Below are 144,179 nucleotides of genomic sequence, written 5' to 3'. Positions count from 1 at the left end.
TTTTCTTTTATACACATGAATATACCTATGTGGTGCACTAATATGCCTTCCCTGTGACAGGACTCATTAAATATATGATATTGGTGATTCTGTGGATAAAGACAAAACATGTTAACTAAGAGTCCTCCCAGGTGGGAGTAAAGCAATTTGTTCTAAAATTTCAGATGAGAGATGTCCTGAGGAAATCACTTATAGAAACTGGTGTCACTTAATAGACACTAAGACCTGACCTTTACTGACCACCTGCCTGTACTCAGTAACCTTTGCCTTACATTTTTCCTTAAGCTCTTTCAAGTTTACCTCTTAATGAAGGCAAATGAAATCTGAAGTCACTTTCAGGTGATGGTGACTGCCCGGAAAAGACCTTTCACCAGCCCAGACCACCCAGACCATTTGAGCTAAACCCCTAATTCCAGCCTACACAGATGAACCCTAGCGTGACCCTTGGAATGACCACAGGAATGACTGACAACTACTTTTATCTTATTATAATACTAAAATCTCCACCCAAGGAGGAGCATCAGCCTCATTTGCATAACACACAATGTATGTAAAGTCATGTTTCTTTAAGGCACATATGCAACCTTATGTCTGCCTCTGCATATGATGACAAGACTTCCCTTTCTAAAATATTTATCCTAACCCTAAACAAAAGGAACCCATTCACCCTTTCTCAGGGAGTCACCTTTGGAAGCTATTCCTCATGATCTCTTTATTTGCTGCCAATAAAGTTTTCTTTGTGTGACGACTCACCTGTTAACGGTTTCTGACTCACCAAGGAGTGAACTCACGTTGGTTTGGTTACACTGGGAGTACCTGCAATGTAAAGAAGATTGGTGTCTCTTTCTTCTATTAGATTTACCCAATTAAGCAAGCAGTCTTATTGATCAGTCTTGCTCCTACCTGTACTGGGTATAGACAATGGCAAAGCAATGACAGCCAAGCAGCTTGTCTTCTTGCCAGTTGCCAGAGCGATGTTGAATGCTTGCTAGTGGGTCAATTGAACCCCATGAGAAATAGCTAAATGTCTTACTAGTATTGTATTTGAGAAGTCTTGCTGGTGAGAATTTTCTATTTCAGCAACCTGTGTACTTGAAAGAGCTCCTAAAGAAAATCCAAATATCTTGTGCTTGCACCCCATCAAAGAGTCCGCATTTAGAAATCAGTCACATATGGGGTACCTGGGTGGCTCAGTTGGTTAAGCAGCCAACTTCAGCTCAGGTCATGATCTTGTGGTTCATGAGTTCAAGCCCCACAATAGTCTGTCTACTGTCAGCATAGAGCCTGCTTCGAATAACCTGTCCCCCTCTTTCTTTGCCCCTTCCTTGTGCGCTCTCTGTCTCTCGATAATAATAATAATAATAATAATAATAATAATAATAATAATAATAAAACATTAAAAAAACACAAGAAACCAGTCACACAGAGGGCATCAGTGGTCCATTGGCATTTGCCAGAAAACCAACTTCAAGCAACAGAAGGAAGACTCATCTTTTACCCTCTCCTACCTTCCAACACAAGACATTCATAGAACTATTGCATTCAAAAAGGGAGTGGGAGGAAGATAACCATGCCCCCACTTAATGTGAAGGAGAAACATAAAAGCTACCCAATTGACATAATCTACTCTGGAAAGTGGTTACAGGGGGAAGGGGGGCAAACTCTGGTTTATATGTGAACACAGACTTTTAACTGTGCAGATTTAAACAACTGAAAATGACTTGAAAATTAAAATAGCTGAACAGAATGTCACTCAATAATCTGATGCTTGGCAGGGAGAAGAAATCCACATAGTATATTTGGGTCCAAAGAGTGAATAGACAGTTGGATACAGTTGGTATGCAAATGAACTAATACTATTTAATACAGAAGCTATCATTATAGTTAGCCTTACTCATCTTATTGAAATGCTCCTTTTTAAAAACTTTAATTATTTAAAAACATATTCTTTATACACATGCAATGCAATTATTAATTGATAATGAAATCTACCTTATATCAATTTTCCCTAAATTTAAATTATTCCTTTATTAATTTTGAAATACACTCACACCGATTATTCTTGTGTTTTGTTTTTCTTTCTTTCTTTCTTTCTTTCTTTCTTTCTTTCTTTCTTTCTTTCTTTTCAAATGTGTTTTTATCTGGATCCGTTTTTTAAAAAGATCTTCCAGAAATTAGGTTTAATTTGGGGTATATCTTCTTTAGGGAGGATTAAGTTTGTTGAACATGATTTTGGAGAATAAAGGACAACAATGCCTCCAAACTGAAAAATAGTACTCCCCCATCTGACACAAATAGACGCTGACATTTGAACATAATTATCAGATACTAATTTTCCATGACATAAAATGTGATTTTCTCTCAACTGTACTGACTTCTGTATTCATTTGATGAACAATGAATGGCTTGTACATTATCTTGGTTAAAACAGAATTCTCCTGACATTTGCCATAATTCAATTCTGTAGAGAAAAAAGGAGGAATAATGACACCAGATAACTTGAGGCTCATTTAACAACCAACTGGGTTCTAAGAAGTAGTTGCTCTTGTTTGGGGTTAGTACAAACTCAGAAGCCTTTCCCTTAGCATAGAGTCTGCCTTATTAAACATTACTCAAGGTGATTAAGATGCTCTTCTATCTCTGTGAGTGTCCTCATTCTTCTTCACATAAATAACTTGACAAAGCTCAGGGCTACTTTATGGACAGAGCTCAATATACTTTGATATCTATGGACCTTAACATATTGGGAAGCATGGAATTTCAATTTAGACAGTTCCATATTAAAAGTGAACTCATCCTACTTACAAATAACTGGGTGAAATTAGAGAAAAAAAGTATACTCTGCCACTCAGTAATCTCATCTGTTAACTGGGATAACATTTATCCATAAGATTTTTATAATTGTTGAATTAGGTATTTACTGAAGAAATACTTATTGAGGAACTACTTTTTTTAATTTTTAAAGTTGATTTATTTTATTTTCAATAATCTCTATACTCAAGGTAGGGCTCAAACTCACAACCCTCTTCCAACAGACCAGCTAGGCACCCTGAGGATCTAATTTAAATATGGCATGCTAGCTATGACAGAGTGCTCCAGTCCTCATGCAGTTTACAGACCAATAGGGAAAACAGACCATTTACAAGTGAATAACACTGAGAATATAAAGAGACGCTCTTATATTTAACAATGCAATAAGGAGTAGTTTATTTTAATTTTGGATACCTAGGGAGTGGAATGGAATTCAGAGATCTAAAACTATAAGTGGTCAACCATAGGGTCCAGATCAATTGCAAAGGTAATGAGGCAGGAAAGAACTTGGCCACTGAGACAATTCATAATTATTGGGATATAAAACATTCACCCCAGTGCTAAGCAGGTAGTAAAAATTCAGTAGGTTACCTTATTTGTTCTGGTTTTCCCTATAAATTTCTCATACAATTAATTTGCCTTTAGGTCTTTGTTATTCTTCAAACTTGGTTTTGAATCTTGGTCTCAGTATAGCAGTTGTGCAATTTTGCTCAAAAATCTGAAATAGTCAGTTAAGCGTCTGACTTTGGCTCAGGTCATGATCTTATGGTCCGTGAGTTTGAGTCCCGTGTCAGGCTCCGTGCTGACAGTTCAGAGCCTGGAGCCTACTTCGGAGTCTGTCTCCCTCTCTCTCTGTCCCTCCCCCACTCACACTCTGTCTTTCTCTGTCTCTCAAAAAGTGAATAAACGTTAAAAATTTTAAAAAATATATGAAATGGTTGAAATAACTGTTCTCTGAACTTCATGGACAGAATGAACCTTGTCTAGGGAGAGGTAGACATCCAAGTTAGAATAAGCCATGCCAATGGGACTACAGAAATCCAGGTTATCCAATCCTGAGCCACAGAATTGTCAATTATGAGTTGTAGGAAGTTATAGGAGTTGCTTTGAATGTTTTATATTAACTACTTCAAAGGCTAATATATAACAAAGACACATTTTTGTTTCATGAGTGTGAAACTCAGAATCATAAATTCTGTATAAAGGAGGAGTGTGTGTGTGTGTGTGTGTGTGTGTGTGTGTGTGTTTAAGGGGTATAGTGGCCATAAAACACAAAAGGTCAGGCTGATCAACATGCTGATAGTATGCTTTGTTTCCTCAGATATATAGTTTTTGCTGTAAAATCATCAGTGTAGGAGATTTCCTCTTTTTTGTGTCATGGGGTATATTCCTTCCTTTTCATATTAGCCTGTTAACTGAATTGACATAATACTTGTGAAGGTTTAGTGGAGTCATTCCCACAGTGGGTATTCACAGAGGTTGTCACAAGTTACTGATAACCAACAGAAAGTTTAGCTGTGGTATTTAAACCTTGGATATATTCAAAGTTGAGTGCATCTATGAGATTAAAAATCAGGAAACGTTAGAAATCACACGCATGCAACTCCTCTGGCCCCTGAGTTTCTTCAGCTTTGGACCCTTAGTGATAAGGGCATCCATTAGGAAGCAGGATTAGTAAAACTTGGTTGATATCCTTTAACTTAGACACAGACTGGTTTGTAACAGAAAGCAAATCAGAAAACCATAGACTACTAAGCTGACTGAGAAATGGTTAATGTATTATTTTCCTTTTAGATAAGACAAGTTGAGAGGCCAAACTCAGTCCAGGGTTCTTTAACTGAGACTGTAGGAGCAACACAAGAAAAAACATGTCCTCTGGACTTTTTCAGTTCAATTCTGGGCCTTTATCAATTTCAAAAGTGGGAGCAAATCTTTTTTTCCTAACCAGTGGTGGGAGACCCATTGCTCAAATCTCTTCTTGTTCTCTTCTTTTTTTGTTTTTTTTTGATAATGCAAATAAATTTTTCAATAGTTTTTAGTTTAGAAGTATAGGAATAATCTTTCATGGTTTCTTTCACTAATGATAGCAGTTAACATTATTAACACACATATTAACCAATAACCTATCCAGTGGCTTCAATACTCAGGTCAAATCTGATTTTCTCTAAGAAGACTTCCCATTCTTCATCATCAGGGTTACTGACTTTCTAGTCTTTGATCATACAGCACCATATTTATATTCTTATCAAATTGTTCTGTTCTTTGATTATTGGCTTACTTGCTTTCTTCTCTGCTTAACAATAAAACCTTATAGGGCAGTAACTGTGTATCACATAAACATTTGCATACCCACGTAATCTCTTAGAATCTGGCACATGACAAGTGCTAGATTTAACTGTGTTGAATATCTACATTTCAGTTTCTGATTATCTTTAGACACATACTATACACCCCTATCTCCAGCAGGTAGAATTACAAACCTGTGCCAAATTCACAAACTGGCTGCCGAAGATTAGAAGCATAGGAGTGGAAAATGATAGGTTTAGGAAGACCCTGGTAGCAACAATATTAACAAATCCAGTGAAATTCTGAGATATAAACATGGCAAAAAAAACCCCTATTTCTTGCCAATAATTATATCCACATAAACAGAGGAACTTATTTTCAAATTATAATAGTCTCAAAGGCTAATTTAACCTTCCGTCTCTTTTTATACTTCAGAATTAATTTGACACATCCACTAAAGAAGATAGTAATATTTTAGAGACTGGCAACTCCCAGAATCACTCTTGAGACCAATCGCTATTAAATAAAACAGAAGGGAAGTATATGTGTGTGCGTATCTAAGTATGTGCTTTGTGTATGCATCATTTACTATTAATTTATAAATATATAAATCTCAAATAAAGAGACTCTTCCTATTGCTATTAATATTTATTTGGTGATTCAAAAGGAAAAGTTTGGCATTAAACCTTCTCCCTGTTCCCCCATTTTCTTCATTCTCTCTGTTTTTTTTAAGTTTATTTATTTATTTTGAAAAAGAGAAAGACAGCAAGTGTGAGTGGGGGAGGGGCAGAGAGAGGAGAGACAATCCCAAGCAGGCTCCACACTGACAGAGCCTAACACAGGGTTTGAACTCACACACTGTGAGACCTGAGCCGAAATCAAGAGTCAAATGCTTAGCCAACTAAGCCACCCAATGTCCCTCTCTCTACTTTTTGTTTCACGTTTTCTTTTGCTTATTCTGCTTTATCTCCTACCTTTACTCCACTTCCTCATCACATGCAGAATAAGGAGAATGGGCTTTGGGACCACGGATATTTGAGTTTGAAATTCTAGCTCTTTTATTTATTCTCTGAGAGTACTTGGCAAATCAAATACACCTAAAAGTCGAGGGAAACGTGGAAACAATGAAGGTGTCCTACAGCTGGTGCATGGCCAGGACCACTAAATAATAAATAGCAAAATTAAAACACTTTTCAAAGTCAAGTCTTTCTACCTTATACATGCAGAGTATCCTTTTGCCGATTATCTGGTTCCACCCTTTATTGCTAGTTCTTTTGTGGCAGTCTGCAATCAAAATTAACATAGTTTTATTTCCTTTCATTTGCATCCTCTTCATTTCCACCATTTCTATTCTAGTTCAGTCTCTCAAGATTTCAAGCACACCAATTAAAAAACTATTTCCAGCACATTAATTAAAATCCTCTCACCTACTATCACTTTCTCCTTGAAGAATCATAATACACAGTATTGCCAATTTCACCATCCCCAAAACACTCCATCATCAGATGGTGTTTCTAACAACATGTATCTGGGCCCTTCATTCCTATATTATCAAATAAGAAATCTGTACCTGTCTTCCAAAGCATTCAAACTTGTACATCCCATTCATGCTATTGCCTCTTGCCTCTTGAGGAGTAGAGCCACATGTCCAATACAGCCTTCAAAATTATTATCTTGTAAGCTCAGCTCATTTATCCTTGTCTCAAACTGCCCTAGCTCTTATTTTCCCAAGCTTAGTTAAGAGTTCTAGCAAACTACCCAGGCATCCCAAAACAGAAACCTGAATATTTTCCTCAAATCCTACTTCTTCATTTCCAGAGCTAATTAATCCACCAAGTAATGTACATTTGCGTTTCTAAATATCTCTCGACTGTCTTATCTCCATTTTCTTGGATTATTTCAGGATCTTGCTATCCAGCTCATTTGAAGGCATCTCTTCAAAGTTAAAAATTCATGTAGAGTATTTTAGTCCGTCCTAACTTATAAAAATGGAACTCACATCTCTTAGTACAAACCCATTGTACATGACCCAAATGTGACATGTAATGCCCTTGGATATCAAGCGTCTTTTCTGTATCACACTCTGTCACACTACAGCTTCTCTCCCTGACAAACGAAACTTCTTTCAGTCCCTAAAATGGCCAAAGGACCTCACAATTCTGCTTCCCATTGGCCTGAAATATATGTTCTTACCGTGACCATACAGAAAATGTCCATACAACTGCCAACACAGGGTACAGCTACTTTCCCCTTTGGGCCTGGTGGGCCTGGCTATTTCACTCAGGTGGCTTCAGTCCCCACTATATCATAGTTACAGCTTTCATCATCTTGAATGGCAGTTGTCTGTGCATATTCTGAATCACTGAGACTGATCCATTCCTCTGAAATAGCTGGTGCAAAAAGTACTCCCTGTGCAAATTAGAAAATGGATGAGCATACATTTTGTTTTCCATTATAGCCTTGGTCCCCATACTGCCCTCAACATGTGATGCTCTCTTGTTACCCTCACCTCGTCTGAGACTTAATATCTTTCCCTTTCTCAACATGTCTTTCTTTTCACTTTACAATACTTAAAAAAAATATATATGTACCTCTTTTAATTCTCATGGAATCATTGTGAGGTGAATGTTTCATCTGTTGTCTGGTAAAACTAAATGAGACTCAGAATTAACAACTGACCAAAAGTCTAACACCTAAAACTGGCAGAATCAGGAGAGGAAACCAGAACCGATGCCACAACTAATATTATTCATACTCCGTTATGCTATAACCCCATCTAAAATTCCTTCTGAAAAAATATCACAGTTGCTTGTTTTGTGACTGCCTAAATAATCCAGGCTCAAGCGATCTGCCTCTCCTGTAGTTATCTATGTCAGTTACATTCTGAGTCACAGAGAACTGGGTCATATGTCATATTATATAATCCTCTATTGACTTACGTTATCACACTCAGACTCTTAATCTAACATCCAAATTCTTCATTTGTGAAATGACAGTTTTAGTAGAAATCTCATGTAAATAAAACAAATACTAAGTGGATAAAACAATTTCTCAATATCAGTTGATATTTAATTAATTAATAATTAATTGATATTAAATTAATTTCTATTAGTTTCTTTAAGATAACCTTAACTAGTTTAAAGTTTTGTAATACCAAAAATTGTCTCTTTGTCTTTGTGTATTACATAGCTCATACATAGTATAAACAATAGTAAGTTAATTGATAATGAAGGTTTATCCTTTCAGTGTTTATAGTTTTTTTTAATGCAGCATGAGAATTTAATTATCATTTTATATTATTACCTGATAGAATTTTTCCTATGTTGATTTATGAGGATAGAAAAATCTTTATCCTCATTTTAGAAGTACAAACAAATTCATTGAGACAAAAAAAAATAAATGAGGCAGAGAAATTGGATAGAGAAAAGATTAAAGGAAAATATTTTTTTAAAAGACATGATTACCTTATATGAACACACCTCCCAAATTATTTGAAGTTCTATGAGAGCTAATTAGTGTTCAGATATTTGCTTACAAGGAAGACAAATATTGAAATAAATATTTTGCTTAGAAAATTACGTAAGTCATTACATACTGTTTCTATTAACAGGAATAAACCATCTGCATATAGGCTTCAAACAGAGATATAGTGATATATCTCAACTTACATATATATGTATATGTGTATATATATATATATATATATATATATGCAAGAATATTGACATTGATATATTTGAATTCGAATGAATAACTAAAATAATCTGTGAGGTATATGTTTTTCCCTTTGGCTGCTTGGATCCAAATCTCTTGTCCTTTACTTCATATTGCACACCCACGTTTCAATACTTTAGCAAATATTGTTAGCTGAAAATACTTCCATAATTTGACCATGTTTTTCCACATCCCTTTTAACTCCCACATCACAATTATCTGTCACTTGAATGATTCTAATAGACTCTTTTCTGGTCTCCCTGCTTCTGCTCTGGTTCTCTGATGATACATTTCACATAGCTGCTATTTAGAGTGCCTCTCTCAAGCATAAGTCAGATCAGATCCCCCTATTCTTTAGAGTCATCAGACAGCCTCCACTTCTCTCAGAGTAAAAGCCAAATTGCTTAAAAAGTCCAATATGATCTGGCTCCACACCACTGTTCTGGTTTCTTTCTGCTATACTTGACTATGGCCAAACGAAGGATACTGCTGTTCCTGGTACTAGCCAAACATATTCCAGACATAGGGCTTTTGAACTGGCTCTTCCCTCTTCATGGATCAGTCTTTTCCATGTGTCCAAAAACTTATTCCCTCACTACTTTCAAGTATCTCCTCAAATATCACATAATTATGGTAGAATGCCTTCCTTGACTTCTTTAGATAATATAGAATTCCTTGCTTTGCTCAACAGAATGTGAATACAAATGAAGGTGTAAGTTCCCAGCAAAGGGTTGCACTGGGTTTTCTGAGTTCTGTTCATAATCACAATCAAATCATGCCTCAGGTGGAAGGTGAGCCTTTAGTCTAAATAATTATGAAACAATTTAGGACATTAGGCTAAAGCACCTGGTTGTCAAAAGATTAACAGGAAGCTTTCATGATTTTCAAGGATATCTGGAAAATATCTCACCATTTGTCTCAAACTACAGAGTTTAGCAAAAATTATCAAGTCTCCACTAAGCCTTTGTGAATCTTGTATATCCCTCTTATGGCTGCCAATGTGTCTGACTGCAACTGATTCTGGAGAACAATGACCTTCCTCCTCTCCATCTTCCAAAGCTCTCCTGCTTTGCAAATTCAAACCTAACATCCTAGGGAGGAGGAGATTCTGGGAAATGTAGCTCCTGGTTTCCACTCTATAATGCAGACAGCAATGCATAAAGGAATTGTAATGGTGTCTAGGTGGCAACGCACTTAACTGTCAGGGCTTCTTTTTCTAATATAGTTCAAAGTAGTATATAAATATTGAAATAACTAGTGAAACATCTTTAGAAGCTATGGGTTTTCCTTGACTCTTGTCAGTAAAAACATATGACTTTAGGTGACCGGCTTCAATTCTATGAGGACTATTCATAAGTAAAATGAGGCATTTAGACTAGTTCACCACAAATACTCTTTATAACAGTGTAGATTCCAGTACTGATGGGTTAAAAGATAGGCAGTTAAATCTGTGTATCTGATATTTAATCTGCTAACTGTATACTGTTTTGGTAAGAGATTGCTATTTAACTTGGATCATGTTCCTATGGGACTGAATTCTTTTTCTCAAATGTGTTGTGTGCTAATTGGCTTGGTGAGAAAGAGCTCATTATTTCAGTCCAATAAATGAACATTTTTAGATTTCACTGTATTTGGCCATAATTTCATCCCTAATGCCTTTAGCATTTTGGAGGCACACTTTCACTTGTGCTAATTACTAGTGTTTGTCAATTTCATCAAACGGTTCCTTTGCTCCTCTGCCACACTGTATAACTATGCGTAGTCTATCTCCTGCCATAATCCAGTGTACATTGTATTTTCTATGTTTTATGTTTTCAATGTTATCTCTATGTCTACACTAAAGTATAGAGGAACTGAATGCTTTTCTTTTGGGGATTTGCATAGAGATAGCAAAAACAGGTTACAAGATTAAAAACTATAATCCAATCTATGAGAAAATAAATAATCTGGAAGTAGAACTAGATATGGTCCCATGGTTACAGAACATTTTGGGTTCACGGCCTCTACCAAATGTTTTCAAATGAAAGTTGATGGCTGCAAAACAGTGCAAGTAAATATGCTAGAGGTGAAAATGAAGAAGAAAATGTCCATAGTATTCAGTCAATACAGGAAACTCTTGGATGTACCTGACATTGGATTAGGTTTTAATTCAGTTACTTAGCTGACTTAAAGTGCACAATGAAGATTCTAAATCTTTTGAGGGGAGATTTGCTTTCGTCTCTCTGATTGATATGGTAAAACCTGTACTTCTCAAACTGTTTATGTAGCACATATCAAAATCCTAAAGATGAGTTGTTTAGATGAAGCTGGTTATAATAATTAAACAAGAAATTAAAAAAACAAAACAAGAAATTATATACATGATATACTTCTTACTTTGACCAATAAATAATGAGTGATTTATTCTTAATTTTTTAAAATAAAAAATAGTAGAGGAAAAACTAAAGGGAGTTATCAGAGAAATGCCCAACTTACAGTTAGGGCAAATGTACATGTCTTTTGACCCAAATATAGCCATTGTTGGTTGTCCTGGAATAATTATTAAGAGTGTCCCTTTCACTCTTAAAATCGTCACCATTTGGATAATACACTGTGAATTTCGAAGATAGTGTGCAGTTGTTTACCCTCTTAGAGATTAATCTAAGTATAGAACTCCTGAAATATCCTGCCCTTGGTCTATCTATAAGCTTTAGAGTTGGACAAAGACATGGGTGATGAGGAGGTGTTGGACATTATAGTTCCTTGCAGAACCAGGAATTTTGTCCTTAAGATAGAATCAGGCAATGAAGAGTTGCTCATCATCACGGACTAAATGGTTGTCTGACCTCAAAATGCCCATATTGAAACCCAGTCCCTAATGTAATTGTGTTTGGAGATGGGAAATTTACAGATTGTTTAAATCGCAAGAGTAGAGCCCTCATTAATAGGATTAATGTTTGTGTGTCTTGGGAACTTTGCTAGGTGCTGCTGACAGAAAAGACAAGGCAATTTTACTGGCATACCAAGAGAGACTAAAAGATTAGGAAAGAGGATGTATAGTCAATATTGTGATAGAAATGTACATGAATATACATACATAAATGGTGGTGGTGGGGTAACAAGAAGGTTATCTCATCTAATGAAGGTGGAATAGACTGACCAGTCAAAAAATACTTCCACATCAGTCCACTTAAGCAAGTTTATTGACAAATAGCACCAATCCATGCAGTGTCAGTAAAAGAATATTTCCAAATAGAGGGGGACAAGTTGGTCAAATAAATATGGTGTTATGGTTATGACAAAATCATAAATCCCAACCAGGACTGCTACATAATTTGTGGGAACCGGTGAAAAATGTACAAGGGGGATTCCTTGTTCAAAAATTAGTAAGAGTGTCAAGATTACAAGAGTAAAGCATTAGATCAAACTTTGGGTCTGTATGAGTGCACAGGTCACATGCCCTAAACCAGTTCTATCACAGTAAGGGAGAAGGTATCCTAGTAGAATGTAAACATAAAGAACCATAAAAATAAAATAAAATAAAATAAAATAAAATAAAATAAAATAAAATAAGCATAAAGAGTCACTATCTTGATAGTGGTCACCTACTTTTTTATGACTACAGCTTGGTAGATGAAATTTCGTATTGCATCTGAATTCATAAATGTAATCTCAATTTTGTAGAGCATCCATAGGTCCCGATCCAGGTAGGCAAGAATGAGACTACTCTACCTATGAATTAGCGAATTTGCTTTAGAATAGTTGTCAGATCCCTTCCTTAAGCAATATTTAGTCTAGGTGAATTAGAGTTACAAGTAGGCCTTACAGTACTGGCATTTTTCACCCCAAGTAAAGATATTTATTTTCCCCAGTTGCTCTGTTGCACCAGGTTTGAGACAGATGCTTCAGAGTTTGAGGGGCCAATTACAGCTCTAGGAATGAGAATCTCCCACCTAGCCTGACACCCAGCCTGAGGTATTACAAGCTAAATCCTGACAATGACACCAATTTATCTTATTGGTGCTAGTTACAAGAGAATTTATCTGAGGATATAGCTTTCATAAATATTCAGGTAAGGGGAAAGAGCATGTTATCATTCTGGTGGATGAGTCTGCCCTTATGATACATAGTAGTATAGTAGTACATGCAGTTTTCTACAATAGGATTACAGAACGTCTACTAGCAAGCATTTTTGGAGAAAACAAATGAATACAACAAGGCTTTCTAGACATAGAACTCCCACTAACATGTGCCTTGAAAGGTGGTGTAAAAAAGTGGGGGGGAAGAGAGCAATCATGCATTTCCTGTGTCTCACCTACATACCTACAAGATTTAATCTTGCTATATCTCATAATTCTCAAGATAAATGTAAGCCATTGTTATTTTCCCCACTTGAAGAATATCAAAACTGAGATTCCAATGGACTAAATAATTTCTCCAAAGATTAATGATTAATGGAGTCATGACTTGAATTCAAGCATGCATGAGTTCAAAAAGCCAGGCTTTTCTAACAAGGCTACAACATACAGGCAACATCTGAGAGGTAGAGTTCTTCCCTCAATATAAGTGCATTATAACATTAGAAATCTCTTTCAACTAGAAGGGGCAAGGACCGTGTCTAGCATGATGGTTTGCAGTGGCAGTGAAGATGGGCTTCGAGTTAATAACATGAGTCAGAAAAGATGAAAGTCTGGGAGTAACTGAAACAAGATTACAGGATTCCAGCCAGACAACTAGTTCTTCCTAGGGGTCGTCTAAGGATACATTTTTTTAAATGATAACGTGAGTCAATAAAAGTGAACAGGGGATGCAGTAGTTTCCTATCACAGGAGCAAACTCCCTACCAGACATAGAACACAGGAAGTTATGGTACTATTTATCCAAACTGAGTTTTATTGACAGTCTCCTCATTTGGGGATGATTTTAGCAGATCAGAGATAGAAAACTGCCTCCATCGTTAGTTACTCTCTTGAATCTTAAAATAAATTTGATATAACTGAATTATCACTTACATTACAACCCCTCCACATGACCTCCATGCTATTTCCTAGACTCCTAGTTTCCATTCCACACACCAGTTACTCACTTCACTTCACTGTGGTCTGAAGTTGGTCTATATAACTTCTGATTTTCCTTTCTGTCTTGAAACTCTACAAGGCTGTACTATATTGGGTTGCTCCATGTTTCTGACAATTCGTTATCCTGTTATAACCCTGTTCCTTAAATACTAAAGAAAACCTAGAATGCATCTTGCCATCCTTGGCAAATTTGCATGTTAGAGTCACCTGATGCTACCCAAATAGGGGGTATTCCACTTGCAGTCTGGACATTGTCTACCACATATGGAGCCCCTATCTGATCAGATGACCCATGGTAATTATTAAAAAAAACAACTAAAAAATAGACAACTTTACGAAAACCCCAAAATATTAATCACAATGAAACTGATCATCCATAGGAAAACTATATTAAAATTTAGGTTTTTAAAGTGTTTTCTTTTTCCAAGCATTAACTTGTACCTTTGATTTTATTAGCATTTTCCAAATCTCTGAAACATAGTTCAATAAGACAGGACATACAAAAATAGTTTTGGACTACTGGATAATAGACTTGTATAAATAGTGCCTTTTTAAAAACTTGTTTTAAGTTTATTTATTTATTTTGAGAGAGAGAGAGAGAGAGCAAGCATAAGTGGGGGTGGGGCACAGAGAGACAGGGGGAGAGAGAAAATCCCATGCCGACTCTACACTATCAGTGTGGAGCTGATGTGGGGCTCAAAGTCACCAAACGCTAGATCATAACCTGAGCTGAAACCAAGAGTTGAACACTTAACCAAGTGAGGCACCCAGGTGTGTTGTGACTTTTTTTTTTAATTTTTTTTTAACGTTTTTATTTATTTTTGGGACAGAGAGAGACAGAGCATGAACAGGGGAGGGGCAGAGAGAGAGGGAGACACAGAATCGGAAACAGGCTCCAGGCTCTGAGCCATCAGCCCAGAGCCCAACGTGGGGCTCGAACTCACGGACCGCGAGATCGTGACCTGGCTAAAGCCAGACGCTTAACCGACTGCGCCACCCAGGCGCCCCTTTTTTTTTTAATTTTTTTTTAACGTTTTTATTTATTTTTGGGACAGAGAGACAGAGCATGACCAGGGGAGGGTGACTTTTTTTTTTAACATTTCACTTTTGGTAAAATCTTAGAGTATTTCACCATTATAAATAGTATTTTTGCTTAGTAAAGAATGTCCATGGTATAACAATGAAAAGTCTTTTCTGAACTCAGTCCTTTTAATACACAGTGCTCCTTGACATCCACATTTTATCCTGACTCTACATTCTTCCCTTCAACTTACTCTTGAAGTGTTACTCTTCAAGTGTTCCATTTGATGCAGTATTCTCCCCATATTATAGTTACTTAAATATGTAACACTAAGTTTCAGTACTCTGAACATGCCATCACCCAGAAATACTAAAATTTGACTAAGTTTAATACTCCTATATATTAACATGTATTGGAAAATTGCCATGATAGTTGTTGAGGACCTGCAAAATGTAATGACATATTACGTTTACAAATTCTAGCATCCATGTCTATTAAAAGTAATAACAGGACCGACAGAGCAGTTGTTGAGGACTGTCCCCGTATTGTTTCACTAGTTAGTTTTCATGTACCTTTCCTCTGGGCCTACCTAGTTCATTTTTCCCTATGAAATAGTCTAGTCCATAATTTTTCTTCTTTTTAAGGGGTATTGAATTAAAGATACTTCTTTTTCAGATGTGGGGATCCTCATAATATCAACAGAAAATAGGGTAAGACATTGCTTTTCTCCGTTTTTGTTGTTCACTTTAATCAAAACTGGCTTCCTCTGACAGGCTAGTTATGACACAGATAAAATATCTCTTAAAAATAACCATGGGAAAAGAACTTTCTGTAAAATTTCCTCAGGCTGTACATTTAACCTACTTACTAACAAGAGTTTATTTTGGTGATGTCTTTAAACACTTGCCTGTATCTCAAGCAACCTCAGTTTTGACGATATCCATATGATCAAAAAAGCCTTAGCTTAAGTCAGTCATCATTTTTTATTTCTTGCTTTGAGTCAATATGCATCTTTTTTAAAAAAATAAGATCAAGTTTCAAAGTATTCCTTTCTAATACCATATGTCTAAAAAAAGGTCAACATGAAAATAGATCACATAATCATATTCATAAAATATTAAACCAGATACATATTTGTAAGACATTGTGCTGGTCTCTACAAGAAATGCAATCCTTGACTTCAAAGGATTTAAACTATAATATAGTTTAAAATTTTGAGTGACTGATTCTAGTGGTGAGGATGTTTGCATTACCTTATTGAGGATATTTGATACAGGACTTAAAACTAGGGTGAGATTAAAAATGGAAATGTGTTTGGTGGTTTTGTTGTTGTCAGAGGAAATTACATAATTCAGCACAAATAAATTAGTTAAGCAAGTCCAGAGAGATGGAAAATATTAAGCTCTTAGAGAATGCATTTAACACAATCTTCCTAGAACACAATAAAAGTAAAATAAGCCTTGAATATAAGACTGAGATAAAATCACAATCAAATGATTTTGTCCAATATATTATTTAGCATATTAATTATTATTATTATCAACATTATTTAACATATCAATTAATGCACTGATTTGTTTGCTTCATAAAAATACTTAAAGGTCATCCACTTATGTGGCAAAATGCTTAATATAAAATGAGAATATGCATATATTTCTAATTAGTTATCTAATTTGTTTATTATAAACACTTAAATCTATTATTGTGTATAATTTATATACAATAAAATTAATCAATTTACAATTTGATGAATGTGCGGAAATCTATTGTATGTAACCACCACAACAATGGTGATAAAGGGTATTCCATCAACCGCCCCCCCCCAAATTTTTCTCTTGTCCCTTTGTGATAGAGCCTATCTCTCAACTTAAGCCCCTTGCAAACTCTGATTTGTTTTCTGTCACTATAGTTTTTCCCTTTCAAAAAATTTATATAAATGAGCTTACACAATATATATTGTTTTGTTTCAGGCTTGTTTCATTTGTCATAATTCTTTTGAAATTCTTTTTTCATGTTACTAGTATATCAGCAGTTTGTTACTTTTCTTTTTATTGCTGAGTAGCATTCCATTGTACAGATGTACCTAAATGCATTATCCTTTCACAAGATGATGGATATTTTGGTTGTTTCAAGTTTTCTTGATATTATGAATAAAGGTGCTATCACCAGATAGCGCACCCTTTTGTGTGACCCATATATTTTCATTTGCTGAATCATTTGCTAAGTATATTTAAAATTTATAACTGATAAATTGTGTTTTTTTTCCAGAATGGTTCAAGTACATCAGCAAATTACATGAAGTTGAGAAGTTTATAGACTAAAGATGAAAGCCACATATTCAAGCAGGATTACAAATCTCAAGCATAAAAGATAGAAAGTCACATTATAGTAAACTTCTGCAAAGCCACAAAACAAAGAGAAATACATAAAAACATGCAGAGAAAGAATAATAAAAAAAGAACTTGACAGGCAGATAAACAACTGAAGCCAGAAATCAATGGAATGGTATATTCAAATGCTTTAAAGAAAATAACTAGCAGTCCAAAATTCTAAAGCCAGAGAAAATACCTTTCAAAATAAATGCAGACTGATGGCATTTTATAGACAAAACAGTTAGAAAATATATCCGTCAGAGACCCACAATAACACATCTTGTTCTAGAAGAGAAAGGAAACTTTAAAAAGAATAAATATGTGAACATATTCAAATGAACGGTGAATAGAAAATAAATATATTAACATGTTATTTTAAAATATACTCAAAATTGAAACCCTTATCTAGCATAACATATAAATCAGAGGTCAGGTTGTAAGTGAAGTTAAAAACCTCTAATGTCTTTGCATTTCCATCAGAAATTAACATTGATAATTTATTGTTTTAATATTTATGATTTCTTTTCTTTTTTTAAGTTTATTTCTTTATTTTGAGAGGGATAGAGCACATGTGAGAGGGGGAGAGGGACAGAAAGAGGGAGAGAGAGAATTCAGAGCAGGCTCTGCACCATCAGTATGGAGACCAAAATGGGATTCGAACCCACAAACCATGAGATCATGACCTGAGCTGAAATCGAGTCAGATGTTCAACTGACTGAGTCACCAGGAGCCCCTTTTTAACACTGATAATTGTTAATAGTTGTTGAAAATTTGAAGATTCAATTTGTACCCTTAGCCAATAAAATTAAATTAAAATAGTGTACAACTAACAAAATGATTCAAGAATGGGATGATGATCTAGAAATGCAAAACATAGTAAGAAAGAAAAGACTAATGGTACATGTAAGATAAATAAAGCAACAATGATACTGTAGACTCAAACCAATTTTTATTAGTAATAATCAAGTTAAATGTAAATGTACTTAATGATGTATAAAAAGATAAAGTTTGTCATAATGAGTGACAAAGAAAAAGTTTTAAAAATGATTTAAAAAAAAAAAAAAAAGCTACTGTGGCTCTGTGTGGTGATAGCCCTGACAATTATTGTTTGCTTTTTTGTGTGTTTTTTGTTTGTTTTTCTTTTTTTGTAATGCAAGTGCCTAACTTAACCTTTGATTGCCAAGACCTACATTTCAAAGAGGCATCCACTCTAAAGATAGCCCACTTGAATAAACACTGTGCCAGCCACTAGGCTAGGTAAAGAGCCAGGTTGCCTCCCCACATTCAACCTCTTTTGTTTTAGAGATCTCTATGGATTTGGATTACTGATCATTGGGCCACTTGTTTTTTGTTTTTTGTTTTTTTTTCTCTTCCTACACTTTAAATTCCTATTCTTAAGTTTTAATTTCACCAGTAAAGAGTGAGTCCACAAAACCAAAGATCCCCACTCTCAACCCCAGTAAAAGAAGAATCCGAGACCGAAGTGTGCTGTCTCTCTACCTGAAACCTAGGTGTGCTGTGTAATTTCCAGTTCTGTACGTAAAAACCTTTCTTTCTTACTTTTTTTTTCTTTCTTTTCGTCACAGTCCCCTGGTGGTTATTGCTGAAGGGTGTCTTATCACTGTAATAAGTATCAGAAGGGCTGTTCTCACCACAACACTGGTTATTGATAATCTGAGATGGGTACAAAACACTATGATGAAATAAAATAAATTAGATTTTTAGGGAAAACTCTACCTAGAAATAGACATTTCACAATAATAAAGGTTTAACTCACCAGGAAGATAAAAATTTCTAAATTTATATGCATTTGTTCATATAAATAATGCAGTGTCTAACATGTAAAGAATGAAAAGAAGTAATAAAAAGCTACAGATGAAAGCATAAAGTAGAAAATATAAATTTTCCCAGTAATTGACAGAACAACCAAATTTGACAAAACACAATGTTCATCAATACAGTTTCATTAAAGTATGCACAAATCATTCATGAAAACCCAGTCCAGATTACAAACATGCCTCAAATAACTTTCAGGGTTTGGAAGTTATACCATCTATGTTGTTGGACAAAGTGGAATTAAGGTAGTTAAACACTTATTTTTGAGAAAGAGAGAGAGGGACAGAGTACAAGCAGGGGAGGTTTCTTTTTTTATTATTTTTTTGATGTTTATAAGATAGACGTTTATAACACAGTTAAGCAGACTGTCTTATGAAACTGAATATTATTAAAAAATCTACTTCTAAATAAACTATGGATCAAAGAAGAAATCACAAGCTAAATCTATTCAGAGGGAAAATTGTATTGCCTTAAAGGGAGAGGTTAGATTTAAACATTAGTTTCAAGGTGTTACAAATAGAACAGCAGATTAAAATCAAAGAAACTAGAAGGATGGCAGAATGGCAATTATAGAAATCAGAACAACAATGGGAATAATCTATATACACATATGTATAGATTTGCATATGTATTACAAATATATATGTATATATAATCATACAAATAAAGCAATAATTGATTCTTTGGGAAAAATAATAAAATGGATAAATATTAAACTGGTTTTTAAAAGGAGTAGAGGGAAGAAATAACCCAAAATAATACCTAATACCTGAAAGAAAACAGATATTTTTTGAGAAAAACCCAACTTACAAAAAGAAACATAAAAAGAAGAAATATAAAATCTGAGTAATCCCATAGCTATTAAATAGAATCCAATTTTTATTTTATTTATGTATGTATTTATTTATTTTGAGAGAGGAGAGAGAGAGAGAGAGAGAGAGAGAGAGAGAGAGAGAGTGAGCGCATGAGAGGGGGAGAGGGGTAGTGGGAGAGAGAATCCCAATCAGACTCCATACTGTCAGCGCAAAGCCTGACATTGGGCTTGAATTCACAAACTGTGATATCATGACCCGGGCAGAAACCAAGAGTCAGATGCTTAACCTACTGAGTCACCCAGGCATCCCTAGAATCCAAAGTTTAAATTTTTCTCAAAAGAAAATTTCAGACCTAGATGTCTCCCTTAGCTATCTACCAAATATTTGTCAGATGTAATGCTATTTTATACACTATGCAGCTGACATGAATTGGATATCCAACTCTAACAAGAATATTCAAGAAATAAAAGAATAAGCCAATTTCACTATTGATCACTGAATCAATTGTCAGCAAAACAATTTGAGTCAATATATAAAAAAAGGAAAGTGCATACCAACTATGCTGGGTTTATTATAGCAACACAAGTTTAGTTTAAATTTCAAAATAAATTAATGTATTTCACTAGATTAATAAAATATTTGAGGAAAAATTATATTATCTCAGTTGATGCCATAAAAATTTTGCTAAACTTCAGCATAAATTTGTGACAAAAGTTTTTAATAACATAGGAGTAGAATGGAACTGATTCATGTGGTTAAGGTCATGTACAAACAAATGACACAGAGTGGGAGTGAGGCATGGGAGGTGGCACTAGGGAGGCTAGTAGGGTGCTGGAAACTGACTTCTGAATATTCATGTCTTATGAGTGTTAATTTTGGATATTTCATTGAATTGTGTACAGATAAGTCAGGAACTTCTCAGTGAGTTATACATCAATAAAAGTTAAACAAAACAAAACAAAAAACACGTTCTTGATGGTCCTGAATTTCACTCAGACTGCAACAAGCCCTCACCTAAATCTCAGGCCAATTACTTACCACTTTGACCTTCTCTCCTACTTCCTTTACCCTGGGTCCGGCTGCATGGCCTCCTTACCGCATGTGACATATACCTGACAAATGATATCAATGGCTTAGAGACCACTTGAGTGTTCCTAAATTAGCTCAAATGTGAATTGTATTCACATAATGGCAATATGCAAACACTTTTATGGGGGGAGTCCATTTTCTTTTTTTTTTTTTAATTTTTAAATGATTTTGTTTATTTTTGAGACAGAGAGAGACAGAGCATGAGCAGGGGAGGGGCAGAGAGAGAGAAGGAGACAGAGAATCTGAAGCAGGCTCCAAGCTCTGAGCTGTCAGCACAGAGCCCGACACAGGGCTCGAACTCACAGACCGTGAGATCATGACCTGAGCTGAAGTTGGACGTTTAACTGACTGAGCCACCCAGGTGCACCAGGAGTCCATTTTCTTTAAGTTTATTGTAATGAGTCACATGAATGACATCTCCTACTGTCCAAGTCATCGACATTTGGATGAACAACAGATGGTTTTCTTTCTTAAGCAAATCAACAATGACTAGATAGTGACTTTTAGAAAATGCCTTTTTTCAAGGCCCCGAATAGCCAAAGGAATTTTGAAGAAGAAGACCAAAGCAGGAGGCATCACAATCCCAGACTTTAGCCTCTCCTACAAAGCTGTCATCATCAAGACAGCATGGTATTGGCACAAAAACAGACACACAGACCAATGGAATAGAATAGAAACCCCAGAACTAGACCCACAAACGTATGGCCAACTCATCTTTGACAAAGCAGGAAAGAACATCCAATGGAAAAAAGACAGCCTCTTTAACAAATGGTGCTGGGAGAACTGGACAGCAACATGCAGAAGGTTGAAACTAGACCACTTTCTCACACCATTCACAAAAATAAACTCAAAATGGATAAAGGACCTGAATGTGAGACAGGAAACCATCAAAACCTTAGAGGAGAAAGCAGGAAAAGACCTCTCTGACCTCAGCCATAGCAATCTCTTACTCGACACATCCCCAAAGGCAAGGGAATTAAAAACAAAAGTGAATTACTGGGAACTTATGAAGATAAAAAGCTTCTGCACAGCAAAGGAAACAACCAACAAAACTAAAAGGCAACCAACAGAATGGGAAAAGATATTTGCAAATGACATATCGGACAAAGGGCTAGTATCTAAAATCTATAAAGAGCTCACCAAACTCCACACCCGAAAAACAAATAACCCAGTGAAGAAATGGGCAGAAAACATGAATAGACACTTCTCTAAAGAAGACATCCAGATGGCCAACAGGCACATGAAAAGATGTTCAGCATCACTCCTTATCAGGGAAATACAAATCAAAACCACACTCAGATATCACCTCACGCCAGTCAGAGTGGCCAAAATGAACAAATCAGGAGACTATAGATGCTGGAGAGGATGTGGAGAAACGGGAACCCTCTTGCACTGTTGGTGGGAATGCAAATTGGTGCAGCTGCTCTGGAAAGCAGTGTGGAGGTTCCTCAGAAAATTAAAAATAGACCTACCCTATGACCCAGCAATAGCACTGCTAGGAATTTATCCAAGGGATACAGGAGTACTGATGCATAGGGGCACTTGTACCCCAATGTTCATAGCAGCACTCTCAACAATAGCCAAATTATGGAAAGAGCCTAAATGTCCATCAACTGATGAATGGATAAAGAAATTGTGGTTTATATACACAATGGAATACTACGTGGCAATGAGAAAGAATGAAATATGGCCTTTTGTAGCAACGTGGATGGAACTGGAGAGTGTGATGCTAAGTGAAATAAGCCATACAGAGAAAGACAGATACCGTATGTTTTTCACTCTTATGTGGATCCTGAGAAACTTAACAGGAACCCATGGGGGAGGGGAAGGAAAAAAAAAAGAGGTTAGAGTGGGAGAGAGCCAAAGCATAAGAGACTGTTAAAAACTGAGAACAAACTGAGGGTTGATGGGGGGTGGGAGGGAGGGGAGGGTGGGTGATGGGTATTGAGGAGGGCACCTTTTGGGATGAGCACTGGGTGTTGTATGGAAACCAATCTGTCAATAAATTTCATATATTAAAAAAAAAAAAGAAAGAGAAAGATTCAAGAAAAGAATAATCAAAGCTAAGTTACTGTTCACAGGATGTTCCTGGTTAATCTAGCCTCAAATTCATTCTAAGCCCGGTATTAGAGCACCAGATATATCTTTTCACAGCGGCTCTAGACTGTGAGCTCCTCCAAGCCAGGGACTCTGTGTCACACATCCTTTGTGTCTCTCATGCCCAACGAAGGACCTGACACATTCAGGGGTTGGCGGGTGGGGAGTGGTGAGAGTTTCCTGAACGGAGGCAAAGACTGTTAGCAGAGCAAATGAGAGTGTGGAGAGGCTCAAGTCCTGCTGATTTCATTATATTACGTAGAACTATCTGGTATTTCTCTCAAATTAGAGCTTTTACTGCCAGAGTAGTATTTGAAATAGAATGCATGACAACTGTGAATAAAATAAAGAATTCACTTTAAAAGTCAAAAAAAAAAAAAAAGAAAATGCCTTTTTTCAAAATTATTTTGAAATCACTTTTTTTCCCCTAAAAGTCAGTGGTCCACAAAGCAAAGATGGATCTGAAAGTTTTCTTCACTCTTTGGCAACTTCTGTTTTCAGCACATTAGGATTGTTTCTCTCAACAGCACTTATTTGTATATTGTTCTTGTGCTTTTTACTTTATCTGCCTTCATTGAGTAATGAAGAGGTTGAGGGTGAAGTATAAATAACTCAGAATACCATTAATTCTTTTTAAAGGCATTCCAGTCTTAAAGGACTGAAGCTCTAATGGTAGATTTTAAAGGCAGCAATTAGTAGATAAGTATTATAAGTTGAGAAAGCTAATTAGGAGGGTATTTCCCTAAAATGCTGCATTCCATGCTCATATACCATTACTCCTTACATTCATCCATGTATGGTATGTAGAAATGGAGATCAGACTTTATTCTGGGAGCCTCATCTTCCTAAACTGGTAGCTGAAAATAGTGACCCGGATCAATACAGCAGGCCCATTGAGACTCTAAAATCCTGTTGCTGTGATCAGTTGTGAAATAACTGGGCTAGAGATGAGAGAGAACTATGACTAGGGGAATTTCAGATTCCAGTTCCTATCAACTCTCTGGCTGTAAAACATCTTCTGACTGCACGTAACATATAAGATCTTGGCTGCATGTACCAGCTACACCACTGCCCTGTCACTGCTGTCCGTAGTAAATAGAAGCCAAAGTCCTATAGCACTGATATTAATAACCCAACAATTACTGTTTTATAAGAGATGGTTCTGTCTTAATGACATGGATCTTGCTAGAGAAATAAAACAGCTAAACTTCTGCTTTCCTGGGAAAGAATCAGACAACTAATTGATAGCTTTACAACATTGGCTATATGACTGCATATATTTAACCTCAAAGTTCTTCATCCCTGAAATAAAAGAAGATGGTGAAGAAAACATTTGCCAGCTTTAATTCACAATGATTTTTCTGAGGGAGTCACATGTCACTTTTGATAATTTGGCAAATGAAAAAAAAAAAAAGACCTCTGCTCAGTCTATCACTTTATCCCAGAATGCCATATAATTAGGGCACTGCCACCATCAAGGGACCTTTGATACTGCATGATGCATAGTCACATGCTCTTTTGCTAAAGTATGTCCAATGGCAGATGATATGTCTGTTAAATATGCTAATTCCCTTTTCCTATAGGCTTCAGTTCTGAAGCAGGCTCAAGCTGACAGAGGGGAAGGATTTGCCAAGATTGAAGTTTTGAACATTTCATGAGATGGAACATCCTTATTCTTGAATTGAATTTCCAGAGTATTTTATTACTTTTTGAGAATAGAGAAGTCAAGAGGAGCCTGATTTTTATCTAGAGGCAGGTGAAATTTCTTCCACTAAATGCAGTTTGAGAGATGGTGGGTTAAAGCAAACCATTTCATGTTGCCTCATGTGCTGTTCCTGTGTAACATCATGATTATACAGGTAATATAGATTTTTTTTAAAAGCCATAAACTTCAAATATGAAAAACCACTGGAATCTCAGGTTATTCTAAAAAACACACAAAGGGGTGCCTGGGTGACTCAGTCAGTTGAGAGTCTGACTTCAGCTCAGGTCATGATCTCATAGTTAGTGAGTTTGGGCCCCACATCAGGCTTTGCACTATAGCACAGAACTTGCTTCAGATTCTGTCTCTGTCTTTCCACCTCTCTCTCTCTCTCTCTCTCTCTCTCTCTCTCTCTCTCTCTCTAACTCCCCAAATTAAATAAACATAAAAAATTAAAATAAAAGAATACATAGAGATCGCTTATCTATAGGCAGTGGACATGAAAGTGATTTTAAACTTTAAGGAAGTTTCTATTAACGGATTTTCCAGAGGATAGTGAATGGACTACAGAAGTAGCCTAAAGTCATGTAATATTAAAGGAGAGGTAAAGGAATTAGGGTGTTTATCTTGGTAAAGAGAACATGAAGTGTAGGAGGTGCAGGTGCTATATGTGGAAGAGAAATTAAAATTTCTCCTTGACGCCTCTTATAGCAGAATTAGAAACATGTTCTACAGAAAGGCAAGTTTCAGTTTAATTTAACAAAAACACCAAGTATTTAGAATTAGTGGAGAATGTAACGGTATACGTAGGTGATTTTGCTTCCATAAGTTCTGTCACTATATGTCAACTCAAGGTCAATTTCAACTTAATAATGTGAAAATCTAGACAATGTGTAGAAACAATTCATTTAGGGAGTAATGTTCATTGTGTGCTTTGAAGCCAAGTATGAATTTTCAGAATGAAGAATATTAATTTCTGAGGGAAAAATTCAGTGTGGAGAAAGATAAATGTATATGAACATTGTATGTTGAGGCATTAATGAGAATCCAGCATTGTTGAATATATGATGTTTCCATAGAATGTAAGTTCTAGAAGGACAGAAGACGTGTTGGTGTGGTTCATTTCCACAGGCCTGGGCCCTAAAACAAAGATTTGCAATATTTCCATCCAACATTTTAGGCCTGTATAGTCCTATAGAATATTTTCCTTTTTCTTGGGATTGAATCCATTTTTGCTTTGAAAAAATAAGCTCCAAAGGAGTATTTCCTTTTTATGCTGGAGAATCTTTCTCCCCTTATTTTTCTAGTTTGAAGAGTAGATTTAAGTTCTTTTTATACTCCTGAAGAGGTCAGCGGAGTGCTCTTCAGTGCACAGAATATCTTATAAGGTTTGTTCGCATTTGTAGGCTAGTCTTTCCTCATTATTGAAGTCTGAGAAAGAGTAATGATTCTTAGTATGTCATCCTTAAGACCCTCTCCAATATCAAGTTACAAATAAGAGATGTGCTAGGTTCAGAAGATTGGTTAATGAAGGCAGAGCACGCACTGACTCATTTTTTGAATTACTTTTTTTTTCACTGCAATGGGTATAATTGAAGGGGATTTTGCATAACCCCACTGGTCCCCAAATTAAAATCCATAAAATATCTTGTTCCTTCAAATTTCATACTGCATAATTTTAAGTTGTAAATATTTATATGCATATATATCCTTAATATTTCTTCAGGGATGTTTGGCCATTTTTCTATAACATAACATTTTGCATTTTGTATATTTGAATAATGAAATATTAAAGAATTATATATGTATACATACATAATAAAATTAAATATTATTATAATTGCTATATGTGTTTTAAAGAATATAATAACATGCATAAAATATCATATACAACACACATGTACTTTAGAAATATATATCCTCTCTATAAAAAGTATATGTATGTGCAAATTAACTTTAAGTATCTTATTAATAATTGTAGTAGATATAGGTTTTAATGGGGGAAAAAAGAAAGAACATAGAACACAGATAATGTTGAATACAGTTATTTTGAAATCTTCAAAAAAAAGAGCTTATTATAGATTGCTAGGAGACCTTGCTTGCTGTGAAGATGTTAATTTTCCCAGATGTTTTGTGGTGATCAGCACATCTTATCTTGAATTACAGACAAAATGTGTTGGTGTATTTTCTATTTGCTCCTGTTAAGTGGTCTGAATGTCTACTCAGAGGTCACAAGGGTAAGACTAATGTAACCTCTGTACATCAGATTATCTTTGACCCTGAAATGCATACAGATGTGTATAAAAATTTTTGTAAGAATTAAATAATAGACTGGCTATGAATCTCACTAATTTATTGTTAAATTATGCAATTGTTTCTTTTTTAATTTCTCTCATTTTACAATCAACATTGTGTAGTGGAAATGATACATATTACTGGATATCCAGAGAATTAAATTCTGTGATCATTTCTGACAGGGTTTGGGAGACTTAAATATTAACTGAATCTTCTTAGATGCCATTTCTTTATTTTTTAGATGAAAAGGTTACATTACAACACTTGTTTTCAAAAGATATTTTACAAAGACCTTTTGGAGGTCAACAATGGATGTGAGTGTCCTCTGAATTGGGAACTTGGGGGTTTATCTCTTTATGAGCTGGAGTTGTTCTCCTCTGTTTAGTGTATTTCTAAAAATTCTAAAAATATTATTTTGGGTACTAATATACTTTAACATACAAAAATTATGTGTGTACAATTGTCTCCCGTATTGAAAATCTCCTAATCCAAAGTACCACCTCACTACCTCTACTGCTGTTGCAACATGAAATTTGGCAGAATTTGAGGTTCTCTATGGGAATAAAAATGTCATACCAAATTAGGAACTTCATCTTTTTTTTCTTGTAAAGCAATTTTAATTTTCTTAGATATATTTAATATTTCCATTAATGTTTTCTGAACAAAAACCAATTTGAAATGGTAAAAGTATATATCTCTGTATATATTTGGCACCTCAGACAATTGTTTCAATGCTTTCAGCAAAGTCACTAGTACATCTGTTGTTTCTCCTTTCTTTTTCCTTTTTTTTTTTTTAATTTTTTTTTTTTAATTTTTGGGACAGAGAGAGACAGAACATGAACAGGCGAGGGGCAGAGAGAGAGGGAGACACAGAATCGGAAACAGGCTCCAGGCTCTGAGCCATCAGCCCAGAGCCCGATGCGGGGCTCGAACTCACGGACCGCGAGATCGTGACCTGGCTGAAGTCAGATGCTCAACCGACTGCGCCACCCAGGCGCCCCTCTTTTTCCTTTTTAAAACAATATTTACCTTTTCCAGTTTTATTAAAATATAATTGACATATGACATTGCAATGGTCCAACTATACAAGGTAACAATTATATATTATATATAGCAAATAATTAGCAACTAATTATATATACATTATATATATGTATTGCATTTTGCAATATATATGTATGTATATATATGTATATACATATATATTGCAAAATACAATATATACATATATATTTCAAAATGATTACCACATTAAGTATAACATTCATAACCTCACAGTTACATTTTTTGTTTTGTGATGAGGACTTTTAAGATCTAGTAACTTTTAAATGTACAATACAGCATTGTTAAGTATAGTAATCATGCCATACATTACATCCCTAGGACTTATTTATTTTATAACTGGAAGTTTTTACCTTTTGACCACCTCACCCATATACCTCCATCAATGTGCCACCCTTCCCAACCACTCCCTGCCTCTCTGACAACCACAAATCTGTTCTGTGCTTCTGAGTTCATTTTTGCTTTTATTTTTGTTTTGAGATTCCACATATAAGTGAGATCATACAGTATTTGTTTTTCTCTGTCTGACTTATCTGACTTGTTTCCCTTAAAATGATATCCTTAAAGTCATCTTAACTTTATCTTCATTTCGTTGTAGGTCATTGTCTCCAAAGTGTTATTTATTTGTAACAGAAGTTCAATCTAGTTGCTAAATATTGTATTCCCAGAACTTATAGGGAGTTCTTAGAGCCAATTTCTTTTCTTTACATGGCTTTGGATGAGTCCTTTTAAAGTAGCACCAAAAGCTACTAAACCACTGGTGGGTCAAGCCCACTGAGCAGCACTTGGTAGTCTGTTCTCCCAGAGGGGAATGCGAGTAGGGATAAAGAAGGACAGGAGAGTATAATTATAGGTAAGATGAAAAAGAAAAATGAGTTAATGAAAATAATCCCATTATGAAAATATATCCAAGCAGCAGGATATAATTTAATGCTATAAAATGTGAAGGGAATGAGAGAAAGAAGCAGATTCAGGGTATGGAAATAGAGAGCAAATAGAGTTTTGCTTATTACACTTCTAAATCTGTTTGGCATGTATTATGCTGTTTAATCCTCACCAAAACCTGAAAGGTAAATGTAACTACAATTGACTCTTGAACATGAGAGTTTAGGGTGCCAAACTCCCACGCAGTTGGAAATTTATGTATCTATGTATAATTTTTGACTCTCCCAAAACTTAACTACTAATAGCCTACTGCTGACTGGAAGCCTTACTGATAACATAAACAGCTAACATATTTATTATGTTGTATGTATTATATACTCCACTCTTATAATAAAGTCAGCTAGAGAAAAGAAAATGCTATTAAAAATCATAAGGAAGGAAAAAACATTTACAGCACTATAGTGGAAAAATACTTATAGTATTTATGGAAAAAATTACTATATTTATGGAAAACAATCTTGCATGTAAGTGGACTTGTACTGTTAAAACCCATGTTGCCCAAGGGTCAACAGGATTACCGTTTTACAGATGAGAAAATCCAAGGATTAGGCAATTTGTTTTAACGCGCAGAGCTTCCAAATTATGGAGCTTTTATTCAAAACCATTCTGGCCAGCCACAAATCATATTACCTTTCTTTTATAACACCTGGCACCTAGGAATACAATGATATTTAAAAGAGATATTTCATTCAAAGAATTAAATGACAATCCCTGCATTTAATTTATAGGAAGAAATAAGGTGCATATGATACAATTAACCATACTAAAGTGTACAAGTAAGTGGTTTTTAAGATATTTACAAGGATGTAAAATCATCCCCACTATTTAATTCCAGAAAATTTTCATCACACCAAAAATAAACCCCCTACCCAGCAGCACTTATTCCCCAATGCACCCTTCCTCCAGCCTCTGGCAAACACTAATTTACTTTCTGTCTGTATGGATTTGTCTAATTTGACACTTCATATCGATGGAATCATACAACCTATGGCCTTTTATGTTTGTCATATTTCATTTAAGCATGATGTTTCCAAATTTATCCATGCTGCAGTACTTATAATACTCTATTCTTTTTCTTATGGCTGAATAATATTCCACCCATATACACATTTTCTCTCTTCATCAGTGATGGATATTTGTGTCATTTCCACTTTTTGACTCTTATGGATAATGCTGCTATAAACATTCATGTAAGAGTTTTTGTTGGAACACCTGATTTTTTATTTTTTAAGTATATACCTAAGAGCAGAATTTCTGGCTCCATGTTTAACTTTTTTAGGAACTAACAATTTTCTACAGGAGCTGCACCATTTTACATAAAGATTCTTCATATGTCCTTGACAACACTTATTTTCCAGTTTGAAAAACTATGATTATAGCTATCCTAGTAGTTTGAAGTGTAATTGTTTTTGTATCTCTCAACCTTGTTGAGTTTATTAGCTTTAATAGTTTTTATTTTTTAGTTGACTCTTCAGTTTTTATTTGTTTGTTCTTTTAGTTGGTTCTATGATGCCATCTATAAGTAGACACTTTTACTTCTTTGTTTCTGATACAGAAAGATTTCTTATGTGAGGTAAGATAAAACTGCTAAGAAAGTATACATTTCATTAAAAAAAACGCAGAAAAACCCAAAAATGGACGCTTCTTTTGAATCATGAGTAAAATAAAATATTAGCATTTGAGACTATGGGCTTACTAAATAAACTAAAACCAATAGTGAAAGACCAGTACTATATTTAGATAATATATCTATGCTGAGATGATATACTTTTGATAAAATGATAAAATTAAGCAAGCAAAAAACAATATATAAAGAATAAACTCTATCAAACATTTCCTCTTTCATTTTTGCTAAAGGAGTCTACTCATTTAAGTACAATTTTATAATAATACAACCACTTGGAACTTTATTCAAAAAAGAACTTAAATAACTTTCATGTGGTCATATACATGAATAAAATGAGGGGAATCAGAATCCTCACAAGCTCCTAAACATACCATATCTGAGTCCATCCATCTCTCCTTCCCTAACTTTCCCTCGGTGTCAAACTGCACGGGGCCTGGGCTAATGGCAGCATGGCAGAATTGGGATTTAGCCAGGCAACAGCATAAACTAATAAATGGAAAATGTGCTTATGCTTTCTCCTCTTCTTTTTTTTCTCCTAATTTGTTTGCTGTGAAAGTGTTACCTTCATATGAGACCCAAAGGAAACCAGGAGGAGAAATTTGACAAAAATATTCAATGACATCAAAAGAGAGATTGACAGGGGCGCCTGGGTGGCGCAGTCGGTTGAGCGTCCGACTTCAGCCAGGGCACGATCTCACGGTCCGGGAGTTCGAGCCCCACGTCGGGCTCTGGGCTGATGGCTCAGAGCCTGGAGCCTGTTTCCGATTCTGTGTCTCCCTCTCTCTCTGCCCCTCCCCCGTTCATGCTCTCTCTGTCCCCAAAATAAAAAAAAATAAAAAAAAAGAGAGATTGACAAAAATAGGATTTACTCGGAATGCCTGGGTGGCTCAGTCCATTAAGCATCTGACTTTAGCTCAGGTCATGATATCACAGTTTGTGGGTTTGAGCCCCACATCAGGCTCTGTGCTGATAGCTCAGAGCCTAGAGTCTGCTTCAGATTTTGTGTCTCCCTCTCTCTCTGTCCCCCCACACCACTCACACTCTATCTCTCTCAAAAATAAATAAACACTAAAAAAATTTAAAAAATAGGGTTTACTTTATAATATTACAAAACATAGAAACACATATAAACATGTAGTATTATTGAAACTAAATTAAAAATTATTTTCTTCTCAGCATTCAGTCCTATTTGCCCTCCTAAAATGAGCAGCACAGAAGTGAAATGGTGAAGTTGTGAAGAATCTTATCTTGGATAAAAGTAAATGGAGGATAAAATGATAGCTTCCTTTAAATGTCTAAATATTCAATGACTGATACCAAACTAAATCTTAGTCCACGAAACTCCAATGGATGGAATACAGATCAACATAAATAATTAGAGAAATTCTGGTTCTTCCTCAGTAAGGAAGTTCTTTAGAGCAAATCAAAGTCTTCAGTACCCAGAGTGAGAGTTTCTTGTTATAAAACATATTCCAAAGTAGGCTGCAGTGTTATTTCCTGAAGTGATACAAATGGTCATTCATTTTTTTTCTTTTATCTTATATAATTGAGATCCTGACAAGTGCCAGTATTTGGATTAGATTAATTGATAAAAAAATTTGTTACTGACATTTCTGATGTTTATCATTCAGCAGCAGCTATGAACACAAGGCAGTAATATAAAGAAGCACATAAACTTCATTTTGAGAGAGTGGGTAAAGGTTCTGAGAAAGTGCATAATCATGAGACCAAACCCAGCCTGAGGTCTAGGGCAAGATTTTTGGCTTAATTTGAAATTTGTGCTTAACTTGAAATCTGAAGGGAACTTACATTTGGGCTAAAGAGAAAATAAAGAAGACAGCAAATAATTTAGAATTACAAATAATTAATCTGTTGATAAACATCATCTCTAAGTACTTTCTGTTTTCCTTAAGTTAGCTAAGAGTCCCCTACCTGAAGGGAAAACACAAAGGACAGGTTTGTGTGTTTGGGGTGCAAAGCAGAGAAGGAGGAAAAGAAATTTATTTATCCTAGAGAAGCTTAGAAAACAGTTATCAACTGGGCACCTCATTGGAAGTCTTCAGACAGTTTGTGCTGGTGATAGTCTTACGTTCTTTGGAATTTTGAGACTTAGCAAAGAAGGAAAAGATACAAAAACGTGGAGTGATGTTGAAAAGAGACAATGTATTCTTCAAAACTTTGCCTATGACAGGGCATAGTATCCACTGTGCCACCATACAAATAATAAATTTTAGCAAAGGTTTTGAAGGCTTTCTTAACACAGCAATTTGTATTATTTTGAAATAGTATGCAGAGGTTCTCCTGGGTGGCTCTGTTCCTTGAACATCTGACTCTTGATTTGGCTGAGGTCAGGATCTCATGGTTTGTGAGATCAAGCCCAGCACCAGGCTCTGCACTGAGAGTGTGGAACCTGCTTAACATTCCCTCTCTCTGTCACTCTCTGCCTTTCCCCCACTGTGCTCTCTTTCTCTCTTTTAAATAAACGTTACAAGAGAAAAGAAAGAGCATGCAGAAAAGCAATTAACAGATAGCTACATCCTATTTTTAATATCTCTGGCTCACCATGCATTTGAGTCACTGTATTATAGAGTCTGGAAAGGGAGTGAGTGTCTGTTCTTGTACGAATTAGCATGTCAGAGTCCTTTTAGAAATCATGATTATTGGCATTTTAAGGTCAAATAAGTCAAAGTTAAATGATTTATCCAAATAATCCACTTACCAAGAGGTGGAATTGAAACATGAATACCATTCTACACAATTCAAAAGTCTATGCTGTTTTCATATTTATATGGATTATAATAAATGGATTGTAGGATACTAAAAATGCCAGGGGGAAAATAAATAGCTAAAAAACAAAACAGGATAAAATAGCTAAGATAGGCATCACATTTGTCCAGGTTCTTCAGAAAGAAACTGGCTTACACAATTATGGAGGCTGACAGCTTCTAATATCTATAGTTGGCGAGCTAGACAGCTGAAGACCCAGGGATGCCATTTCTGTAATTTCAGCCCCAAAGCCAGCAGCCTGGAGACCCAGGAGGAGCTGAATTTTCAGTTTGAGTTCAAATGGAGATAAAAACCAATGTTTCATCTCAAAAGCAATCAAGCAGTCAGAAAGTTCTCTCATTGCTTTTTTGTTCTATCCAGGCCTTCAACAGGTTGGATAAGGGCCACCCACATTAGGGAGAACAATCTGCTTTACTTGGTCTACTCATTCAAATGTTAATTTCATGAAAATGCCCTCATAGACACACTCAGGATAAGTAAATATCTGAGCACCATGTGGGCCTGTTAAATTGACACATAGAATTAACCACATTGGCACATGTAAGTATCATGGTGTATCCAAAGGAATGAGAGTATGTAAAGTTAAGGGTAGTTAGATAGGACTTAAAAGTAAAGGTAGTAGAATTTGCCTTGAAGATGGATAAATACATGATGAGCATCAGGGATAGGATGGGAATCTTAGGCAGAGGAAATAGAATGATTCAAGGCATAATGGGCATTCTTGATCTCTCCAAATCAATTTTATCTGAAATTAATACAGTTGGCCCTTGAAAAGCACAGGTTTGAATACTGTGAGTCTACTTATATGCAGATTTTTCTCAATAAATACAGTACAGTACTGTAAATGTATTTTTTCTTCCTTATTATTTTCTTAGTGACATGTTTTCTTTTCTCTAGCTTGCTTTATTGTAAGAATATAGTATATAAGGTGTGTAAGTAATATATATATACAAATACATATAGCATACAAAATATGTTACTTGATTATGCTCCTGGTAAGGATTCATCATCTTCTACACCTTAAACTTACACAGGATTATGTCAATTTTAATCTCAATAAAGTTTGAAAACAAATATGTTTTTGACCTTTGAGGCTTCAGCTGAAATGGCAGAAGAAAAACATTTTTATTTGAACATTACCTTAAACTACTAGAAGAACTGACATATCAATATTGAATTTTTTATAAAAGAATTATTAATCATGACATGATCTCTATTAATTAAATACTTCTGTCTTTCAGGAACATTTTATAGTGTTTTTTTTTCTCATAAAAATTTTCTTTCCAAGATTATTTTTAAATATTTTGTATTTTTAGCTCATACAAATAAGTATTTTTTACATATACTCTAACATATTAGTCATACAGATGGGATTTAATTTTAGTCATTACATTATTATGTATTTGTTACCAAACTAAATTCATAGGAATCTATCAATGCAAAGACTATAACAGAAAAAATATATATATTTGCCACTAATTAATTTATATAATTATTTTGATTAAACTATTGTTTCTTTTTCAGAAATCTGTATCATAATAGCAATAAAATATTATGACTTTAGTTATTTATTAATGATGTTGACAGTTTTCACCCATTTGTCTGCATCAAAATATAAGGGCTTCTTATTCAGGAACCTACTCTAGTTTCCCACTTAATGATGTTTTCTTTTGTCTCTCTATAATAAATAAATAGCTGATATAATTATAATTTCATGATATTTTATTAAAGCTATTATTGAGTGATTACTTTGTATTAGGATTTGTACTTTTGTTCATTAACTATTTGAATGTTGCTGGTAAGAAGGAAAATTTCTGTTATTAAATTTAGAGTTGTCCAACATTGTGGAATCGTTTTTTTTACATATATATAAAAGAAACAAAACTTTCAATGTTTGTTTCTTTTTGAGAGAGAGAAAGAGAGAGAGAAAGAGAGAGAGAGATAATGAGCTTGAGTGGGGGCAGGGACAGAGAGAGAATCCCAAGCAGGATCCATGCTGTCAGGGCACAGTCCAATAAGGGGCTCAATCTCATGAACCAAGAGATCATGACCTGAGCTGAAATCAAAGTCAGATGCTTAACTGACTGAGCCACCACGTGCCACAAGAAATTCTTAATTTAAATTTTATTTTAATTTTAGTGAGTTAACATACAGTGCAATATTGGTTTCAGGAGTAGAATTCAGTGATTCATCACTTATATACAATACCCAGGGCTCATCAAAACTGCCCTCCTTAATACCCATCACCCATCTAGCCCATCTCCCACTTCCTTCCTTCCATCAACCCTCAGTTTGTTCTCCATCATTAAGAGTCTCTTGTGGTTTGTTTCTCTCTCTTCTCTACCCCTATTTCCCAGTTCATCTGTTTTGTTTCTTAAATTCCACATATGAGTGAAATCATACGGCATTTGTCTTTCTCTGATCGACTTATTTCAGTTAGCACAATACATTCTAGCTCCATCCAGATTTTTGCAAATGGCAAGATTTCAATCTTTTTGATGGCTGAGTAATTTCTGTTGTACATATATACCACTTCTTTATCCACTCATAAATCTATGGACATTTGGGCTCTTTCCATAATTTGGTTATTGTTGATAATGCTGCTATAAATATTATTTGTATCCTTTGAGTAAATTGCTGGATCGTAGGGTAGTTCTATTGTTAGTTTTTCGAGGAACCTTCATACTGTTTTCCAGAGTGGATGCCAACAGTTTGCATTCCCACCAACAGTGCAAGAGGATTCCCCTTTCTCCACATTCTCAACATCTATTGTTTCTTGTGTTAATTTTAGCCATTCTGACATGTTTGAGGTGATATCTCATCATCGTTTTGATTTGTATTTCCCTGATGATGAGTGGCTATTGAGTATTTTTTCACATGTCTATTAACCATCTGGTCTTTGGAAAAGTGTCTATTCATGTCTTATTCCCATTTCTTTCTTTTTAAAGTTTATTTAGAGAGAGAGAGAGAAAGACATAGACAGAGAGACAGAGAAAGAGGGAGAGGGAGATGGAGATGGAGAGGGAGAGGGAGAATCTAAAGCAAGCTCTGTGCTGTCAGTGCAGAACCTGATGCAAGGCTCGATCTCATGAAAGGAGAGACCATGACCTGAGCTGAAATCAAGAGTCAGAAATTGGTGCCTCAATATCTTCTGCTCATTTCTTAACTGGTTGTTTGATTCTTGGTTGTTGATTTTGATAAATTCTAGAACAGACAATACTAGAATTTGTATGGAACCACAAAAGATCCCGAATAGTCCAAGCAATCTTGGGGAAAAAACCCCAAACAAACAAACAAACAAACAAACAAACAAAAACAAACAAACTAAAAGACCTGGAGCATCACAATTCTGGATTTCAAGCTATATTACAAAGCTGTAGTCATCAACACAGTATGGTACTGGCACAAAAACAGATGAATAGATTAATGGAATAGAATAGAAAACCCAGAAATGGACCCACAACTATATGGTCAAAGCAGGAAAGAATATCGAATGGAAAAAAGATAGTCTCTTCAACAAATGGTGCTCGGAAAAGTGGATGGTAACATGCAGAAGGATGAAAACAGTCCACTTTCTTATACAATACAAAAAAGTAAATTCAAAATGAATGGAAGACCTAAATGTAAGACAGGAAGTCATCAAAATCCTAGAGGAGAACGCAGGCAGCAACCTCTTTGACCTCAGCCAGACCAACTTCTTAGTAGACATGTTGCTGGAGGCAAGGGAAACAAAAGCAAACATGAACTACTGGGACTTCATCAATATAAAATGCTTCTGCACATTGAAAGAAATAATCAACAAAACTAAAAGGCAACCTATGGAATGGGAGAAGATATTTGTAAATGACATATCTGATATGGTTAGTATCCAAAATCTATGAAATAGTTTATTTTGAATAGATTCCATGCAATTTTAGTATTATCTTTCACCCATAAGATCATATAACTGACTCATAAATATAATCTTGTGTTATTTCTATTATATGTATTTCTATTATTTGTCACTTGGTTTTTAAAATTAATAAGGTAGGCAATATAAGAAAAATAAGAATTTAATATCCAGATTAGATACGACTACAAAGCCCACAGATTTAATATTTGACATATTTTATTTACTACTTTCTCATAATTCTCATCAAAACTTTTAATATTTTGTAGCCACCAACTATGATAGTTGAGGGAGAGTATGTATGCATATATATATATATATATATATATATATATATATATATATGATCACTTAATAATATTAAGCTGTTATCTCATAACAGAATATATATCTGTATTTTCCTGGGTTTTATTATAAGTACAGGTAGAACTTACCTAAAAGTATAATGTGGTAACTATATATCCTAAGAGAATTACAAGGATGTTAATTAAAAGAAAACAAATCCATAATTATTTTACCATAACTGCAGAATTTTCTTAGTGTTCAATGTTCCTTATTCCATGTCAATGAATTTTTTTGTTTTTTTTACTGAATACTTGCTAGGCATTAGATGTTACTCTAGGAATGTAAGGAATATAAAAGACCCTGTTTCTACATTCAAGAAATCTAGTCGAGGAAGACCAGTATATACTTCAGCAACTATAAAACAATAAATAAGAGTAAGTGTTGTGGTATTAGGGAGTGCAGAGAGACTGTATTTAACAGGAAAGATTACAAAAGCACTCGGAGAGTAGAAAGATGATGTCACAGGCAACTTAGAAACTTTCTTGAAAGTGGTTTTAGGAACTTTCTTTAAAGTTCAGAGTGGGTGGCAAGCTAGAATCTTTTATTAAAAAATATAAAGTTTAGAGGAATGTATTAAGTGCTCAGTTCATGTAGCTAGTATTTTGTTAATGCAAAAGGAGGTAGTGGAGGAAGGGCATTCCAGGGAAACAGAACAGTCCAAATTAAAGTAGAATTGAACGAAATTTGAAAACAAAGCATAAATAAAAATGGTATAGAAATAAACTGAAATAATAATGGCTTAGAAAAAAAACTTTGGAATTCAATGAATTATTTTTTCTCTATATATTTGAGCTCCAAATGTGTTTTTGTGTATGTGTGTGTGCACATGTGTATGTGTTTTGACGTGTCTTTAGTAATACAAAGACAGAACTATTTTCTTTGCTATCACCACCCAGAACTACGAATTTATAAGTTTATATATAGTCTTTGAGAAATTTATATCCATTCCTTCAAATAGAGTGAAAAAAATGGTTTTATGATTATTGGTAAAATTTAATTCATATTTAAATCACTTTATGAGGTATGATTGACATACAAAAAGTTATATATATTTAATGTATACAACTTAATGAGTTTGAAGATAAATATACTTCAGTGAAACCATCATCATAGTCTATGCCATAAACATATCCATCACCTCTGGTAGCTTTCCTCCAGACCTATTATTTGTGTGTATGTGTATGTGTGTGATAAAAACATTAAACATTTAACATAAGATCTACCCTCTTAGCAAACTTTGAAGTATAAAATATAGTATTTAAATACTAGGATTCAAATTTACATATATAACTTTCTTACAAAAATAGAGCTTGTGTTAGAAGATAGGAACGTTTACTGATTTTTCTACCAAGGAAGGAGAAATACCTTTATAACCTAAATTTTATATGTAAACTTTATGGAAAAACAAACACAAAAACATATCCCAACAGTCCTGTTGATAGTTCAGAACATAGGACACCACTCAGTCCCTATAATTTCTTGTGACTGAAATCTTTATTTTAGTCAGAAGGGGCTGTTCATTTGTTTTCTTGTATCAATTGTTAATTAGAAAAATCAAAGGTTTGGGGCGCCTGGGTGGCGCAGTCGGTTAAGCGTCCGACTTCAGCCAGGTCACGATCTCGCGGTCCGTGAGTTCGAGCCCCGCGTCAGGCTCTGGGCTGATGGCTCAGAGCCTGGAGCCTGTTTCCGATTCTGTGTCTCCCTCTCTCTCTGCCCCTCTCCCATTCATGCTCTGTCTCTCTCTGTCCCAAAAATAAATAAACGTTGAAAAAAAATTAAAAAAAAAAAGAAAAATCAAAGGTTTAAACCTTTAATCTTTTGCTTGTTTTCTCCTTTTATCCCTTTTTATTTTAAATTTCAAATCCTTTTCCCGTTTTGAAATTGTGTTTTTTTCTCCAATCTACTTTTTTCCTCAATGTCCTTTGAACTTTCTATAGTTTTCTCTTTTTCTTGCATTTCTAGTAATTCATTCTTCATTTGGTGTTTCTTTTTATTATTCCTTCTGAATTTCATTAGGTCTCACTGCACAGCCTTCTATTATCTCATTTTCCCCTCCTGTGTCTGATGTCCTCTTTTTCTATTTTTAATGCTGCCTTTTGAAAATTTTGCTCACTTTCCTAAATTTTAAATGTGTTTTGAAATATTAAGCGATAGGGTTTTGTTTTCACTATGGAGATACACACACACACACACACACACACACACACAGTCCTGGTGTGGTTGATTGTCAGAAAATAAAATTTCACCTGTTTCCCTAATTTAACCTAATTCAAACCCATATGTGTTTAAAATGAGTTCTACTCTCATCAGTGTTTTATTACTTATGAGGCTCTCTGCTCCACCAAAGAAATATGTGCTAATCGTTTCTGAGGAATTTACACATTCAGACTTACTTTGTCCTTTTTTAAATGGTCCAATCAACTAGAGTAAAACATATTACCCATAGAGTTAAATAATTTTCTGATGGAATAAACATAAATTTGAGGCAAACTTTTGCTCATATGAACTATTCTTCTCAGGAAAAGTCGCACATAAACTGTCTAGCATTTAAAAAGAAACCCAATTAACTGTTATTGAAGAATTTGCTTGAAAGTATTAGCCAATTGACATTATCTTCATAAAGACCAAAATATCATGAGTAGTGGTTAAAATTCAGGCTCTAAAGTCAGACTCTTTGTGTTAAAAATCTGCTTCCAACTCTGACTAGCTATATGGTCATTAAATCCCACTGAGGTAAAGTCTGAGTAGGTATAAACCAAGAATAATAGCAATGTCAAGCAAACGGAGTTGTGAGAATTGAATTAATTAATACATTCAAAGAGCTTAAAATATGCCTTGGATAGCAAGTGGGTAAACATTTTAGAAAAACACAGTTCTTTAAAAACTAAGATCTGATACATTGTGCTTGGAAAATGTGCATATAATCTAGCATTGAAAATTGTGTCTGAGTACACTAAGGTCAACTTTTTTTTTCTTCTTTTTACTCTTCCCAGGAGCAATTAGAGTTTGACATGCTGTGACATATTATAGTCATAGCTGGAAGTCTGACATACCTGGGAATGTACATGAAATGTAGAGTATTGCCATCTCCTTTTGCTAGTATATTCTTAAATATTTATGGTAGCAAACAAATAACCCCAGAAATATACATGGCTGCTTCCAGCTGGACTGAAGTCAGAAAGATGCTACGACTTTAAATATCAACTAAATCTTTTCCCCTCAGGGTGTAGCCTTGAGCTAGACAACTGGGGGAAGGGTGCAGATAATTTATTAAAAAGTATATAATTCATAGTAGCAACTGGAAATAACAACTGAATGTTAGAAGATTAGTAGAAATAAAAGAAACAGTTATTTTCCCCAAAGAGCCTACAGTATGTTTGAGTAGGCTGCATCCTTTGTATTTTATAACCATGTACTTTACAATGTGTATCCTAAGGGAAAGTAGTTTAATAGAAAATAAATTAGGATTTACAGGAGGGGGAAATGAATTCTAGGTTGGGTAACTGAACCTCTTAGAGTCAATAAGGTTTTGTTTGTGATGTTGGGCAGTTAAGGAATTTAGGCAGATGGAGTGGAGAAAGAAATAACAAGTCAAGTTGTTAGACAAGAGATACATGTGCAAGACAAGTATCAGACTTTGTCACCAAAAGGATGAGTAGATCATTAATTTTGTCTTCCACTGTTGATTGATTAGTCATGGGCAATGTCTTTCTGTTCCGGATGTGCAGTGAGGATGGAGAGAGGAGAATCATGGTTATGCTTAAAATGGTAAAGTGGCCTTAACTCCACGGGTGTGAAGAACTGTATCATTCCTATATAGGAATTCTGGAGTAGGACCAAGAAAACAAAAGCATCTGTGATCTAGGTTCAAAAATAGTGAGCTTAAAAAATAGAGGATATGTCAGTACAGCTTAAAATGAAGAAAGGACTTTGTACTTTAGAAAGTTAGGCTTGGCAAAACATTCAACATGCATATCTCTCAGACCACGGTGATAATTGATGAGACACTAAAAATTTAAGTGTTTTTTTTAAAACTGAAGTGTTTTAAGGTATGTTTGATGTGCTTTTTACAAACCAACTGCATACTTCACGAACAATTGTTTCTTAATACACTTTTTAATTTTCATTTGGCATTAAACTAAATTTTTGTTCTCAATGACTAGTGTAATGTGAGATTGTATAAAATTTAGGCCAAAGTTAATAGTTGTTTCACTGAGTTACAACTACTGATTTTAATTAAATATCCCAATTCTGTGGTGACAAAAAAGAAAAACAAATAAAATTTTATTGCTTTGTTTTTGCTGAAAATGAATGTGTTGTATTTAACCCAAAATTTGAAAAAAAATATTACAAGAGCGATTTTAGCACCTCTAATGATGTTCTTAGTAAAAATAAACAAGCTACATTGAACAATGCTCTGTTCATTTTCTAGAAATAACTTTTGAATCTCTGAATGCTTGTTTGTTTACAATAAAATAGCAAGAGGATGTAGAGGTTATACACTACACATTTATGATAGACATTTCAACAAATGATGTAAGAAATTTTGTAGACATGAAAGGAAGAGAAATACTTTATCATATTAAAGAAAAATACCATCTGTACATCTTTTTTCTAAGAAAACAATTAAACATAAATTAAATCAAGTACTGACATGGTATAATGGAGAAGTATGAAGTCTAGATGCAAGTAAAGAGGGATTTCAACTCTGCCTCCACCACTTTTCTACTGGATGACCACTATTCTTCAGACACATAAGAGAGAGAGGAAGAACATATACTCATATTAATTACCACTTTATTAAAGAAGGGGTTTTGTACAGAGTCCCTAGCAGACTGCCTATAATATAATAGAAGAAACCCCTTACATTACTAGCTATGTGATCTTAGACAAGTTATTCAATGTGTTTGCATGTTTATGAAATAAATATAATTATAATGCCTATCTCAAAATGGTGTTAGGACTAATTTAGATATCGACGGCTATCATTTTTAATAAATCTGAATTACCTGCCATTTATCTACTGTGCCCAATGCTATCCTCTGGGACTTCTTCTGACACTCCCAAATTGAGTTAGATCCTTCTGGTTCAGTAAGCATCCTCTTTTGCCTCTATGACATTCTTGTACCATACATGGATTTATCAATCTCCCTCATTTGCTCATGAGTTTCTAGGGAAGAAACTGTCCCATTCCTCTTCTTATCCTATTTTCACGTCCATCCCATGCAGAGAAGAATTATTTATACTAGAAATTGATTGGGTGCACGGATACAATGTGTCACACTTCAAAATAGTGCTGATTCTTTAAAAAGATGCTTCATATCTTCCTTCTTACATATATAAAAAATCACTTTGTCTTTAAGCTAAAGATTCCCTTTCTCTCTGCTACAATAAAATACCAGATAATTTGCTGCTTTCCTAGTTAACTAGGAGGCAAGGCTGCCATTTCAAATGTATCTGGAAACAATCAACCATCCAGAGGATTGCTAGCTTGGCTGGTAGTGAATTAAGGCTTCACTATGAGCGGGATTTAGAGTTTATCAGAAAGGCTTGAATGTTCCCTAGAATTGCTTTCCATTTTTTATGCAGTGTTTTTCCATATAGTGCAGTCCAAATGACTCCTATTAATTGCAAGCCTGGGGTTGTTTTATTGGAGGTTTGTAGAACCCACATTCACGGCTTTCTTTCCTTTTTTAAATTTCAAATGATGTTAAGGCTTCTGCCTTCAGCTTCTTTTGCTTTAAATGATAAACTCTGGCATAGGGCAGGCATTGTTTAATCAGCACATTTATGATGTGTCTTTAGCTACTGAGAAATTATTGCTTCAGTCTAACTGGTTAAATGCTCAAATGTATAGAAAAATGAGTCAAATATAACATGCAAAATAGAGGTGTAATTGATCAATATCTAATTTTTAGATGAAGGTGAAAGTTGGGAGAAGTAACTTCTCTGTGTTAGTGAGACACAAAAGACCAAATGCCAAATCTTTTATTCAACATTGTTATTTGCTATCATTGGTGTGACAATGTTAAATAAGGTCAGATTGCTATCTTTGGAAACCTATGATTTAGAGAAGGAGATAGAAAGATTTCCTCAGTCATAATAACAGAGAAATGAGCCACTACTCATCCATAGGGATTAAAAAATCTGGAAAGGTGTCATAGAAAAGGTGGCATTTCAGCTATTCCTAGAAGAATAAGTAGTAGTTACTAGGTGGTTGAGAAAAGGAATTCATTCTTGTTAGAAAGTAAAATGTTTGTCAACTGAAAGTAGATTAATATTTACAGTGAAATCTTGGGATTAGTCTTGAGTTACGTTAAAAACTAATGAATCACATTCTTACCATATTTTGTGCTCTACTAAGTACAATGCTTTGGAAATGTTCTTGAAATTTCCCTGCCTGAAGCTGAAGCTCATACACATTAAAGATTTCTCAGACTATTTTTCTCGACAGTAAAGCTACCAATTGACCCTTCTTTGCCTAGATACCTGAACACTGGGATTTCCTCATTTTTCCTAGGGAACAGACATTCAGGAAACATCTTTTGTGTTACCTGATTACTATCTGGACCTTTCTTCTCATTTTATTCCTTTCACTTCTGTATTTTGGATCTGCCCCATGTTTGCACACATATTTATCTTATTTTTGAAAAAAAAAAATCTGTATTCCATGTTTCCCAAATTCCAGCTTCCCTTCTTCTACACTTAAAAATAAACTCCTGTTCTCATACTACTAGGCACAGAAGCAAGATAGGGTTTAGGTCTCTTCCTCATTCTCAGTTCTAATTTAGAATGCTTCATTTCTTTTAATTATTTTTACTAAGTTCAAGGTATATTGTATATACATAAGCTAACTTCATTCTTCATTACCACTTTACTTATCACGCTTCCTCCATATATAATGAGGACTTTTTCATCTGGCCCAATGTTTCTCTTTTATTCTTCATTTTGCCATAATCCTAGGAGCTGCACTGACTTTACAGGTAACTCATCAAATAACCTACCCATTTATTTCCTAGAATAATCTACCCATCTATTTCCTCACTTCTTAAAATGGTGATGGAGAGGCTCAAGAAGTGTTAGTTATATCAGAGCAGGTAGAGTTACATGTCATGCTATATATTCCTATCGATATATTCCTGCTGATGGTAGCTTTATGAGGGAGGACTTTGGAGAATATGAAGCTCATGGGATCTATATTGACTCCTTTTGAACAAGAGAGTATGGATTCCAGAGAACAGGTATTGTGATCTGGGCAAGCAGAATTCTTGTCTCTGTTTGCTGTCTTCATATGGAAGTGAAAAGAGTACAACAGGGTTGATTTTAACTGACATATGCAAAATTCTTGATTTTCATTTTAATTTCTGCCCATGGAGATTAATGAAAATTAATGTAATTAATAGACCTCAGGAAATAACTTCAGACAATAAGGATAATTGTCATATATTAGAAATGACAGAGCAAAGGTCTAGAAGAAACTAGACCTTGTATAATTTATAAAGCTATTATGCTAGCCAGTCCTAGACTACCTGAACTGAAAACTCTAGAATTCTTTATGTGATAAATAAGCATATTATTTTAAAGCCACTGCTATTTTGATGCTTTCTGTTTTGTAATCTTAAATATTACAGGTAATCTTAAATATTACAATTAAATTTAATCTGTCGTTATTGCCTATTTGTTTGCTTAATTCTTACTATTCATTCTCAATATTTTGATGGGATCCATTCTTTTGCCAATCTTTTAATATTTTGTTGTTTCAGAATCTCTTCTTAGCCTTATGCACTCTTCAATCTCTACAATTTTGTAGATTACACCTGTTTTTATTGTGTAAACAACTTGAGACCAGGTTGTTGACAGGCTGAATTTCTTGGGTGAAACTTAAGCTGGAGTCTTGAGGTAGGGCAGGGTTTCTATTTCAGAGGGATACCTTAGTACTACCTTGGGAAAGACATTGTATCTTTTTGAATTTGTAAGTAGTTTAGTATGGGCAGAGTGCAGGAAGTTAGTTGTGGGAGACAAGGGCAAAGGCAGAAGAGGGGCTAGATTTCAAGTGGTTTCCTGTGCTCCATGAAGGAGTTTAAGATCTGCAATTGGGAGTCGATATTAGGAGGTGTAAAGAGAGTACTGGGTAGGAGTTGGGCGATAATAGTGATAAAGAATTAAAGATGTGGAAAATAGGTAAAGAGAACCAGTGAACCAAGTATCAAGTATGTTTGGGGTGGAGGTACTAAGAAATTCAAAGTAAAGATTATAGAAAGACTCTTCTGAATATGGTCAGGAGGTGAAAGTAGCAAATGAGAATTAATTATGCTGGGATAGTGTTAGTTCTGTGGTGCTCCAAAAAAGTTATTGTTATTGTTTTGGTATAACTGTGAGTAAAGTACATTCTTCCTGTCTTACTTGTATACCCTAGATTTTCTGGGATAGCCATGAAATAAAACATTCCCATTTTTCATAAATTCTTCACACATGTATCAAAATGAATTGGGGCAATCTTTTTATGTTTTTAAGAGAGGACAGGAAAATATTGCATGTTTCAGTAAGTGATAAGATTTTTACCTGAGAAATTATACTTAGGGTTGAAGGTTGGGGAGGTGAAATGATGATTTAAAAAAAAAAGAAGAAGGGAAGATAAAAGAAGGTTGTAACAGTAAATGAGAAACTTAGGGGAATGACTGGTCGGTGCTGATGACATGGTTAGTTGAAGTTTTGCCTATGAGCTATACCCAGGCCTCTGAGTAAAGTGGGTGTTATGTCATTGTCCTTGTGCCAGATGTTTATCTCATGTACTCTTTGTGAAGATAAGATGGAAACTGTTAGATGTAAGTCATAATGTGAATGAAAGGTAAAATAGGGTGAGCGTTGGAAGGTAGCTGAAGAATTTTAATAAGTAATTTTAAAGGTTTTACAGGTTTTAATCTTACTCTCATAGACCAAGTAATTGCATTTAGCCTAGATTTTTCTAATTTGACCTAGATGTGTTATATGCAACTTCTAGTGAGGCATCATTACTTCACTATTCTACAATCATTAATTAGAAATATTCTCAGAATTGAACTCGGCATCAGCCTCTAATTCATCTTCTAAATAAGTTACTCCCTGGATATTCTTTATCTCAGTGAATGGTAACACCATGCACACAGTAGCCCAAACACAAACTGAATAGTTATTCCCAATACATCTTTCTCACAATGTTTCAGTGTCCATTTAATCACAAGTCCTGTGCATTTTACTATTTTGTCTACTCTCATGGTCCATCATAGTTCTCTCTTTGTTACTTTAATAACTACATTGTAACATAAAGTAGAACAATACACGTTTTTGCATACCTACTCTCCGCATTCTCAATTAACAAAATATAGCATCTATAAATCTACAGACCTGTGAAATGGAAATATCATCTTGTATACCAAACGGAGCCACCAAAACATCAAAACACGATTAGAAAAGTCTCAAGGTAGTGATCAGTGGTTTAATTCCCAGAAAAAAAAAATTTGTTCAACCCAATAACTGTTTTAGGGTTAAGTTTAGGAAGTTGAGAGATTGCTAGGTAACTATAAGGAATGGAACTAATAGGTCTACAAATTTGAGCAAGTCATAATGAGTATGTGTAAATGTATGTCATACAAAAATGGTTGGTATAAGAGTAAAGACTTGAGAAGATGTGTAATGAAGAGTAGAACAAGGCATCATGTAGTGCTAAGAAACAAGAATTCTTGACATATATCCTCTGACATAGTTCGGTTTCCATATAATCTGACTTTTTAACGTTTATTTACTTTTGAGACAGAGAATGAATGAGGGAGAGTCAGAGTGAGGGAGACAGAATCCGAAACAGGCTCCAGGCTCTGAGCTGTCAGCATAGAGCCCGACACGGGGCTCGAACTCACGGGCTGCGAGATCATGACCTAAGCCAAAGTCAGACACTCAACTGGATGAGCTTGAGTGTATTTCTATTCTTTGAGAGCAGAAGAGTCCTTATCAAAATGGCCAAAGTATTGTGAGCGACACAAGGAGCAAGCAATCCAATGGGAAGGTCATCTTCAGTAAAGAGGTATTGCTCTTTCTCATTCGGAAATGTTGGTCTCGTTCATAAGTGTTATCTTCCTTAAGCATCTTAGCATCTAGTGACATGTAACATCCACATAGGATCATTAAATCTGCTTATAGAAGGGTCTGAGTATTCTCAACATCTTGGAAAATATTCACTCTTAAGTTCATTTCCTTTGTTCTCCACTCCTCCTCACTCCTACCAGCATGTCCAGTATAAATGGAATAAAACAATGAAGTGCAATTTACGTATCAAGTAAGGCAATGATAACTACAACATAACTCAAGATAAAGAAAATATAAATTATGATTGATGGCCCTCTATATATATCAGGAAGAAAACGTGATTGTTAAAATCTTTAAAAATAAAAAAAAAACTGGGTAATAATCAGAGGATGAAACCTAGTGTTTAAGAGGGTTTTGTTGTTATTGTCCAAAGCCTAGTGTATTGCATTATCATTTTATTTAGATCTCTCAATTAAACCATCAACATTATGGACTTCATTCTACAGGTTTAAGGAATGAGGAAAAAATTTCAGATAGGCAAAGTGCATAATTGGGTCACTATTGTAAACCTGAAGTCGTATAGATGGTACTTGGGAGAGATATGGGGTCAGTTAGAAGCCCTTTACAGTGCTATATGATCTCCTACAAAGGACTGATTATAGAAGAATCACATAGAAAATAACTGTCCACTCATTTTTCCTGAAATCATCAGAAAATTGATTGTTTTGATGAATCAATTGTCTATTTAATGGAAAGTTCCATATGTCTCAAACATAGGCAGAAACTTGACACTCTTTTAATGATACCTGAGGAAATTCAGAATCTAGTGCAGGCATGCCCTTACTACTCAGAACAAGAATTATCATTGCAATGCATTTTACAGGGAGGAAGTACTAATCAATAAGTTCTTATTTAGTTAAGTCCTGAGTAACCTGCTTTCACTATTCAGCAGATAGCAAGATTGGGAAGCCTGGATCTTATGAAAAGAACACACAAATGTAGGTATAACAGGATTTTATATTTTAAAGTAAATACAGTCCTCCTTTTCCCCCCACTTCAACTGAAATAGCATGTTTTCATATGTCTACTTTGTTAGATATCTAGGACCAATTGTGGGAGGCAAGAAGGGCTTAGAAAACAAGCATATCTCTTCCCCTCCAGTTGCTTATAAACTAGTTGGTGTGATAAAGCATCTATAATACAATTCTGGAACATTTTGTACAAATGATGAAAGTTCTTGTTGTTTTTTATAGAGCATTGCCTCTGCTTTGCAAAGATAGGATACAGTAAATAACTTTTTTCTTTATAATAATAGGTCCTTTTGCATGTCTGAATCTAATACCAACTCCTTAGTTTTGCCCTTTGTAGCTGAAATTCTATATAAAGCAAAATGCAAAAAAAAATATGTATATAAACCATCTTTAAAAAGCACACAAGTTCTTTTTCCAAGCAAAGAAGCTTCAGCATGGGGCATCTTCTGGGCGTATTTTACTGGATTTTATTCTCAGACCCTATTCAGCATTCTTATCAATATTGCACTAGGGCATTTATAATAATCATAACGATCAACTTTTGGAGTAATTTTAAATTGAGGAATAGCTAGTGGAAAGTACATACAAAATCTGTTTAGATATTTGTAGCCAGATACAAATGTGAGTTTTAGATTTTTAATGCTAAGTTAACAAACATTAATACTAAAACAAAGTGAAGTAATTGCTTAGATATGAAGAAACTCTATTATTCTTCCTTATTTCCCTCTTGATACTTAATTAACTTTGGAGAGCTTTAAATACCCAGATATCTGTCTGTATATATATTTACCCCTGTTTATAGTTTCTGTGTGCTTGAGGGAGATCAGTCAACTTGTGCATATGAAGGCAAAATGTGGGTCTTCAAAAGTGAGATGACAGCCTTGGCAGAAGAAATTTTAAATGCACAATGTATTGGAGTGCTCTGTGTTGTGGGCATCAAATATACATGTGGACCAGAAAAGGGAGACATCAGGGACTTCCCTTCCTACTGTAACCGGGAGAAAAAAGGTTTCTGAAATTTATATACAATTGGGTCAATATGTATATTTTTGGGAAAGGCTTAGAATGAAACTTTGTTTTTTCTTATGGTGTCACCTAACTTCAAAATTAATGTACAATGTCACAAGTTCCATGAACTGACATTGTTTTGTAGCTTTTCCATGTTTTCCAAGATTTCCAAGGATACAACATCTGATGGGGAAAAGAGCCTGGATTCTAAAATGTCCCAGTGGGATGCAATCAGATTTGACAAGAATCAGTCCAATGCAGAAGACACATTAAAACTATTCCATGTTTCTGTATACTTATTGAAAATAGCCATTGTGCATGACAAAACCTTGAAGGATATGTGGAAATTGGGGAAATTTCTGGAATTAGGCAGATAAGAATTGTGAACACTAATGTGAGTCCAAAATGAAAGTGTGCATTCTATAGGAAATTATGAGAGGGAAATGCATATTCAGTTTCTCCGGAAGAAAATACACCTCATCAGGGAAAAACAAACAAACAAACCTGTTGTGACATACATTAGTGTTGTCTGTGCAGTTTTGTCACTCCAAAAAGGATATCAAACACTTTTGGGTCTGTATAATACGAAAATTTTCAGTAGTTATCCCATACATTAAAGAAATGTAGCAGGAAGCTATAACATCAACCAACAATAGCTATAATCATCACTAGCTGGGGAAATCTTATTAAATGCAATCCCAAGTCTTCCTCTCTATCTGTGCTCATACCCCTCTCCATGCATTCCTTTTTGTATGCTCTTTTGTTTGTTTCCCCAGTGCCTTGCCTTGAGAATTTCCATAGAAATCAGATATGCTGTAGGACTGAGCAGAAAGGGGATATGAAAGTTAACAGCATTTGGAGTGAATTTCCTCTCATGGTTCATAGGGAGGGTGGGCCATGATTGTAAATGGAGACATAATGTTGCTAATCTGACTCCAAAGAGATGAAGTCCATTTGCTGGTCCCTGGGAAGAGTCTACAAGAGTGGATGAGTATCTCTCAATGGCTTTAAGTGATGGATCTCAAAATATGCGCTAAAGATATAGAATATTCTCTGGTATTCATGTTTGAGGAAATTAGAGTGGTCTTGAGATTATAGCTGAATTGAAATCACCCTGTCTGACCTCTGAATTATATAATTGCATAAAATCATCATATAAAGGGACTTACTTTCAGTGGGGGAAAAAAAACAACGCTGCACAATTACATCTCAGCTTTGGATAGATTAGTGCTGGCAACAACTTACAAGATGTGCCTAAAAGTACTAACCACTTCACAATGCCTAAGGAAGGCCTGAACAGGACAACACATATTGGTCTTTAAGAACTAAATACTAATTCTTTTACTATATTAAAGTAATGTGTGAAACAGTTGAAAATAGTTGGCCAGGGAAATTTGATTCATCAGATAACATTCCAGTCCTTTTTGGTTAGAACAACTGCCTAAGGAGAGTAAGATCGACATGAGAGAGAAAGATGTATGGAAGCTCTTCTTAGAGCATATACAACTTGGCATTTGTTTGAGGGCATTGAAGTAGGAAGGAGATTATCACCAAAGATGAGCCCTCATCCCAATATGAGCATGCACTGAAGACTGATGACGCCCTGTGAAAGTCTGTGACACAAACCCTCAGCTCAGACAATGACCCGTTTTAAAGGGCTTACTCCAAAACTACACCGTCCTACAAGATGACAGAATATATAAAAAGTATCTCCCAAATCACTGAAAGAATGAAGGATGACCTAAAACAGCAGCCACAGGGAACGTGTTCCACCTTCACAGCCTTGATATTTGAGGCTCTCAGTGCTGCTCTGCTAGCTTTTATGTGACTAGTTCCTTTACATAACTCAAATCTCCAGTTCCATGTCACTCTCCCTTGGAAGCCTTTATTACCTCCTCCCCATGCCCTGAAACCTGGCGACAAAGACTCTTAGCAGTTTTAAGTTTCTTCTTAATACTTATTTTTATCTGAAGAGATATATGTTTAGTCCTTAATTCGCCCTCTGGAAAATAGGAGCTATGGAACAAGGGATATTGCCTACTTAGTTTATTGCTATAAAACCCACTGCTTTAAAAAACAAAAACAAAAACATTCCCGAAGTAAGAAGTATCTGTTGAGTAAAGGAATTAATTTCCCTAGAGAGGGAAAGGAAAATGGAAATTGAGTACCAATGTCCATAACAAAACAAAACAAAATAAAACAAACAAACAAAAAAACAAAAAACACCTGAACAAAAGTAACACCAACCAACCTATGTTTCCATAGAGGTGATTGAAAATGAGAGCCATTGAAAAGGAGTCAATGGTTTCTTACTGTAAGCAAATCCTTCTCTGTAAACACCAGAAAAAAGCCAAAGCTTTTGAAGCAAGTTCACCACTTGAATTTACCCTCATTACAATTAAAATCAGTCCTCTATAAAATGTAAATACAAAAGAAGACACCTAGGGCACCCATTTCCCACTGGAATCAGATTGTATACATCACATCAATGAAGATGAACTTTTATGTGAAAAGGTGGTCAATTTTTCTGAAAATGTCTAAAACCAGAATTTCACAAATCATCTACATTATTCTGCCATTTCAATGCCCTAAGTCAGAACTGATATAAAGGAGAAACTTGACCTCAAGCATAGCAAATACATAACAATTGGATCCATGATATAACACAGACCAATAACAGTCCCAAGTATAATAGATTAAGTAAAAGTTAACTATAATACGGGAAAGAAAATCAATAAATAAATCAATCAATAAAAGTAAAAATAATAAAAATAAAAATAAATAAAATAAATAAATAAAAAACAAAAACAAACAAACAAACAAACAAACAAATAAATAAATAAATAAAAATAAAAAATCAATCAATAAAGAAAATCAAATTATCTTATTTTATTCAAACTGCTAAAAAGATATTCAAATGACATATTGATGAAGTATGATGGTGACATAATTTGAAAATGTGTTACATGGAGAATATTGGAAACACATAAGTCTGTGTCTTGTGGGAAGAAAACTCTGACAATTGGTGCATTCTAGGGTGCGAGAGAAATATTTCATATCAACTAGATAACAGAATTAGAAACAACATAGGCAGCTACATTGAAGATTCTAAAAAGAAGGTCCTAAAAGAGTTATTACAGAAAATATTATTTGTAATTGTTGTCTTTCTTAGCCCCCACATTTTTTCCTTCATCTTTGCAAGTGTTCAAGCAAAGACTAGAAATGTTTCTGTTGTGCAAAGGATTAACATAAGTTTATGGCAAATTACATATGGTTTTTATCTCTGCATTTCTCCTTCCCTAAGTGGGGTCAATTAACAATTACATAAAGATTCAGACATCCACACTCTCATAATAACTTTGGATACCAATAGTAGCTCTGTAAAACTCTGGCACTGGACTTTTCCATATTCCTTGTATTAAAATTTTATGTATAGGATAAGACAGGGTTTCTTGTTTATGGGAGTGTTATTATATTCACAGACTATTCTCAAGTGTAGGTCACTCCACCCCACCCTCAAGCCACCATAGAATCATAAGTTTAAATTAAAAAAAAATGAAATTGAAGTTTAAATTCGACTTAAACCCAAGAAGGAAAATAGGCTGACCAGTGATCTACTTCAAAAAAGATGAGCCAAACCAAACACATTCCCTCTACACAATTTTGTTCCTGTAGAGGCACAGCAGCTTTTAATGGAATTTAATTCATTAATTCAACAAATACTTGAGTGCAGTCAGTGTCCTGGATAGGTTGTTAAACAACAGGACTATACTGGTGAATACAATTTAGTCTTCTCTTTCAAAGAGTTTTTAATCTTATGTATTCAGAAGGCTAGAGAAATGTTTTGAAATGTTTAGAAAGGATAGGGAAATGTAGGAGTGAAACAACTGAAATTGTAGTGAACACAACTTCTCTGATTTCATCCTGTGCTATACTGTTTATCCTGTTATAGTCTATTGTGCAGTTAAATTATAAGAAAGGGATTTTGTCTTCTATTTGTTTCTCATTATACTTAGTGATCTCAGCATTGTTAGGAAGACAACAGATGATCAAGGAAAGCATCAAAAAAGACTTCTCTCTTTTCCCTTACACCTCTCCTTACTGTGGCATGCACCTATCCACCTCAGTGAGAGCATCATAGAAAGAGTAAATGAGTACTGTTAGGATTTTGCAATGCTAAGTGAAAGTGAGATGATGGGAAGCAGAGTAATGGAGATTATCATCCTGATTATCACAGAGGTTCTCTCAAGTGCCTTTGCAGAGTAAGTAACAATCCAAATAACAAAACAAAATGCCTGGCACTCTCTGTGGTACCCAAATAGGTCTCAGAGAAACAACTCAGAGACAGGAATTGAATTTTATTTTAAGTGATACAAGTTTTTTTCTTATTTGCTATTTTACAGAATGAGTGAATGATAGGGTCGAGGAAAGAAGAAGGGGTATGGAAGGAATTCTGGGGGTTAACATTATATTCTGACCACTACAAATTATCTCCAACACCTTCTGAGAGGTCAGGTATTTTCTCTTTTGTTTCATTTTCCTTATTAGTGTTTTTCATGCCTATGATTTGTGCCTGAAACTAAAGTGTGATAAAGCTATTCTTTTTCTTTCTTTCCTTCTTTCTTTTTAATAGGCTCCACACTCATTACGGGGCTTAAAGCCTGTTTTCTTCAAATCTAATAATAATATAGGAAAGCTAAAGTGCACATTCAGAGAAAAAAATAGAAACATCAAGGAAAGTTTAAGAAATCTGTATAGATATGTATGTATTTTGTGTAAAGATTGCACCTAGTATCAATTTTTTTACTGTACTTATTTTTTCCATTGTAGTCTACATAAAGAAATCATTCATTTTATATAGTATTCAGTTGTAATATTATTAGTAACATATAACCCAAAGGAAAAGACATTAAGATAGCAGTTAAACTCTGAGTATAATTGGCTTATCAAGTCCACAGAATGTACAATGTGCATGGGACATGGTTTCTTTCTCAAGTGGCTTCAGTTCTTTTACTTAGATGCAGAATTGATTTAGTCATAATTCATTGGGATGAAAATACAGTCACCCCTACATAATTAGAAATGTTATAGTGGGAGGATATAAACTTTATATATAAATTGCAGAAAATGCAATATTCTGTTTTTCAGAAGGTGAAACTACTACAATTTCTATTTTCACATCTTAGAAATAAAAATATTGATACTAATTTTGCTGTTTTTGAATCTTTCTAAAACTGGATTTACTATACTCGTAGTTAGTATGAAATAGAATTTTCTCTCTCACCACACACACACACAGAGACATGAATTATAAAAATAACATTTCTTTATAATTCAAAAACTATGATGACAATATCTTAAGAAATATCACTGTTCCATCAATTAGGTTGCAATCCTAGTGATTACAAGTTTAGACATTGTCTGATCTTGGGTTGCCTAGAAAACAGAGCCTGAGGCCAGGATTAGTTGCTAACATATTTTGGTGTAGAAGGTAAAACACCAATTCCAGAAAGATGAAGAAAAAAGGAAACTAAGCAAAGATGTAAATGAAATGTGATGCAATGCAAACATTGCTGGCAAACTGATTCACAAAGAAGCATAATGAGACCGAATAGGTTGCTCAGCAGGTCTGTTTACTTTGCACACTCCATTTATCCAAAAGTATTACAAGGACAAAATTTAACTTGCCATAGTCCATAAGAAAGAGGGAATAGACAAAGTATTTCTGCCTGGCTGTCTCCTATTTCTTGTTAGCAAAAAATCAGCCCACTAGAAGCAACATTCTCATATTTCTGGTGTATAGAATTTAGCCCCTAAGAGACCACTCAGGAAGTCAGACCCGACTTCTGAATGGTAGGCAGACTTTTTTTTTATATATGTAACTGGAATGGTGATACAGTAATGGATTTAAATCTCTAACCATTATTTTCTAGCCTTTTAATCAGGTAGAATTTAATTTCTTTATACTGCAAGATGATGATGATGATGATGATGATGATGATGATGATGATAATGGACACTTCTATCTATATCTTAACATTGACCTTTAAAATATTTTACATACAGAAAGAATATTAATGCATACAAATTAAAAAAATACTTTAGGATGTCAGAGGAACCCCATGATAGAAAGAAGACAGTGACAAAAGAATCTGTTTTATGAATGCATGAAATGACCCTAATGGAAGGATATGGGGGCAAACATTGCTGACAAATAACTTTCAAGATGAGTAGAATCTATCAGATGAAAGAATAAATTTTGAATAAGCAGTGTCTCTTGTTGATAATATTATATCTGACAGGGGAACAGGTTAGTAATACCGATACTGCTATACATGTATATTGGGATTGAACAATTAAGAAAATGATTAGAGGATGGTGGGAGTCAGTTTTCTTACTACTGAAGTAAAAGTTATAGATAAAAGGGGATGAGGTCAGAATGATTCATGTGTTACCATATTTGAGTTGGGGAGATCAGTATGAAGTCATGTTTAGCTTAACATAAATAAAAATAGATGGATGCAGAAGTATTTATATGTATGTGTATGTTCATGGGTTAATATATACACATATCTTTTGCCAACTGATAGGGCCTGGAAGCAAGGATATTCCAGTAGTAATAAACACTACTAGCACCCAGATCTTGGTTTCTAGTAACATTTACGATTAAAAAAAAAGGAAGCAAGGCTGCATAGAGAAATGGATGATTTTAGAACTAGCCCAGGAAATATACAAAATGAAGCTGGAGTATCTTATAGTACCAGAAGTAAGAGAATGCTAAACAATAACAACAAACACATTATGATGGAATATGTCAAAAGCCAACTGAAAGATCTTCCAATGGCCAAAGCTTTATTTATTTTGAGCAACAATATAAATAAAGTAGCACTGGAATATTGGCTAAAGCATAATATGAATATCCTTAAGTGCATACTAATAGAAAATGAATACATAACTGAAAAGTAAATTTGGAGAATAGTTAAATGTCACATGCAGAATATCTCCAAATAATTTATGTAGATGCTCCACCTTTAAGGAAGGGGCACATAATGGCTGGGCATTGTGATTTCTTTCCAAAGAGTATAGAATGGAAAAGAGAATTGAAAGTGGTCTCAATTTTCAGTGGAGTAACTTGAAAGACAACCTGTGCCAGGTGATCAAGATCGACATCAACAGAGATAAATTATGTTGACAGTATGTACCCTTGATATGTGATGAAATAGCACTCAAGCTTGGTGGTCTTGGTCACAAAACCCTTAAGCTTGGTTGAATCATGAGAAAAACATATTTCAAATCTTGTTGAAGGGGAATTCTACAAAATATCTGACCAATACTCCTCAAAATTGTCAAGGTTCTCAAAAAAAAAAAAAAAAAAAGGAAAATCTGAGAGAATGTCTCAGTCACAAGGAGCCTAAGATAATATGACAAGAAGATGCAATGGAGTATCCTGGTGGAATCCCACAAAAGCAAAAGAGCATTAGGTAAAAAACTTGGTAAATCTGAAGAAAGTGTGAACTTTCATTAATAATGTATCAGTGTTGGTTCATGAATTGCAACAAGTGTATTATACTACCGAAAGATAATAAGCCGAGATGCTCACTGTGCTGTATATGGGAACTCCCTGTACCAACTTTGTAATTCCAAAACTGTCCTGAAAATAAAGTTGATTAAAATATGATTTCACAAATTATATAGAAGCCTGCCTAGAAAAGAGCTTGACCCATAGAAATTACTCAGTATCTATTAACTGCAATACATTCTTTATTCTGTTATTTTATTAATTTTCTCCTTTATTCTCTATTATCCCCAAACTCTACCATTACTTAAACACATACACACACACATACACACACACACACACCCTTCTGGGCTCCTCACATTGTGAATAGTCAATAAAACAATAGTAGAATCTTAGTGTTGGACAGGACCTGGAATACTAACTTGTCTACTCAGATAAATAATGTTTCTATTTCATGGTTATCTATACAACATTCTGCTAGATATTAGCGTTCATACAGAAGTTACAAACTTATATCATGTTTTACCAAATGATCACAGGTAATTTAACACATTATGCAGCCCAAAAAAGGACTGTCTTCTCAAAAAAAAAAACAACAAACAAACAAAAAAACAAAAACAAAAACAAAAACAAAAACCTAGCCCTGAGATTGATTCTGGCCACCATCTTCTTGCCTTTTCCAACTTGTTATCCCTTTCTAAATTATACCTGATTTTCTGATTTTTTTCCTCTTCTTTCATGCCCACCTCAAATCCTGCTCCTTTCACTCTGTAGTCAAGTAAATCAGGATTGGACCTGACATTCTCTTTGAAAGATGATTTGCACTTTTGCCCTGGATTTCTACCTGCTATATTTTAAAATGTGCTTCCTTTATTCTTTCCCACTTTTAGGAACCACCCCAATGGAATCCACCCTAGCTGACCTCAATAACAGTGAAGTGGAATTAGACAGATGATCAATCAGAGGATTGGGAAAGGTCATAACTGGCCATATAATCCAACCTTCCTCCAGTTACTGCTTCTGTCTAAAAGATGTCCTTGATATTGTCATTTGCTATTGTTTAAATCATCCATCTTGGAGGTCATGAACATATCGCATCATTAAAAGGGGTAGGGAAGGATTTAAGAAGGATTTATATTGAGTCTCCTTTCAATGTTTGGTAGAATTCACCAGTGAAGACATGTGGTCCTGGGCTTTTATTTGTTGGGGGGCTTTTGATTACGGATTCAATCTCCTTACTTATTATTCATCTGTTCAGGCTTTTTGTTTCTTCTCAGTTCAGTTTTTATAGATTGCATGTTTCTATGAATTCATTAATTTTCCAAAGAAACGGAAGACATGGGAACATTTCCAAACTCATTTTATGAGGCTAACATCATGATACAAAAGCCAGACAAAGACACTACCAGAAAAGAAATTATAGTCCAAAGTCCCTGATCAACATAGATGTAAAAAACCTCAATAAAATACCAGCAAAGTGAATTCAACAGTCCATTAAAGGATTGTACACCATGACCAAGTGGAATTTATCCTTGGTTTGCAAGAATAGTTCAACATGAGCAAATAAATCAACATGATAAACTATGTTAATGAAATAAAATGAAAAAAAAGCATAATTATCTCAGTAGCCGCATAAAACATATTGGACAAATTTCAATACTGATTTATATGAAAAGCTCACAGCTAACATCATAATCAATGGCACAAAACTGAATGCTCCCCCACTAAGGTCCAGTACAAGGCAAGGATACTCACTTTCACCAGTTCTATTCAACACAGTACCAAGAGGCCTAATAAGAGCAATTAGACAAAAAGAAAATAAATAGAAGACATTCAACTTATAAAGAATTAAAATGCTCTCTGTTTGCAGAAGACATAATTGGATATGTAGAAAACCTAAAAACTCAACAAAAAAGTTAGAAATAATAGATCAATAAAGTTACAGGATACAAAATCAATGTATAAAACCAGTCACATTTCCCTACACAGAAAATAAACTATCCAAAAAGGAAACTAAGAAAACATTCTCGGGGCACCTGGGTGGCTCAGTCAGTTAACCACCTGACTTCAGCCCCAATCATGATCTCACTCACGGTTTGTGGGTTCAAAACCTGCATAGGGCGCTGTGCTAACAGCTCTGAGCATGGAGCCTGCTTTGGATTCTGAGTCTCTCTCTCTCCCTGCCCCTCCCCTACTCATGGTCTCTCTCTCTGTCTCTCAAAAATAAATAAACTTTGAAAAAAAATTAAAAAAAGAAAACATTCCAATTCAAAAGAACAACAAAAATAAGAAAATACTTAGAAATAAACTTAACAAAATAGGTATAGAACTTGCACAATTATACTTGAAAATTACAAAATCTTGAGTAAATTAGACACAGATAGAAGGAAAGACATCCATGATTGTATATTCAAATAATTAATATAGTTAAAATGCCTTATGACCCAAAGTGATGTACAGATTCAGTGCAATCCCAATGAATATCTCAATGGCATTGTTTTTGGAAACAGAAAAGAGCAATCCTAAAATTCACATGGAACTACAAAAAACCCCAAAGAGCCAAAGCTATTTGGAGCAAGAGTATCAAAGTTGGAGGGCTCATGCTTTCATGGTAGGGGATTTCAAAATATATTTACAAAATATATTATATTTCATAATATATTACAAAACTATAGTATTTCAAAATTTACTACAAAACTGGATTCAAAATATTTCAAAATATATTATAAAACTACAGTAGTCAAAACAAAATATTGGCATAAAATCATAAAAAATAGATAAAAGGAACAGAATACAGAGCCCAGAAATAAGCCCAGAAATGGGCAATTGATCTTCAATATGGGTGTCAAGTATACACAATGGGGAAACGACATTCTCTTCAATAAATTGTATTAGGAAAACTAGACATCCACATGCAGAAGAGTGAAAGTGGGCCCTTATCCCACACAATAAGCAAAAATCAAACAAAAGGGGGAAAAAAAAGTTTAAATGGAAGACCTGATACCATAAAACTACTAGAAGAAAACTTAGGGGAAAAGCTAACATTGGTTGGCAATGATTTTTTTGGATATGACACCAGAAGCATAAATAGACAAGTAGGTTGCATTGAACAGAAATGCTTCTGCATAGCAAATAAAACAATCCACAGAATGAAGAGGCAAGCTACTGATCGTGAGAAAAATATTTGCCAATCATATATCTGATAAGGGGTGAATATCAAAAATATATAAGCAGAAGAAATAAAACAATAGCAAGAAAAGAACCTGATTTTTAAAAATGGCCGAATACACATTTCTTAAAAGAAGACACACATATGGACAATAGAAAATATGAAAAGTTGCTCAACATCACTAATCACCAGGGAAATGCAAATCAAAACCATAATGAGGTATCATCTCACACCTCACTCCTGACCACCTTAATGGGCCTTGCTAAATATCCCCTGGGAGCAAAATCACCCGGGTAGGGGATCACTATTATACAACAATAAGAATAAATTATTGAAAACTTTACATAAAAAAATGGATGGGTTTTATCAATGTAATGGTAAATGAAAGAAGTCTGATGTATAAGAGTACATGTTGTATGATTCCATGCATAGAGAATACACAAACAAGTGACATTAATACATAGTATTCCAAATCAGGATACCCTTGAAAGAATGAGCATTGACTTGAAGCAAAGACAAGTGGTACTTCTTGGGTTCTGGTTACCTTCTGCTTTTTAGATCTGGGTAATGGCTACAATGGTGTGCTCAGCTTTGAAAAATTCAGAAAGCTACACATTCTCTTGCAGATTTCTCTGCATACATTATACTTGAATAAAAAGTTTTAAAAATACCAATTGTATGGATAAATTAATGCAGGTGTCTTTTGAAACACATTTGGTAAAATATCAAATTTGAACATAATGCTTCGTCCTTATTTTTGTTGTTCTTAAGTTTTAATTAAATATCTCCTTTCCTGGGTGCAACAAAGAAAATGGTTTAGTAGGTTCTATAGCACTCCTGAGTTTAAGGTACCGTAAATAATATGAATTCTTCTAAGTCTTTAGGAATTTAACCTTTGTGATCTATTTGGAAAAACAAAAACAAAAAAAACCTTTAATTCCTCAGTTATGCATTGCCTATCACTTTTTCCCCTCATGATAAGTGCAGACATCATCTGTTCTATAAAGTCTCTGTCTGAGATGAAATATTAGGGCCTTTAGTGAATTTTCAGAACACAGAGTGTATCTGAACCAACAAATGATAACTGTTTTTGCCTGTATTTGCATTTTCTGCTCCTTATTCAGAGAATAGGGTGCTAATCTGAAAAAATACATACATCATTTTCACCTAAACAAGAATTGTGATAGAAAATTTGTGAAAGAATAAAATAAATTTAACTTTTTCAAAATGTTATTACAAATACTTTTATAAAATGGAACATAATTTGAATCTGAAACTTGCTCTATCCCCACAAGTAATAACAATATAATGGTTGAAGAAAACACAAAGAAATACTGTTTTTTATATTATTCTTCAAAATTGATATTCCTAAATAAACTCAGGAAATTACTTAAAAAAATCAGAAGCTAAGTGGAAAGTCAAGAAATACAACATACCTAAAATTTTCCATACATAACCCTAAGCAGTCAAATAGAAAGCCAATTGCAAATCTCATTTGGTAAACTTACATTATTAGATTTAAAATTAATGTGAGATTTATTGTCAAGAGGGATATTCCCTGTCAAATAAATTTTCCTTTTGTGTGTATCTAAAATATTGTTTCTGGCCTTTAAAGATTAATCCTTTTCTGCATGCAATCAGCCAATCAGAATTTTGCCACTGGTGGTGTACTTCTTAAGCTTTATGAAAAGTTTCCACACAGTTGGTCATTTTCAATATGGGCAGATTGGAAACAGTGCAAAGACCAGAATCAGCATGCTATGGTCCAGTGACTTGGATCACAGAAACACAAGCAGACTTGGAAAGCTTTTGTGGATGATCCTGCTTTGTTACTGATCTATCATCAAAATATACCACTCCTACTAAAAAGGGTACTTCCATTTAACAGGTTTTATATATTCAAGGTGGACTACACTCAAAAGATTTGTATATTTTATAATAGAGAATGTGTCTGTGATTGAGCCCCCAACCGAGCTTTGTAATTTCCTTCTCCTTTGCAATCTTTCTACGTTGTAAATCATTGTCATTCTTGAATGGACATTCATATCTTGAATTAAGTCTTCTAGAAATAAACTGAACACATTAGCCAGGATATTTTACGTTGAAGGTGAAATAAGTAATCCAAACTTGAAATGTTTTAGAGGAGAAAGGAAAAAAAAAAGTTCAAATAACAGTCTTGTAAACCTTATCTCACTGTTTCCAGAGACTCAACACTCTATTTTCTCCATCCTATTCTTCTATATTGACTTCATTTTCTCAAATTTGTGATGAATTTTCCCTCTTTCGTGGGGACAGTTACAGACAGTTCTAGGATTATATGATCACAGAAGAAACAACAGGATTCTGTCACAAGGCATCTGTTTATCAGGTATCCAGGAAGGGTACTGACTGGCCTGGTTTATGCCATGTTATGAGTAGGCCGACAATAATTGTCACTGGCAATCCCACTGGAACCATATGGTGTCCAGGACAGAAGCAGCTCCCCCAAAGAAGGGAATCTGTCAAACAAGACAAATAAATGTCAGCAAGGCTCTTTCCTTTTTCCTCTTTTCTTATTTTTATTCATTTAACTTTTTAGGAGAGTGCATTGAAAGAACAGAGAGACACACACACACACACACACACACACACAGAGAGAGAGAGAGAGAGAGAGAGAGAGAGAGAGAGAGAGAGAATCTCAAGCAAGTTCCACACATCAGTGCGGAGCCCGGTGAGGGGCTTGAAGTCACGAAATGTAAGATCACAACCTGAGCCGAAGTCAAGAACTGATGCTTAGCTGACTGAGCCACCCAGGCACCCCTCTTTTCTTATTTGAAGTTAATGTATGGCAGTGGAGCTTATCTACTTTGACTAGGAGAGAAAGGCTCAGGACTTTGAAACAGGGACATTTATATTTAGTCTTCATGGCCAAGTTGGCTCAATGAACTACATTGTTTCTTGACCACCACAGAACAAAGAAATCTCCTCTAAAGAATTACTTGCCAGGAGGAAAAAAGATAAGTTGATACTTCATTATTGCCAGGTGAGTCAACACTTGAATCTCTCTCACTCTCCTTTACACATCCTTCTCCATCTTCAAACCTCCAAGAACCCTCCATCTGCCACAAGAAGACAAGATGGCAGAACACAGAAAGACTAGGATTGGAGATAGGCAATCCACAGAGGAGTACTAATTGATCATGTATGTACTGGCAGGTATTGGGTTGGAAGTGGAGGCATAACTAGGAATAGGGAAGGGGGTGAATAGTACAGTCCACTTAGCTTATGCTTCTTAAGCTAGAAGTCAGAACCTTCAGTTATAAAAGCAAACGTCCTCAAAACTCTGATTCATTAACTTGTTCATGATGGTCAGGTACAGGGATATTTCCACAGTGGACAGAGAGAAAGAAGATTTGGATGCAGGGCCCAGAGATTTCTACTTGTATATCAAGAAGGCAGTGCTTTTAAGAAATACAAATTTTAGGCTTCTGGAAGATCATGTACTGTATTAGTTGCCTTTCAAAAATTTAACTGTTAGGGGTATTTGAGGAAATTAGTAATGTAGAAAAAATGAACTCTTTTTATATGCTGGGTTAGAGCTGATACATTGGGAAAAGTATGTTGCTTATTCTTCAGGTTTCTAATCTCATTTATTTGGGATTAGTTATCAGTTTGGCTTTGGCATGCTGTCTGTCTAGTCAGTGAGTGTTTGCTCCTTCAAAATATCTTCATGTGTGCCAGTTCAAATCAACTCCCTTCTTCTCACCTTCATGCCACGTTTTGGTGACAAGATGACTGGGATATGACCCCACCATGTCTAGTCCTCTAAAGTCTGCCCTTTCATCCCATCTCAGTGATCCAGTTCTGGCCTCTCATCCTCTCATCTTAAGACTAGGACTGGCCCAACCCTTGGCTCTCAATGTTGATTATGAAATAATGAAAATTTATGTTTCTCATGTTACCTCTCTATAAAATAAATCTATATTCCTGGATCGTAATAAGGAATGCAAACAATTTATTCTCCATTGTTGGACATTTTCTAAGAGAAATAAGTGGGCAGAGAGACCTGGAAACAGTACTAATACCTTAATTATCAAATACCCTTTAAGGGCAGAGTTTTGGCTTGGATATTATGAATGCCTTTTATTCTAATTGATTTTAAATGAATTTTCTACTCTCTATGCATATAGGTGGGCTTAAGCTGGCTTTTGTAATAATTGCCTGGAAGGGAATTTACTCAGAATTTTGAAATGTCAATTTCCAGTGAGAGTTCTATCTGCTTGGTGAAGTTATTTAAACTTAATCCAGCCTGCTATCTTTTCTTACTCTTATTTATATTTAAATTATTTATTAATTTTTGATAGCCATGAAGGCAGGGATTTTTGTGTGTTATATTCACTGTTACATGCTCTGGTATCAAGAGCATGGTTTGTCATATGGAAATCACTTAATATATATTTGTTAAGTGAATACATGTCTTTACTATTAAAATGAAGACCAGGAAGTCATGTAACAGTTTTCAGAGTTGAAATTAGTAATACTATCAAATGATATTTTTTCCAAGATTTCACTATCCCTTCCCTCCTACATGAATTGCATAATTCAAGTGACTCAGATACATTTACTGCCAAATATCATATATGTAAATTCTACCTCCAACCATGATTATTTTACCATTATGGATGTAACAGTTGTTGTTGTTGTTCCATATCTATTCTTTGACTTCGCCTTGTGGAAAAGAAGTTATGTTATGGGAAATAAAATGTATTATATACCAAGGAAATACATTTTAAAACAGAGAAAGTAATGTATTTTCCAATCAGCCAAATTATGGAGAAAGGACATTGAGAGCTGCAGTGAAATCTTGCTATAGCTTTTGTGGCAAATGTTGATTTGGGACATCATGGTTATATCTCACAGACTTGGGGAGAGTATAGTCACTGAAAAAGATTATCGGTCTATAAGCAAAGAACGGAGAGCCTGGTTGTAAAAATCCATTCATATCTAAGAAAACTGATCAGAGGTATTCTGTGGAGATTTTCAATAAAATCCAAATGTTATCAAGCAAAGTACAGAACTGAAGGACTTCTTTGTCAGAGGCAAACTAATAATAACTCAGTTTGAGAAATTATTGGGTTGAGAAACTGCATTGCTTTCTCCCTCTGGTCTGTGTTCTCTCTCTCTCTCTCTCTCTCTCTCTCTCTCTCTGTGTGTGTGTGTGTAAAGAAAATGAATATGATTTTTGCATATGCCACTCTGTCAGATATAAACGTGGTTAAAAATATAAAACTAACTTTCCTTCCTCCTGAAACAAAGGGAATGACCTTCTTGATTCCATAGTTCTCAAAAGAATTGCAGGAATGCCCTTGGAATGATTCAGGAAAGTCTCATTAAGACTATAGAGAAATATTATCCTTGATGAGTTTTTCATGGTGACTGTAGAATATTACAGGCGAGACTAAAGTCCTTCAACATTGTGGGAATCCTAGATTATGTGTGTCATGAGAGAGAGAGAAATGGAGGGAGATATTACCTACTAGGTTTGCTATTTAACCCTAACACTCAGAGCCAATATGCTTCATGTAGGCAATACCTAGAATAATGCCATTTCTTTTGTAAAAAAAAAAAAAAAAAGTCTGTTTACTGACTTTGTGACTGGACTTTCAGTGAATGTTCTTAACTGCATTCTTATCCAGTTCCTACCTTTAGAGGGTAAAAGTTGGGCTCCGCCCTGAACACAGGTAGAAAGCTGCTTGTCACTCCTTATTACCTGATCTGTTTTCCCGTACTTGGATTTCTTTCCCTGGAATACCAGTTTAAATCTTCAGCACATTGCTGAGACTCTTAAAATTTTTACCTAGTTCTTTCCCCATGAATGGAGTTTGCCTCTGATAGCCTTAACCTTCTACCAGATTGTCAAATCAGTCTTCATATAATGCCAGAGACTACTACATGGATGTCTAAATACTTTGTCCCTTACAGCCTCTCAGACCTGACTCTGTATTGCAAAATGGGACCTGTTGCAATCATATTTATGTTCACCTCATCAATGTTTAGAGTTGACCTAAGATAAGAAGACTTTTCCTAGAAAAAGGGTGAAAATCATAATTCATGTTTGTCTCTGTATCCTATTGACATATACCCCACTTATTTCTAAATTGTCTTTCTCTTCTCTGGCAGGAGATCATGACTGCCTGTATGACATTCAGGAAAATTTTAGCCATACCTCAGCTCATTTGTTCTGATTGGGCTCTGACAAGCCAAGTTTTATTTTGCAATTACAGTAAAAATAAGGCAACACATTAGAGTTTAGGGACACAATATAACTGAACCAGTCCAGATAAAATTTTAAAGAAGACAACATTCATCTATAGCCTGCTCCTTGGCAGGCTTCCCTGTAGTGGGACCTGGGATAGGGCTGGAAAGATTATTGGGTCAGGACTCAAGAGATACAGGCTTAAGTCCTGGCATCACCATGTACCTGCTGGGTGCAAAAATGAAGATAGCAAAAACTGCTATAAAGAGTTATTTAAAAATTATGTGAAATTACATATATGCTAGCACTTTGAAAACTGTAAAATTTTATAAAATATGTTAATTTTTCTTTGTTATTATGGTTACATTTGAAATAGATGAGCCAGCTAAAGGAAAGAGAAGATATATAATAAGATCACACAATACATTAATTATACAGTCAAAATTAGAAACTACTGTTCTTACTAACAATCCCATAAAAACACAAACTTGGGAAAACTGATTTTCCGTTTAAAAAATTTTTTAAATGCTAATTTTTTTTGAGAGAGAGAGACAGAGCATGAGCAGAGGCAGGGCTGAGAGAGAGGGAGACACAGAATTTGAAGCAGGCTCCAGGCTCTGAGCTGTCAGCACACAGCCTGATGTGGGTCTTGAACTCATGAACCACAAGATCATTACCTGAGCCAAAGTCGGACACCCAACCGACTGAGCCACCCAGGTGCCCTGGGAAAACTGATTTTCAATTTCAACAGGAGAAGACTTATAGAAGTGTTTTGATCACCTATTTTCTACATTGGAGGATCCCACTCAAGGTTTATGAGGATGGCCAATCACACACCACCTAACAATGGACAGATGAAATAACAATAGTTTATTAGTTACATATGCTCGCAGCCCAGGGGAGGAGGACACACCTTGCCATGCATGGTTACATGAGTGTTGCACTTGGGGACAGTGAAAAATCAGGGGCTCTGGGAAGCCAGCTTTGTATTCTCAACAAGTTGTGGTGCCCCCAGTGACAATGGGAGGATATGGTTGGCTTCTTTGAATAATTCCATAGGCTGGCAGGGACCTGAGCTTACTATTCAGAAATAGCAAGAACCGGTCCTTTTGATAAGGAAGGCTGTTTAGCTAGGGGACCATTTCTGTGGTGGCATCACAGAGAGGGGAACTTGTAGTTAGGCCATTTGACTCCTTCCTGGCTTCACTGAATGCCATGGCAACACTTAATATTAGGACTTAAACTATGAGAGGTATTGGCTCAACTAATGCAGACAAAACCCCGAAGTAGAAACTGTGACCATGGAGGCAAATTAGCATAAGATGAAAAAAATTTAAATTCAAAAGCCTGAGAAACAATTACTTTTAATCAACAGATAGAAGAAAAGAAGTTAATAATAATAATAATAATAATAATAATAAATATATAATGAAGGATTGTGGAATAGATAGATTGAGAGTAAGGAGAAAACGGTGTCTTGCATAATCAGAACATTTCAAAAACTGAGAGTTGATGGTGATTAATTATGTCCATAAATACAGAGAAAAAGAGTCAGGTGATGACTTAAAACTGATTTTGAATTTATTTTTATAATTATGAGATCCAGGTCAAAATCCCTCTTTGAGTATGTTTGCATGTTCTTGGGAGTGAATTCAGCAAATCAATCAAAGGATTGTGGTCATGATTACATCCCAAAGAGTACCTTACACACCTTAAAGTCTACCTTTAGGGATCCATCACTTTGCCTTAAGAGTATCTTAAGACTTAAACAACAAATTCAACTAAGTACAGCAAGTTGACGTGCTCATTTTGTATGCCTGGGGAATTGAGGCAATGAAAATCAGAAATCATAAGATAAATTGCCTATAATTCCACTACACAGAAATAATGACAGGTGAAACAGCATAGGGTACTTATCATTGATAAATGTTAATGTACTTGAAAGGGTAATGTTTTCTAAAAGTCATAGGTTGTCTGAATAAGTCTTAAAAATATGCCCAGAAAAGTTGGTTCTGCTGAGAAATACCTCTTAAAGGTAAAGCCAGTACTTTCGTAAAGGTTCCCAAATACAGAATGACAAAGTAAAGCCTCCTTTGACAAATAACGTTTCTTGAAATTATTCCTTTAAAACTTTTTCCCTAATAAAATCTGTTTGCATTTATAATTTAAATTTTTTTTTCAACATTTATTTATTTTTGGGACAGAGAGAGACAGAGCATGAACGGGGGAGGGGCAGAGAGAGAGGGAGACACAGAATCGGAAGCAGGCTCCAGGCTCCGAGCCATCAGCCCAGAGCCTGACTCGGGGCTCGAACTCACGGACCGCGAGATCGTGACCTGGCTGAAGTCGGACGCTTAACCGACTGCGCCACCCAGGCGCCCCAAAATCTGTTTGCATTTATAAGAGAAGAACTCCCTGCACATTTCTGATCAGTTATCCAATACAGCCAAATCATCCTTAGATGCATCTGCCAAATTTATTATTTTCTTCTCTCTTACAAAGCCTCATTAGGCTCTCTCTTTCAACTGCACCATTTGAACAAACTCTGAGCTGAATTTCTCCATTACCAGTCCCTTCCTGCATTTCATCTATTCTATGATTCACAATAATATGTGTATAGGTGCCAGTCCTAATTTGGGGGGTTTGAAGATATTAAATTTTGGTGATGTTCTTAATTAAGAAAAACATATCCTACTTTGGCAATATTTATAATAACTTATGACCACATACATCTTTGTCACAAGGAATTCATATAATCCATAAATTTATATGTCAAACTATGCATTTGTATGTTTTCTAGGCAGAGTTTCCACAGTTTCTATCACTTTCAAAAGGGATCCATATACCCAAAGTATTAGGAAATGTAAGCCTAGAACACAGATTAGAGGGACACAAAAGTCTAGATATTAGCAGAGGCCAAATGCAGCCAGGATGTCCTGCCTTATAGATTTTGTGGGGAACAGTCTCGAAATCCCATTGCTCTGATGTCCCTGTGCCCACACTATTTCTCATTAAATTACTGGTTTTCTTGTGAGACACAACTATGGGGAAATAAAATAAATATAAAAATAAATACAAAAAATATAAATATATAAATAAAAATCTCCCGTTGGGTTTTAACTGAGGACTTTACACTTTAAAGCCTGAGGGAGCAAAACAAAAATATCAAATTATGGTGAGTACATCTTAGGGTGAACCAGCTGAATGCCCTCAATATGCAATTTGAGTATTTATTATTTTCATGTTTCTTAAATATTTAAGGTGATTTTGCCTCACCCTACCAGAGTAGAATTTGCAACAGAGAAACTGATTATTTTTTTTAATGTAGGTTTTATATTGCTCTCAGTGTTGAGGTAATTAATTTTTTGGTAGTTCTAAGAATAAACTTTCTAAAATAACATTGTTTCTTAAAAGAGTGGTATAACTTATAGATGGAATAAACAGATATCTCTATCAAGTTAAAGAGTAATATTAGAATCCTTGCTCCCCAAAAGCTTTTTAATTTTTTTTTACTAAACACTATTCAAATATGTCTGTTAGACCATTAAATTAAGAGAAAAATATTTATACTCTATAAAATATTAATAAAATTACATGGAAAAATAATTCTGAATATGTTTTGTAAGTAATTATCTTTTATTGAAGGAAAACATACACACAAAGGTTTTCTCGTCTCAAGTGTATTACTTGATGAACAGACACTGTTTATTATCTAGATTATGAAACAGAACATTAACAGCACAATACAACTGAATAACAGAAAGTATCCATCTACCCTTATATCAGTTGCCATCTTCTGCAAAGTTAACCACCATTCTGACACCCGGCACACTATATAAGTTTTGTCCTTCTGTGTACTTCATATTAATAGAATGGTACAGTATACATTATTTTGTGTCTGGCTTAGTTTCCATGACACTGCATTTGCATGATTAATCCATGTCTTTGAACACACCCTTTACCTATTCTACTCCTTCTGGGCAGTCATACTGCTTTCAGTGTTTGGTTATTGAAAATAGTACTGCTATGAATACTTCATACATCATTTTAATGCACACAGGCATACAATTCTATTGATTGTAATATATAATTGAAATCACTGGGTTATAGATTATACATGCATAATTTTAGGAGAAACTGACAAACAGATTTCCAAAGTGATTGTGGCAATTCCACTATTCAGCAGCATATAAGATGCACCTACCTCACATTCTTCCTCAGATTTGTAATGAAAATCTCTCATGACTAGTCATTCTAGTGGGGGAGAATACAGTGGTACACAACTGTATTTATAATTTTTATTTCCACACTAACTAGTGATGTTCAGCACGTTTTCCCCTTTCCAATATTGATTTATATACTTCTTTTGGAAGTATCTATTCAAGAATTCTGTCCACTTCTTGGTGTGGGTGCTTTGGTCATTTGTAAATTTAAATGATTATTAATTCTTTATATATTGATTGGTGTAAGTCCTTTGTTTTGTATATGCATTGGAAACATTCTGTCTGTTGTCTTGCCCTTTTGCTCTCTTATATGTTCTTTCAGTGAACAGAAAGTCACTCTTTACTTTAAAGAAGTGTAATTAATCTTATGAATTTTGATGAGTCTATTAATTTTAAGAACATCTTGCCGATCCCATAGTCATGATGTTTCATTTGTTTTCCTCAAGAGGCACCATTTTTAACTCTCTCATATTTGTAATCCAGCTGATATTAATTTTTGTGTGTGGTGAGAGTGAGGAATTAAGATTTATGTTCATGTAGGTATCTGATAAACCAGCATCATTTATTTAAAAAGGTTTTTTTCTTTCCTTCTTTCTTTCTTTTCCCCCCAACTACTCAAGAGAGCCAACTTTGTCATAAACCAAGTGAACACAGGTGTCTGTTTTTGGACGTACTATTTAGCTGTGTTGGTATGTTTTTCATCCTTGTTGCAGTATCACCCTGCCGTAATTCCTAAAACTCTAAAATACTGATTTCTGAAAGTATAATTCTTCCAACAATATTTTTTAATATTGCTTTGGTTATTCTTGGCCTTTTATTTCCATAATAGTTTAAAATCAGCTTGTCAATTTCCAAACACATACAAAACTCTGATGATATTTTAATTGGGATTGAATTGAATCTGTAGATGAATTTGTATAAAAGAAAAACATTTACAAAACTGAGAATTCTTTAAAAAAATTTTTTTCAACGTTTATTTATTTTTGGGACAGAGAGAGACAGAGCATGAACGGGGGAGGGGCAGAGAGAGAGGGAGACACAGAATCGGAAACAGGCTCCAGGCTCTGAGCCATCAGCCCAGAGCCTGACGCGGGGCTCGAACTCACGGACCGCGAGATCGTGACCTGGCTGAAGTCGGACGCTTAACCGACTGCGCCACCCAGGCGCCCCAAAACTGAGAATTCTAATTCATAAACATTCCTTTCATTTTGTTACTTTTCTCTAATATTTTGTATATTTATAAAAAATGTATATTTTTGTTGGATTAATTTCAAGGTTTTTAAACAATATTTGATTACATTTTAAATATTACTATTTTACTACAAATTCTAATGTTTACTGCTAGTATATTAATATTGATTTTTGTGTATTATCTTTTTAAATTGGTAAGTCATTTTTTAACTTCTAATAAGTTGGCTATAGACAGTTTTGGATTTGTTATAATTATAATAATGTCTTCAGGTAATGATAGCTTTTAGTATCTTAGGTAATAAAATATTTTCCACATTTCATTCTTTATTAGAAGTGTTGATTAGTTCCCATTAAATGTAATGTTTGTGGTAAGCTTTTCTGAAGATTTTATTTATTGGTTAAAGAAATTCCATTCTATTATATTCCATTCAATTGCCTTTTTTATCATAGTTTTGTTTTATTTTCATACATGCCTATTGCTTTTAAATAGATGTTTTTGTAACATCTGTTCATATAGATGCTTTTAAGGTAATAAACCTTCCCATAAGCACAGCATTAAATATAACCTAGAAGTATGACCAGTAATTTTTCCATTACCATTAATTTAAAAATATCTCATATTGATGTTATACCTTTTATGTAATAAAACATTAATTTCTAAAGTTAGCAGTATACTCTTTACTATTTATCTATTTTTCAGTTATTATTTTTCAATTATCTAATTTTACTATGGCAAGATAACACAAAAACTCTGTGTGATTTAAGATTTTCCAAACTGCTTTTCTGTATAATTCAGCCTATGATCAACTGGTATACGTTCTATATGTGCTTCAGAGGGTAAAATGCCCAAAAACTCTTGGGTTCTGTTTGCTACATTTAACAATATATTCACTCGTTTTCTTAATCATTTTGTACAGCTCTATTATATGTTTTAAATTTTTTTGTTTTGTTTGTTTTGCTTTGCTTGCTTTATAAACTACTGCATAAGAAATTTTATAGTCCTCTACTGAAATTGTGAGGTTGTGTATTTCTCCATTTAGAAACTGATCATGTTTTGCATTTCACATTTTGAAGCTATGAAAATAGGTATACGTAAGTTAAAAATTACTCTATATTCTTAGTAAAGTGAATCTTTGAACATTATGAAATGTTCCTATTTTCCTTTAGTAGCACCTTTGCTTTCATATCTATATTATCCAATATTAGTACAAAAAATAGATGCTCTCTTTGGGTTTGCATTGGCATGGGATATCATTTCCATTCCTTTCCATTCAAACATTCTGTGCCTTATATTTATTTATATGTCTTATAGGGAGGAAGTAAGATTTCATTTTTATATGAAGTTTTAAATTCCAGTATTTAAATAGTTTCTAATAAATACAATTACAGATATACTTTATTTTCATCTACCATCATGCCATTTATTTCTAGTCTTACCACTTGCTTTATACAACTTTTTAAAGAATTTTCTTGTCTTTCTTATCTAAGTGTTTTTATTATTTAATTTTTCCCATGTTAGTTTCTTAGTTATATATTTTTATTCATTTTTTTACTTTGGATCATTAATCACTGAGTTGTTAGTCTAATATAAGTTAATATTTTATCTTTTATAACACAATTCCAAGATCTTAGAATATTTTAAGTCTAAACACCACTTTCAGTATTTGATTCTATTGTTCCCATGCATTTAATTATATATATAGTACATATTGAGATTGTGACTTGTTATTTTATTCCATTATTATTGTTTTCATTTATCCACATATTTTCTTGCTCATTTCTCTTTATTCCTGCCTGCTTTTCACCATTTCCATTTGGAAGAATTCTCTCATTTCTGAAGAATTTATTTATAATTTCTTTTAGTGCAGGTATGCTAGCATTGTATATTAAAAGGTTTTTTTTTTTAATTTTGGGAGGAGAGGAGCATGATCTGCGAATGTCTACATCCTATTTTCATTTTTGATAGATATTTTCATTGTATATTGATGTCCATTTGGCATTTGTTTTAGCTAAGAACTTAAAGAAACTCATTGTATTTTTTATTCCCCCTGGAATCTACTTCTCTGGTAATATCAGCTTTCTATCTTGTTGATCTTTTAAGGATAATATGCATTTTTCTATAGTCCTTCCCTATATTTAATTTTCAGTAGCTTATCTATAATGTGTCCAGGGTAACATTTTATATTTATCCAACTTTTGTGTCATACAAATTGTAGCTTGATATCTTTCATCTTTGCAAATGTGTCAGCTATTATATCCTCAACTACTACTTCTTATCAGTGACATATTTCTTCTGCAGTGAATCTATCATATGAATCCATTATAGGTATGTCAGACTTTTTCAACATATTCTGTATCATTCTTATTTTGTTTTCTTAATTTTACCTGTTTTTGTTTCTCTTGGTTTTAGTCTGGTGATTTTAAACTGACCAATCATCTCTAATAATCTCACTGGCTCTGTTCAATCTGCTATTAAACCTATTATGTGCATAATTTTGGTTATTATAATTTTCAGTTCCAGAATTTTATTTTGATTTTTTATTCATTGACTCAAGCCTCTGGTTAAATTTTCTATCTTGTTTGTCTTCTTTTATTACATGTTAATTAAAGTCTGAGTATTAAAGTATTAATTAAATCCTGACTATAAATTAAAGTATTAATTAAAAGTTGAATATTACAACTCCAAAATCTGGATTCCATATGGTTATTCTTCCTTTGCATTTGTCAGATGTAAGTTTTTCTTCTGGGTCTTTGTGTGTGTGTGTGTGTGTGTGTGTGTGTGTGTGTGTGTATGTGTGTGTGTGTGTGTGTGTGTTATAAATTTCTTTTGGTATGCCAGATATTTTTGTATGAAAATACAGTTTTTATTCTATTTTTTACAGGTGAAAGAAAGAGTGATATATCACCTCAAAGCCATGAAAGCCTAAGCTGACTTCAGGCTGCCTGCATTTGTAAGGGTTGTTCCATTTCTGACTCAGGAATTCCTGTAGGATAGAGGCTACCAGGGATCCAAAGTGAAAGTCTTGTGGGTTTCTAGAAGCTTTTCTACTATGGTGGTCCTTGAAATACATTATTTTTACCCTCCAGGACTGTGAGACTGCCATTAAGCCAGCTCTGCTTTTTAGGTGTATTTGTCATGGTTTCTTACCCTTTTGTGCTGTGCAGGTTAATCAATAAATATCTAATGGGAAAAATCACTGCTAGCTGTTGGATTCACTTCTTACCCCTCATATCCAGGCTATTTTGGCAGTCCATAAGGTTCTTTTCTTTTTTTCTTTTCTCTTTCTTTCTTCTTTCTTTCTTTCTTTCTTTCTTTCTTTCTTTCTTTCTTTTCCTTATTGTCTCTCTAGTATTGAAAGTTTCTTCTGCTGGCTTTTCTTCTTTTCCTATCCAACATTGTATCTCTGCTTTGTCTCTTATGTCAAGCCAATTATGATCAAATGCCTTGTGAAAAGTAGTGTGTTAAAAGTTGGGGCTCACCCCAGAAGCTTTATTTCATTTCAATTCCAGCTTTAGGGAGAGATTAGGATACCTTCAAACATGAATTTCTTTCCTTCTTCCTTCCTTCCCTCCCTTCCTTCCTTCTTTTCTCTCTCTCTTTTTCTCTCTCCCTTCCTTCCTTTCTTCTTTCTATCCTTCCTCCCTTCCTGTCTTTCCTCCTTCCTTCCTTCCCTTCTCATATCATCACTCTTGGAATGGGTATTAATGTGCCACAACCTACTCCATCACAGTCATGTGCATAAGTCACCTGGAAAAAATTTTTAAACACTCTTCCTTCAATACGATTGAAGTAAGTCTTGACATTTAAATTCTTTGTACTTGATGGAACTATGGTGTTTTTAACACTTATAGCCATTAACTCTTCAAGAGAAATATTAACTGTTTTATTTGTTTATTTCTTGTATAGCTATTGTTTAGTTTTCCAATACTGTTTCCCAATGTATTCCCCCTCGTTCTCTCCACGTTAAACTCCACGGTTATATTCCTAATTTCAGTGGCTCAATCCTGCTACATTGTTTTGTATGTGAAAACTTCTCTATATATAATGAACTCTCCCCTCATGTTTGTAAGGATAAAATCCTCCTCGTCCTTTAGAACTGAAGTAAACAATTTTTTTCTCTTGTAATGCATTCCAAATCTTCCCTGACTAGGTAGGATCCCTTTCCTCTAGACTTTTAGACCAATGCATATCTCCCTTTTATTCAGTTGTGATGGGTGGCCCAGTTTTGCATGTTCTTGATTAATTGACTATGTTTGTTTACTCCACTAGATTATTAGTGACCTGACGGAATTCATATCTATGTCTTCAATGCCTAGCTAAGTACATGCCATTGAAAAAACACTCAAATTTTAATAGAAACAATTTTTTAAATCATTCTTGGGCAGTGGATCAGAAGGAAACACCTGTTTATGAAATGCTTTCTAGAAGACTTCCAGGAAGTCATCTGTGATGGACTGCCATAGTCTGAAACTCTTAGAACTGTATATCCATAACATCTTTGGGGACATCATGTTAGATGAGTATTGTACAGGAGTTAGAATGGTCAGGACTCATGGCAGAGTAAAGGTCATTGACTAACTCCTTAATCACGATCTTTGCAAATAATGTGTCTAACAAATTAATTTTAACTTCAAAATGATGCGTTTTGAAAATAACTTTAGAAAAATGTGTTCACTTATTTAGTACAATGAGAGCAAGACCTAGCATGGGAGGCATCAGGTATAGATAATGGGCCAAGAACACAAATTTGTTTGTAAATCTTGTTCCATTCATTACTATTTTCCCATGAAAGCTTGGTAACCTATTAATCTTCATTAATAAGCAATATTATATATTATATCAAGTGCTATCATATATGTCTAATATTCTGTGAACAATGAGTGGTATGCCTATAATTCTGTAAGCCTTGTAATAGTACATTTAATTTTGACTATGAAAACTGATTTTTTGAATTCATGACACACTATAAACAAAATTTTTAAATCATAAAATGTTTATAAAATGTGGCAAGCATTGAAAAAAATCAGTATTTTTATCAAATTAATAATAATAAAAGGAAATACATTAAAGGATATTAAGTCATTAAAAAAACAAGAAACAACAATAACATCCTAAACAACTCTAGAGTCCAAGAGACTATACTTTATGTTATAATAATGACCACATGATTGCTGGTTATCAAAACATGGCACGTAAACCCATTGTACTAAGAGGAGAATTTAATGCTCTAAATGCTTTCAGTATTAAAGAAGAAGAAATAATTAAACATTAGCTTACTTCTGGGTACTTGAGAATGAACAACAAAATAGCATAAGATATTCAGAGACAAATGATGAACAAAAAATAGATTAATGAATTCAAATAGAGAAGAAAGGATCATTAAAATAATCCAAGATTTATGAAGATCAATCAGTATATTACACAAGAGAAGACACACAGAGAGAGACAGAGAAAGAGACAGAACACACTAGTCAATATATTTGAGAAATCTAATTTAACAACAGATAAAAAGGAGGAAAATTATTAGTGAATATCAATTAGTAATCTATAAATACACATGTTAACGTATTTATTTTTAAAAAGGAAATCATCAATGTATAATGATAATATCCACCTTAGATTGGGCCTACCTACATAATCCAGGACAAACTCCCTATTTCAAGGTTATTAACCTTAAACACATCTGCAAAGTCTATTTTGTCATGTGAAGTAACATCGACATGTTCCATGGGTTAGGGTATGAGTCTTTAAGGGACTATTATTCTGCCTACCACTTACACATACACATACAATTTTAAATCTCCCTTTCTCTGTAGTTCTCAAAATCTCAAGTTTTTCAACATCAGTTGGCTCAGTCAGTTAAACATCCAACTCTTGATTTTGGCTCAGGTCATGATCTTATGTTTCATGAGTTCGAGCCCTGCATAAGGCTCCTTCAGCCTGCTTGGGATTCTCTCCCCCTCTATCTCTCTGCCCCTCCCATCCTCTCTCAAAATAAATAAACTTAATAAAATAAAATAAATAAAACAAAATAAAAATAAACTATGAGTTCACACTGATAACTCTTATTCCAACCTGGCAATTCAGGGTTTATTTCAGTTCTTCCCCTTTCCATATTTTTACCACCTCTTTGACAATAGGAAACTTAACTCACATTACCTCATCCCTCTATATTTACTAATTGTTTAATCTCTCTGAATGTAATTGATCTCTCAAACTCACAGTCTGCTTCTTTGGCCTCAGCTCTGCCAAACATGTGGGCCAAATAGCTACCTCATGGGTTTAGCCTTGCTAAACACAGTAATGTCCCAGGAATATCCTGGATTATGGACCCACAAACATGCCACACACACCAAACCATTTATCAGGCCCAAGTAGTCTGATAATGCCAATCACCTGGGCCAGATTCTTCATCTCAGCCCCACAAGGGACACATCCCTGCCAGAGCCAAATCCTTGCCAGCCAGAGTTGGCTCAAACAAAAGAGAAAACAATCAAGAAGGGAGAAGGCTTGCCTTGTATATATTCTTATTGTCCTTTTTGCTACAGAATATATTCCCCATAAGGCCAGAGTATAGATGACATTTTTTACCACTGTAACGTATATGTCTGATACATATATACAACAAATACATCACAATTTCATTGTTGGATGGATGGATGAATCAATGAATGAACAAATGAACAAACTTGGTATCTACAAGTGGAGTAAGACATTCATTTCCTAATTTGTGACACCATTTTTAATATATTACTTTCTACATTACTTCTCTTCTTTTTTTTACGTATACATGCATGTATGCATAAATTCAAGTGTGCATGTAGGAAGATTTATATGTAAGATGATATAAATGAAAAAAACCTTGATTAAAAAATGTTTGTATTTAGTTTTTAGCTCGCAAATAACTATTCCAAAATTCTCTGAGTTAAGTGAAATAAGTGGATGGATTTGTTTATCGTTTGTTTTCATTTGACAAAAATTCCCCATGCAAGAGAATCCACTGTGTTTTCCATAATTTGTCTCAGACCCAACTAATACTGAAGGAAAATCAGAGTACAAAGGCTGTACTGAGAAAAGAGATCCGTTAAAAACATTTATTACCGTATTCATATCTGACATTTAAAATGATTAAAATGGTGATTCCATTTAATACAAAATCATCAAGGATTTCATTTTAGGATCAAAATGGCATGAAGAAACATCTCTAAATCCAGAGGCAGTATCCTTTAAAATAACAATATAATTATGGAAATAATAACATATCATATTTATGGAGTACTTTATATGAATTAAGATTACTTCAGTTAAGTCCCATTATACTTATATCTCATAAAACACCCACCGGTTTATTTTATAACCCTCTAAAGATCAGAAAATTGAGAATGAGAAAGACAAAGCTATTAGCCTAAATCCAAAATGATAGCAAATATTGCACCCAAGATTAAGATTTTTTTTACACAATAAGATAAATTTAAATTTCCACCTTTTCCCTGTTAATAATTGGATTATTCAATCTTTATATCTGTCTAACATCATTAAGACACTTGCCATCAGTTAGGCTAGTTTGTGCTGGCCAATGTGCCCTAATTGGAAACTCTCTTGTGGCACATTTTAAAGGAGACAAGTCTGTTGATGATTGACTAACGTCTCAATAGGCAAGACAGACAAAAGGTATCAATTTATTCTAACGCTGTGGTTCACTGATGATGAATTTTCTTTGCATCTGTTTGGGTATTTGATTAAAATATCCTTCAGCCCATCTGTTTCTAGCAGATAGGGAGTTTTCTGCAAAGAAGAAATTTTGAAAAAAAACTTGCACACCTCATTTAACAGTGTAGACATAGAATTAAAGCCCTGAGTTGTTGAATTTTCTGAGAATAAGCCCCTTGATTGATTAATAGAATTAATCAATTTATAGCACTTCCTTGTGTCAGGCTAAATGCTTACATGACTACCACAGACTAAGGCCAAAGTTATTCAAATTATGCAAAAGAGCACAGTAAACAGGCAATAAATGATTAACAGGCCACCATACCTCTGAGTCAGAACATCTTGAATTTAAATCATATTGTGGAAAGTGTGCTTAGAATAGGCTATTACAGTACACTGTATAGGAGATTTTCAAATAAATTTGTTTCCTTTCTCACATTATAGTCTCTAGTCTACCTGTAGCTTCTCTTTAATACAAGTAGAGTGTTTGCACTTTCTTCATCAGAAAACTTAAAAAACCAGTTCTAAATCTATAACCTCTCTTAAATTCTCCCTTAATTTGAAAACTAAGTGTTTTGTATTGGGCCAGTTAGTTAATATCTTGATGTTTCAATTCATTTACATGTAAAATGAGGATACTTATAATTACTTCATAGTAACTACAGAGATTAAGTGAAATGGGATGAATTTATCTCAGGAATGCAAGTTTGACTTAACATTGAAATATCAATCAATGTGCTTCAGCACAAGGATGAAATAAAGAGAAAACATGAACCTTTCAAAAGATGCTGAGAAAAAATAGATAAACTTTTAACAACTACTTGTGAAGAAAGTCATCGAGAGAAAAAAAAGAAAGAAAGAAAGAAAGAAAGAAAGAAAGAAAGAAAGAAAGAAAAAGAAAAGGAGAGAGAAAGGAGGGGTACCTGGGTGGCTCAGGCGGCTAAGTGACCAACTCTTAGGCTCAAGTCATGATCTTGTGGATCTTGGGATCAAGCCCTGCATAGGGCCTCATGCTGGGCCTGGGTATGGAGCCTGTGTGAGATTCTCTCTCTCTCCCTCTCCTTTTGCCTCTTCCCTGCTTGTGCACAGGTGCTTGCTGCTTTCTCTCTCTCTAGAAAGAAGGAAGGAAGGTAGGAAGGAAGGAAGGAAGGAAGGAAGGAAGGAAGGAAGGGAGGGAGGAAGGAAGGAAGGGAGGATGGATGGATAGAAACAACTATTAGGGGCACTTTCTCAATCTGTAAAGGGAATATATAAATAACCCATAGCTCACATTTTGCCTTTTTCTTAGCAGTGAAATACTGAATGCATTTTTCCCAAACACTGGATACAAAGCAAAGCTTCTACTTTCTCTGAGTTAAGATTGTAGCAGAAGTCCTAGCAATTATAATACAAAGAAAATGAAAGAAAAAACTTAAAAATTGGAAAGAAAGAATAAATCTGCCTTTATATGTAGTTATATATATATCTATGTAGAAATATAGAATCCTAAGGATTATGTTAAAAAATATATCTTAGATATGGGGTGCCTGGGTGGCTCAGGTGGTTGGGCATCTGACTTCGGCTCAGGTCATGATCTCACTGTTCGTGAGTTTGAGCCCATGTCATGCTCTATGCTGACCCTCCCGGCTTACACTCTGTCTCTTTCTCTCTCAAAAATAAATAAACATTAAAAAAATTTTTAAATATATACCTTAGATGTAATAGGCAAATTAATAATTGTTCATGATAAACAAAAGGCCATTTTTAATTCTATCTACTATTAACATCAAAGAAATGGAAGACAAAATATTGAAAACATATGAGAACAAAACTAAAACAAAATTAAGCATAAACTTATGAAAGCCTTGTGATACACAATACACCTACACTGAAAGTTACAGAACACTGGCAAAAAAACTATAGAAGCCATAAAAATAGGGAAAACAACATGTACCTTATATACAACTTGGTGTCTATTCTTTCCAATTTGGAATAAAACTCCAGCTAAAAATTTCTGCTATAAAATTCCAGCAGGTTTTGGAGAAATTAACAAGAGAAATGCAAAGAACCTAGAGTAGCCAAGATAATCTAGATTTTTTAAAAGTTTTTTTAAAGTTTATTTATTTTTGAGACAAAGAGAGACAGAGCATGAACGGGGGAGGGTCAGAGAGAGAGGGAGACACAGAATCAGCAGGCTCCAGGCTCTGAGCCATCAGCCCAGAGCCCGACGCGGGGCGCTAACCCACTGACCGCGAGATCGTGACCTGAGCCGAAGTCGGACGCTCAACCGACTGAGCCACCCAGGCACCCCTATAATCTAGATTTTAAAAGCCACGCTATTTGATTTCAAAGAATTCCTATAAATTTGTAGTATTCAAGACAATGTAATATTGTCATACTAATCCACAATAACTGGAACAGATTAGAATGTTTAAAAATTGACACATATTTATATAATCACCTTATTTTTGACAAAAATGCCAATACACTTTTTTAATGCTTATTTATTTTTGAGCGAAAGACAGAGACAGAGATAGAGTGCAAGTGGGGCAGGGGCAGTGAAAGAGGGAGACACAGAATCCGAAGCAGGCTCCAGGCTCTGAGCTGTCAGCACAGAGCCCGACTCAGGGCTCCAACTCATGACTGTGAAATGATGACCTGAGCTGAATCAGATGTTCAACTGAGCCACCCAGGTGGCCCCTGCCAATAAGTTTTAATGGGGAAAAGAAAGTCTCTATAAATTGTGCTAGAACAGCTGTATGTCCATTTGGAAAAGGGGTAAAAAGCCCTCAGTCATACTTAACACTGTACCTAAAATTAATTTGAAATGACTTATAGACATAAAATCTCTTAGTGTAAGCTTCTAGAGAGAAGCAGAAGGAAACCTTCATGACTTCGTATAAACAAAAGTGTCTGAAGTCAAAAAAATAAAGCTAACTCTAAAAGGAAAATTGACAGATTATATTTCAACAAATCTCAAAGCTTTTGATTGTAAAAGAAACCATTCAGAAAGTGAGAAAACAAGCCACAAACTAGAAGAAAGTATTATATGTGTTTTATCTATTATATATGATGTTATATGTATTGCATATAATATAGCAATCATTATGTATTATATTCATGTCTTATATGTAAGAAATATATAGAAATTATTTTTATCTATCACATATAGATATATCTTCTAGTCTGTGTGGATTGCTTTCTCATTTATTTTCTCATATATATATATACATACATATATATAATTGTTCTCAAAATATATCAAGCATTCACACAAATCAACATTATGGCATAAATCTAATAAATGAGGAATTGTACAGACACTTCACAAAAGATCTACAAATAGTCAATAAGCACATGGACATTCTCTCCATGTTAGTCATCAAGGAAATGCAAATTAAACTATGAGAGACACCACTTCACACTCACTATAATAGGTAAAAAAAACAACAAAAAAGATTCAATACAGGTAAATTCAAGTATGGAGCCACTGGAGTTCTTATATATTGCTGGTGAGATATGTAAAATTATATTACTGTTTTGAAAAATGTTTAACAGTTCTTTTAAAGTTAGGTGGAAACTTAACCTGTGTCCCAGAAATTCTTGTCTAAGATATTTACCCAAGTAAAATATATGTCTATAAAATTTGCCTTAAAGGAGAATGTTTATATTAACTTTATTTATAATAGCCTAGTAGCTGTACATAAATCGAATGCCTATCAATATTAAAAAAATGTAGCAGAGTCATGTAATAAAAATAAATGGACTACTGATGCATGTAAGACATAAATGAAAAAATAAGTAACTATTTTAAATAGGATATAATTTATTACATTTTAAATTTTAGATTAAATTTATTTTAAATTGTTATTACATACCCCTATTTTCAAGGAAAATATATATCTGGGCTTTCATTGTTCAGGAGTTATAATTTCCAAACCTTTATCATTCATGTCCATATCCCCTGGATTATCAGTACTTTAACAATCTTCTTAAAGTGTCATCCCCATTAAGAAATTACACCAGGGACATTCTGACTCCAACAAAAAGAGGAAACCATCACTTTCCTCTGACTGGATATTATGTTTCCTTTTTTTAAAAACATTTATTTAATATTTTTGAGAGAGAGAGAGACAGGGTGCAAGTGGAGGAGGGGCAGAGAGAGAGGAAGACAGAATCTGAAGCAGGTTCCAGGCTCTGAGCTGTCAGCACAGAGCCCATTGTGGGGCTTGAACTCATGAACCATGAGATCATGGCCTGAGCTGAAGTTTGATGCTCAACTGACTGAGCCACCCAGGAGCTCCAGTATATTACGTTTCTAAGAATGAAGCCTTAGATTCCATTATCTTTTTTTGGTAACCTTATCAAATGATACCCTTTTGTTGATTCTTAGCCTTTAAGTTTTATAATCAATTTCATGCATCTCTACAGAGAGAAGTATTTGTTTTACTCTACAAAGTCTTAATTTTGAGAACAAAAGCATAAAGTTATCTTATAAACTATAGGTTGGAAAATAATGTTTAAGTATGTATAAGGCAACTTTTCTACCCTAGATTTGTATAAATATTTTAGAGACTACAGTACAAATGAGGGTTGGGGAATGAAGCAAGAAATTTAGAGCCTGAAAGTGGTCTGAGAACTGGCCCTGAGCTCACGTCAGTCACTAGAACCCGCCAGTTAATGAACTCTAAGAAATATTTGTGCCTACAGAATAATTATATCTTACTTTTCATCTTGAAATCTTAGCACTGTCAGCTTTATGGGTAATCTTGACATTACTAAAGCAATGTATCAGTAGAATAATGATTTTCCATGTGGGCTTCCACTAATAGAGAAGGTAGGAATCAGCTTCAGGGAGCCTTCATGGACAACGAAAAATACAGGAACATAGTATTCGCATTTCTTTACAAGAGTTAAATAAAGTAGTGAAAATGAACAAGCTCTTAATCCTTAAATGGCCTCATGGTCCTGATGAGAGGAAAAGAGGAAAAAACAGCATGGACACTGTGAGAAAGACCAGAATAGAAGATGATGATGCCCAAGGGTCTGAGGAGATAGTATTTCTTGGTAGATGTCACAGCAGGACTTGGTAGATACTATGCTACATATGACTGCAAGAACTTAATCTTCCCCATAATATTATTGTAAGGCTGTGAAACTTTCTCAGATCTTAGATATATGCATGAAAGGAGAGGAGACAGGGGTTGGTGGAAATTCTCAGTTGAATAAATTTAAGTGAAAACACTGAGGTAACAAATTTTACTTGGATTTAGCTACATTAAGCTTTCTGTATTGAGCAAGTAAGGGATATAAGATACAGTTGGGAGTTTACTTATCAAATGATAACTTAGGTATTTGCACACCTGCCATTTTTGGCATTTTATCTATTTCCTGGTGGTTTAGCCCTTTGAGGATGTGGAACTAATGAACTCTTTGAGCTTCAGTTTCCATTCTTATAAATTGGGCAAAACAAAACCTAGCTCAAATTGGGCAAAATAATGTAGTAGATTAGGAAAGATTTCAATTTGGTGAAAAACAATATCTATATCTCAGTTAAACCTGATTTAACAGAATTGCTTCTCTTGTTCATGCCACATGTTTCACATTGGTTGGCAAGCAGATGGTGGGGAGCAGTGATTGAGGGCTCTGGCATCTATCAGGTTAACCATATGAAATACATGTATTGAGATTTCTCATTCTTTTTTGATGTGCAGCAAGCTGACATGGCACATGTTTTTTTCTGTCTACAGACTATTAACCAAAATTGAACACATGGCTCTGTCTAACTGAAGGCGACTGGGACATGTATACTCTATGTTCCTGGAAGAAAATGAATCAAATATAAGGAACACAAATAATTTCCACCACGAGGATTATACGGAATAGTGCATGGACAAAGGTATAGTACTATTCCTATCACAGATACCCTCAGCAAAGTTTAGCTACTTATTTATTTTTAAATAAAGGAATTTGTAAATTGTATTAGTATTATTCATTCCTTTTATGGTATTTTAGGCTTGAAAGGTGACTTGGAGTAGGCAAAAACCCTGGATTCAAAGGTAGGTAGGTTACATGGGTTTGCAACTAGTTTTTTAACTCTAGAAAAATTCTGCAATGTTCCTATGTCACATTTTTCAATTGACCAAATTTTATTAAACGTTCTCTTACAAAGTTCTTTCTGGCTTAAGATTATCTGAAGATTATCTTTGACTATGTATCCTTATAGACTGACTAGACCTAACCATTCAGCAACCAAAATTTAGAAAGTGAATTTTGTTTTTTAATTTGTCCTCTGTAGACAGCATCACACTTACCATTCAAATCTTTGCCAAAAAATATAGGAAGAAAATATTAAAGTATTATTCAGTTAATTATGAACACTGAAGTCTGTGAGAGAAAAACAGGTCCTTAAAGGGGTCAACATTAGCTGGATGGTGTGCGGTGGACATTTATAATAAAAAACAAAAAGGTTTCAGTTATCCTAGAATATTTTAAATGTTATTTCAGACGAAGAGAGAAGGTATCTTTATTCTTAATCTTGCTTCAAACCATTTTCCCCTCTTAAATCTCAAATTCAGTGGATTATATATTTTAGCCTTTAGGCGAGGAATGGTATTCAGAGCACAATCCAGATAAAAGATTTCTAATTGAAAAATTTATGGTGCTGACCTTAAGCCCAGGAATCTCTTTTAAGGGAAGAGCCTTCTAAGGGAAACCATTGTCCAATAGAAGGCAAGAGAAAGTTGGGGCGCCTGGGTGGCTCAGTCGGTTGAGCGCCCGACTCCAGCTCGGGTCATGATCTCACAGTCTGTGAGTTCGAGCCCCACATCGGGCTCTGTGCTGACAGCTCAGAGCCTGGGGCCTGTTTCAGATTCTGTGTCTCCCTCTCTCTCTGCCCCTCCCCCGTTCATGCTCTGTCTCTCTCTGCCTCAAAAATAAATAAATGTTAAAAAAAATTAAAAAAAAAAAGAAGGCAAGAGAAAGTCAAGATCTCTCTTCATTTGATTAGTTTTGGCCCTTACAGGTTTAGAGAAATTATTTAATATTTCAAGTTTTCATGGCAGAAAATTTGCACGGATCCCTGAATCATAGCTTGGAAATGGGAAGTGATACTGGGATAAGAAAATCCATATTCAATACTAATTATCTCATTTTTTTTATGTTTAGTATCCAGTGAGTATTTAAAGTCTCTTGGTCTCAGTTTCTATAGCAGGTAAAATGGCTTCATAAAATTCCAATATCGTTGTGGATACTAGAACGCAAAGTCATTGCATAAAACTATAAACCACTGCACAATTTAGTGTTTTACTTTTCCTCCTTGCATTCAACTTAAGATCTGGTATATAATATTAATCAATATATGGTGTCTGAGTAACAGACATATAAGAGATGATGATTAATGCTCTGGGAAGCAAATTATGAATTGGAGGGTAGTCAGAGCCTACTCTGAATTCAGGTCCTTTAGATGGAAAACCTAGGGTTTATTCCTATTAAAACTTACATGAGATGATTTTGTTTGGGCTCAATTATGTTTCCAATAAAGTTACTGAATGATATTTAAAGTGATTAATTATATTTTTAGATGTGTAATTTCAGCGCAAACTCAGGCACATTCACCCTTCTACAGAGTTGTGTTCAAATGGAAATTTATACTAAATTTCCACTATGTCCCTCAAGTGATACACAAATGAAGCCTATATTCCTTATTCAGGACTGTTAGCTATGTTTAATTTTTTGCTAATTTATGTTGGAGTGGGGGGAAAGAAGGATGGGAATTAAAGTAAAAACTGATAGAGAATGTGAAAGAAAAAAGTTAAGAGGAGGAAGACTTTTTGCCATATTCACTCCTGTTTCCCTAGTGACTCCATTAGTGCCAGGCACATAGAAATGGCTCACTAAATCTTAAAGATTCAGTGAATGAAGGATGAGGAAAATAATTGATTAGGAGAGTGGGTAGAAAAAAATGGAATGCAAGGAGGAAGATGAAAAAGAAAAAAATAAAGAGAAGGACTAGGAAATACAAAATAAAGTGAAGCAACCAGTGGGTTGTTGGGAGAAATAACATGAGGGGAGAAATTCAGATGTTTTCTCTGCAGTCCAGAAGAGGGGGGCGGGGGGAGAACTGAAGCAGGACCCATTTGGACAGCATTACAATCACTAACATCTAAAGCCTTCGAACAAGAATGCATAGAATGCTACTACTCAAGAAATAGCAAGTTCTCAGTCCCCAGAGTGTTCTAAAAAGAATTCAAGGGCTAAATCAGTGTCCTTGGATTTGAACATAACTGGAGACCTAGAGCCTACTGTGAATTCAGGTTCCCTACATAGAAAAAAAAATGATATTAACTTTTCTATATATTTAAAATTTTTTAAAAATGTTTATTTATTTTTGAGAGAAGCAGAGACCGAATGTGAGTGGGGAAGGGGCAGAGAGAGAGGGAGACACAGAATCTGAAGCAGGCTCCAGGCTCCAGGCTGTCAGCACAGAACCCCACACGGGGCTCGAACTCACAAGCTATGAGATCATGACCTGAGCCGAAGTCAGACACTCAACCGTTGGAGCCACTCAGGTGCCCATCTATATATTTTTAAACTCACTTAATTCTTAAAAAAAAAAGTTTATTTATTTTGGAGAGAGAGAGAGAGAGAGAGAGAGAGAGAGAGAGCACACAGGAAGGGCAGAGAGAGAAGAGAGCAGAGGAACCAAAGCAGGATCTGTGCTGTCAGCACAGAGCCCCATGTGGGGCTCGAACTCACAAGACCTGATCAAGACCTGAGCCCAAGTCTGACGCTTAACCAGCTGAGCCATCCAAGCACCCCTAAATTCTCTTTATTCTATGAGAACGGAAGTGGAAGGTTTAGAGCTAATCGTGAGAGAGTCGGGTAAAAATGAGGGGTAGACTCAGTTCCAATTTCCATTTTCACTTATCAGGAAGAAGATGAAGGAGATTAGAGAAAGCAAGGGAGGACAAGTATATTCTAGCTTTTCCACAAAGAAATGTGCCTTCCTCTGGCTTATTTGAACTAGTGCAATAAAACATTAGTCAGATCTTGTTACCAATAATAGTTTTATTACATTTAATTCCTCAAATATTGTTTCTCCCTATTATTTTGTAAACTACATGAGCTATGTGAAAATCAGATATTTTATATTACAAAATAACATTAAATTATAGGAATATTAATTTTGTGATAAAGATATAAATATGTTGGTTATTTAATTCAAGAATCTAAATATTCTGCTTAAAGGCATTCTTATGTAGCTTTATCATTTTCAAAGATGAAAAAATGAAATATTAATCAAACTTTCACCACCCTCTTTTATTACAGTTTTAAAAATATAGCTACACTTCTTCTGCCCTTGCCTAGAGGAAGTATGTTAATAAGAACAACCTACTTCGATTATAAATCAAGAGACAAATATCGTACTGCACTGCAATGCTCAATATAATTTTAGATTTAAGAAAGAAACATAGATTAAAATTTACATAATAATTAGCATGCAAAGCATGGATGACACCAGGATGGTGGCTTTTTGCTAGAAAGTAATTTTGAGCATCAATAAAAAATAAATAATATACCCATATAAAATGGCCAGCTTCACAATAAAATACCTGTAAGGATATATAAGGAGACTACAGCACAAAATATTACAGATTAAGATTGTCTGAAATTAGGAGAATTTTTTGTGCCTAGATATATGTTTAAGGCAGCAAATACATAAAGTGAAAATGACAAGTTCAAAGAAATATCCAGTCTCGATATATTTCATCATATGAAAAATCATATAAATTTTTATCTTTATATATTATCCATGCTCTGACTCTGAAATCTAGTATCTCTTTTAGGGAGAAAAAACATGAAAAAATGTCACAGAGACATAGCATATATGTAGGCAATTTCACCTTAAATTTTATGCTAAATCTGTGTTTCAGTGTGGTTTTAGTCACTGTATCTTCTCTTTCTTATCTATGTATCATGTCTGCCTTTCAGGCTCTATTTTTTAACCCCAGGCCACATAAGAGAGTGAAACATACAAACCTGAGCTGTGTTTTTGGAAACCTGAGGCTATGATTTGTCCAACCTATAGGTTGATCTGCTGGACTTCTAGATCCTTTCCTACTAGAATCAGGAAATTGAGTAGGAGAGGCTATAGAATTCCAGAGGATCAACCTATAGGCTGGACAGATGCCTGAGAAACAAGAGTAAACAGAGAAGATTCCCTGAAAAGTAATTTTCCTTTAGATTTTCAGGAGATTTCATTTAATATCCAAGTAAAAAGATATCAGAACCATGGACAATCCGTATGCTCTTTCTTTTCATTTGAGGATTATTACAGGGGGAAAAAAAAGAAAGTCAGTACTGACCCCAAGGGGATAAATGTTTCAACAGAAGAGAAAAAGATCATAGCTCGTACAATCCTAAAGAGGAACATACTTTCCAATACGTCTGAAATGATTAACTATAAGAGACAGAAGATATGTTTACATGAGATTTGACATCCTTAACGGGATGCAATAAATATACAGCCTCTGGAAAAACCTTAAAAGGCATAAGGTCAAAGCAGAAAGAGATAAAAAGGAAATGCCATAAAATGTCAGGAATAGTTGAGATGAAATGGAAGCAGGTGAGATTAAAATATTTTAAAAGAAAATAAACTTACAATGGCAAAATTAAAATATATTATTGAAATGTTTTGACAGAGACAAATATCAAATGTTAGGTACAAGTTAATTTGTAAATCTCTCCCTGCTATAGTTGAAAATAAAGATAAATGCAGTGATGTTACACTATATGAAAGGCAGAGATGGAGATCCTGCCTAAATTGTTTCAGGTACTGTGCTGTAACCTGGAGATATAAAAGTAAATAAGAGAGAATTGGTTCCATGTTTCCTACAACATGGTAATATTGCTTTGATTATGATAATAGAACAAGTAAGTTTACTTTGAAAGTTTCAATAATAAATTAAAATGTACATTTCACCTATGATATTTTCATCTTAAGAAAACATATTTTTACATTTTGTTCTGTAAAGATGAATAGGTGATGATCTACAGATAGATACATTGCCAGAGCAATATAAACAGGGGGTGAATGTGATTATTTGTCATATTTTGACCATCCATATACTTCCTTCCTATACTTGGGAAATTCTTGTTTTGAATCATATATCCCCTCCCCCCCCAAAAAAATACCTCCATTTAACTTTGCATTCTCAACACCTAAGGCATAGAAATATGACTGGGACTTCTGTAAAATCCTCATATAGGCAATTTCAAATTAAAAGTGAATAATGGATACTTTTGGTTTTTACTTACAGCAATAGGAAATTAGATACCCAAGACCAGCTCTTCCAGTGAAGTTAACTGGGAAAGCTGGACTATCTGTATATGTGATTGAAAGAATCAGAGAGAAAAGAGCATAATAAACACTATGACAGAAGAAGAAATTATATATATATATATATATATATATATATACACACACATATTTACCCTATTTTTGATGCTTTATCTCCACCTCTTATCTTTCCCTTTTGAGCTAAATATTTGGAAAAAAAATAGAATGAAATAGGTGAAACAAAACGAAGCCCTCCAAAACTAGAAGGCTGGGTTGGTAATAAAGATATCTCAATTTACACAAACATGATCAGGGACTCAGCATCAGTCTGACCACAAGAGTCCAATAAACTCTTGTAGGTAGGTAGTTGACTTTGAATCCTACTGAGATCCACTAATACAGAAAGATCAGGCTCTATACATATTAGAAGGAAGAATACTTGTAAAAGGATGTGGAGATCCTAATGTGCAAACTGTATCAGAATTCAGGAATTTGAACTACAGGAGTTAGGAATACAGACTCAGAATCCAGGCACAGATGGACCTGAGGGCAGGATTAGAAGATGGAGAGCATTCACCAGGGACAGTGATTAAGTAGGAAGTGTGCAGTTTGACAGCGGCAAAAAGGAATGGATTAGTTAGCATGAGCAGTTCACAAAGTGACCAGTAAAGTGATTAATTTAAGGGCACAGTCAATGTGCTCTGTCTTGGAGACAGAGAGAGAAGGAAAAGGAGACAGAGAGGTAGAGAAAAGAAGGGAAGGGAAAGGAGGGGAACAGAGGAGAAAAATAGAGAGACATACACAGAGACACAGAGAGATAGATATCTAGGAAATCTAATGTTTCAGGAGTTCTAATACCTGCTGTCATCTGAAGAGGAAAATGTTATTAGCTAATATGGGCAAAGATGCTCCTGCCAAGTATCTTGGTTTATGTTCTTACGTTTAGATGTAGATGAGGACTCTTGTAATGTATGAAAAGATCTTAGAATATGTTTTTTCCTTACATAAGTTGTCTCTTCTGTAATTTATTTTTACCACCAGGTAAGAAAGAAATAAAATAAACTAGAAACGAGAAGAATATAACAAAGACAGCTGAGCCTTTTAGAAATCACTGCTAAGCATATATATGCATGCACTTAAGACACACACACAACACATACCTACATGTATGTATATACAACATGAAGTGAAAAATAGGCTGGGTTCATAATTGGGAAAAGTAATTGTATTTGTAGCAGAGTAGTAAAAACAATTTGCTAAAAAGAGTGATCAGCACAAGAAATCTACCAAGCAGTTACCTTCTTCCCTGACACATGTAGTTACAAACATAATACACATTGATTCTCCCTCTCTTATTGCCAGTACTAATGAGATGTTTCCATTTGTAGTCCTCTCTTTCTTTCATCCTGCTTATGTCCCACACAGTCCTAACTTGTTCAGCTTCACATAATGGATTTTTCAAATGGAAAAGGTAAAAATATTAAGTACATTTCATCAGAAATTCCTGGCTTTCTTTTTAATTAACTAGTGTCCTTTACTGATTTTGCTAAGGTATTTTTTTTAGATTAATTCCTATCATTACAGCAACAAATATTTCCTAATATTGATAGTCATGGAAACCACCTTCAAATTCACTCAACTTTGCCTGTAATACATAATAATAAATGTTTGCAGATATGAGTCTACTTATGTTTTACAGTGATTAGAATAAAAAGTAGTACTCAGTTCAGGAAGTCAGTATAATGTAGGGAATCAGTGCGGTCAGACTTAACACATGATAATGGCGTTGATGTTATGTAGGTGTTGGGTGATTGATATATTCAAAAGATTCCTAACCAATTTGAGATATTCCAGAAACAAGCTTCTTTGGCCACAGATGCAGATATTCTCTTTTGACTATTTCATTAGCTACTCTGATCCAATTTTAACAAATATAAGCTTGTTGGACTTGAAAGGTAGATACATTTTAAATCAGAAATTACATACCAACAATAATGGATGAGTTCAACTGCAGTATTGCAAAGAGTTTTTAAATCTTCGGTATGTCCTATAAAATTTCAAAAACTGTTCACAACAAGCAACCCATATAATCTCTTTCCAACTAAAGGTAGGTGACTTTTGGCTTACAGTATTTTAGCAAAGTCACTAATTTCCTCATTGCTTTAGGTTAGAAGAGGGGAAGGAGGAATAGGAGAAGGAAGAATCATCTAAACAAGAGGTTGGCAAACTTTTTCTATATCGGACACTATTTTCGTTTTTTTTTTTTTTTCTTTAGCATGTAACTGGAATTGGAATAGTCTGTTATAACACAATTTCCTATAAAACAGGCAACAGACTGGACTTGGTTTTGGGACAGTAGTTTGTCAAACCTCATCTACAAGATATGATAGCAGAACACTTCAAGCCAGTTTTAAGTGAGCATTGCATCTGAGCTGGAATTGATAATTTTAGCAACACATGTTACCTAGAAAAGTATATAAAAATAAATTGGATTCCTCTGGAATTATATCTGAAGACCTCAAACCATTTTTACTTTGAACATATGTAAATAGTACATATGCTGTTTGTATTTAACCAATGCCATGAATTACTTTTAAATGTTTTACCTGGATATCCTTGTGGGATAGTGGCTTTTAAACTTCCTAATTTTGATTTTAGGAAAAAAGGAATTGTCTGTGGACTGTGAAATCAATACTCCATAGTGAAAAGGACAAGGGTTGTAGGCAGTTTCAGGAAATGTGGCTATAACTATCTTGTACAAAGTGTACATAAAGTTTGAGAAACAAAGGGAATTTTTTAGTCTTCTTTGCTAATTTCCTCATCTCACAGATAAAAATCACATGGAAAATTAGTGTTAGGATTAATATTAGAATATAATTGACCCTAACAAAAAGGAAAAGCTTCTTATAAATATTTTGCTGCTTGTGAACAAATTTAAAAATGAAATATAAGAGTTGGTACTTTGGATGCCTCACCTTTCTGTTACATGTGAGAAATTAGTACCATTGAAAAAATAAAATCTTTTAAAAAATATATTCTAACACATCACCCAAAAATGAAATCTCTGACCTGGAACACCTAGGTAGCTCACTCGGTTGAGCATGACTCTTGATTTTGGCTCAGGTCATGATCTCACAATTCTTGAGATGGAGCCTGGAGTTAGACTCTGAGCTGACAGAACTGAGCCTGCTTGGGATTATTTGTCCCTCCCCGGCTCACACTTGCTTTCTCTCTGTCTCTCTGCCTCTCTGTCTCTCTGTCTCTCTGTCTCTCTGTCTCTCTCTCTCTCTCTCTCTCTCTCTCTCTCAATAAATAAACTTAAAAATAAAAAAATGTATCTCCAACCTAATTTCATCTTTAATCATCTCTATTTTTTTTCATATTATAATGGAGTAAGTTTCTGTGCTTATATAAAGGCCACTTTCTCCCCTTCTCCTTTTGAAAGATTTATTCCTGCAAACACATCCCTTCTGCACTAACAACCTCTCCCTCTCTCTTGGATAATTCCATCAACAAATATACTTGAGTATATCCCATTTAAAAAATAACAAATAAATAATAAACAAAGAAGACATTCACAAAACTCCTCCCCCCACTTTCATCTCATGTCTACCGCCAGCTGCTACTATAATTCTCTGTTCTTCTTCACAGGAAAATATCCTAAGATAATGGTTATTTTCTCCACTCTTTTTCATTCTATTATTACTCTGAAAAAGTCCAATTGGTTTCTATCTCCTCATTTTTACCAATCAGTGCTTATAAAGTTTATCAGTGATCCATTATTTTTTATTCCAATTACCTTTTTTTTCTCTCATTTTACCTGATGTTGATAATCATGCACTCTTCTAGAAATAATACTTTTCTATTGGATTCCATGATACCACACGGTCATGGTTTTTGTCCTTATTCAGGGATTGTCCATTCTCTCCTTTTCTCATTAAAAATATTTTTCCAATTGACATCTAAGTCTTTAAGTGTTGTTAGGCCTAGTTTTAGGTCTCCCTCCCCACATACACATACTCTTAAGGTTAATTCACTAAATTTCATGGCTTTGAATAGCATCTATATACATATTCCTTCAAATCTATAACTTCAGCCTTCTACCCTGAGCATCTCTGACCAGCATCTCTAAATGCCTCCATGGGAGTTCTGGTTAAATGTTTGATAGGTACACCAGAATTCTTGGTTTTCTTTTCCAAAATGGTTCCTCCTATCATCTATCTATCAAGGTCAAAATCTGGAATTATCTTTAATATGTCTGTGTCTCTTACCTCACCTCAATAACCACCCTCCCATATCTACACACACATGCCACACATCAGACACTATACAAGCAACCCATTAACAAGTTAATATCCTTGTATGGATCCATAGTTTTTAAATAAAGCTTTTAGCATTCTAATCAAAACCACTTCATTTCTTACCAACAATATATTTCTTTTAACCATCGCTCTTATTCACACATATTAAAATGCAAATTGTTATCATACTTTCAAGGCCTTGCCTAAATTGAAACCTAAGTACGTCTCCATTATTATCGTTTACCATGATTCCTCATATTCTATAAACTCAATCTACTAAGAGAGGCATACTTCTTACTAGTTTTCAAAAATTACTTTTGTTCTAGCCTTTGGGTCTCTCCATCTGCTATTATTTCTCTTGGGAGTCATTGACCCCAGATCTTCATACTGTTGGATCCTTCTAGTCTTTCAAGGCTCAGCTTAAATGCATCTCCTCAGTCTATCCTTTTATCCTATCAAATGAATACCAAGACCCTCTATAACTGTATTATATCACCTTGTTTTAAATTCTTCATAGTATCATCATATTTATCACTGACATTATTTTTGTCATATATTTGCTCATTTTGTGTTGTCTCTGGTACTGTTAGATTAAAAGCTCATCCAGGACTTAGAACTGGAGCTTAGAACTTGCTATTTCATTGACTGCTTTATTCACCATGGCTAGGAAACAAACAACAAAATGAACACACACACACACACACACACACACACACACACACACACATTGAAAGAAAGAAAATAAATCACATTATAATCAGGAAAATTATCCTGCCAATAAATTACAGAAGATTATTTTTTTCAGCAAGTATGGAAAATATATAGAACAGTTTCCCCCTAATTCCACGCACATAGCTGATATAAGTAACTGAGAATGGCACATTTTCTAGTTGAATCTCTGTACAGCCTGGGATCCTTCTCAATGCAATACTCAATTTGGCTACTACTGAAACAGCATCAGCCATGAGTTGGAAGCTGTTTTCTGACCCTGAAATTAAATAACATTGCTTAGTTTGTGTATATTTTCAGACAAACTGGTCAACTTCAGGATATAAGTGCTGATACTTAGTTCAATTCAAAAGGCATTTATTGAGCAGCTTTTCTGCTGAAGTTTTGGTCCCTCTTTTTGAAGGCTCACAGTGTAACAGGAACATAAGTGTACAAATAATCAAAATCAAGGAAGGGATTTAGGAAAGAGGAAGTAGTACAATCAAGGTGTGAAAAGTAGAATAACACAGAAGTTAAACATTGAAATTAATGGTTGGAAAGAAGGTCAGAGAATTGGCGGAGATAGGGCTAGGGACAGTCAGGGTCAGACAGTGAAAGACTTAAGACTATGATACAAAGTTTGGATCTTGTGCTCTCACTGGAGAGGAAGGGGGACAATTAGAGAGGTAACTTGTGGTGAAGCGCAGAATTGAACATAACAATAGAAAGCTAGGGGCACACAGACCAGCTAAAATGGAAATGCAAAATCTTAAGTGTCACATAATTAGGACCTGGGTTAGGTGTTAATGGGAAAGAAAGGAATGGATACATTTTAAGAACTGCAGTTATAACTACATACTTAAAACACTTGTTTTGTTCTGAATGAATGATGATAACAGAGAGATGTTGAGTAAAAAACTATCACTGCAATAGATGGGAACAGGCACCCAAGAGGGAGAAATAATTTCAAGGGAAGAGAGGAGTTTAGTTTATACATGTTGAATTTGAGGAGCTGGTATGACAGTGGAGCTATTTAGCCATAGAAATCAATGCCTTGGGGGTATGAATGGGTCAAATCTATCCGTTTTCTCTCTGAGTTCTGAACTCATTTAGAAATTATGCAAGAATTTTATAGTTCCAAACTATCAGCTTTATTGCTACTTTAGCTGAATTAGAGAATATAACTTAGGTTTCTAAAATCTTTAGGTTTCAACCTCATTGGCTCATCCTCCCAAGCAGCAAGAGAAGACCTGTCTGATGAGTGTAAAACATGGCATTTATCCTTTATTGCTGTATAATTTGTTCTACTTCAAGTTGTGAAACAATTTTGATCTAAACAAGCATATCAACTGTGTTGAACCTGCCACATAGTGGATCTTAATATTAAGGCAGTTACTTGACCCTGAGTTAAAAACCTCAGTCAAAATTGCTGGGTTCCACCATTCCTCACCATCCTTCCTCAAGCAACTTGGCTTCAAATAGATCCAGAATTCGTTGCTAGCAAAAATGTGGCATAACCCTTCATGTCACCTTCAGATTGTTACTATTACTGCTACTGCTACTGCTATTATTTAATCCTCAGCATGGGCCATCCTGTGGTAAATATTTTACATTCAAAATATTAATTTTCATAAAACCTTTATATCTTAGCTACTCTTATGATATTACATACTATTTTATTAGGACTCTTGACATTTTAGATTGCATAAGTGAGCCAAATGATAAAGTAAAATAGAGGTCTAGAAGTCTTCCTGAAGTCTACTCGATTACATGAAGCTGGATGGACAGATTCATTATCTCAGCTTGTTTCACCCTTTGGAAGCTCTATCTTGACCTCTTTTTTTCTTTTTTCTCTTTTCTTTTCTTTTCTTTCATTTTCTTCCCCCCCCCCCTTTTAATTCAAATTCACATTGGTTACCATACAGTGTAGTTTGGCTTCAGGAGTATAACCCAGTGATTCATCTCTTACATATAACACCTAGTACTCATCCCACAAAGTGCTCTCCTTAATGTCTATCACTCATTTAACCCATCCCACCACCCACCTTTCCTCCAGCAACACTCAGTTTGTTCTCTGTATTTAAGAGTCTCTTATGGTTTGCCTCCCTCTCTGTTTTTATCTTATTTTTCCTTCCCTTCCCCTATATTCATCTGTTGAGTTTCTCAAATTCCACATATGAGTGAAATCATATGATATGGGTATTTCTCTGATTGAATTATTTCATTTAGCATAATACACTCTGTTTCCATCCATGTTTTTGCAAAAGGCAAGATTTCATTCTTTTTCATCGCTGAGTAGTGTGTGTGTGTGTGTGTGTGTGTGTGTGTGTGTGTGTATATATATATATATATATATATATATATATATATATATATAGCCACATCTCCTTTATCCACTCATCAGTCAATGGACATTTGGGCTCTTTACTTTGGTTATTGTCGGTAGCCTGCTATAAACATCGGAGTGCATGTGTCCCTTCTAAACAGCACACCTGTATCCTTTAGATAAATACTTAGTAGTGCACTTGTTGGGTCATAAGGTAGTTCTATTTTTAATTTCTTGAGGAACCTCCATACTATTTTCCTGAGTGGCTACATCAGTTTGCATTCCCACCAACAGTGGAAAAGTGTTCCCTTTTCTCCACATCTTCACCAACATCTGTTGTTTCCTGAGTTGTTAATTTTTGCCATTCTGACAGGTGTCAGGTGGTATCTCATTGGGGTTTTGATTTGTATTTCCCTAATAATGAGTGATGTTCACCACATTTTTATGTGTCCATTAGCCATCTGAATGTCTTCTTTGGAAAAGTGTCTATTCACACCTTCTGCCCATTTTTTTTTTCCACTGGATTATTTGTTTTTTGAGTGTTGAATATGTAAGTTCTTTACAGATTTTAGATATTAACCATTTTATCTGATATGTCATTTGCAAATATCTTCTCCCATTCCATAGGTTGCCTTAGTTTTGTTAATTGTTTCCTTTGCTGTGCAGAAGATTTTTATCTTGATAAGGTCCCAATAGTTCATTTTTACTTTTATTTCCCTTGCCTCCAGAGACATGTCAAGTAAGAAGTTGCTGCAGCCAAGTCAAAGGGGTTGCCGCCTGTTTTCTCCTCTAGGATTTTGATGGTTTCATGTGTCATATATAGGTCTTTTAACCATTTTGAATTTTGTATATGTGTATGGTATAAGAAAGTGGGCTAGTTGTATTCTTCTGCATGTTGCTGTCCAGTTCTCCCAGCACCATTTTCCTTGACCTTTTATATTTTGAAGTTATATCTATATCTAGATTAGTTTTCATGCCCCAGTTTTGGATTGATAGTACCTGTAAGAGGTTTCATCTTTATTCTTTTGATCTTTTTCCATGTTTCTACCTTAATGTCTAATATCAGAATTTCAGCCTTTCTAAGGCAAATTTACCACATTCATGCTTATCTAGGCATCTGAGTCTAGACAAGAAATGGTCTTAAAGATATCCCTTCTTGATTTCAACATAGACTCAACTCAAACATATGTCCTCTCTGTTAAAAATGAAGCTCTTTAAAATGGCATACTGCTACTTTATTTTATGTAAATGACTTTTATGTAATGACTTTACATGTAATGACTTTAAAGTGTCATTATTTTTGAAAATGTAGCATTCATTTATAAATCTTTATGGAAAACAAATTTACAAATATAATCGCTTCATATTTTGATTACAACACTCAAATTTTAGTTGTTAAGTATGAAAATTGTTGCACCTTGGAATCATTTAATTATAAGTTCCTTGAATCTTAACCACTTTTTAGATTTCTCTCACCACTACTACACCTTGTGAAGTCATTGCTCTTCTGTTACAAAATCCTGCAAATTTTGTGTGAAGAACTATCACCCAAAGATAAGTTAGAGCAGAAAGTTGTATTGTTATTGTCTTCTGCAGAAGCAGATGAATCCTCACCCAGATTTTGGTTTGGGTGTCAGTACTAACACTACACACATGAAGAGGCAATGGAAAGGTTTATTACTGACATAATTGAGGTCTCTGGGGATAACAGGACATGTCTCTCAAGCAAGTCCAAAATGGCTTGACAGAGAAAAGGAGAGGAACCTAGATCTTTTTCTTTTTTTAAAGTTTATTTATTTATTTTGAGAGAGACAAAGACAGTGTGAGTTGGGGAGGGGCAGAGAGAGAAGGAAACAGAGAATCCCAGGCAGGCTCCATGCTGTCTACACAAAGCTGGATGTGGGGCTCAAGCTCATGAAACCCTGGGATCATGACCTGAGACAGAACCAAGAGTCAGACACTTAACCAACTGAGCCACCCAGGTGCCCTGAGAGGAACCTAGTTTGTAATTGTGATTAGAAGGTAGAGTGGTTTAAATCTCTCTCTCTGGCATCAGAGGAGGGAACATGGGGCCTTCTTGTCAGCTTGCCCAGATGGGGGACACACAGAAAAGAAGAAAGGTCCAGTTGTAAAAGCTGTCAGCAGCCAAATATCAAAAAATGGAGTCAGACTCCTACCTTTATTTTCTATAATTTATTTTTAAAACTTATAAAGGCCAGTGTTTTAATTTAATAGAGCAGAATGTTTTCTTATCAGGATTGACACAAAAGCTAACTTTCTATACATAGAGCAAAAACACTGTGATATTTAGATGCTTTGGAATTAATTTCCCCAAATTCTTGAGCATCTCTCTATAAAATCTATCTCAAAGACTAGTCTCACTCTCTCTTAGACAAAAGGGTAAGAATTTACTGATGGACTTCGACTTTCTGATAACTTTCAGGCAGTTGATCATATTGCTTCTCTGATCTAATGGTGTTGTCTAAGTAGGGTCCAAAATATGAAGATTTATTTTTTTTTCTCTTTAGTTCTTTTTGGCATATTGATAGATAAATTCCCAAATGGCCTTTCATTTCATTTTGAACATTAAATGTTAAGGGAAAAAAAAGCATCAGTATCAGAACACATAAAATAGCACCACCCTCAAATTTATGAGTATCTGAGTTATGTTTAATGACCTCAAAATTTTTAAAATAATGTAACAATATTTTTGATATTTCTTCCATTTAGATATTATTGAGATGAATTTTGGTCTTCTAAAAAGTTTAAAAGTCCACTTAAGTTACAAGGTACTAGAATAAGAAAGCTTCTTGTCACTACTCCATTAGCCCAACATTTAGGGAAAATATGCTGTCTAAAAAGGACATTATGTTTCTCTTTTTCTTTTCCTTTCCCTGCCCCTCTTTTCTTTCTTTTGCTTTAATTGGAAGTTTCGAAAAGGCAAAAGGCAAAGTAAAGAGCATAGCAATCAAAACTGGGTAAACATTCTTCCATGGAAAAATTCCAAGACTCAGACTCAATTTCTTAACATAGTGATGCTTATATTAGAGAGCTTTGTTCTACCAAAGGACATTGGAGTTCACGGAACCACCTAAGCACTTTTGTTGGTAGTGCTGTATTAATAGTAGTCCTTTATGTGCATGAGTTACTAATGTTATGTCCTTATTTTGGACAAACAACAATTAGTGGACACTGGACCATGCCAGTCAACCCGAGAGGAAAGGGTATTATCACTAGATATTTGAGGTTTGCTTTAAGAAGACCACAGGGCTCATCATTGCTGTATTGCCTTTATTATGCTTCCCTCAGGGAAGAGTTGGATCCAATAACTCAGGAAGCACAGAGCCCTCACACAGGAATTTTGATGTTAATAGTATTTAGCCACTATAGACCTGAATTGAATTCAGCTAAGAGGCTCGGTATCCTGGCCATTAGCAACCCCCCTGTGTGAATATGTCCCCCATTTATTGCATTCCCTGCCAGTTAAGTGAGACACTGGCCTGGCAGTTATAATTTTGTGAAGAGGTGGGCATTTTTTATCAGTCTCAAAAGAATTCAAACCTGAAGTAATATCTGACTGTGAACACTTTATGTGACTTTTATTTGAGAGAACATCTCTAAAAGATTTAAGAGCTAGACAATTTCTCACTTGGGTTGCTTGTATTTCTATTTCAACTAACTTTTTCATAGCTTTTGAAGTAGTTTCAGATGGTCTATAGACACACAGGTGAATAATACTCATGGTCTCTGGCCCATTTTTCTTGTTTTCTCTACCAGTTACTTTATAAAATAAAACAGACCTATTATATTGGAATCTAGTCAAGTCTGCCTGTCCCCTGGGAATTAAAGCTTCCTATGGAAGAGGCATATCACCTTGATAGTGGTCTCTTGAGATCTCCTCATCAAAGCACATTTGGGCCTAACACAGTCCAAATTGAGAGGGTTGGGGAAACAGAATTAGCAGCACCAAACAAATATATGTGTATTATTAAAAGAAAAGTAATTTTGCTTTTCAAAAGTTCAAAAATCAATCATGACAAAATGTTAAGTAGTGGAATTTGACCTAAAATGTATTTGTGTAAATTTGGAACCCTCAATCTGTTACAGTGGTGAGTATGAAAAAGATATGGACAGAACAGACAATTCCTTTCAATTTTGTCTGCAGGAGCTCCCTGGAAATCCGTTCCTATTGGGATGGTGGGAAGAGCATGAAAGAAGAGGAGAATGAGAAATGTAAGTTCTGATTCCCTGCCCCTGTGTGGTTCCAGGTTAGATGTGTTCAGTGAGATTCAAGGGCAGAAAGGAAGGAAAGGGCACAGCTCTTCAGAGGCAGCTACAAAAGATGGAGGGGGAGATGGGAGGTTCAAAGAAGTTCTGGGCTTAGAGATGCTGCAGTCTGAGAGGCTTGGTGGCAATTTCCCAGCTCCTTAGGCTTCACAATGGCTTTAGGGGCAAGCACTGGAGAAGCTACAATGTGAAAAGATAGTCTGTATCTTCTCAGAAGTTCTTGAGAATCTCAGCAGCTTCCAGGCAAGCTCTTAAAATTCACCCTCCCTGTACTGTAGGCTGAGGTCCTCAAGGGTACCTGTTCCGACCTTCACTCTTTTTGTCGCTTCTCAATAGTGCCCTAAGCCTCTTTTGCTTTAAAACCCTTTAGAATGTCTTCTGATAACTTCACTTAACCTTAAATTATATCAAAGTTAATCACCATGTTCAAATTCAAAACTCGGAATTAAGGCCTATATTTACTGATTAATTTTATCTTTCAGACAATTTCCAGTATATACCATGTGTTCTCTGAAAGCGTGCAATCACAGCATAGGAATTCTTTAGATATTTCATTAATGACACCCTGACCATTAGTTAGCTAGCATTATTTTTGAAAAAATTATCCTAATTGAAATATAAAAAATGAAGTTTGGTTTGTGGACAGATTATCAAAACATAATTTTCTTTGATAACAGGCTTCCTTCAAGATGAAGGAAATTTGATACTGAATTTAAATTATACACCAAATCTGATAATATTCACTTTCTCTGAAAGGGGTATGTTTCCAAAAGAGTTTTAAAAAGTCACTCCCTAAGCTGGTTTGAAGGGCTTATCTTACCCTTGTTTGTTTTTGACAAAAAGATTAACACTGGTGGGGCATCTGCTTTGGTGCTTTTGTAGGTTTCCTGTAACTAAATACAGATGGAAGGAAATATTAAAGGAGTGTTATAATATTGGTTAAAGTGGTGGAGTAAATTAATTCAATTAAGGGGAAATACACCAGCATTATTTAATTTGGGGAAGGAATCTGGGCAAAAGTGGAGAATAAACAGACAGGCCGTGCCAGGTTCTTATGCATTTGCACCAGGGATGCAATTCAGGGAAGAGATTTAAAACTGCAGTACAGGGATTTGGGCTTCAGATTTTAAACACAAACCTTTGTGCTCACGAATTTGTATATGAAACTATAGAGCTTGCTCAACTTACATGGGATTATGCCCCACTATACCCATCATGAGTTGAAATGCCATTAAGTCAAAAATGTGATGACTACATCTAACCTGAGCATCATAGCTTCACCCAGCCTACCCTACATGTGTTCAGGACACCTACATTAGCCTATAGCTAACAGGCAAAATCATGTAACAAAATGCCTATCTTAAAGTAAAGTGTTGAACATGGATAGAACTAGAGGATATTATGCTAAGAGAAATAAGTCAGTCAGAGAAAGACCTATCATATGATTTGACCCATATGTGGAATTTGAGAAACTTAACACACAAACATAGGAAAAGGGAAGGAAAAATAAGATAAAAAACAAAGAGGGAGGCAAACCATAAGAGACTCTTACATACAGAGAACAAACTGAAGGTTTCTGGAGGGAGGGAAAGGGGGGATGGCTAAATGGGTGATGTGCATTAAGGAGGGCACTTTTCAGGATGAGCACTGGGTGTCATGTATGAGATGAATCACTGGGTTCTACTCCTGAAGACAAGACTACACTGTACATGAACTAACTTTAAAATGAATGAATGAATGAATTAATGAATGAATAAATAAATAAGAAAAATTAAATAATGTGTTGAGAGGCACTTGGCTGGCTCAGTTGGCAGTGCGTGCTGCTTTTGATCTTTGGGTCATGAGTTCAAACCCCACATTGGGCATAGAGCTTACCTAAAACAAAGTGTTGAATACTGATGTAATTTATTGAATACTGTACTGAAAGGGAAAACAGAATAGCTGTGTGAAGACAGAATGGATGTAAGTGTATTGGTTGCTTACCTTTGTGATCTTATGTCTGACTGGGAGCCAGAGATCCTTGCTACTGCTCAGCACCACGAGGGAGTATTATATTGTGTGCCATTAGCCTGGGAAAAGATCAAAATTCAAAGTTTGAAGTATTGCTTTCATACCATTGTAAAATTAAAAAAAAAATCCTAAGTCTGAACCATCATAAGTTGGGTAATATCTGTATGTTACTGGATATTTTCTAAACATAGGATGAAATGAGCTAACTTTCTACCTGACGGTTGGAAGAGGACTTTAGTCTGAACAATGGTAAAGCTGTTAGACCTCACATTGTTCCCTTGGGCAAGACGATTTTTGCTTCTTAGTCGACACAACTTATGATGTAGAACTGCCATTTCAGTAATAAATAAGGTATCTTCCTTCCCTGTTGATGAAATGCAGTCTGACATTTGATGCTGTAACCTATGAAAATTTTTGTTTATTCCCTGAATAAAGTCTTGTTCAAGCTTATGTTTACAACTTATTTTATCCACCAATCCATCACCTAAGTGTGCCTATATTTTAACAGATCCCGCCCCTACCCAGGATCCTTCCTCCAGGAGACTAACATTCACATTTTCAATAGATTGACTGCTCAGCTTACATAATTCTCCTGTCCAATCAGTTTTGTGCGCAGTTGAATAAGCTCTTGGGACCTATTTGGCACAAGGCAGTGCTGCCATATCGGATGCAGCAAGGTCAATTCTTTGAATGTGGCATTTAATTAGTTTATCAGATACCTTGCAAAAAGTGTAGCCAAAATAATAACCTAACCACCAACCCTCCAACCATACCATCTCAAAATATCATTTTCTGACAATATTTCTTAAAGAATGGGAGAATTTTGGGAAAGCATTATTGTCCACAGGACTTTAGGTAAATGAACTTTAACTCAGTTAAATTACATTTATCACTAAACGACTCACACTATTGCAACTTTTATAACTGTAGCGCACCTTATATTTCTAAAGCAAATTTTTCATTTTACACTTGGAAAAACAAGCCTCCATGGATGGAATGAGTTGCCAAGGTGATGCAAATTGTTTGTGGTGGAAGGTGACCCAAGCCTCAACACCAATATTTTTTAAGCCCCTATCACAGTAGACCCTATTTGTAATATCTTGAATGTTCTTCTTTTGCAATTTTGCTCATGCATGTTGTCCCTGACACATGAAATGAACAGGAAGCGATAAAATATAATATTTAGATTAAGTTATCTGTATATAGCTGGCATTGCATGAGTGAGATTTCATCGTCTAGTCCAGGAGGAGTAAAAGCTTTTTCTAGATAAGGGACAACACTCCCCCTCTTATTTCACCCCAAATTGGGAATCCTCTATCCTAAATGAACTCTTTTCAACTCAGGGCACATAGTGTATGCTCTTTCTCTCCCTTTGGCAAAGAGGAGCCCTATATTAAATTTTGAATGCCTGGAAAATTAGCAGCTATTCTTTGCTAAAAACTCAGGGGTGAAATAACCCAGCAGACTGTAGCTTGTCAGTCTCCCACTAACTTGAAACATGTCCTTAGTGTTGGTAAGGGATGTTTTTGGTTATGAAAGAGGTGCTACCCAAGGCTTTTACAGGACTTTGGGCTTGGCAGGGTGGAAATGCACATCCATTTGCTACAGTAACATAAAGGTAGAACATTGGTTTGCAAACTTCTACATACAGTGGGAGCCTAACTCTGACCAAGTAAATGATAAAGCTTCTCTGTGAGTTAATGTATAACAAGCAGTGAACTGAATGTTTGAACCTTTCAACACAAAAAGTGAATAAGTACAAATGTGTGTATATGTGTGCATTTTTTCCCCTTCCTTTTCAGTAAGGAATAAACCCGGAAGGGATGGCTGGATGATATAGGTGCTAATTTAGTGACTAACTTGCCAAACAATGGATTGGCAATGGGGATAAGAGACATATCTGGTCTCCGTATTTCTGGTGATTACTTTTTAATAAAAGAGGTAGAAATATACAGGCATACAATTAAATAAAATGGTTTTTGCTTGAGATTAAGAAATGCATAGGGGTAAAATCAGAAGATATGGTATAGAATAGGCAGAGGTCAGGCCATTTTGTGGGCCAGGCACATGGGTGAGGGTCCTCATTTGGAAAGTGAGACTTTTTGAGAAACACATCTCAAGAAATCATCCCAATTTTTTGGATAATCCACATCCTTGTTTAATTATTCTTTATTTTTCTAAACCTTATTAAATACCGCTCAATTACAAAAGATACTTTGATACAGTGCCACTCTAAGCCAAGAAGAACCCACACAGGGGCACGCGCGCGCGCACACACACACACACACACACGCACAAATTCCTGGTGTAACATATCTTTACATATTCTTATGCAGATTATACAATGATCTCTTTTGTGAATTACATTAAAATTTGTAGTTTTATGCATTGTAAAACTTCCATTTTTAATGAAAGCATGTTGTTATTTTAGTAGGAACTAGGTAGGTCATAAGCTAATATCTAAGTATTATAACACTATCAAGACAAATGATTAGAATAACGTAGGATTCATCTAGAAACCTTCCCTTGGAAAGGAATTTTGTGTTTGCCCTTAATAAGTATGGGCATGCCAACTGGTGAAACAGAGAGGGTGTTTGATATACAGCTAATATGAACAGTTTAGAATTTAACACCCCTTTCCCTCATTGGCCCACATTACAGGAATACTTTCAGAGGCACCTGGGTTGCTCAGTTGGTTAAGCAACTGATTTTGGTATAGGTCATGATCTCCCAGTCCATGAGATCAAGCCCCATGTCAGGCTCTGTGTGGACAGCTCAGGGCCTGGAGCCTGCTTCAGATTCTGTCTCCCTCTCTCTCTGAACCTTCCCCATTCACACTCTGTCTCTGTCTCTCAAAAATGAATAAACATTAAAAACACTTTTAAAAAATATTTTTAAAAAAGCATACTTTCAGTGAATGAGCCAGAATTCCTGGGTACTACTGTTTTATTATTTATTTAATTTGAGTCATATATTTGGTTGAAAAGCATTTTTAGAAATATGTAACTGATTAATACTATTTATGATATAACTATACAAGGCAGATATATAACATAAAAGATTCTAGAAATGAGAGGGATGACTATAGCCCTCTTAGCAAAATTCATCATACAAAGTAAAATGGTTTCAAATTATCTTATTGCCTACAAATTTATTCTTGTCAAACTTGTGATAACTGTCCTCTGTGCTCTGCTTTTCTGATTTGGAAAAAGAAACGTGACCTCTCACTATTTTTTTTTCCTTTTTTGTATTTATTTTTTTTTTTTTAATAATCTGAGAAGAGAAATGTACCTCCCTGGCTTATTCCTTAGTTTTAAAAAAGAAGCAGCTGAAAGCAGGAATCACACAACCATTTTCACGCTTAAAAATTTGATACAGCTTTGGGAGTAATCAGGTTGAATGCTTGGGGCAACTTTCCCACTGAGAATAGTCTGAGATAGGGAAGCAGTACAGGAAATGTAGATTTATAGGAGAATCCTAATTACTGACATAGGAGTAATTCTGGGAATGCCTGTCCTCTGCAATAATGTTTAGTCTTCTTCCTTTTCTCTCTTCTAGAAATTTATGCATGTTCAAAGGGGTAAAAATGATAAATTGGGGATAAGAGTGTGCTTAGATGGATGGAGGTTGTGGTTTGCTAGTTATTTAACAGACTGGATACCTTATTGGACCAACTATGATTTAATACACCCTCATTAATGCATGACCTTTAAAACAAACATTTTTCAAGTTAGTATTTGGATTAGAGCCCATTTGGCATAGGGACTGTACATATGTAGAGGAGTGGAAAACTAACCTGAGTATGGCAGCCAATAAAAAGAAGTACACATAATAGTAGGAGTTCTGAATAGGCAGAATAGTCCATTATATATGCCCTGGACATTGATGCTAACCTTGGCTTCATTTCTCTCAGAATTCAACTAAAATCCTTAAATACCCTAGGAGCTCAAAGAACTCGTGCATTCCAGTAGAAGCTGAAAATCTGATCTCTGGACAAGATTTAGATGAAAACATTTGCGATGGTCTACATAATAGTCATCCACACTAAACTCATTTAATAGTACTTTTTTGTCAAATAGTAATGAATCAGTTGTATAAAACACAGATCACCTGTTCCTTTTGAAAAATCACATATAGTTATAGAGTATGCATTCCTGTATGACAAAAATGGGTTGTATCTCAGAATTGGTGTTTTGAAGAAGCATGCATATTCCACTTTGCCACAGTTTTCATCTCTTTTTCTCATCACAGAAAGCTACTGTAAGCATTTATATTTCCCCTTACCTTACAGTTTCTCATTTTTGTGAAATTAAGAGATAGTTAAGTGTTACTCCATAAACTCCAAAAAATTATTGTTAGGCATCCCAAAGAGGGATGCATTTCTCAGGAAATAGGGCATAGTATGATTTTTGGTAAAGTCAACTCTTTTTTATCTTTGTGTTGTTGTTGGTTGTTTTTTTAATCATTTTATTTCATCATGTCAAGTGTAGTCTTTAATCCCCAACCCCTACTTCACCTATCCCTCATCCACCTCCCCTCTGGTAACCATCAGTTTGTTCTCTACCATTAAGAGTCAGTTTCTTGGTTTCTCTCTCTCTCTCTCTTTCTTTTTCCTTTGCTTATTTGTATTATTTTCTAAATTCCACACATGAGTGAAATCATATGGTACTTGTCTTTCTCTGACTGGTATTTTTCACTAGGCATGATACTCTCTGGTTCCATCCATGTCATTGCAAATGGCAAGATTTCATTCATGTTTTATGGCTGAATAATAATCCATTGCATGTACACACACACACACACACACACACACACACACACACCATCTCTACTGTATCTTTTCATCTATCAGTGAACATTTGGGCTACTTTCCTAGTTTGACCATTGTAAATAATGCTGCAATACACATTGAGGTGCATGTATCTCTTCAAATTAGTGGGTGTTTCTGTTTGTTTGTTTGTTTTTGATAAATACCCAGTAGTGCCATTACCAGATTGTAGAGTAGTTCTATTTTTAATTTTTTGAGGAACCTCTATACTGTTTTTCAGGATGGCTGCACCATTTGCATTCCCACCAACAATCCTCACCAACACTTGTTGCTTCTTGTGTTTTTGATTTTAGCTATTCTGACACATGTGAGACAAAAATATGTAATTGTAGTTTTTATTTGCATTTCCCTGCTGATGAGTGATGTTGAGAATCTTTTCATGTCTGTTGGCCATCTATATGTCTTCCTTGGAAAAACTGTCTGTTCGTGTCTTCCGACCCTTTTAAAATTGGATTTATTTTGTGGTATTGAGTTTTATGGTTCTTTCTATATTCTGGATTATAACACTTTCATCAGATATGCCATTTGCAAATATCTTCTCCCATTTAGTAGGTTGCCTTTTAGTTTTGTTGATTGTTCCCTTCACTGTGTAGAAACTTCTTATTTTTATGTAGTCCCAATAGTTTATTTTTGCTTTTATTTCCCTTGCCTCAGGAGACATATCTAGAAAAATGTTGCTATGGCTGATGTCAGAGAAATTACTGCTGTGCTCTCTTCTAGGTTTTTATGGTTTTAGTTCTCACACTTAGGTCTTTAATCCATTTTGAATTTATTGTTGTGTATGGTGAAATAAAGTGGTTACAATGAACTAGTTTTATACACATAATGAGCAAATTGTGTTTGTTCCTGAAGAACAATTTGTTCAAATACTTACTTTTCTCCACTGGCCTCCTTAGGCACGTAGACTTTTGATACCTGTAGTAGAGCCCATTGTTCCTCAAAATGCCCTTGCTCTCCCTGACAAATAAAGAACAAATAAAGACCTTCCTTACTTGAAAGTCAAAGTGTATGTTTTTCCCTCATTATTTAGCCTTCATATGGGATTGACTATGACCTCTGACATTAGAAATACAATGATGTAGGCAAATTCTTTCAAATTCTCACATTTCCCTCTGTACACATTGTTGGGTGTTAGGTAAGGCATACTTAATCTTTCCACACTACCAGATATGACTTGGGTCATGTGGACTACCAATGTTACTAAAATCAGGCATTTGACTCAGGTAATACCCCTTGTTACTGATCCCTTAAAATTAGGTATTATATTTCATACTTTGGGGTCAATATCTCAAATTTAATTTACCCAGTTATCTTTTAGGATGAAAAAAATACAGCAAAAATGCATGACAAAAATAATTATTTCTTTTCTACATTTTGCTTTCTTTTGATGCCAACAAAAAGTTATTGACACAAGCTAGCAATTCAAAGGCATTGATGATATTGACATGCTCTTATATATCTCTCAAATATAGAATGTGTACTTAAACAGTGTTACATCACCCTAGGGACACCCCCCACCCCCGCCTTCCCCAACCATGTCAATGAACAGGTCTTATGTGGCTAAAGAGGCAATTTGAGTTTACTAGGTTTGACATCCAAAATCTGAATCCCAGTGTGGCCAATAATAATTATCCACATGATCCTGGGCACATTAATTTTAATTCCTAAGTCTCAGTTATGATCTGTTAAGAGGAGATGGTGATACTCATTCCATAGGGTAATCGTGACAGTTCCAGGAAGAAAAGTGATACAGGATAATACAGTGCTGAGCTTAAGAGTTATGACTGACTGGTTTATAAACTCTCCAGTGATTACTGGGGCTTTGGGAGAGTTACTCAAATTAAATGAACTCCAGTTTATTCATCTTTAGTATGGAATTATAATATGTTCCTTTTTGGATTGAAGGGTTCATCATATAACATAGTTGCAATTGGCTATCATATAGTAGTTATCAGTAATAGATGATTATATATATGACTTTTAATAAACAAAATGAAACAAACACACATACATACACATACACAGTTGACCACTGAACCATGTGGGGGTTAGGGAAGCTGTGCTGTATCTACTAAAAGAAAAAAAATCTGCTTGTAAGTAGACCAAATCAGTCTTCAAGGGAATAGGAAAATTTAAAGAAGAAATAACTACAGGCATCTGAAATAAAATATAAAGCAAATGAAGTAAAACAATAAAAGAAAATTATAAAGAAATGAAGGGAAAATTGGAAAAATAGAAAGATAAGAGATTGGGGTAATAAATGAGTCCACATAGATATAGCAGTATTTCTGTAAAAAAACAGGAACTCAAAAATAGACCAAAGTTAAATAAATAATCACCTGGACTTCCAATTAAAAGGGCTCATAGAGTACCAAATAATATAAATGAGTAAAAAGACAAATGCATATTATATTGACATATAAGAACCTGAAAGACTAAGAGAAAATTCCAAAAACTCATGTAAAAGAAAATCAGAATACGATTAAAGAATAGAAGTCAATTAATATAATAATTTTCAACAACATCAATTGATATAAAATAGGAAGAGATAATATATCTATTATTAAAAGAAATTTTTCTTAATATCTAGCATGTTTTTTCATTAACAGTTGTATTCCAAACAATTGCTACATTTCCTAAACATCCCAAGAAAATGTTAGTGGGATATTATGTTAACTTGCCGCACACGTGTAAGTTAGCTAATGTACATATTCTTTTTGGTACCTGCTCAGCTCTCTAACTTTTCTCATTTATATAAGATAGCATTCTCTTTTATAGTTTCCATCAGTGGAGAAAAATCACAGGGAGGGAGAGCAAAAATGGGATATTACTTAACTAAATTAACTAAATGCAACTCAAAAGGACTTCCACATTAAACTCACCTTGGGTTTTTAAAAAAGGAAGAGGAGAGGGGCACCTGGATGGCTCAGTCGGCTAAGTGTCTGACTCTTGATCTCAGCTCAGGTCTTGATCTGGAGGTCCTGAGTTCAAGCCTTCCATTGAGCTCTGAAGTGGGTGTGAAGCCTGCTTGGAAAAAAAAAAAGTAAGAGAAGAATAAGAAAGGAAGTCAAATAAAATTTACTTTAGCTATTACTGGCAATTTTTCCTATGTATTTACTGTGCAAACACTAAAAAGAAAATCTACCTAAAGAGAGAAGAGAAAATTAAGGACATAGATTGCTATAATGCAAACATTACCAAATGTAGACTTCATTATATGTAATAGTTTATTTACTAAGAAAACAAATAATGTTAAGGACATAAATAAAAAGCAATACTATGTTAAGAATGTACATAACAGACTTTGAATCCTTATGCAAAGATATGGAACCTTCAATAAAATGTTTTTACATATTTATAGCAAATAATATTTTTATCAAACTAAATTTAAGTAATTCTATTACTGGAAATAATGATGATGACACATTATGAAAACATGATGCTAAAATATTTAGATTTACAATCTAACTCATTCTCTGATTCTTCTTACTCCAGGCCCAATTGTTCCAAAATCTTGCCCATTTCCTCATTTCTTCTAATAAAAAAGTTTCTTGCACATGGAAACCAGCTGTCTTTCTTACAGTTAAAGTAATTTCTATGATTGTTCCACAACACTATAGTATACAAACATAGTTGTATTGCTCATATATACCTTATCTCTAAACATTTCTCCCTAATGATTGACAACATTCACTATCAGTAATATGAAACACAATGTAAGAGGAAACTAATGAGCCAGATCATGAAAGGCTTTGAAAGCTATTGGAAGGAGTTGAGAGTTGCCAAAGTTGTTAGAAAATAGATTTTCAACATCATAAATACTGTCCTTTAAAAGTTTTATTAAACTTTTATTAAAGTAATTTTTAAGAATATAGCCAATTTTGGGAATAAAACTTTTGAAAGAAGGGTAAAGAGCAGTGCCAGTGAGGTTGCAGATAGCCAAAGCCACTCTATCTAGCTTATGCAGAAAGAGATACGGTTCACAGAAATAGAAATGTGGAATACTGGAAATGCTGGAGGAGTAAGCTATAGGCCAAGCTTCCAGAAATACTCCTGTGGTGCTTAAAGTTCTCTAAGGATACAGCAATGCTCACCACAGTCAGGAAGAAGGGCACTGGCCAGAGAGCTGGGTCATATGGAAGCTACTTGCTCCAAAACCACGTCTCACTTGTGATGCCATGCCAACAAAAACAGATGCCCTGTGCCCTGATTCTTGACATTCACAAGCTCTGGAACACTTGCTACCATGCACACACACACACACAAACACACACACACACACACACACCCTTACACCAGAATCAACATAATGAGAAATAGCAGAAGCACCAACAATGTCTCATTTCTAGCTTGTTAACACATCACGAGTGCATCTACTTGGCAGCATTGACGTATGTGCAGAACCTGAGCTGTGAGACTGTTTGAGAAAGGTAATCTTTCACTTTCCAGCCTCTGTCATATTCTAAGAAATGCAAAAGATCAGTTGGCACGCAGTTAAAAACCAATCTGCTATCTCTGCCATGACCAGGAAGAATGAGAATATGTATTATTGTTACATTCAACCTGAATAAGGAGTGTCTAATATTCAAACAAATCAAGTAAATGCAAGGCAGGATGAATTTTCTCTTGGTGAGCAACAGAGGCCGTACCCAATTTTGAGAAGAACCATCTCCTCCCCCCCCTCCCCCACATAGAGCCCTCATATTGCACTAGACAGCTATTCAGATTCACAAACTTAAAGAAATAGATTTTTGCCTAAAGCAAATTCTTTTTTTCTTTTTTTAAAAATTCCTGCTCACTTCCCTCTCCCATTTCTCTACCATCTTGAGCTTTAACAAATATAATGAAGAAGTACTCCAAAAAACAAACACAAAAAAACAACCCTTTTAACTACTCTTCTTTTACTTTGAATTCTTCTTGTAAAGTGGAGTTTCCATTCATATAACATTAATATATCTTGTTTTATACTCTAGCAGAGAGATAAGCACAGGAATGTCGTATTAAAGTGATTTCCACTACCCACTGTTAAATGCCTCAATGTTCCAGTACCTGCAAAGATAGCACTGTCTGGTAGGAAAGCCAAACAACTCATAGGCGACTCTGAGGCTATTTAAAAAGGTATGCTGAATGCTCAGGACAATTAGAGATGCATGCAAAATGCACACAACAGACAAATCTGTGTTTCAACAAGATAAAGTATAGCCTCCAAATAATCAGAATACCTTTGTTATGAAGCTAGTTGTAATCCATTCAGGCTGCTATAACAAAATGCCGTAAACTGGGTAGTTGCTAAACAACAGAAATTTACTCCTCACAATTGTGCAGACTGGAAGTACAATATTAAGGTGCCAGCATGGTTGGGTTCTGGTGAAAGGCTGCTTCTGGGTTGTAGATTGTAGATTTTGTGTCCTTACTTTGTAGAAGGGGCTAGGGAAAGGAAACTGTCATGCCTGTTTTATGAAAACATTAATCCCATTCATGAGGAGGAAATAAACAGACAATCCATAGCACTAGCTTTTGTCTGTTCAGCTTAAAAAGTAGTCATTTGCAAATATATTTCTTTTTTAACTGAATACTGTCACTAAAACAAACAAACAGGAGGCAATCAGCTTCCTGGCAGGCAAAAATTTTCGATGTGAAAGAATATTTGGAGGAGTCCAAACAGAGTTCACCTGATTAGGTGGGTATAATGAAGTGCAACTTAGAGAAACGCACAGAACCTCCTGAGAAGCTCACATGGGCTGCTACTTAGTCTCCAATTATCTTACTGCTTGCAGTTTGATTGAGTGATTATTTTTAAATGTAAATGGCATAAAGGTTTCAATTAAAAGAAACAAATTGCAAATTGGGCATAGGATGCTAATATATGCTCTTTATGTTCTTTATATGATAGATATATATTATCAGGATATGGTAATATTGAATATAAAGGAATGGAAAAATATTCCATTCAAATACTAGTAAAAATCAAGATGGTATGTCCATATTACTATAATATAGGGTAGTCTCTAAGATTAAAAAATAATAATGGAGGTAAAGAGGGTCACTTCATGGGATAAAGGCTCTAATTTACAATTAAGATCTAACTGTAAAGAAGAATGTACTTGATAACAAAACCTCTATAGAGAACAAACAGATGGTTACCAGTGGGGAGTTGGTGGGGGATGGGTTAAATAGGCAATGAAAACTAAAAAGTACACCTGTTGTGATGAGCACTAGGTGTTGTGTCTAAGTGTTGAATCACTAAATTGTAGACCTGAAACTAATATTATTCTCTATGTTAATTAATGGTAATTTAAATAAAAACTTAAAAAAATGAAAAGTTAAATTAAAAAAAATCAATATATATAAAAGGCAAGATGTATACTTAATAATACTTTTTAAAAATGTTTATTTATTTTTGAGAGAGAGAAAGAGAGAGAGAGTGGGTGAGCAAGTGCCAGGCAGGGGCAGAGAGAGAGAAAAAGAGAGAATCCCAAGAAGGCTCCATGCTGTCAGCACAGAGCCTGATGGTGGGGCTCAACTATGAACCATGAGATAATGACCTGAGATGAAATCAAGAGTCAGATGTTTAACCAACCGAGCCACCCAGGCAACCCTATAGTTAATAAAACTTACAGAACAAATTGACTAACCATAGTGGTGGCTATAAAGTTATCTTTGTTACTGATAGTAAAAAGAAAGAGGATGATTTTATAAAACTATGAAAAACTGTAACAACACAATTAACAATCATGACTTATCTATTCTAAGAAAACTTGCACTAAACTGCAAACTAACAACTGTATTATTTTCATTTCCACATCAAATATTTAAAAGCCATTTCCATATGCTGAGCCACAAAGCAGACTCAGAAATTTTGAAGCACTGAAATAATACAAACATAGTTGAACTGGAAATAAATAAAACAACAACAAAAGTGCAAACACATTAATATTCTTGGAAATTTACAAATGTACTAAATAGCTCATGGGTAAAATATTAACTCATTAAGGCCATTAGAAGATGTAGTAAATTGAAAAAAAAAATCTACGTATTAAAATTTGTGGAGTGCTGCTAAATTTATGCTTGCAAGGAAATAGATTTGAATGGATTCATAATTAAAATTTGTGGAGTGCTGCTAAATTTATGCTTGCAAGGAAATAGATTTGAATGGATTCATAATATGTAAACAAAGATGGGAAAATCAATAAACTAAGTTTTTTGGTTTTTTGTTTGTTTTTGGTCTGGTAGTAAGAGGAATAATCCAAAGAAAGTAGAAAAAAATGAAGTATAAAAATAAAACAAAATGAAGCAGAATAAAAACATAAAATAGAATTAACATATGCCTAAAATACTAATGTAAACAATAAAAGACTGTTAGAAATGATGAAGAAAACAAATCTCAAACATAGAACATCAGTATGAAAATGGTTCATTACCACATAGATCAAATAACATTAAAAAGACAAAAATAAAAAGCATAGGCCACCTCTATGCCAAAATATTTAAACATTTAGAAGTATACTAATTCATGGAAAAAAATAACAAAGTAGTAAGAACGTTTTTAAAAGGAAAAAAGAGAAATAAATTGATTCCATAGTTAAAAACATAACTACAAAGAAATCTTTAGGTTCTAATGGTTTCACAGGTGATGCCAAATATAAACCTAATTTTTCTAAAGAAAATATAAAGATAAAAATCCTAATTAATTTTATAACACCAGCATATCACTGTACTAAAAAGGAAAGTCTTAGCCCAATCTCAAATAAATTCAGATGCAAAATCCCTAAACGAAATATTAATATGCAACATATATAAATATACATATAATTATATATAATGAAATAAAATATTTTAACTGATTTAAGTTTATTGTAAGGATCAAAGTGCAGTTGAACACTAAAAATTAATCATTGTAACACATTATAGTAATGGAATAAAATAGAAAAACATACTAACATATCAATTGAGAGAAAGTATCCATCAATAAATTTCAAGATCAATTTTTACTTTCAAGCATTCAGTAAATTAGGAAAGAAAGGAAGCTTTGTTAATCTAATGAAGTACGTGTATTAGATATTTCTTGCTTCTTGACAAACTACCGTAAAACATAATGATTTTGAAACAAAAGCACACGTTATCTCACAGGGTCTGTGGCCCATTAATCTGGGTACAGCTTAGCTGAATGCCTCTGATGCAGTGTCCCTAACAAGGCTGCAGTCAAGATAGCTGCTGGATCTCGGTCAACTCCAGGTTTGACTAGGGACTGTCTGCTTCCACTTTCACTCACACTGCTGGTTGGAAAGTCCCAGGTCCTTACTGGCTGTTGACCAGAGATATCAGTTTCTCACCATGACTCCTTCCCATAGGAGTACTCAAAACACAGCAGTTTATTTCCTGCTGAGTAAAGGTTTCAAGAGTAGGTGAGCTGTCAGAAGTGACATCCCACACATCATCTTGGTATAGTCTATTCATTACAAATGAACAACACACAAGGGCCGCAGATTACACAAGGGGTTGAATACCAGAAAGCAAGGATCATCAGGAAACATTTCAGAGGTCATGTACCACAAGGTGTCGATGTCAGTAACAACAAAAAAGACCTTCTGTAATCCTCATACTTGATGTTAACATGTTGAAAGTGTTTCCTTTGAGTTTGGGAATAAAACATGATGGTGTCTCACTTACAAAAAATTTTACTGCAGGTCCTATCCAGTGCAATAAAGCCAGGAAGTAAATAGCATTAAGAAATTTCAAAGAAAAAATATGAAATATCATATGAATATGAGTAAAATATGAATATCATTACTTGCAGAAGGCATGCTCATGTATATAGTTTTTAAAAATCTACAGACTACAGACAGCAGAGCTTTAAAAAGTGATTATTTCAAGAGATCATTTAAAATAGCAACAAACATAAAAATAAAGCAATAAATTTAATAAAAATCATGGAGGCTCCTATATTGAAAACTGTAAACTACTATTAAGAGAAATTGAGAAAGATTTTAAAAACAGAAAGAACATTCCATGTTCATGAATTAAAAATCACGTATTGTAAAGATACCAATCTTCTCTTAACCCAGGGGATTCCATCAAAATATCAGCAGGTTTTGGTTGTTATTGTTTCATGGGGCAAAGAAATCTGATTTTTTAATGAAAAATGAAACGAAAAAACATATAAAAACACACACACATATAAAGAGGAATACTTTATGTTACAAATGATATGTAAGTTTATAAGTCATATTTATAAGTTTATAAGTCATATTTTATAGCTTCACTAAGGAAGACACTATGATATTGGATATTGGTAGAAAACAGACAAAAAGAACAGTGCTATAAAACAGACACTTTCAAAAGAAGACCCTTCATATATGCCCAGCTGACTCATGACAAAGTATGAAATAATTAAATAATAAAACATACGTCCTAACTATAAAGAATAAATTGTATGTTAAAAGTAAGAGCTTCTGTTTATTCAAGATCCAATTAGATAAAGACAAGTAATCTACCAGTTCAAAGAAGATACTGGCAACACATGAAATCCTCAAGATGTAAGACTTGTGACTTGGATAAGAGATTTAAATACCACTGTATAAAATAAGGTATTAAATGGCCAAGAAATACATAAAATTGTGTGCAACTTCACCAAAATTGCACAAAAGAGCAACAAAATTACGTGTACTATGAGTTACCAAGTAATTTTCATAAAACCACCAACACTACATAGAAGAAACCTTACATTCAAAAACAATGAGAAATCAAAGAGACCCAAGTTTAAATAGACTAAATTCAATAAATAAGAAACAGAACATCAGGTAAACTTAAGCTACTTAATTTGCATTAGTTAACCATTTCAGTAATGCTAATCAACAAATATTTACAACATTTATAAACCTAAGAAATTTCTTGGCATTGTTATGGGATTTAGATTATAGTAACTTGGCTTTTTAACAAAATTCCTCACTTTTTATTCTATTGGCTTGTTTATGCCCTTAGTATTTTACAAAAATATTATGCTTTGTATCTCATCACCATGGTGCCTCTAAACGTTGTAGTTGACTGATTTAAGTTCCCACAGATAAGAAGCTGAAAACTCTACTGATCTGAAATCAGAATAACTTCCTTCTATTTTAGGTAACACTAATTTTTAATTGTTTTAATTTTTAAATTTTTTAATGTTTATTTTTGAGGGCGCCTGGGTGGCGCAGTCGGTTGGGCGTCGGACTTCAGCCAGGTCACGATCCCGCGGTCCGTGAGTTCGAGCCCCGCGTCGGGCTCTGGGCTGATGGCTCGGAGCCTGGAGCCTGTTTCCGTTTCTGTGTCTCCCTCTCTCTCTGCCCCTCCCCCATTCTCTCTCTGTCTCAAAAATAATAAACGTTAAAAAAAATAATGTTTATTTTTGAGAGAGAGAGAGAGAGAGAGAGATAGCAAGCAGGGGAGGGGAAGAGAGATAGGGAGACACATAGTCCAAAGCAGGTTCCAGGCTCTGAGCTGCCAGCATAGAACCCAATGTGGGGCTTGAACTCAGGACTCAGGAACTGCAAGATCATGACCTGGGCCGAAGTCGGACACTTAAGGCGCCCCAACACTAATTTTTTAATTTTGCCAACTTGAGGTAGGCAACTAATTTATTTCAGTTTCAGTTTCATTTCCCATACATGGTGAGAAAATATAGTTGTATCATTCTCACTGTGTTGTTAGGCAAACTCTATGAGATAGTATATTCAAAAACATTTTAGACATTGTAAAAAATGTACAGATTATGATGATGAGGAAAAATTAGTGCAGTTTGCCCAAGCCCCAAGTTTTCTCTTATTTCTACAATACCAATCATAAAAAAAAAAAACAAAACCAAAAACAAACAAACAAACAAAAACATCGTGAGGAATTTGGTATGAAATGTACGCCAGCCACATACTCCACTCTTCTGAAGAGAAATTTGGGGCAAAAGAACAGTTAATTGGAAATCATCACTGTATGCACACATTAGTAGCTAAGCAACACACTAAAATTATCCCTGTACATCTACTGCACAGTTTACCTTACATTCATAAATATAATTTACCTTAAATTCATAAAATAAAATTCCCTGGAATCCACCTTGACTTTTATCCCCTTTGTTTATCACTATGGATTTTCTTTTGAAGGGGCTCTGTGCTATGTGCTAATATCATTTTGCAAATCAACATAAGGCTATCATTTAAAATGAAGCACATATAACAACATATTCATGTCTAATTTCGTACAAAGTCCTGTTTATGTTGGAAGCATTAGATTAATTTTATTTAAACTGTGACATAGTTCAGTTTCCATGGGAACCTGGATGCTAACCAAGTCCAGTGAGGCACCACGTAGTATATTTCTAATTCAGCAAGGCTTGCCAAGTTCTTTTCCCAAGGTGTTTACTAAATATAATCACATCAGTTCGGTGGAGATGAAGCAAATTACTCTGTTTTACAGGTTTTTGGGTGTGTGTGTGTGTGTGTGTGTGTGTGTGTGTGTGTGTGTGTTTAATTGCTGTTTGCTTTGTTTTGCTTTGTTTTTGTGTCTCATTTTCTTAAATTCTCCTGAGAGGGACATAGACACTTCCTGAAGAAAAATTCATTTAAAACAAATTGACATAATACCTGAGCTTTGAATTTCTGAGCATGTTATTTGAGCATGCCAACTATTTAAGTCAACCTACAGAATGTACAGTATAATATCAATTTCTATTATGTCCCCCACATGTATATTATACCCTAAACTAGAATTTCACTCTCAAACACTGAAACTGAAACAAAGAAAACAGGAAAAGAATACAGAGTTGAATAAATTCCTTGTCATGTTGCTGCCTAATTACATTATGCAGTCTCTGATTTGTTTTAATGCTGGGGATGAGGACACGTGTTTATTTTACTCTAATTTGCACTGCCAATTTAGGGATGTTTTCAGAGTGGCATTATGCCTGGTTAAGTAGAAAAACTTTATATGGCACTCTCAACAAAGAAACATTTGACAATTGTGAATCCCAGGTATCTTTTGAATCAACATAAAATTCAAATACCTTCAACATATGTTATTTGGATGCCTGTTATACACCCAAGTGATGCTAGATTAGAATGTAAAAGGAGAGCAAGGAAATAAAACACAGCTTTCCTACCTTCAAAGTACTAACAATAGGGCACAAACCCACACTCACAAACTCACAATCATATTTTCGTCACTGATAAGGGACAAGCTATGAGAAATCATGTAATTGACTTAAACAGCATAGTTATGAATAAAGTGTATTGAAGAATATAGTGTCAAAAGGAAACAGACAGGGGCACCTGGGGGGCTCGGTCGGTTGAGCACCAGACTCCAGCTCAGGTCATGATCTTGCAGTTCCTGAGTTCCAACCCCACATAGGGCTAGCTGTTAGCACAGAGTCTGATTCAGATCGTCTGTCCTCCTCTCTGTGTCCCTCTCTCTCTCTCTTTCTCAAAAATAAATAAACATTAAAAAAAGGAAACAGAGGAAATAATGTCTGCAATATATTTATTTATGTTACTTTATACATGCAGGTTATGAGCCATTGTTAATGTACATTATTTTACACATGCTACTCTGAGACTATTGTCAAGGTAATAAGGGCAAGAATGAAAAGGATATTACTATCTTGTTTTGCCTAATGTGTTTCACGAAAATCAGGCACTACACAATAATTTATTTCAAACATTCCTTTTTGCTCTCTTGTATTCAGTAGTATTTCTGTTTTTGTAAATGATTTCACATTAAAAGTCAACATTATTGGTAAAGATAGTGTTTCTCTGTGCCTTCTTTCCACGTGTATGTATTTTTATTTTGTTTGCACGGAGATCTCCTTCCTCTTCATCATCACTGATAAACTGAGTAGTATCTACCTTTCCTATTGTCAAAAAGGCCATTGATAGAATAAATTACCCTACAAAATTTCTTTCTCTCACTATGATCATCACGAACATCATCACTGTCAACATATATATATATATATATACACACATACATACATATATATATATATTTTTTTTATTTTCTGTTTTTTTGTTTACTTACCAAAAGTCTGCCTTCATTTTTTGGGGGTTGTCTCTATTTCCAGAAAACCTTTTGCCATTTGGATGAAATTTACATTATCACTGCAGATCTATCATCTATATATCTATCTATCTATCCATCATCTGTCTATCATCAATCTATCACCAGTTGAGTAAGCTGATCCCTTGCTCTGTGGAGGATGTGTAAGGGTGTGGGGTACAGTCCATGTAATCCTGCCGCTTCTTTCTCCAGTGGAACCCTCATTGATGCAGATTTTGTTACCAAGAGTGGTTCTGGGGTAACAGAATTTAAAGTAAAATTTTATGAATTGGTTCTGGGTTTCTGACATTGGTTACCTAATATAATTATATTTAAAGGCACTAATTATTCCATTTCTAGTGGTACAAAGGGCACTGGTTATCTATGTTGATATGTGGTAATTCATATACCAATGAATACTCCAGATCAAATATTCATAGGAGATAAGGTTCTGGGTGTTCAAGCATTTGATACCTTAGAACATTTTAGTAAACTGAGGCGTATAGTGAGATTGGCTGGTTACTCCTAAATGTGTGGGAGAAATTGGGAAATATAAAGGAGGAGCTCAGGGGAACACCTTGGTGGCTCAGTCAGTTAAGTGTTTGACTCTTGATTTCAACTCAGTTCATGATCTCATGGTCATGAGATTGAGTCTTGTGTTGGGCTCCGTTCAGCGGTGGAGACTGCTTAGGATTCTCTCTCTCTCGCTGAGAGAAAAAACAAGGGGGGGGGGGGGCTGAGGACTTCAAATTTCCAACTGACAGTGTAAATCACCTGAAAATTTGCCCTGAAGAAAACTTTATTTCTTGTAGGTCCAAGGCTGAGATTTCTGAAGGCCAAAACCAAAGTCTCATCCTGCATGTGGCTGAATTATAATACAAGTTGAATCCCCAATCTTGCAAATTATGTACTGTTAAAGTGAAGTTATTGATTGAGAAGGAATGACATCCTGAAATGTGGAATGAGGACATATGTGAAGATCCCAATGAAGCGGGGGATAAAAAACCCCTAAATTCTGATGAGTCTTCTTTGCCTATAGAAGAAGACTCTCCAACTTTGTCTGATGAAGTCAACTCTATTTTGTTTGAAGATCTGTAATGGTCTCCCCTGGCCTTGCCAGACACTGTTGTTTCTATTCTTTTTTCTTTTCTTTTTATTTATTTATTTATTTATTTATCTATTTATCTATTTATTTATTTATTTATTTTTAATTTTATTTTTAATTTTTAAAATTTACATCCAAATTAGTTAGCATATAGTGCAACAATGATTTCAGTAGATTCCTTAGTGCCCCTTACCCATTTAGCCCATCCCCCTCCCAAAAGCCCTCCAGTAACCCTCAGTTTATTCTCCATATTTATGAGTCTCTTCTGTTTTGTCCCCCTCCCTGTTTTTATATTATTTTTTCCCCTTCCCTTATATTCATCTGTTTCAGACACTGTTGTTTCTAATTAGGACCCACTCCCACTACCCCGCATTGTTTCCAGATCTACATCTAAACTTAAGTACCAGCAGATCCCAAAGGTGAGGTAGGAAATATCATCTATGAGAAAGGGTGCTTACACATCAAAATAACTACATGATGTTTCTAATTTATACAGACAGTAATTTGGGTAACATGGGATAGATATTAAAAATGTGGGATGACGGTGGAAGGGAAAAAAGTTAATTCAGGTCAAATGCACTGATATGGGCCAACTAGGCAGGAATTCTGGATTCAAAGTTTTAGATTGAGGAATTCTAGATTGAAAATTTAAAATTAAGGAATTAACTGGTTCTTTGGTTGAAAAATGGATCAAAAAGTTGTCTTCTACTAAGTAAAGATGAAATTCCAGAACTGCCTTGACATATTGTACAGAAAGTCTTCTAGAGTTTTAGGGAGATTATAAGAGCAGAGGAGATTTATCATGTAAAACCTGCTTACCTACTCCTGGAATTTCTAGAGGACACACCTTCCAATATGGCTGTAAGAAATAAATTTGTGAAGGGAGCTCCATATTGTTGAAGAGCACTGTTGTCACTCTTCTATGTAGGCTGGGCACTATAGTGGAAATTTTGCCACCAAACTGGTATCCCCAAATGTTGTGGACAATTCTGGATAGCAGAACATCAAGGTATAATTGGTGACGCTTAATCATTAAAGTCAAGGTGATCATGGATAACAGAATCAACAGTTGTCAGAATAGCCCAATCCTCAGAGATCTATGATATTGGTGATATTGTATCATGGTGTCCCTATAAGAGAAATAGATGGAAGTCTAATACTTCTTACTTTATCTATGCAAGTGTATGGATTCTAGGCTAGATGTATAGAGGTCTAACTTGAATCACCAAAACAGATAGTCACAGTCCTTTTATTAGTTCCCAGACTTTAAACAGTTTGTAGACCCAAAAACCCTTGAAATGAAGTGGAAGGTGGGTCCCCTTCAGGAAGCACTCTGTTATAATTTATTTGTTGAAACCTACCCAAGTCTTCCCCCAAAGACATCTCACCACTTACTGGGTGGGAAAGGGAAATATTCAGACATTGGGGAAGTTCGTGGATACTGACTTTAAATTGACACTAATTCAAGGAGACCCCAAACATCACTGTGGTCAAACAGTGAGAGAAGGGGCTTATGGAAGTCAGGTTCTCAATGAGGTTTTAGCCCAGGCCCCTGTCCTAATGTATCCAGTTTATCCTGTCATCAGAATGCACCAGTGATACAGACATATGCAGTAATTGGTAGAATTACCAAATTCGTTGCTTGACTTGTGGAGTAAACACTATTATTTTAGCAAAGGCTAGGTTGAAGCAAGTAAAACTGCCTCTATCTAGAAAAAATAGCAAACCAAAAGCAATGACACATTCCTAGGAGGACTGCAGAGGTTAGTGCCAGCATCAAGGACTTGAGAGATGCAGGGAATAGTGATTCCCCAAACTTCCACATTCAATTTGCTTATTTGGCCTGTGTAGAAAACAGATGGATCTTAGAGAAGCAGAATGGATTATCATACACTTAATCAGGAGTGACTGCAATTGCAGCTGCTTTCCCAGATGTGGATTTAATACTTGAGCAAATTAACATATCTCCTGGTACCTGGCTTGCAGCTATTGATCTGGATTTTTTTTTCTCAATACCTGTTAGTAAAGATTGTAGAAGCAGTTGTCTTTCATCTGGCAAGCTAGGAACATACTTTCAGTGTTCTGCTTCAGGGGTATATCACTCACTCTCCAGACCTACACTATAATTTAGTCTATAGTGAACTTCATCACCTATCCCTTCGAAAAGACATCACACTGATCCATTAAACTGTTTGGACCTCATTAGCAAGAAGTAACAACTATTCTAGACATATTGGCAAAGCATTTGCGTGAAATAAATTCAACAAAAATTCAGAGACCTACCACTCCAGTGAAATATCTAAGGGCCCAGTGGTGTTGAGTATGTTCAGATCTTCCTTCCAAGGTAGATAATAATGGGCTGCACTGGTCCCTCCTGCAACCAAAAACTTTATCCAGTACCTAGTGAACCTCTTTGGATTTTAGAGATAATATATTTCTCATTCAAGTGTGCTACTCCTGCCTATTTACCGAGTGATCGAAGAAGCTGCTAGTTTAATTCAAATAGCTGTTCAAACTGTTCTGCCAGTTGGGTCATATGATCCAGAAGATTCTGTGTTACTTGAAGAGGCAGTGGCAGATAGAGACCCTTAGGATGAATCACAACATAGATACTTAGGATTTTGTGTCAAAGCACTGTTATCTCTCCTTTTGAGAAACAGACTTCTGCTTGCTACTGGGCTTTGTAGAGACTGAAAGCTTAGCTGTTAAGTGAACACATTTACCATGTAACCTGAATTGCCCATTTGAACTTGGTGTAGTCTGACCCATCATACCATAAAGTTAGGCATGCACATCAGCACTCCCTTTTCAAACAGAAGTGATATATAAAAGATCAGACTTAATTAAAACCTGAAGGCACAGTAAGATACATGAGGAAGTCCCCTAAGTGCCTATTGCCTCCTCTATCCCTGTTACATTATCTTCTCTCTTCCAGCCTACACCCATGACCTCATGAAGGGCTCTATGACCATTTGAATAAAGGAGAAAAAACTTAGGCCTGATTTTGTTTTGCCTGGAAAGAGAAATGGCCAAAAGTATGAATGCATACTAATTCATGGTAGTGAGCAAAGGTTTAGGTAGAAGGTCAAGGTCTTGGAAAGAATATGATTGGTAAAGTACTGAGAAGGATATCTCTGAAAGAGGCATATAGATAGACATCTTTGAGTGGATAAAAATTTATTTATTTTTTTTTTTTTTTTTTTTTTTTTTTTTTTTTTTTTTTTCTGAAAAATGTTTTATTTTTTTTTATTTTATTTTTTTGTTTTTATGAAATTTATTGACAAATTGGTTTCCATACAACACCCAGTGCTCATCCCAAAAGGTGCCCTCCTCAATACCCATCACCCACCCTCTCCTCCCTCCCACCCCCCATCAACCCTCAGTTTGTTCTCAGTTTTTAAGTCTCTTATGCTTTGGCTCTCTCCCATTCTAACCTCTTTTTTTTTTTTCCTTCCCCTCCCCCATGGGTTCCTGTGAAGTTTCTCAGGATCCACATAAGAGTGAAACCATATGGTATCTGTCTTTCTCTGTATGGCTTATTTCACTTAGCATCACACTCTCCAGTTCCATCCACGTTGCTACAAAAGGCCATATTTCATTTTTTCTCATTGCCACGTAATATTCCATTGTGTATATAAACCACAATTTCTTTATCCATTCATCAGTTGATGGACATTTAGGCTCTTTCCATAATTTGGCTATTGTTGAGAGTGCTGCTATGAACATTGGGGTACAAGTGGCCCTATGCATCAGTGCTCCTGTATCCCTTGGATAAATTCCTAGCAGTGCTATTGCTGGGTCATAGGGTAGGTCTATTTTTAATTTTCTGAGGAACCTCCACACTGCTTTCCAGAGCGGCTGCACCAATTTGCATTCCCACCAACAGTGCAAGAGGGTTCCCATTTCTCCACATCCTCTCCAGCATCTATAGTCTCCTGATTTGTTCATTTTGGCCACTCTAACTGGTGTGAGGTGATACCTGAGTGTGGTTTTGATTTGTATTTCCCTGATAAGGAGCGACGCTGAACATCTTTTCATGTGCCTGTTGGCCATCCGGATGTCTTCTTTAGAGAAGTGTCTATTCATGTTTTCTGCCCATTTCTTCACTGGGTTATTTGTTTTTTGGGTGTGGAGTTTGGTGAGCTCTTTATAGATTTTGGATACTAGCCCTTTGTCCGATATGTCATTTGCAAATATCTTTTCCCATTCCGTTGGTTGCCTTTTAGTTTTGTTGGTTGTTTCCTTGGCTGTGCAGAAGCTTTTTATCTTCATAAGGTCCCAGTAATTCACTTTTGCTTTTAATTCCCTTGCCTTTGGGGATGTGTCGTGTAAGAGATTGCTACGGCTGAGGTCAGAGAGGTCTTTTCCTGCTTTCTCCTCTAAGGTTTTGATGGTTTCCTGTCTCACATTTAGGTCCTTTATCCATTTTGAGTTTATTTTTGTGAATGGTGTGAGAAAGTGGTCTAGTTTCAACCTTCTGCATGTTGCTGTCCAGTTCTCCCAGCACCATTTGTTAAAGAGGCTGTCTTTTTTCCATTGGATGTTCTTTCCTGCTTTGTCAAAGATGAGTTGGCCATACATTTGTGGGTCTAGTTCTGGGGTTTCTATTCTATTCCATTGGTCTATGTGTCTGTTTTGGTGCCAATACCATGCTGTCTTGATGATGACAGCTTTGTAGTAGAGGCTAAAGTCTGGGATTGTGATGCCTCCTGCTTTGGTCTTCTTCTTCAAAATTCCTTTGGCTATTCGGGGCCTTTTGTGGTTCCATATGAATTTTAGGATGGCTTGTTCTAGTTTCGAGAAGAATGCTGGTGCAATTTTGATTGGGATTGCATTGAATGTGTAGATAGCTTTGGGTAGTATTGACATTTTGACAATATTTATTTTTCCAATCCATGAGCAGGGAATGTCTTTCCATTTCTTTAAATCTTCTTCAATTTCCTTCATAAGCTTTCTATAATTTTCAGCATACAGATCCTTTACATCTTTGGTTAGATTTATTCCTAGGTATTTTATGCTTCTTGGTGCAATTGTGAATGGGATCAGTTTCTTTATTTGTCTTTCTGTTGCTTCATTGTTAGTGTATAAGAATGCAATTGATTTCTGTACATTGATTTTGTATCCTGCAACTTTGCTGAATTCCTGTATCAGTTCTAGCAGACTTTTGGTGGAGTCTATCGGATTTTCCATGTATAATATCATGTCATCTGCAAAAAGCGAAAGCTTGACTTCATCTTTGCCAATTTGGATGCCTTTGATTTCCTTTTGTTGTCTGATTGCTGACGCTAGAACTTCCAGCACTATGTTAAACAGCAGCGGTGAGAGTGGGCATCCTTGTCGTGTTCCTGATCTCAGGGAAAAAGCTCTCAGTTTTTCCCCGTTGAGGATGATGTTAGCTGTGGGCTTTTCATAAATGGCTTTTATGATCTTTAAGTATGTTCCTTCTATCCCGACTTTCTCAAGGGTTTTTATTAAGAAAGGGTGCTGGATTTTGTCGAAGGCCTTTTCTGCATCGATTGACAGGATCATATGGTTCTTCTCTTTTTTTTTGTTAATGTGATGTATCACGTTGATTGATTTGCGAATGTTGAACCAGCCCTGCATCCCAGGAATGAATCCCACTTGATCATGGTGAATAATTCTTTTTATATGCCGTTGAATTCGATTTGCTAGTATCTTATTGAGAATTTTTGCATCCATATTCATCAGGGATATTGGCCTGTAGTTCTCTTTTTTTACTGGGTCTCTGTCTGGTTTAGGAATCAAAGTAATACTGGCTTCATAGAATGAGTCTGGAAGTTTTCCTTCCCTTTCTATTTCTTGGAATAGCTTGAGAAGGATAGGTATTATCTCTGCTTTAAACGTCTGGTAGAACTCCCCTGGGAAGCCATCTGGTCCTGGACTCTTATTTGTTGGGAGATTTTTGATAACCGATTCAATTTCTTCGCTGGTTATGGGTCTGTTCAAGCTTTCTATTTCCTCCTGATTGAGTTTTGGAAGAGTGTGGTTGTTCAGGAATTTGTCCATTTCTTCCAGGTTGTCCAGTTTGTTGGCATATAATTTTTCATAGTATTCCCTGATAATTGTTTGTATCTCTGAGGGATTGGTTGTAATAATTCCATTTTCATTCATGATTTTATCTATTTGGGTCATCTCCCTTTTCTTTTTGAGAAGCCTGGCTAGAGGTTTGTCAATTTTGTTTATTTTTTCAAAAAACCAACTCTTGGTTTCGTTAATCTGCTCTACAGTTTTTTTAGTTTCTATATTGTTTATTTCTGCCCTGATCTTTATTATTTCTCTTCTTCTGCTGGGCTTAGGCTGCCTTTGCTGTTCTGCTTCTAGTTCCTTTAGGTGTGCTGTTAGATTTTGTATTTGGGATTTTTCTTGTTTCTTGAGATAGGCCTGGATTGCAATGTATTTTCCTCTCAGGACTGCCTTTGCTGCGTCCCAAAGCGTTTGGATTGTTGTATTTTCATTTTCATTTGTTTCCATATATTTTTTAATTTCTTCTCTAATTGCCTGGTTGACCCACTCATTCGTTAGTAGGGTGTTCTTTAACCTCCATGCTTTTGGAGGTTTTCCAGACTTTTTTCTGTGGTTGATTTCAAGCTTCATAGCATTGTGGTCTGAAAGTAAGCATGGTATAATTTCAATTCTTGTAAACTTATGAAGGGCTGTTTTGTGACCCAGTATATGATCTATCTTGGAGAATGTTCCATGTGCACTCGAGAAGAAAGTATATTCTGTTGCTTTGGGATGCAGAGTTCTAAATATATCTGTCAAGTCCATCTGATCCAATGTCTCATTCAGGGCCCTTGTTTCTTTATTGACCGTGTGTCTAGATGATCTATCCATTTCTGTAAGTGGTGTATTAAAGTCCCCTGCAATTACCACATTCTTATCAATAAGGTTGCTTATGTTTATGAGTAATTGTTTTATATATTTGGGGGCTCCGGTATTCGGTGCATAGACATTTATAATTGTTAGCTCTTCCTGATGGATAGACCCTGTAACTATTATATAATGTCCTTCTTCATCTCTTGTTACAGCCTTTAATTTAAAGCCTAGTTTGTCTGATATAAGTATGGCTACTCCAGCTTTCTTTTGGCTTCCAGTCGCATGATAAATAGTTCTCCATCCCCTCACTCTCAATCTAAAGGTGTCCTCAGGTCTAAAATGAGTCTCTTGTAGACAGCAAATAGATGGGTCTTGTTTTTTTATCCATTCTGATACCCTATGTCTTTTGGTTGGCGCATTTAATCCATTTACATTCAGTGTTATTATAGAAAGATACGGGTTTAGAGTCATTGTGATGTCTGTATGTTTTATGCTTATAGTGATGTCTCTGGGACTTTGTCTCACAGGGTCCCCCTTAGGATCTCTTGTAGGGCTGGTTTAGTGGTGACAAATTCCTTCAGTTTTTGTTTGTTTGGGAAGACCTTTATCTCTCCTTCTATTCTAAATGACAGACTTGCTGGATAAAGGATTCTCGGCTGCATATTTTTCCTGTCTAGCACCCTGAAAATCTCGTGCCAATTCTTTCTGGCCTGCCAAGTTTCAAAAGAGAGATCAGTCACGAGTCTTATAGGTCTCCCTTTATATGTGAGGGCACGTTTACCCCTTGCTGCTTTCAGAATTTTCTCTTTATCCTTGTATTTTGCCAGTTTCACTATGATATGTCGTGCAGAAGATCGATTCAAGTTACGTCTGAAGGGAGTTCTCTGTGCCTCTTGGATTTCAATGCCTTTTTCCTTCCCCAGTTCAGGGAAGTTCTCAGCTATTATTTCTTCAAGTACCCCTTCAGCACCTTTCCCTCTCTCTTCCTCCTCTGGGATACCAATTATGCGTAGATTATTTCTTTTTAGTGTATCACTTAGTTCTCTAATTTTCCCCTCATACTCCTGGATTTTTTTATCTCTCTTTTTCTCAGCTTCCTCTTTTTCCATAACTTTATCTTCTAGTTCACCTATTCTCTCCTCTGCCTCTTCAAGCCGAGCTGTGGTGGTTTCCATTTTGTTATGCATTTCGTTTAAAGCGTTTTTCAGCTCCTCGTGACTGTTCCTTAGTCCCTTGATCTCTGTAGCAAGAGATTCTCTGCTGTCCTGTATACTGTTTTCAAGCCCAGCGATTAATTTTATGACTATTATTCTAAATTCACTTTCTGTTATGTTATTTAAGTCCTTTTTGATCAGCTCATTAGCTGTTGTTATTTCCTGGAGATTCTTCTGAGGGGAATTCTTCCGCTTGGTCATTTTGGATAGTCCCTGGCGTGGTGAGGACCTGCAGGGCACTTCCCCTGTGCTGTGGTGTATAACTGGAGTTGGTGGGCGGGGCCGCAGTCAGACCTGATGTCTGCCCCCAGCCCACCGCTGGGGCCACAGTCAGACTGGTGTGTGCCTTCTCTTCCCCTCTCCTAGGGGTGGGATTCACTGTGGGGTGGTGTGGCTCGTCTGGGCTACTTGCACTCTGCCGGGCTTGTGATGCTGGGGATCTGGCGTATTAGCTGGGGTGGGTAGGCAAGGTGCTCGGGGGCAGGAGGGGCAGGCTTAGATCGCTTCTCCTTAGGTGATCCACTTCAGGAGGGGCCCTGTGGCAGCGGGAGGGAGTCAGATCCGCTGCCGGAGGTTTGGCTCCGCAGAAGCGCAGAGTTGGGTGTTTGCGCGGAGCGAGCAAGTTCCCTGGCAGGAACCGGTTCCCTTTGGGATTTCGGCTGGGGGATGGGCGGGGGAGATGGCGCTGGCGAGCGCCTTTGTTCCCCACCAAACTGAGCTCTGTCGTCAGGGGGCTCAGCAGCTCTCCCTCCCTTTGTCCTCCAGCCTTCCCGCTTTCCGAGCAGAGCTGTTAACTTATGACCTCCCAGACACTAAGTCGCGCTTGTTGTGGAAACACAGTCCGTCAGGCCCCTCCGCTTTTGCCAGCCAGACTCGGGGGCTCTGCTTGGCCGGCGAGCCGCCCCTCCACCCCGGCTCCCTCCCGCCAGTCCGTGGAGCGCGCACCGCCTCGCCGCCCTTCCTACCCTCTTCCGCGGGCCTCTCGTCTGCGTTTGGCTCCGGCGACTCCGTTCTGCTAATTCTCTGGCGGTTTTCTGGGTTATTTAGGCAGATGTAGATGGAATCTAAGTGATCAGCAGGACGTGCGGTGAGCCCAGCGTCCTCCTAAGCCGCCATCTTGCCGCAACTCCCCGAGTGGATAAAAATTTAAAGACATTAGGTGTGCCTGGGTGGCTCAGTCGGTTGTGTGTCCGACTTTGGCTCAGGTTGTGATCTCACAGTCGTGAGTTCAAGCCCCACGTTGGGCTCTGTGCTGACAGCTCAGAGCCTGGAGCCTGTTTCTGATTCTGTGTCTCCCTCTCTCTCTCTGCCCCTCCCCTGCTCATGCTTTGTCTCTGTCTCAAAATATATTAAAAAATAAAAAAAAATAAAGACATTTATGTCGTATGTGAATTGAACTCACCCATTGACCTCAATATAGCAGGATTTTAACAATAAAGTGGATAGGATGATTTGTTCTCTGAATCTCAGTCAGCCTCCTTCCCCAACCACTCCTATCATTTCTTCAGTGGGATCATAAACAAAGTGGCCACAGTAGCAATGGTGCAGGTTGTGCATGGGCTCAGTAAAATGGATTTCTGCTCATTGAAGCTGATCTAGCTACAGTTACTGCTGAATGCCCAGTCTTCCAGTAACAGAAAGTAACACTGAGTCCCTGATAAGACACCATTCTCTGGGGTAGCTATCTGACAGCATGTTGATTATGTTCAATGACATCTATCACGGAAGGGAAAGCACTTTGTTCTTCCTGAAATAGACACCTACTCTCAATATGGTTTTGGCAAATCCATGGATTTGGCTTCTGCCAAAACTACTATCTGTGGACTGAAAGAACACCTTATCTATCATTATGTCATTCTACACAATATTGCTTCTGATCAAGGAACTCTAAAGCAAATGAAATGCAGCAATGGGCACATAATCATTGAATTCCTTGTCTTACCACATTATCCATCATTCTAAAGCAGTTGGCTTGAATGAAGTGCAGGATGCTGTTTTGAAGACTTAGTTACAGTGCCAGGTAGGGGACAACATCTTATAGATCTGGGTCAATTTCTCCAGGAAGCTGTATATGCTTTGAATTATCTTCCAATATATGGTGTTATTTCTCCCATACTCAGAATTCATGGGTTTAGTAAATAAGGAGTGTAAGTGGGAGTGACAACACTATTTCCCTTAGTGAACTAATTCTTCCTTCCTTTCCTCATGACCTTATTTGCTGGTTTAGAGGTCTTAACTCCAAAGGGAGAAGTGCTGCCACCGGGAAACACAATAATGATTCCATTAAACTGGAAGTTAAGAATTCCACCTGCCCACTTTGGCTCCTCAGGTCTCTGTATCAACGATCAAAGAAGAGGTTGCTATTTTGGATGGTGTAACTGATCCTCATAACTAAGTGAAAATTGGGCTACTGCTATACATTTGAGGTGAGAAGCAATATGTCTGTAGTACAGAAGATCTATTAGGTTATCTCTTAGTGTTGTCATGTCCTATAATTAATGCCAATGGAAAACTACAACAACCTAATTCAGACAAGAATGGTGAAGGCCAAGACTTATCAGAAAAGATTTGGGTTGCCCAATGAGACATAGAACCATGACTGGCTAAAGTACTTGCTGATGACAAAGAAGACATGGAAAGAGAAAGTAGAACATAATTTTAAATACTGTTGCTGACCATATGACCTATTGCAAAAATATATACATTTCTGCCATACATTTATGTGTGTATGTATCTTTATATCTTTTCTTTCATTTCCTCTTAATCACCTAACATAAAATATATTTATTAACTATAGCTAACTTTATATTACTGTATTTAATTTACAGGATATCAAAGAGAAGAATAAATATCAGACGAGGAATCTGCATTGCTTTTAGGTAAATGTTTAATGCATTTTTGGCTGTGTGCAGGATAGTTGTATCATGTTAGGTAGAAGTATGACTTTCTTTTGTATTTTTTTGGAGATTAAGTATGATTCATGGAGCTAACTATGGGTTCTCGGTTGGCAAGGGGTGACTGTCATGGTCGGTAATGTATGTCAACTCATCTAGGCCATAGTACCAGTTATTCAATCAAACATTAAAGACTATGTTGCCGTAAAGGTATTTTGTAGATTTGACTGATACCCTCAAATCCTCTTACTTTAGGTTAAAAAAATATTATGCTCAATAATCTGTGTGGGCAGATCCAATCAGTTGAAAACTCTTAATTAAGAGCAGAACTGAGGTTTCCTTGAGGAGAAATTCTACATGTGGACTTAAGCTTCTGCTCTTGCCCAAGAGTTTCCAGCTTGTTTTTCATGATGACTTTTCCCAAAGATTTTGGGTTTGTCTACCCAGCCTTCACAATTGCATGAGCCAATTCCTTGTAATAAATATCTATATATCTTTAAATATATATCTACTTATCTACTTATCCATTTATCTATTATATATAACTGCTTTATTCTCTGGTCAAGCCCTGACTTAGATATGACAAACTGTCTTCCTTAACTTTATCAAAGTCTCAACCTTAAAGCTTTTACTCTCCAACAAAATACAAGAATTTCAGAACATTTTAAGGAAAAATGCTACATTTTAATTATAAGTATTTTATTCACGAGGTTTAAATGTTTTTTAAACCCACACAATTAGTATTATTTTATGCAGATAATTCCTTTAGCTTTAGCTACATTTTTTTTTTTTTAATTTTTTTTTTCAACGTTTATTTATTTTTGGGACAGAGAGAGACAGAGCATGAACGGGGGAGGGGCAGAGAGAGAGGGAGACACAGAATCGGAAACAGGCTCCAGGCTCTGAGCCATCAGCCCAGAGCCCGACGCGGGGCTCAAACTCACGGACCGTGAGATCGTGACCTGGCTGAAGTCGGACGCTTAACCGACTGCGCCACCCAGGCGCCCCAGCTTTAGCTACATTTTTAAAAATTTTTCTTTTTTCTTGCATTTCGGACTTTTCACACAAGGTCGTGTTGTTTCTGCTTAAAGTCTATCTTTAGGATTTGTGTTAGTGAGGTGAGCTAGTGAAGGAATATCAGGCAAATAAATAAATAAATAAATAAATAAATAAATAAATAACAAAGAGAAGGAAAGCAAGCAAGCAAGAAAGAAATGAGGAAGAGGAAATAAGGGAAAAAGAAAGAATAATTTGGTCATGCTCAACATCAAATATATTTATACCTAGAAATTCTCACAGCATAGTCAACATGTTATTCTACTACCTTCTAAATTTTATTCTTAAGAAGTCATCTGTAAGTCTAAATGTAGACCAAAGATTCTTGAAATACGATTCTTGGACCAACAGTATTACAATCAGGTAGGAAACTCCAAATGACTGTTACATAAGTTACAGTTTGAAAAGCACTGTTTTAGCTAAATTGCAGCTGAAACTACTTTTTTTTAACTTTTAAAAAATGTTTTCTTTGGTTTTGGTTTCTGTGTTGTTCCTATGAAGTGTTAAAATTAGAATTTGGGTTTATTCATGTATCAAGAATGACTGGCCTTCTTCATGCCCAAAATTTTATCTTATTTTTAGAGATATTCTAGATTTATCTAGAAAATGTGTAGTCATTTTCCCCTCAAATACTGCCTCTTCTTTTTCTCAGTCCTTTCCTCCTAGAATTATAAGTGAATGTGTTCTTTTCCATATCTGTAAATTTTTCTCTATTATTTATATACTTTTCCTTCATTCTAGATTGTTTTCTGGGAACTTCCAATATATTCACTCTTAATATCCTTGATAATCTGATAATCTGTTTCCAGCCTGTATACACACACACACACACACACACACACACACACACACACACACCTTATTATACTTTTCATGCATATCACTTATCTAAAAGCTTCATTTTTACTAGGTTAGTTTCTAAAAAATTTTTTTATTGCTGAAATATCTATCTATCTATCTATCTATCTATCTATCTATCTATCTAGACAAAGAAGTCCTAGTTGTTTTAGAATTTATGTCTGATAATTCTATTAAGAGCCATATATGTATATTTCTGCTTTCCTGCTTTTTTAAACGTTGTTTTTAATGGGTATCATTTGCAATGCCTTGTTCCCTTAATTTTGTAAGTTATTTCTCATTGTACTACTCAATATTTTGGGGAAGATAATATTTTTGAGGCATAAATTATTTTTTTTTAATTTTTAATGTTTATTTATTTTTGAGAAAGAGTACACAGCTGGGGCAGGGGCAGAGAGAGAGGGAGACACAGAATCCAAAGCAGGCTCCAGGCTCTGAGCTGTCAGCACAGAGCCAGACGCAGGGCTAATTCACCAGCCATAACATCATAAAATTAGCCAAAGTTGGATACTTAACCGACTGAGCCACCCACGTAACCCTTGAGGTATAAATTCTTGATGGCTTTTCTTTTGCTTCTGTAATACATCTCAAGACACTAACTTTCAGGGAATATTTCATATTAAAGCTAGCTGCTGCTGCTTCTTCTTCTTCTTCTTCTTTTTCTTTTTAATCCTATCCTCATGAAGAATAGTGTGGCAAATCTTTTTTTTTTTTTTTAATTTTTTTTTTTCAACGTTTATTTATTTTTGGGACAGAGAGAGACAGAGCATGAACGGGGGAGGGGCAGAGAGAGAGGGAGACACAGAATCGGAAACAGGCTCCAGGCTCTGAGCCATCAGCCCAGAGCCCGACGCGGGGCTCAAACTCACCGACAGGGAGATCGTGACCTGGCTGAAGTCGGACGCTTAACCGACTGCACCACCCAGGCGCCCCATAGTGTGGCAAATCTTTAAGAGGCCTGACTTGTAGTCAATTTTTCTTCAGTTTTCCTTCAGACTGTGCTTAGGGCCAAGACAACTTTTCTTGAACACAGAGTTCTTATACCTTGTTCAGCTTTAACCTGAAGGTGCAGTCCTTTATGAGTTCAGCTTGATCTAGGAAGGTCCTCTAATAGATTTCTCATTTTCTGTGGGCTACAGGCTTTGACTTTTGCCACCCTGTCCTGGAAAGAATCACAGGCTAGGTTCTTATCCTCCAACATCAACAAATGCCTTCAGACAAAAGCTGCTTCAGGACTTACCCTTTGTTTCTCACTTTTCCTTATACTTTAAGCCTTTAAATCCCTTGCTAGGTTGTCCACTGTTTGATATTTGAAAAAAAAATTTGAAAAATTACCAAGCATTTTTACTTGTTTTCAACAACAGAGTTGTTTAATTACCTAGCCCAACATATTTTGTGAAAGGAATTCAAAAGATTACTTGGTAGTTAAGAAAATTATTTGACCACAGCTTTTGGAAATATTACATGAGTCACACAGGAAAAGTGATTATAGTAACCCATTTTGATTCTACATTTTATGATAGATCCACTTACTATTTTATTTCCAAGTGATTTCTTGGATTTTTTTGTATCTGATTAGATAGATCTTATATACTTTAACCACTTTAATGTTGATGTAAGTCCATCTATCTTATATTTAGAATGGTGTTGTCTAAACATTTCTCATTATGACTCTGAAATCCTCACCAATTAGACCTGATATAATTAAAGTATACGTCAGTAAGTCCATTTACCTTTCTCCATTTTCACTGCACATTCTGAGTAGAATCGGTTAAAGTAGTGTATACGTGAGTGACAAAGAGAGTGAGAGAGTTAGTTCTTCTATATGAATAAAAAAGAAACGATTATCATAATTATCTAAGTGAATTGACTAGGTACATCCTCCCAGCTAATCTTCTCCAGGTTTTCTGCCTACTTCATTGTCCAAACTGTGTTTGAAGAATGTGTTTATTTAAGGATAATTTATGAATACACATTAAATTGAAGAAACTCACAAAATTAGATGTAATTTACCAGTAGGATCTAGACATCTTGTCTGAGACTTGAGAGTTATGTTATAATCAATCAAGTCCTTTTTTCACTTCAGAAGCTAATTTATATTGGGTTTTTATAATCATTGGCAGATAATACTTTTCTTTGTAGAAAGAGTAAGAACCTTAGCCTATCCATACATTGATTACATTTGAATGAATGGGATATTACATTGCTGCCATATCAGTTAACTTTATAATTTTAGTCTGATTTTTTTTCTTTATCTTACGACACTAATTCACTAATATTCATAGTCTCTAAATCAGACTCTGGTTCTAGCTCAGGGCATAGCTGACCCTGTCCAAAATCACTACACAATCTGACGATGGATATTTCTAGTAACTGCATTCTATCTAGGTTACACAAATTATTTTCATGTAGAAAATTATCCTGCTCAAGTGTTTCACACCACACAGAAATTATGACAGTAGAGAAGGCTAAAGCAATTTTCATGGGACAAAGCACATGAATCAGAATCCAGCATCAAATTATAGTTCTTTACTTAAGTAAAAGTCATCTTCAAACATTATCTTCATGTAATACCCAGTGAACTTTACACAGTAAGAAATTATTAAAACGGTTTCATCAGCAAATCTTTTGTAAAACTCCTGATATAGAACCTCATTTAGAAAGTACTTGATATGTGTTAGCTATTATCACTGTAGGACTTGATAATATCCTACTTCATAGAATATCTTATATTGAATTGCGCAAAAATCTGTATAAACTTTAATTTTATTAAGCATTTTCACCTACATCACTTTTCTTAAATTTTCATAGTAATCCTGTGAGCTTTACATGCAACTTAATTATGCACATTGAGGAATAAATCAAATAAAGTGAATAGGGAGCTAAACAAAACTGTCATACCTCCCAACCCTACTTATACACTTTTCTCCATGCCATGTTGCAGAAAATTATATCATATTACACAGAATTTCTTTGATCTATATGTTGTTTAAATTTATTTTTTAATGTTTATTTATTTTTGAGATAGATAGAGTGCAAGCAGAGGAGGGGCAGAGACAGAAAGGGAGACACAGAATCTGAAGCAGGCTCTAGGCTCTGAGCTGTCAGCACAGAGCCTGACGTGGGGCTCCAACTCACAAACTAGATCATGACCTGAGCTGAAGTCGGATGCCTAACCGACTGAGCCACCCAGGTATCCTGATCTATGTGCTGTTTAAAAATAATGTATTTAATTTCCAAATATTTGGGGATTTTCCAGCTACATTTTTGTTATTATTTCTACTTTATTTCCACTGTGGTCTGAGAATTTACTTTGTATGATTTTTATTCTATCAAAAATTTTGAGGTGTATTTTGTTGCCCAAAATGCTATCTATCTTGGTGAATATTGCATCCATGCTTGGTGAGAATGTGGGTTTTGCTGTTGCTGAAGGAATTATTCCATAAATGCCAATTAAATGGAGTTGATAGGTGGCTGCCTGGGTGGCTCAGTGATTTAAGTGCCTGACTCTTGATTTCAGTTCAGGTAATGATTTCATGATTCATGAATTTGAGCCCTGTGTGAGACTCACTGAGTACGGAACCTGCTTGGGTATGTCTCTCTCCCTCCCTCTCAAAATAAATAAATAAACTTAAAAAATATTTTTTAAAAAGATGTAGTTGATAGGCAATATTGTTTGGGTCATCTCTACCCATACTGCTTTTCTGCCCACTTGATTTATCAATGACAGAGGTAGTGTTGAAGTCTCCAATTAAATAGACTCACGGATTTTTCTACTACTCTTCCAGTTCCATGATATTTGCCTAATATATTTTGATTCTCTGTTGTTCAGTTCATACACATTTAGGATTATTATTCTTTTCCAATGTGTATTTTGAGAAAGAAAGTGTGTGCACAGGAGTGGGGAAGGGGTAGAGGGAGAGGGAAAGAGAGAATCTCAAGTAGTCTCTGTGCTGTCCATGCAGAGCCTGTTGTGGGGCTCGGTCCCATGAACCATGAGATCATGACCTGAGCCAAAGTCAAGAATTAGGTGCTTAACCAATTGAGCCACCCAGGTGCCCCTTATTTTTCCTTTTCAGATTGTCTCATTCTTGACTTTGGTGTGCTCTGTAATTTGTTGTTGAAAGCTAGGCATGTCCTATCAAAAATAGGACCTGTTATTTCAGCCAGTACTTGATTTTATTTTATATTTGCTGTATTTTAGTTATAGTTGCCAGAGGATAGAATATTCTCTAGTGCCCTTGTTTTTGTCTCCTCTCATTTTGAGTTTCCTAACTACTCCTTAGGGAGAATATGTGTCTTGTATATAATTCTTTTCATCTGCAATCTGCTATTATATTGGAGTGTGGTGGTAAGGTATGAGGAAGGGGTAACATTGTATGATGTTCTAATGAAATCACTAGCTTTTAGTGGGCATAGGTCTTTGGCATATGAGTTTCACAACCATATCTTCTTTTCTAGTTTCCTTCATTACTAGTGGTGAGACAGCAAATTTAGAAACTTCCGGAATGTGATGAATGCCCTTCCCTCATAGCTCTTGGACTCGGCTCTGTTAAATTCTTTACCTTAGAGATAAAATCTTTGTCATGGAGAACACTGTTCCCTGGCCTTGTTAGTGCCATAAGGGGTCTTATTTGACTGTGAATTTCATTTAATGATTTCACAATAAACAGAGTTGACGTTATTTCACACCAGCTCCTCTGGGAACAGACAGCATTGTCTCCTGGTTAATGTAATTATTAACATGCATCTTTGCTTTGTCTGTTATATTTTTATTAATTACATCATTGTTTTATTTTGACTACTCTGCCAGCATGCATTGAAGCTGAGATTTTTAATTCCCCAGGAATATAGCTATTGATAAGGTCATTTTTTTTCAAAGCTATATAGTTTCAGAAGTCAGACAGACCTGGGTTTGAAGTTTGTCTCCTCCATCTACTTATTATGTGACTTTAGACAATGTATTTAATTATCTAAAAATCATTTTTAAAAATCTGTTTTATGGGGACACCAATAGTATCTGCTCTATAAGGCTATTGTGAAGATTGAAGAAAATAATTCATTTAATGAATTTAATACCATTTATTTTTCATTAGTGGAAATACGGCAGATTTTTAAATGGGACCGTTTAAAATATTTTATAGATCAATTGTATAGAATTTATTTTATTTATTTATTCATTTATTTGTTTGTTTGTTTGTTTATTTATTTACTTATTTATTTTTTAGTATGCCCAACATGGGGCTTGAAGTCACAGCCTTAGCGTTGATTCACATGCTCTACTGACTGAGCCAGACTATCAGCTCTAAACAACCAGTTTATATATCCAAATGCTGATAAATTTAAACCAAATTTCTGATAACTTCATTGTCTTCTTAGTTTGAGCAGAGTGACACTGAAGAGGAGAAAGTTTTCAACATACTAAAATGCATGTATTCCATAAATACTTAGGGATTGACCACAAGTTTAAATAAAAAAAAATCAAGAACAGAACCTCAAACTCATAGAGTTCAATAAAGCAAACATGTAAAATTTATAAAAATGATGTGTATTTTTTTTCTAATTATAGGACAACTAAAGTTTCAGGAAACATGTTTTTGTTATGGGAACAGAATAAAAATTTAAAAAAGTTAACGTTTATTTTTGAGAGAAAGAGAGAGAAAGAGAGGGAGAGAGAGAGAGAGAGAGAGAGAGAGAGAGAGAGAGAGAATGGGTGGGGGAGGGGTAGACAGAGTGGGAGACACAGAATACAAAGTAGGTTCCAGGCTCTGAGCTGTCAGTACAGAGCTGGATGTGGGGCTCAAACCCATGAACCATGAGATCATGACTGCTATGGGAACAGAATAAAATGACTCACTTATATACAAAGAAAAATCATAGTCTCAATTAATTCAATTTCATTACTTGGTTTCCACTCGAAATTCAATTTTAAAATTGGTGAGAAATGTATTTTGGGGGAGTCCAGCATGTGAATTATATTTCAATAACATTGAGCCTTATTACAATGTCCAATGGCCCAGTTGTCAATCTATGTATAATTAAAATATACTGAAGTAATAATATACAGTTTTATTCATATTCCAATTAACATTTTGCTTTTTACTTTTAGATCTTTCATTACAAATGGATTATCAAATTAAATGAGGTGGAAAATTTCCCATATTTAGCAACATATAATTTTAATTTGTACTTTCTTGGTGAAAAAATATGAACAATTGTCATCACTAGTGATGACAACTGAAAAAAAAATAGAGTAATATAAAAATCCCCGAAAAGCTTACATTTATCTTCCTTGACAAAACCCTCTGTCTTCATTTGCCTCAATTATAGTCTTAAGTTATCATGTCTTAAATCTGAATGAAGCTTTGAAGCTACTTTTTTTAAGGTTTTTTTTTAAGTTTATTTATTTTGAAACAGAGAGAGAGAGAGAGAGAGAGAGAGAGAGAGAGAGCGAGCATGGAGGAGGGGCAGAGAGAATGGGAGAGAGAGAATTCCAAGCAGGATCTACACTGTCAGTGCAGAGCCTAACACAGGGCTGAAACCCACAAATCATGAGATTATGACCTGAGCTGAAATCAAGAGTCAGATGCTTAACCAACTGAGCCATCCAGGTGCTCCTGAAGCTATTTTTTTGACCCACTGTAGAAAGCCTCATGTTTTAACATTTTAGGAATATTAATTGAGAAATCTCATAGACATAGTCTTAAATATCCTCAAGCTAATAAAAATGAAAATATATGTACTTTGTGATTTTAATCCCAGAAAAATGTCTATGGCATACATGAAGGTATAGTAAATATATCCTATAAGGATTAAATGAGCTAATATTTATGAAAGAGTTAGGACAGTGCTTATAATATTGTGTCAAGGGGTGTTTGTTAGCACTTTTATTGTTTTTACCTTGCTTCTTGGTTTTCAGGAATTATTCATTATTCACATTAGCTCATATTCCTAACGTATTTTTCTGCTAGAGTAAATGTTATTATTACAGAAGGTTTTAAAAGGCAAGACGATAATTATCAGGAAGGAGTATGGAATGTGGATAGACAAGAGAGCTCTGGTAATATTATATCCTTTCAACTAGTTTAAGTAGTTATTAAATATGCTATATAACATAATTGTCTTTATAATTTGTTGAATTTATTAACAGCTTACTAAAAATCTAATTCATTTTGGTTTACATAATAGATACTATTATAATATGCATATATAATATGTATGTATATATATAATATATACAACATGTATTATTATATTATTATATATATTAACATGTATATATAACATATATTATTATATTATTATTGTATTGTATTGTATATATGTAATACAGTGAGAAGAACTTGAAAGGATAGTTGTCTAATAGCTAATAGTCACTTCCCCTTTTTGCCTTTTTTTTTTTTATTATTATTTCATGTCAACCTTCTTCCCATCACTTATATTGTACTTATGGATGATTTTAATCTGTATGTAGATAAAC

The sequence above is a fragment of the Prionailurus viverrinus genome, chromosome A3 (genome assembly GCF_022837055.1).
Source record: "Prionailurus viverrinus isolate Anna chromosome A3, UM_Priviv_1.0, whole genome shotgun sequence".
Lineage (NCBI taxonomy): Eukaryota > Metazoa > Chordata > Mammalia > Carnivora > Felidae > Prionailurus > Prionailurus viverrinus.
This window is presented reverse-complemented; position numbering follows the sequence as displayed.